Raw genomic sequence first — 115,127 nt, 5'->3', positions numbered from 1 at the left:
CCCCCCCTGCATTTCCCTCTGGGCCCACACCTGACTGCCGGGCGGCAGACTTCCCCCCTTCTTATTGAGGTATCTACGCCCTTGCACTTTAACTGCCGCCTCCCTTGAGGCTTCCGCCCTTGCACTTAACTGCTGCCTCCCCCACAGGTACCCTTCGGCACTTCCCCTCTGGGGCATCCTGCTAGCACTTATCCGACCCTAGCCTCCCCTCCTTACCACCTTCCCCCGTCTCTGCTTTTGCCGCCCCCTTTTTACTGCACTTCAACTTTCCGAATGTGCCAAGGCCTAGTAGGACCGTCCTTGTTTCCTTACTTATTTATTGTTATTGTTTCTTTTACTCCCATGCTCCCTTCTGTCTTGTGGTGCCTTGAAACACTGTTTTGTTTGTTGTACAGGCGCCTAACAAATGCCCAATAAATAAATTAATGATTTCCTCCTCCTCTTTGTTAACTCTTTGGCTGCCTGTTCCCAGGAGGATCCATTCACATGTCCGCTTTGCAGAGTTGGCGTGCCAATGAGCACAGATCAGGATGCTGCTGCAAGATTCCTCCTGCTTCTCCTCGTTCTTGTTACTCCTTGGCTGCATACTGCTAGCAGTGCCCCCTCGACTGCTCACTTCTGTCTACTTTGCAGAGCCGGCTTGGGAATGAGCACATGTAATGACACTGCTGCAAGATCCTTTGCCCTCCCTTGTTAACTCCTCTGGGGCTTTCTGCCAAAACTGCCTGTCTGCCCACCTGCTCATCTATGTTCTCTCAACACTCACCCTAGCATTACACATTTTGTAACCATGAATCATGTGTTCTCAATACAACAGTCGCAGGATTTGGATTTGAGGATGAAATGGCTGACATTCCCCAAAACCAGGAGCCTGGCAAAATTTTAGAAGATGGGATGGGGACTGAGTGGGGAATGGGGTGTTGGTGTTAGGGTGTCTGTGCATATACCCGGCCCCCAAAGCACAGCCATCCTTAGAAAATATATATTTCATTGATACACACATTGACTAGGTTTTTAGAAAAAGTTACGAATTGTTGGAATTGTAAATGTCTAACTTTATTATCTTGCTTGCATTGTTTTGGTCTTAATATTTTGTGATTAGCGTACCTTTTTTATAATGTTTGTGTGCATTTTAGTAATAAGTAAATTATTTTAATGGATTTTCATTATTTTTGGTCTGTGCAAGGTTTACATTTAAACTAAAACCCAAAAAGTCATGGGGGAAAGTTTTGAATTAATCTGACCCACTGGCATTGCTTTGGGCAACCTTCCACACCACTTTTTTTTAGCCCACCTGCACCATTGCAAAAGGGGTCCAGCCTTATGCAAATCAGTCAGGTACTGCCACCAATAAGAGCAGCCCTGCTCGAACTGCAAGGCCAGGTCCCCTCTGCACAGAAACACAAGCAACCCCAGACATGTTTCACCTTTTTGGGCCTCCTCAGTGAGGTGCAGCTTGGTTTCCTATGGCGCAGCGAGCAAGGGACCCATGTCTGGGCATACCCTCTCTCACCTAGGGAGACAAACTAAAACCAAAAAAGTGATGGCTGGACGGTTTCAAATTAATCTGAACCACTGGCATTGCTGTGGGCAACCTTCCAGACCACTGTTATTTAGGCTGTCTGCACCATTGCAAAAGGGGTGCACCCATATGCAAATCAGTCAGGTACTGCAACCAATGGGAGCAGCCCTGCACAAACTGCTAGGCCATGTCCCCTCTGCAGCGACACAAGCAACCCCAGACATGTTTCTGCCTTATTGGGCCTCCTCAGTGAGGTGCAGCTTGGTACCCTAGGGTGCAGTGAGCAAGGGATCCACATTTGGCCGTACCCTGTCTCGCATAGGGAGACAAACTAAAACCTAAATATTAATGGGTGGAAGGTTTAGAATTCATCTGAACCACTAGCATTGCTCTGGGCAACCTTCCACGCCACTGTTTTTTAGCCCGTCTGCACCATTGCAAAAGGGGTCCAGCTAAATGCAAATCAGTCAGATACTGCCACCAGTGGGAGCAGCCTTGCCCAAACTGTTATGATATATGATATGGCATTTATAACATGCCTATACACAAGTGTTTCAAGGCGCGACGAGGCAAGGGAGGGGGAACAGAGGGAAGACAGACACCACTCTTACTAGGTCAGGTGTCAATCAGATCGTGCAAGTGCATGGGAAGGGGGAAAGGGAAAAGTGCAGGGGGAATGGGAAAGTGCAGTACAAGGGATAATAGAATAAATAAGACAAATAAAAACGGCCAGCTGGTGGCAAGTGCAAGGTAGGTGCAGACATAAGTGCTGGTAAGGGGACTGTAGGGATACAGAAAACAGTACCCAGGTGCAGGGATTGCCAGGGAGGCAGTGCAGGTGCGCAACTGGCGGGGCCTGGGCCCGAGATCAGAAGGGTGGCCAGGTAACCAATGCAGTTTCAGTTTCAGCCAGGAATTCAGAAGGGGAGATGGGGAGAGAAAGCAGAAGCAAAGAGGAAGGTTTTAAGGGGCTTCCGGAACAAGAGATGGTTCTCCTCAAGTTTCAGGGAGGCTGTTCCAGGGAGAGGCCCCAGCCGAAGAGAGAGATCTACCACCAGCTCATTGCTTGGAGAAGCGACTGACCCTGAGGGAGTTGGAGGCGGATGAGCGAAGAGCTTGAGAAGGAAGACATTTAGGAAGAGAGAGTTGAAGGTATTGAGGCCCCAGGCCCAGAAGGCCTTGTGGACAATGCTGAGGGTTTTGAACTTAATCCTCACAGCCACTGGGAGCCAGTGCATAGATTTCAGTCCTGGAGAGATACGATCCCTGGGCTTGAGGCCAATGACAAGTCTTGCAGTCCTGTTCTGGATGAGTTGCAAAGGGGGTGGAGAGTAGAAGCAGGCAGATTTAGAAAGAGGCTGTTGCAATAGTCCAGCCTAGAGGGACCCAGACCTCTGGAGACAATGAGCTTCTTGGGTAAGGAGAGGAAAGGAAGAATACCTCTGAGGAGGTGCAGCTGGTAGTGTGACTTCTTAGAGATGTCAGAGATGTCAGGCGAGAAGGAGAGTGTGGAGTCGAAGATGACCCCAAGATTTTTAGCTGTGCAGGTGGGAGCAAGAAGAGGGCCAAGAGAGGCCGGCCAGAGAGTGGCAGGAAAGGAGGGACTATGGGACTATGCTTAAAACCATTTCACACACACAAACAAACAAAACAAAACAAAAAAAATTATATATATATATATATATATATATATATATATATATATATATATATATATATATATATATATATTATATATATACACATACATATATAAAGAAAGTGTACCGAATAAACTGAGATAACATTTTTATTTGCTTATTAAAGTTTGCATATTAGGGCAAATTTGTAGTGGATAGCTTTATCTTTCACTTGTTATTTCTACACCACAGCCATTATCATTCAAATACATTGGGGCACTGCATTCCTCTCCTATTTATCACACTCAGTCAGTGGGACCAGGAAATATCCACAGCCCAGTTTCACAGAAAATAGATTTTCCGCTTCACCCTCCTCTGTGGGGCAGCAAAACTTTCTTTACAAATCTGAAAAGAACTCTGTGTTTCCTTCAGGGGCAATACGCTCGCCTCTGCCACCTCAAGAAGTACTCCCACCATGAGAGACGCTCCGTCAAAGGCCTCTATATGTTTCAGGAGGTGGCTTGACTAGGCCCGCAGTGCTGATTGCACTGGGTGAAAGAATTAGGATAGAGAGATAAAGCAAGCTCCTGGTTAGTGGTTGCTCTTTGGTGGTGACTGGGACCTCCTAAAGGGATGGCTTGACCATTCGCTGAACGTGGCCCGTGTAGACGCAGTGGCATAGCAAGTTTACTGTGCAGGAAATTTGGCCGAATCCAAATCCTTCACATTTTTTGGACAGTCTGGAGGCTTTCCTGGGGCTTCCTTCCGTGAACTCCAGGAATCCCTCATCTCTCATGTACTCCGGTCCTGCGACCTCCGACCCCCTACCAGGACAATAGTTAGTCGTATCTAAATCAAATAGAAAAGTAACAGATTAAGTACATAGCACAATACCAGAACAAATGATTGTAACAAAACAATGGGCCTCATTACGAGTTTGGAGAAAGCCATGCCCTTAATAAGGGCATGGCTGTCTCCAAACTCAGGTCCGGGCCCGTGGACCCTGAATGGGGAAATACCAAGCCATTTCCGACTTTGGAGGGCCCGGTATTTCCCCATTCAGGGAACTCGGACCCAGACCATCCGCATTCCATTTGAGCCCTCATAGGGCTCAATGGGAATGGGGAGCATGCTAACAACGGGCCCATTAATGACAGGCCTGTTGTTAGCATGCTGGCCCCCTCGCGGGTCCCGCTAAGGACGTCTGGTCTGACCAGACGTCCAGAGTGGGTCCCGCAAGGGGACCTCGTAATGAGGCGGTACGGGTTAACATCGGCAGCACCTTTACCGGCGCCGTTAACCCCTTACTGCCTCACTTGTAATGAGGCCCAATGTAACCTTGTTATCATGATTGTGTCATATATCGTGTACTGAAAGCATTTTGGGTTTTCGGTCATTTTAAAGGGAAAGGAAAATCATAAAGGTTTGTTGTTCACGCTGAGGTGCTAAAGTATTTACCATTTTATCAGACGTGCTAAAAGTAGTAAACAAGAAAAGGTATATAGATATATCTATCTGCCAGATAGAAGGATGTGTGTGTGGGTGTGAATGAGTCCTTCTTTGCATGCGGAAAAGAAGGCAGTGTCAGATAAGACACATAGATTACTGGATGTAAATAAGCCAGTAATGCAAGCCACATACAATAGGTGGCATTCTGAATAAACTTATAGGGTTCTCTAAAAGTGTGATAGGTCGGGGGGTTCTCTACAGGTGACCAAGAGATATTCTAATAGAGAGGAAAGGTTTGTTTTATGATGGGGCTGTAGTATAAAAAGATATGCTCACCACTATACCACAAAATAAGGTAATTCTGAAAATATCACGAAGTAATGTACCACTAAAATATACCGCCAATACAAGCGAACACTATATTATCACCAAAATAGGGTAATACTGAACTATCTCTAATGGTAAGGCCAGTTTACCACCAGTTTACCAAAAAATTTCCACTGTAAGGAAATACCGCCAAATCCAGAGTTTGCCCCAAAAAGACAAAACCTCTTACAAAAATATGTAAGAATATATTTGGGGATTTTACTGCCAGTATGCAGTATGGAAATGTAGCCAGGCAACGTTTTTCAAACTGCAGGCATTATTTTTAAAAGCATTTAGTTTGTTGGAAGTATGTAGTATGTAAATTCAGCCATTTCAAAGTAGGTGCAAGGCACAGCTTTTAGCAATAAGTCAATAATTGTTTGAAAAGCATATAAACAAACCAGCAACATGGGTTTCGTTTTGGAAGCATTTAGCACAGTGTGCCGTAATTTAAAAAATGTGCATATTTTACAATTTGTATGTATTTATCTGTGTGGAACGGCATTGGAAATATATAATTAACTAATTATATACTAATGTGTCCCACTAACTCATAAACTGTTCATCTAACATATAATGCAGTTCTAAACACAGTGAGACTCATTCCATGTTAGTTTTTCTATGGAGAAATATGCACCAGCAGGAAAGGAAATTGAAACAATTACTTAGCTGGGCTGAAGCTTTCATTGTTCTGGAGAACAGAGAGAGTTTATTTACAAAACAGTCTTGCACTATGATTGGTAGAAAGAGAGGTGGCACAACCAGCTGATGTCAATTGATAGACAGGGAAAGTTTTTTTAATGGGCAAAGTGAGATGAAGAATTCAGAGCTTTTTGGGAGCTGAATGTGAACAGCCAGGAATCCAGGAGCTGCTGAGGTCTTTGAATGGGGACTCGGGGAATGCAGCCTTGAACACAGCTGGCAGCCCATAAAAAAAGATGGCTTGCTAGCACTGAAGCCGAAGGAGTTCCGAAATACCAACAAAAGTCCAGAATTTGAAAATGACAACCTATCAGGTGATGTTTATACACATATTCAGTTGGAGAATTGCAGTGTGAACTCTGATAATCCCCGAATGGAAGGGCGAACAGTGGCCACACTCCAAATGACCTCTGAACATGGGGAGATGGGCAAGGTTTCTCAAATGGAAATGGACAGGAAGGAGGGAAAAATGTCCTTTCATTTACCGATGTGCTTAGCCAAGAGTGAGAAGGGTCTGAGAAAAGTGAGTCCTGAAATCAGTATAAATGTGCACTTTTTGTGTGTATTAGAGGAAGTTGAGGACAGATATTATGTTCCCGTTACTGTGGAAGGAAAGTGCAATAAAATTTGCAATGATTGACACAGGTGCACAGGCCACAATTATGTCCAAAGAATTGGTAAAAAGTATCAATAAAGGAAGATCCACAGAATCAGATCAAAGTGAGACAAAATGAAGGTCCAGTACATAACTTTAACGGTGAGGAGGTGCCTATTGAAGGTGTCACTGAAGTTGATATAAAGATAGGAAAACACAGAATGAAACAGGAAGTATTGATCACGTCAGTTTGTGAAATTCTGTTCTTGATGGAAACAGATTCCCTGAAAAGATTGTCTCCTCTCATTGATGGGGTAAATGGGGTTCTGTGGTCTTTAACCAAAAAAACATTTTTCATTATTCCTGAAAGGAGCGCATTGGTGTCTACACGCTTACCTTGCCTGCAGTACTCCTCGTGTCCCCAGCACAGAGCTGAGCGGAGCTCTTGCTGGGCATTATTTTCGCTTCCTGGAGGAGGCGGACTTCATCGCGGTCACTTGACGGATCATGTGAGTCTTAGCCCGCATTTAGTGCCGGCCCAACCTCCCTTGCGGCGTTAAGCCCTGGAGGCAGTAAGGGCTGGAGCTGCTGTTTTGCTGTTCGGCTGTGACCTATGATTGTGCAACGTCCCGTGAATAACACTGACTTAGATCCTACACTCCATCATCAGCCTAATACTGAATAGTATTTAGGGTAAGGGGGGAGAGTCGGACTCAAGATCTATGCTACTCAATGGTTACATCATTTAAGTATTGACCCTTTATCGGAACAATTAACTGACATACTTGATGTTATTTTCTGCTCCGATTTGTATCCATATTTTTGAAGGAGTTCCATATTTAATTGTATTTTATTATAGTGTTTGTAAACTTTACCTGTTGTATTATTTCATGTATTTTTGCTAACTTTTGTATTCAGTGAATTTTTAAAGATTGTTTACTACTCTATTGGTCATAGATTTTATCTCTAGGAGCCCCTCTACTTTATTACCTATAGAGTTTTTTTCACTGTTAAACACTATGGCTCTCTGCCTTTGTCCCTTCGTGTTCTCCACTGGTTTGAATGACACGTACGGGACTTAGGAGTCAGGCAGCTATGGAGGCTTCTCTTGATTCTCCTTTCCCCGTAATGTTGGCTCTTTCTCCTTCCTCGGTAGATTGTATCCCATCAGGAAAACCCATTACCAACCCTTTGTGCAAGTCACAACATACAATAGCAGACATTCTAGAGGATTCTGTTTCCAAAAAATGTATGGCTCATGCCCAAATTCAATCGCAAGATAGGACGGATTTATTTAATTTGATGGGTATTATTCCACATACCCCAGCCAATAACAGTTGCATCTTTTCTGGAAAACAAGTTATCTCCATAGATGCACAGGAAGATCGTTTGGCAGCCACTATAGCTTCAAACCTGGAGGAAGGGGGCAGCCTACTTAGTGCAAGGATGCACTCTGATCACCTGATTGTTAGTACGGTGAACTCTGTGCACCCAACCCCCGTCCCAATCCAACCTAGGCTGCCTTTACCTACCTTACTGTTGGATGACTCTGTTGTGAATGCTATTGAATTTTCTGCTCTTTCCAAAGAGTCTACTGCACAACAACTGCCTCCACCAGAGGTTGATAGGAACTATGGTACTTCTGGTACCAATTTATCAACTGAGGCATTTTCCTCTGGTAAGGGGGTAAAACATACTTCCTCTATTCATGTTACTCTTTCTGCTACACCTGTTGGCATTGCCAACACTCCCACAGTGAAACCCATATTGTTTAAAACTCCACTCACAAGACCTTTGGTTAATTCTTCGAAAATAAAATCTTACACGGGTTCTCAGGGTAAACCTATCCAAGGGAAAAAAAAATCTAATTTCTTTGGAAAAAGGACAGCCACTAGTACCCTTATTAAACCTCCACACTCAGTTTTAACAGTGGCCACCTTGGATCATACTCATTTGGCGGATGTAGTGAAGAAGTTAGAGACTGAAGACCCTGGAGATAATGATATTGATGATATTAGTATCATAGAGTGTGCAGACAAGGCAATAGCTGAGAGACATTTGGTTTCTAATCCCAATAACATTAATAATGTAACTCAGCAAACTTTTGATGCCTCTTACGTGGGCTCTCCCTCTGAACTCACTAATTTTATTGATGAGTATACTGAGAAGCAAAATTGGCTCAGAGAAAGGGGTTTACTCTCAGACTCACAAAATGATCATGCTAGCCAGTCTGTTATGCACCATACCTTGAAAGAGGCAGATGATAGAATAAAATTAACTCAACTGACTTTATCTGCATTGAATATGGTTCTCAGTTCTTTTGTGAGTCTCTATGAGAATATATGGTCAGAGGTTAGATCGCATTCTCTTTTACTCTCTGAAATCTATAACAGGCTGGAAGATCTGGACAGATTTGAAGAATTGAAATTATCAAGGAAGAACATCCCTCAATAATAAAACAGTCTCCAGACTCTGCTTTCCCTACTCAACCGACTACGGAGGTGTCTTCGGTCAAGATAGCCTTAAGTGTTCAAACGGCTAGTTTCCCAGGGGACCCCACTAACAGGGCCTCAGGGAATTCCCTTCATGGTATGGACAGGGGAATTTCTAATAAACCTCCTCCGATTTCCCCTACGAAGGCAGAGACCGTACAAGTGGGATATATCCCTGATACAGATCTCGCTTCCACCTCCACAAAAGTAAATACCAAACCCCTAGTAGAGAAAGCCCTAGAGGGGCCGATCCTTAAATCTTTAGGCCCAATCTCTAAAGGTTTATCCTCAGGACCTACTATTCAAGCCATGGCTGAATCACTTAAGGGAAACAATATTGGCCCGTTATTTGATTTCAAACCTGATCTTATTTTGGAAAAACTGGTTGACACTATCGACCTTACTAAGGTTTTGGTACAGTCAAAGGGCTTTGCTTATATAGTTAAAGAAAAGCATAACCAACAAATAAAGAAAACAAAAAATCAGAAGAATATGAAAAAATAAACTCCTATACTAATCCATTTTTTAAAAATCTTTTTTTGGCTAGTGCCCCTGTGTGTGCAACACTTCCTACCCCTCTCAAGGGGATTAAGAATCCGGTGGAATTAGCAGTACCTGAGACTGCTACTTCAATTGTAGCTACTGCTTCCGCTGGACTAACCTCACCACTGTTTATTCTGGCTATACCTAGTCAGCCTGATCCTTTGGTAGTTAGTCCTATACTAGGGGACAGTATTCCTGGGGTGGAGGTTGGCTATAGTGGGCGGGTCGAGGAAACCCCTGTTATCTGCCCTCCAAAAATGGTTTCAACTCAACCGGAGCCTATAAACAATATCGCTCCAGTTGTATTGGATGCCCAAATTGTGTGTAAGCAGATAGCACCCGTTTCGGACGCAGCTCCCCTTACTACCCTGTGCAATGCTTCATCTACATCAGTTTCCATTCACCCTGAGCCTACTATCACTCAGTTATCGGCGAATCTGGTCAATCTCAACATGGTAAAATAATTATTTCAGGAGCTTCTTAGTACAAATTAATTAACTGGGGGGGTTCCGACTCCAATTACACGCTTGACTCAGGATGGGGCCCCTAATATCTCTTCTCTCCCTATAGCTAGCCTTCCATCTTGTCACTCTGATGGTCATATGACCAACACAGAGTCTATAATGGGGCGAGTGTTATGGGATTTAGACCAGTGGAGGGCCTCTATGTTCCTAACTCTCTTAATTTAACTAATTCTAAGCCGCCAAATGGAGGTTTAATTAATGGTCATCATAGCTCTTCCACCAGCCCTGAACTTTCTCAAAATGAGATTTCTTCTCATTTGTCTGAAAGATTTCATTTGGGACCATATGCCTCTCAAAATAGGTCTGTATTAAGGGGTGCTAGAGGCACTGATTTGGAAGCTTATTTTTTATGACAGTTTACGAAAAATATAACTGACTCTTTACCTCATTTATTGGAGGTCAAGGATTCCCTAGATATCTTGCAGTTTACTAGCCTTTGGGGTCAGGATATGCCTATCTGTCTCAATCGTGGAAATATATTAAACATTTTCCATCAACTTTCCTCTCTTTCACTCGTTTCCTGCTATGATATGGAGAGGATTTTCTTTCCCATTAAGGGACGCGCAGATTTGAGCAATATTGTTCTTAAATCCAGAGTGGTTTTAGAACTAATAATGGCCCAAAGGGATGGTTTAAGGCAGCTTGGTTTTGAAGTAAACTTGTTACAAACTAATCATCCGCCTGGTAAACATGGAGGGTGTAAAGAGTATAGGGGAAACCTTACAATTGTGTACCATCCGGAAAGAGCTCCACAGTATCAGCGAAGGCAATTTATGCCCAGATTCAATGGAAAAGCAAGAAGCTGGGCTCAGGTTACCTCGGGTCTGTGGAAATGATCTTTCTTCTAAGAGCCCTGTTACATCTATTCATGCTCTGGCCACGAATAAGTTTATTTTTCTCTCCTGGAATTCCAGTGGAAGTATTCATCCTTTCACTAATACTGATACAGTACGTATGATTAGTGCTTCACATTGTTTCTTCTTACAGGAAACCTGGTTGCTCTCCCCGCCCGTTGTTGATGGATTTGTTATCCATTCTCAAAACGCTAAATCCAGTTCAGGAGGGAGGGCCTCAGGGGGCCTTCTTATTGGAACTAGAGCTTCTTTTGGCTTCAGGAGCAAGGTTATTGCGGATACGCCCTTTAGTATTCTGGCTTTGGAGGTCACTTCCCTTGATGGTCTGGTTAATATTCTTCTGATTAATGTATATTGGCATAAGGTCATTCCTGTACTTGACTTGTTTTTGGAAAGTCTTACGGATATGGTAATTACATGGAGATCTTCATATCCCAGGGGGAAGTTGATCTTGGCTGGTGATCTTAATTCTGTTTGTTCCATTTCATCCGAGGCCAAATATGATGATCTTGCCTTGATTGGGGAGGATGATAATCAGCAAGGACAGAAATTTTATTGGGGTAAACTCTGGAATCTAGCTCTGGAGTTGGTTGGGCTAACCTGCCTTGACGGTTTCTATGATGCTACCCTTCTATCACGCCCTACTTGGCACAGAGGTCTCTCAACGTCTACTATAGACAACGTCTATGTAGACCATTCCTTGTCTTCTCTTTTCACTTGAGGTTGAGATTTCTTTTAACCCATGGAGTGACCATGGGTCTTTGGTGGTTATCTTTCCCTCTCCCTTCGCCATGAAATTGTTGCCCATTGGGCGTCCTTGCCATCTTAAAACAGTGGGACAAGGAACTGGGATACGTTGGTCACCTGCCAATATTAATCTCCTTAATTGTAAATTGATTTCCTCGTTCAATCATACTTCTTTCTCGTGGAAATTGGCAGTATTTACACTCATGTATCCATCCCTGAATGTGTATTCAATAATCCATTCTGGACCATCACACCGGTACGTTGATTGGTCCATGCATCCTCGCACCATCCTATGCCCTTAAGTGATCAATCCTCCCTCCAGCACAACACTCTTCTGCATCAATCTATCCTCGTTATTTGTAGATCCCCACCCGCTCTCCACTTTTTCTGCTTCCCCCCTCAACCCATCCCCCATCTTCCTAAATGTGTCAAAGTGCACAGACTCAGAAAATCCTTTCACCGTGCAGCCGTCAAAAGGATTGACTTAGTCAATGCTCGTTCTTGACCGTATGAGTAGCCAATGGGAGGAAGGAGGCGATCATGTACACTTTGGACATGGCCGCCTTGTGCTCCAGCTTCCATAGACTTTGACAGCGCACTGTCAGCATCACATTACAGGCGGAGATGCAATAGGGTGGGACTATGGCACGATGACCAACTAAGGGACCTGAGCGACAGAGGCGGGCGAGGGAATGGCAAGAGTAGTGTTGGAGAAGGGAATGGGGGCTGCTCTTTGGGATGTGGCCTCAGAAATTAACTTTGGGAACAGGGGTGCAAAAGTGATGGGTGGAAACAGTTTTGAGAAGGTAAAAACTGTTTTGCAGCTCCATATCCAGCGGGAGTAAGGAGGTCGCACTGAGTGACCTTGGAACCCGGGGGGCCGGCATTGGTTGAACATAAGGGAGTGAGCAGGAACCAAAAACCCATGATTGCACCTGGGGATGAAGGCATTGCAGCAATAGCTGCGAGCAGGGTGGGCACAAGCATGCCTCCCGGGGACCACTGCAGCAGAGACCACCAGCATCAGGAATGCACTCTTGTCCGGGTGGATAGCTCATGAGTAAAACGCTGGTCCCCGGTACGAGAGCTCCGGGCACTTCGCAAGTTTGAAAGTCGCAGAAGTGTCAACTTAGCCTTTTTACTCTTCCAAGGTTCATAAATCAAGTGCCATTAAATAATAATAACGCCTATTATTAGAACACGTAGACGGTGGTGGACTCCAGCATGAAGCACTATGCAATAACAGACATGCATTATTCTCATCATATTATGATGCTTCAGGCTGGGGCGATACCAACCTCATGCCAGCAATGTCCCAATGCAGGTACTCTGCTAATTCTGTTCAAATCAAGAAAACCCTGGTCACGGTCAAATGTTAAGTGGATTTTTTGGGGAGTATCTGTCCGATTCCTTGTTTAGGATTTTAATGATTTCAAAACTGCCGAAAATAATGTGACTTTTTTGAGTGAGGTAAACGCCCTTATTCTACACAGTAAAGCAAATGACCACTGTACTATTCAAGTGTATTTATTAGTGGAATTTTTCACATGTTCCAACAAATTAAGGCATTTTACCGGTCTCTACATATTTTCCACTTTGGCAGCAGAAACCATGCTTAATATAAGAATCAAAAGGAACAGACATTGCAGCCTGGTGATGCTCAACATGGTCGAAACACTCATGTGTCAAGGTTTCTGTGGAGAATTAGGAAAATCGGAATAAACCAGCAAAGCGGATGACCTTGTTTGAAAGATATCAAAAAATCTGCCAATAAAAATATTTGAGAAGTGTAGCGGTTTTTCACTTTCCTCTGTGGTGGGTGTGGGAAACTCGAGGCAATGATGTAAGTCACACCAAATAATGTGGTTTAGCATTTTTTATTTTAGCTTTGGGGCTCGACAAACTCCTAAAAAGGAATAGGGAAAAAGGGACGTCTAAGGTAAATAGTGTCAGAATGGGCTAATGGAAAGTGAGGGACTCAGGAGTTCCCAACCTCGAACTTGCTCTTTAAATCAAAAGTTTATGAAGCTATTCTTCATCACTCATCCTCCCTCCAGGGGCACTGTCTGCTATCCAAATAAATGTTCCAACCACACTGACCACCATTGCGTTCCAAAAATCTAATCTTGAGTGGTCCAGTTAGCACAAGGCTAACCTTGGTCTAATCAGTAGCCAGTTCACAGTTTTGGCTTCCCGAAAGAACCACAACCTATCGCTATAATGTCCAGCCCTCATCTAGCAAAGCAATCCACCAAAATATGTGCCCTTGCCCTCCTTTCATGACAACTCACAGTGCCAAGGCACTCCTCCAACGCCAGGCTTCTTCCCGGCTCCAACCTGCTGTCTCAAGGTTTTGCTGGTGCTCACCCACCAGTCTTCTAATTGCCCTACTCTAGAGTCTCACAGCGTCCTTTTCACCAGGTTTCTTCTTTCACCAGTCTGTTTTCTCTTGGCATGCTTCTCACTATGTGTCACTGTTTCCACTATCGAGGTCTGGCTGGGTCCCTTTCACCAGCCTTTCACATCACCGGTCTCTGCATTCACCTGGCATCCCTTTCACCAGGTTTTTTCTTTCACCAGTTCGTTTTCTATTGGCATGCTTCTCACTGTGTTTCACTGTTTCCCCTATCGAGTTCTGCCTGTGTCCCTTTCACCAGCCTTTCACTTCACCAGTCTCTGCATTCACCTGGCGTCCTTTTCACCAGGTTTCTTCTTTCACCAGTCTGTTTTCTCTTGGCATGCTTCTCACCATGTGTTACTGTTTCCACTATTGAGGTCTGGCTGGGTCCCTTTCACCAGCCTTTCACATCACCGGTCTCTGCATTCACCTGGCGTCCCTTTCACCAGGTTTCTTCTTTCACTAGTTTGTTTTCTCTTGGCAAGCTTCTCACTATGTTTCACTGTTTCCACTATCAAGGTCCGGCTGTGTCCCTTTCACCAGCCTTTCACTTCACCAGTCTCTGCATTTACCTGGCGTTCTTTTCACCAGGTTCCTTCTTACACCAGTCTGTTTTTCTCTTGGCATGCTTCTCACTATGTGTCACTGTTTCCACTATAGAGGTCTGGCTGGGTCCCTTTCACCAGCCTTTCACATCACGGTCTCCGCATTCACCTGGCGTCCCTTTCACCAGGTTTCTTCTTACACCAGTCTGTTTCCTCTTGGCATGCTTCTCACTATTCGAAAGGTATTGGCTTGGGTGGTCCGATTTATCGAGGCAACATAAATAAACTTGGAACAAATAGTAAAATGTAGAACTTTTGGAAAAGTACTGTACCGAAATTCGCGTTTTACTGAGTTGTGGTTGATAAAGCCAAAGAAACCACTAATAAGAATAATTGTTGAAAAATGACTCAGATAGAAGAAAGCGCCAAAGAAGTAGTTTTGTAAAAACAAAATAATTCTTTTATTCAGACAAAATAGCCCTTGTAAATCTCACCAGGTTTCTTCTTTCAGCAGTCTGTTTTCTCTTGGCATGCTTCTCACTATGTTTCAGTGTTTCCACTATCAAGGTCCCGCTGTGTCCCTTTCACCAGCCTTTCACATCACCGGTCTCTGCATTCACCTGGCGTCCCTTTCACCAGGTTTCTTCTTTCACCAGTCTGTTTTCTCTTGGCAAGCTTCTCACTATGTTTCACTGTTTCCACTATCGAGGTCTGGCTGGGTCCCTTTCACCAGCCTTTCACTTCACTGGTCTCTGCATTCCCCTGGCATCTTTTTCAGCAGGTTTCTTTTTTCACCAGTCTATTATTTCAGCTGCCACTCATCTCACCAGGTATCACTTTCACAAGTCTTGGTACCCTCCTGGCACCCTTTGCACTGGTTTTTCCACTACTTTCTAATCGATTCACAGCAGACTCAAAAGTCCCAGATTCCACCTCTCTTACGGATTCCATTCCCAGCCCTCAATCCCAAAAGTCTCTGTTTCACCAGCTCCGCCTTCTTGGGGGGGGAGGGGGGGGGCGGGGATTCTTCCTCTTCTCTCAGGGGTGTAGAGGAAGGTGCTGCCATCTTGGAAATGTTGTGGAGACTACCAGTGGCACTGGCTTTCTATAGTCGCTGGCTACCTCCCAGTACATTCTACTGGTGATTTCTTGGTTTCATTATGCACAGGAAAAGCTGAGAGGGGGTTATCCCTGATGCGTGTCTCACCTCTTGATATTTCGCCCCATGGTTTATGCTCTTAGTCTTAGAATGCTGGGATATGTAGTCCCTGTTTAGATCTATCTACCCAGGGCCTCACCCTAGAGTTTATGGCTCTCTCTCCCTCTCCCTTCAGGGGGCCACACTGGGCAGCAGCCAGACCGCTCCATTGGCCTGTGACTCGGTTTCCCCCATATGAAGGGTGCAATGAGAACACAGAAAAATGAGGCTGTTTCCTGTGTTTACCCATTGCATTGCGATTCCAAGACGCGGCAAGAAACACGCACGAACACCTACATTAATTTGGCTTTTAAACTATTAGGCAGGAATGTGTGCAGCTCAACAGGCAAGGGGCTGCAGCCTAGTGCAAAGGTCATACTCCTGGGAAACAAGGCAGAGGTCCCAGGTTGCCGAAACATGAACTAAGATTTAAGACACTCGCGTCCCCAGAACGATGGTCACTCTATTTGAACTAAACACGAAATTCACGGAGTGCACTGCAGTGTTATAATAGTAATAGGTAACAGAGTCTAATATTAATGTTAAGAATTATAGTAAGATGGAACTCAAGGTGCGGGGGAGAAAGTATTGGTCCTGGCACATGGACCAAAGATACATAAGAAAAAAATAAAGTTCCCAAAAGTTTGGGAACTCCCGTCATCTGCACACTGTCACTTGCTTGTAAAAAGCCAAACAATTAAGGATGCCTTTACATCAAATTCATGTAACATTTGTTCAATTATTTCAAGCCAAAACTACTTTGTATACATATACCAGACATGCGTTACTAATTTCTTTAACATAAGATCATTTATTTCACTTGTAGATGGTGACCCAACGCGTTTCGAGATAGACTCCTTCATCAGGGCTCTTCAAGTAATGATTGATCTAAGGAATGATCAATTAAACAAATTAATTTCTTCAAAAAAACACATATTTCCGAACAACATAATAGTTACAATACCTTGATAATCATTCAATATACGGACCGCCTCCTTAATAGGTGAATCACCAAGTGTCCAACACAATTCAATAGGCAAAAAATGGCATGCATTCATATTTCATGATATCCCCAGTGAGCTAATGCAGGTCTTCAGTAAATGTTACAACAGTGGTCATTAGTATCACCCCCGTTTTTTAGTCATCAATTAGCCCCGCCATGTCAGTGCGTCAACTGTCCCTCTGTCATGTGGGGGAAAGTGGTGAATCAAACTCTGTTTAGATGTTCAGAAGTATCACTCTTCTAATTCCATAGAGTTACCCTAAAGTAGAATATGGAAACAGTATTATTCCAGATAACACCCAATGGGGTGGCTGGGCTATGCAAAAAAAGTAGTTATGACTCAACTCGAAATCGGGAGTTGTAAATAAATCTTCCACGGAAATCCCAACGGTTAAACATATAATAGGGGGTCGAGAACCGTCTTCCCTCTGAGGATGAGAGATGCTGTAAAGTTTAAGGAAGACCTTCTCTAACATTATGTTGGCATCTCTAAGCCAAATCACATAGACTAAAAGACAAAAATAAAAACATTGAAGCGCTTACACTAATGCCAGCGCTATGGATGTGGATTTCTGGTGCATGTCTCAATATCGTCATATGTCATCAATAACGTTCATCTGAAGCAACAGAGAATGAGCATCCAGTGAGAGTGCCATCCAATATGTGGAAAGTAGTCTGTGTTTAATCCAGGTAAATAAAGTACCTCCAATGAAGGCTTACCTGTCAGGATGAGCTTCTTTCATAAAGTTTCCATGTATCCAAGCAACGTCCACAGAAGGGAATGCTGTTTGAATGGCCGCTGGGTTTATCGGCCTCACGGAAGAACGTAGTGACGTCATGCCGTAATTACAGCCATGACGTCATTCACCACTGTGTTTTTTTAAAAAGAAATTAATTAGTTTAATTTATTATTCCTTAGATTAATCATTACTTGAAACGCGTTGGGTCACCATCTACTAATAATTCAATTTTTTTACACAAATTGTATGTAAAAACATCCTTAATTGTTTGGCTTTTTAATAAGCTAGTGACAGTGTGCATGGGAGTAACTTTTGAGGACTTTATTTGTTGCACTCTATTTGAACTACCAGATATGTAGAAAAATGGGTCCTAAATTCTTTGCGAACTGGATTGATTAGCGGGACACCAGGTTTACTCTTGGGAAGGAGGACTGATAAAGGGGAAAGCAGAGAACAACATGATCTATGATTTGTGCCTGGGAGAGCCAAGAGTGATGCCCATACAGTGAGGAGAGCAACGTTTCTTATATGAGAAAAGGAATGCCTTGTTAGCAAGGACCAGACTGACCTCGAAGTCAACCGCTGGATTCATGTAGATAACCAGGTGTACATCATGTGACTATGATTGAAGGCGGGGTGGTGCAAGTCACATGTAATTAATTATTCCGCAGTGTTTCAAGATGGACAATAATGTTACCCACGTAAGGCGACGGGGGATGAGAAGACAGCGGACCAATCGGAGAATGGTCTGTATGTGATCATTAGAATGTATATAGGCGGAAGCCAGTGCAGATGGGGGATTAATACTGTATAGGAAGTGCATCATCTGTGACGATTTTTGTGTTTATAATGTGAGTTTTGCATGAAAGATGAGATAGAGCTGTAGGACAGTGGAATCATCATACCCTGTTGCGTACAAAATAAAAGCTCTTGTCTTTCTCAAAAAAGGGTGCACCTAACCTTTTTCCCTAGTGGGTTGTATTTTCTTGGTCTGATCGCTGGGGAGTTGACCTACAGGTTTCTGAGACTCTGCCTGCTGCAATAATTTGGGTATTACTAATTATGACTCATTTAATTATGTCTTAATAATTGGGGATTTGGTAGCTGTGAATTATCCTTCTAACAATAACTATTCTTATCTTAACTTTTGTGGCAGTCTGCTTCTTTTTAACTCTGTCATTGTTTTAACTTTGATATTGTTTTAATGTGACTCAATGATGTGTATTGATTTAATATGATTGATGATTTGTATTGTGTTTTTGTATTTATATAAAGCTAAGGGCTGTTTTATACATCATCAAATAATAATAATAATGAATAGGGTATTGGGTGGAACAAAAATCTGCAGGGGCAGGACAGAAATGCTCACTCCACACCCATACACACGCTGCACAGCTCAGAGCCGTGTGACAGCAGTGCAATGACAGTATAATGTCTTTGCAGCTTGAACATTAAATTGACATGCATTTTTGTGCAGGGTGTATTGTGTATATACACCATCCAAATATTTGTAGCTGTCTGAGGAAAAACCTGATAAGCAGCGTTAAATGGTTTAGAGAGAGGGTGAGAGCACCAGGAACATATGGCTACCACACTGAACTTGTACAAATAAGGGTGTGATGTAGAAGCAGCCAGTCGCAGGAATCCATTAGGGAAGTGCTAATGTGCACCAGGCAAAGGATTAAAGAGTGAGTGTTGGATTCCCACGGTACTGGGGCTTAGTACAAAGTTGATGACATTTTTAGGAAGTTCCTATGGTGCAGTGGATCAAAGTTTGTTGAAAAAGGAAGTCCACTAGTTATGAAATTGTGCCATTAGGTCTTTATTATCACCGTGAGTGCCTAGGACCATTATTAGCAACACGTATCCATTTCATTTTATTAAAGTGCTCATGGATAGCCCCCTGGAGGAAGTACTGCTGGAATCTACCAAAGCGCCAAGAAGCAATTAAGTCTTGTGATGTGGGCTCTATGACCAAATACACATATATGCTAATTTGTAAATCCTCACCTAGGAGGTGATGGCTATGGAATTCTACATAAAATAGATTTACTCAAGAATGGAATGTGGCAGGCAGGAGCATCGGCAAGAACAGTAAATGGGCCATCCATTAACGATATATATATATTACACGGCCACGTTAGTGGCCGTGTAGTTATGGTTAAGTTGCTGTTTCCACAGGAAGAGCACTTTTTGGGCAGCCTATAACTCCGCTCCCCCTGGACGAATCCTTACCAAACTTTGCAAAAAAAGTATATGTGCCACTCTGAACTTTTTCCAAAGTTTGGTGAGGTTTGGTCCGGGGGAGGGAAAAGTTATAGGGGGGTCCCAAAACGTCTTTGTTTCCCATAGAAATAATGGGGAAAAATGTTGCGCACGCCTACAGCCCAAACCGCTGGACAGATTTTCACCAAATTTGCAGCAGGAGCGGCGGCTTGGTTAATTTGGTGTAAATCCGTCCAGTAGTTTTTTTTTAAATGACCAAAACATAAAGCAAAAAAATTAGTGATATCTATGTCCGCTCCACGGACACACTTCCCTGTTCGCTCCGCGGACAGGATAGCGATTGGCTAAGGGGCTGGCGTCATGACCGCGGACACGCGATGTCTCTGCCGATTGGCTGCAGTGAGCCGTGTTCTGCGTCAGATTGTTTGGATGCGCCCGACATCTTGGATCCGCCGACAGCGCAGCAGCCACAAGCAGCAACATGCTATTTCGAAAACTATTTGGCTGTGTCAGAGTGCTTACGTTTTCCACCTAGATATATTTTGCCGTACTGTGCGTGCCACGGTTTTCAGATGCCGAGTGACAGCTTCTTTCCACGCCAAATGCAACTGCTGGTGACCGGGTGCCTGTCCATTATAATGTTATAGGATGACAGGCCATGGCCGCTCTGTCCCTACGCTGAACTAGCCACAAGGAGCGACTTAATATCATTTATGGTGGTGGAAAGCAATGGTGATGCCGCCGTGTTGGAAATACCTGTGCAAACAAATCGAGTGCTTCAACAGAATCGCATACTTTGTGTATGCGAAATTAACTGCATGTGTCTCTCCATGAACATTTTCAATGTTGGCCCTTGGAGTCATTGCTACAAATTATTTGCAAATGCAATTAGTCCGTTCATCTCTGACAGTTGTTTGTTAAATAAAAGTACTTTCCAAATTCTAAAATGTTACCGTTTTCTTTTAGAATCAGGTGTATCATTTCGAAATGTAAAGTACCACATTATACGTCGCTGTATGTTTATTTACGGGTTCTGCATGTCGGTACATACTGTTGCTTTTTCTTTGCTGTCATGGAAAGCGAAGACTGACTATGTATAGAACAACCGCCTTTCCTTTCGATGGTGGACATCGTGAAAAAGGATTTTCTTTACCCAGAAATCCTATTTTTCCATAGCACACGTTAATACTTTGCACATCTATACTCTTCCATATTCTAAAATGTTACCATTTTCTTTTAAAATCACGTGTATCATTTTGAAATGTAATGTACTACATTATACGTCGCTGTATGTTATTTACAGGTTCTGCGTCACACATACTGTTGCTTTTTCCTTGCTGTCATGGAAAGCGAAGAGGGGCTATGTATGGAATAACCACCTTTCCTTTCGATGGTGGCCATCTTGAAAAAGGATTTTGTTTAACCAGAAATCCTGTTTTTCCGTAGCACACGCTAATGCTTTGCACATCTATGCTATTATTGTCAAATTTTATTGCGTCTATGTCCTGTACTGTGAAAGGTGGTTCTTAACGCAACATTTACTTTGTTAACGGGTGGCTTTCTTTTTTGGTAGGACAGCTAACAAGGCCATTTGCGAATGGAAAATAGGAAAGACGTATCAAACAGTGATATGGGGGAGTGGGTGGCCGGTGCAAATATATTGTGCGTTTGTTATTTCTAAGGTTGGGGCAGTGTTTGTCATGCTCCTTCATTCCGGTAGTGCTGTTGACACCAGCATATTGTCAAGTGGTATTCTCCGCAAGGTGCTTAAATAAGTCAGAAATTGCTTTACATTATGGTTACGTGGCACTACTGTAAACCGATCATCTTTAGAAAAAAAAAAGACGGTATGGTTAAGTTGCTCTACTGAAAACCTGTGCAATTCAGTAAAAAGAAAACGTTGTTCAAGGGACGTTATGGTTAAGTTGCCCTACTAAAAACCCGTAAAATTCACTAAAAAAAACTTTGTTAAGGGGACGTTATGGTTAAGTTGCCCTACCAAAAACCTGTGCACTTCACTAAAAAAAAACGAAAAACCCCCGAAATTCACCAGTTATGGTAGGCTAAGCGACCATAACTGCCCGCACCACTGTGCTCTGCTAACACTAACACCCAGGACATGAAAGATGGCATCACAAATGTCATTAATAACATCACTGATGACATTACATGTTATGGTAAGCTAAACAACCATAACTCGCGCCACCACCGTGCACCGCTAAGACTAACACCCAGGAAATCAAAGATGACATCACAAATGTTCTGCAGAGGAGAGATCTCTGTTGCTTGCTCATTTCGGTGATATGACCAGCAGGTGCTGCCCCTGATGCTGAGCGAGCCCGAAACAAATGCACACCAGCTGCTGTGTCGCAAAGGCTGGTCTATGAGGCTGAGACTTTCTACACACCTTAACAGTAGTTCCACCTTATACTTTAGAGCAGGTCTCACAATTCATGCCCACTTTTCATGGAGCACCCACTGGACCTACAGTCGAGCCCAGTGTGCAACACAATATTTGTTTGTTTGTTTGTTTGTTTATTTGATAATGTGCGCCAAACCCTTAGGTAGACGGGCACAACAATACAAGAATTCTAGAGGCTTAGTTACAGTGCTAGTCTCAGGCAGGTACATACATGTTAGTACAATACAATATAGTCCAGTGCAATATAATATAGTATATAATACAAGATATAGCTGATCAAGGTGCAAATCAGGACCAGACTAGACATTAGTTATATTTCGGGAGGGTATATACATGTGAGTACGACATATAATACAGTGTATAATACAAGATCAAGCAGATCAAGGTGCAAGTCAAGGACCTAGGCTGAGCATAGTCTAATTTTAAGGTGGGGGGTAGAGTGGCAGTGGGGGACGAGAAGGTTATAGGTCGTTGGTGCTTTGTTATATTTGTATGATAGCCATTACAAGAGGATTCAAAGCATGAACAGCACCCACAGAAACCTGAAGTTACCGGTCTGTGTCAAGACTATCGGCCTACTGTCTGCCCTCGTCACACAGTTCTCTCGCCTTGCACGGCTTTCCAGCAGCCCCCACCTCCATCCTCAGTAAGTACAAGCTTTACCGTTCACTTATATACTTTCCAGGAGAACCCGGACCCCTGTGCAGCCCCGAAATGTGAAAAAGGATCTACGTAGCATCCTGCAAAACCAGTAGCAAGCCCCTGTCTCATCCTCAGTGGTTTCCCCTGAACGAAATGTTCTCCGAATCAGCTCGGTGTTGTTGAGTCAGCCGTAAGGGGGTACAAAAAGTCACAAAGGGCTGGTACTGATGGCAGAATTGTATAAGGTATTGACCAGTGAATCCAGGGCTCAAGTCGAGGGTACACGGTGTCCCCCACTTTCTTCAGGGGGTGGACTCAGTCCCCCCAGCTATAATGAGAAACATTACATTGGATGTCCTCTTTGAATTTATGAATTAAAGCAGACCTTGGGGATCAAACCGCAGTCATCAGGTTTGCAGGCCGGACACTTCACCACTGCACTATATAAGCGGATGAAAAATAGTAAACAGCTAAAGGTGAAATATCCCATTTCGTTACAGCAAGTCCTAGGGAAAACATTTGCATTGGTTCTTGGAGTTTAAAACAGGCACACATTTTAACGTTTTCAACAACACTATTAGAAGAAAATATCCTGTCTTGGTTGTGTGTTTGTTGATTTTATGAAAGGCAAATGCCATTCGTCCTGTGCAATTTGGGTGGTTATGCAAAGCCAATTTAATAAAAGGCACATATTTCACCTTGATATGATCATTTCTGGCACATCACATCCCATTACGTTTGTTGATGAGTCCCCCCACTTACATTTTTAGGACTTGACCCCTGAGTGAATCTGGAATTCTGAGAAGTCCACTTAGGTCATAGCTGCCTTGAGAAGATACAGGCCACCCCATTCTCTAGTTCTCCGCTTTATGTATCTCTAATGAATGGTCCCATACTCAATGAAGGCTCTATAATGTCTGGCTTCCTAGAATATCCAAGCGACCTTTCCCTTTAACACCACTGCCAGACTCTCTGCTTATAACAATGAACTCTTTTACAAACGTACAAGATATTATATTGACCACAGCCTCTGGTCCTCACTTACCACTGCACCATCTGAAACCTTTTGAACCTCATCATGCATGTTGGGCAATGTCTTTCAAACCCAAATCATAAAAGAGTCAAGACGGTCAGGGCACCCCATATACATCTGTCTTTACTTTTGTTTGAGGATGTAAAAGAAAGAAATAATTGCATACAAACATGTTCTATCTAAAACGCTTTGGATAAAGGCTCTCTATAAATAACAAGTTAAATAAATATATAAATAAATAAGTACAACAATAAATAAACAATATTGTTCCCTGCAATACCTACTCAACAGGGAGCGGGTCCCTTTACTGCAGAACTGTTTCTGCGCTAAAGGATTGAGTATCCCGTTTTAAAGACAAAAAACGGAGATTTGGGGGTTGTCCCGCATGCAATGGGAAGGAAGGGTGACATGACAAGCCACCCCACTCAACAGTAAAATAGGAGGGATGACCGGGAGCGGCAAAAGGGATCACGGGAAGATGACCTGCGAAATAGCAACCCAGATCCACCTTACAACCATGAACACACAAAGTCAAAGCGATGGCTTTGCCACTGTCTGTTTAAGACATCGAGCAAAGCCGGGGTTGTACTCCTTGAGCATTGGAGCCTGGGTCAGGCTGCCAGTCCATGCACTGCCTTTTGGAAAATGTGACACAAGATTCCACACTTTGCATTCTGTGATCTTTTCTGAAGTGTCGCGTGTCCTGGAGCGGTAGTGAGAAACATTTGCTTACATTTCACTGGAAAAATCAGTCTCTGGGGCTCAAAGTGACACAGGTGTTCAAGAAGAACCAGGATCAATTTTAGGAGAAACTAAAAACATGTGTTTATTTTTGCTGAGTTTTAGGCCCTGCACTGGTGTGTGGCAAAATCTATTGAAATGAAAGAGTAGAGAAAGCAGACACCCCGTGAAACGGTAACTGGATTACCCTGATGTAATGTGCTCTTAAGTGTCCATTATCAATTATTAAACTCTACCAGTATCCTTGTATTGCACAGCAAGAAATCAACAAAATGAACCAAATCCACAGGAACCTCCCGAGGCAAAGGTGATGTTTTTGTGACCATTGTCACCACACTACTTTTTCTTTACACATAACGTAAGTCACACAGAGTATAGTTTGGTATAGGTAAAACGTCTTTAATTAGAAATAATCCAAATATATATGTACTCCCCCAGAGGACACAAAACTGCATGCATTTCGGATCGAAGACCCTTCACCAGGAAACTACCTGCAATTAACAACCATGGCAGGACATCAGTATAGTGCAACACATTTGCCATAAGGAGACATTTACACATTCATAAAGATATACACAATTTATTTATTTATTTATTTATGTATTTATTTATTTATTTATTTATATTTATATAGCGCGCAGACAGCCCACGGGCAATTGAGGCGCTGTTACTTGTAAGAGCTTAGTTACAGAGGTACAGGAGTGGTAGCAGTCGTTGGTACATTATACATATTACAGACATAATTCTATCATTACAGCTTATAGAATGGGTCATATGTTTAGTATTCCTGCTGATACAAGGGACCTTATGTGAAGAGGATGGTTTTCATAGCTTTACGGAAGGCGATGAGGGAGGCATCACCTCGGATTGTGGGAGGTAGGGCATTCCAGTGTGTGGGTGCAAGATATGGGAAGCTGGATCCGCCCGCTCTTGCTCTTTTTACTTGTGCCACATAGAGCATGTTGGTATAGGGTGATCTGGTTGGCCTTGTAGAGGAGACGGAGTGTATCCTTTGTGAGAGGTAAACAGGAGCAGTGAGGTGAATACACTTGTGGGTCAGTGTCAGAGCTTTGAAGACGATTCTTTCCTTTATTGGGAGCCAGTGGGCTAGTTTTCTGGCCTCCGAGATGTGTTCTCTTTTAGCAATGCCTTGGGCTGCGCGGAGAGAACTATTCTGTATGACGTGTAGCCTCTCCAGGTTTTTGTTGTAAGTTCCTAGAAAGAGTACATTGCAGTAGTCTAGCCTGGAGCCAGTGATGGCTCTGGCTATGTTTGCGCAGTTCTCTTTGGGGAGAGAGGGCCTGACTGCATTGATTAGTTTAGCGTGATATGCAGCTGCAGAGGCTATTGCGTTGACTTGTCTGTCCATGGATAGGTTGGAATCCAAATAGACTCCAAGAGTTTTGACTGAGTCTGAGACAGGTATTGTGATGGTGTCGATGGTGAAGTGACTGAATTGAGAGTCTAGATTTTCTAGCGTGTCGGGGGAACCTACCAGGAGGAGTTTGGTCTTGTCGGAGTTGAGGCATAGTCCATTGTCTGCCATCCAGGCTTGGATGGTGTTGTAGAGGTTGTTAAGGGTCAAGGAGTCAGTGTCATAGTTACCAGTGAGGGCGAGGAGGATCTGGGTATCGTCAGAGTAGTTGGTGTAGGAAATACCCATAGCGTCAAGGATGAGGAAGAGGGGTCGTGTGAAGATGTTGTAGAGGGTGGGGGAGAGGCAAGAGCCTTGGGGCACACCACAGAGTATGAGGGTGTGTGAGGCAAAGGCTATGTCAGATAATACTTGCATGGTTCTGTCTTGTAGGAAGGAGGTGATCCATGCTGTGGCGTCAGTGGAGAACTTGGCAGTGGAGGAGAGGTGGTGGCATAGGACGGCGTGATCTACAAGATCGAAAGCCGCGGATAGGTCAAGAAGTAGAAGTACTGGTATTCCCATGTCTCTGGCATCCTCCATCTGGTTTTTCAGGTCAAGTAGGGCAGTTTCAGTCCCGTGTCTGGGGCGGAAACCAGCTTGACGGAGTCCCAGGAGTTTGTTCTCTTCAATGAAGTGCTGAACCTGCAGGTAGGCAGCATTGTCCAGTATTTTGAGGAGGAATGGGACAATGGTGATGGGTCTATAGTTGTTAGGGGATGTGGGGTCGAGAGTTGTTTTTTTTAAGAGAGGGCGAACCCAGGAGGGAGGCGGGGACTTTCACTGTGGCAAAGGAGGCATTTACAAAGGCTGTCAGGAAGGGAGCGAGAGCTTCAGTACAGTCCTTGATGATGTTGACTGGCCATGCATCACCTTTACAGTTAGAGGGTTTGATATTCCTCATTATGTTGATGATGTCTTTTTCCTGTATGGATTTGAGACCAAAAATAAATAAATAAAGTGAAACAAATGATAAGTAAGCAATATTCAATAAAAAAAATAACCCTACCTGTCCATGGGTGTGTTGCATCTAACCATTAGAACATAAGGATAACTAAATAACACACACATGGCAACTTATAGAAACACGATCACAGTCCATGATGGGCAACGCAAATACACAGCATTGCTAGTGTACCTTTTTATAAGACCTGATCCTTCTGCAGTGGTTGTGTGTATTTAGACCAAAAAGCTGAAAAAGTGTAATGAAGCAGTTACCCTGAAACATAGAAAAGTGAACAGGTTCAAACATAGGAAAGTGAATACATGAATATAATGTGTTTTGAAAGATAAATACTGTAGAGACCTACAGGAAAATGTCCACGCCTCTTTGCTGAATCTCTAATCCACCGCGAACACGTTCTTTATATTCTTTGATACGTTATGGCGTGCCTTGGGAACTTGATGTAGTTCTAAAAAGATAAAGATGGCCTCTGTTTGGACCGTGCACCGAGCCAAGGTTAATAAACATGGAAGTGGGCTTTCCTCATAGCTATCACATCTGGAAAGAGGGAGAGGCACTGTCCATCAAGAAGCCCTTCACTGCTTTTCACAAGGATTAAGATGTCCTACACACACACATCATCTCTTCTTATCAAGTGTCCTCACATCTTCATATAAACCATGGTTTTACCATGGCAGGGTGCATCAAGTTCAAAGGGTTGCTAATTTATTTTGACTGTTTATTCTCTTTTTCTTTTAAGTTCCATTTAATCACGTTTTATCTCGTTTTATGTGTGCCTACTTTCTCTATTTCAGACTTCTGTTTTTATTAACCTCGTACAAACATCTCTTATCAAATACGAGACTTAAGAGTGCGCAAGCGCAAGACACATGTCGGCTACTGCTATGGCTATCAACGTACGTACTTTTGAAGAGTAATTAAAAGTAACCATAAAGATGTCACTGATGGATCATTGCTTCATGTTCTGTTGCATTGAATTCCCACATAACCAACACCTTCTGATCTACACACGAATAGCAGGTTGAGTTAAAATATCATTATCAACATTATGTTTATTTCGGAGATGCAATTTACATTCCATAAAAACAGTACAAAATACAGTACGAATACATTACTATAAAGACCATTTCCATAAAACAATCTACAAACCCCACAAATGTGAGCATAGACATTTGTTTGTCACGTCATTTCCTCAAATAAAGTGCCGTTTTTAGGTATCTGAAAAAGAACCAGTCCACATGAGGTGAGTCGGCCCTCAGTAGGTATATTAAAACAGGCCGCTACTGCACAAATCCCACTTCAAGAGGCAAGGACCGTAGGCCAGAGCCTCTCACTTTTGCATAGGCAGGGCAGAAAAATACCAAGTGTGCAAGGTACTCACATGGTGCATCACACAGAGGGCAGGAGCAATTACCATCCCCACAGACCAAGCCGTCACCGCCGCACTTAATGGGACACAGTTAAACTGTGCCGCGGTGTGTCAGGAATTCTGCCCACAGCAAATATTTCTGCACACCCGGGAACATAATAATCATTAGCACTCTATGCTTGGGTTTCAGCAGCTCGCCACTTTCTCTGTTAGCGCTCACATGCTCATAGACCCGGGCGGTCAACAGTTTTACCTCAGGGCGGAAACAGATGTGCGATGTTAAGTTCCCTTAATTGTTTCATTACATGGCAAAGCCATGGGATTATGCCACCAGGGTCTTTGGCAATTATAGAGGTGATCAGCTCATGAGTGAGAATAGCTCTTCCATTGCCCCAGATCCTAAGCCAGTGCAGGACAGGCTGCAAAGAGCCGCATCCCTGATTGGCCTACAACCCAATTCCATGTATACTCCAAACTTTGGAGCCGATGATGGCAAGAAATAGTTCTCCACTATTTGGACAGCGTCAACAATCGCATAATCCCACAGTTCCATACCAAATCTAGCCACAGAGGCTGCCTTGCCTTTGTACAGTGTGAGCAATAAATCAATTTGCCTTGCTTTAAACATGGTCCTTGCCCTGGAGACACCTCCCAGGTAAAATATGTATTGGTCCGATCATTGGCTGCACCTGGCATTTGTAAGCTATCTTTAGTCTGTTGTAGTGTGTGCTGGCCTTTGTAATAAATGGATTGCATCTTATTGGCTAACTGTTTCTCTGCGGAACTGGGCTGGTTCTGGGCAGTAGGACAGGGAACAGGTGGGAATGACAATCATTCAGACTGTAGAAATGGAACGGATTGATGATTGTTGTAGGCAAATTCTGTTTGTGACAGGAGTTCACACAATATACTTGTGGTTTCTGATATAAAACCGTGAAGATGCTGTTCTATCACATGGTTAACCCTCTCTGTTTGGCCATCAGTTTGTGGGTGAAAAGCAGCTAAGTGGTAGACTGGGAAACCTAGTTGTTTGGCAAGAGCATGACAAAAAGTATCCATGATCTGCAGTCCTAAATCTAATACCATCCCATTGGGCAAGCCATGGTGAGAGACAATGGGCCTCATTACACGGATGGCAGTAAGGGTTTACCGGTACTGGTATTTTACCGGTACCGGTAAATTCTTATCGCCTTACTACGAGGTCCCTTTGCGGGTTGGGGAATTTAATGCCTGCTTTTTGCAGGCGTTAAAAACCAACCCGCAAAGGGACCCAGGGAGCTAATTACGGTACCGCCATCCGTGTAATGAGGCCCAAAGTGTTGTATAAACAATCAGAAGATATTTTCTGCAGAGGGGGGTGTTATGTGTGGAATACAATTCTCCATGTTGGAGAAGGTGTGAACTACTGCCCAGATGAGGGTCCTCGTGTGACAAAGACATCCTGAGGATGAACTCGCTTCATTCTCCAGAGCCTGTCAGGAACCTTTAACGCTTTTAAGAGACCAGCCAGTGGTTGCTGCGTTACCTTTATCTGTGCAAGAAATGTGCATTCCTGCACATTCGTTCTGATATCTTTTGCCATCTGTAGCAGATAGAACCAATGTTACACCATCACCTTCCTCTTGGTTTGTCTGGTATGGCTGCAGAGCTTGTAATCATGACACCACTTGAGGAGTCCTCAACAAATCTCTGGCAGAGGTATGTGCAGTCGATCCTGCAGGTACAATCTGTATTCTAGGCTTGTTTGTAGCTCTGTGTGTTGATTACTTCAGGAGCTTGCAGCGATACCACGATTTCTTTCTCCAACCATGAAAGGGTCCCAGTGGTGATTGCTTGAATGGGCTGCAGAATGGGTTGACCAGGTGCATGCAGTTGGAATTGGTTCAGGACAAAGCATCACTTGCATCGAGCCGGGCCAATAGGGCAATATGTATCTCAATCGAGTGAAAAACCGCATCCAGCGGACCTACCAGGGGCTCAGACATCATGCTTCGCTAAAGAATGTTGGAATTTTACGGCCAGAAGGACTTCCACAGAGTACTAAGCTCCTTCTAACCGATGCACCATTGAGTGAATCTGCCCTTAATGGCTGGGTTCTTTCGAATTTAATTGCGGCAAATGCACACTGCAGGGTGAGCTTTTGTGATTGATAGGACACTTGATGTTGCAAATCCTCTTTTCCTTTTTGAGAAAACACGGTTCCTACAGCACCTCCGGAGGTGTCTGTGTCTAGCGCAAATTGCTTGCAAACAACGTGTTGAGTCAAAACAGGGCCTGAATAGACACTTTCTTGAGCCCGGTGAAGGCTTTCTGCGTGAGCGGGTCCCAAAAAAGGGAATCGACTTCCGAGTCAATTGGTTAAGGGGTTGTGCCATCTGGAGAAATCTTTTATGAATCATCTGTAAGAGTTGGCATAGGCCAAGAATCACTCCAGTTCTGTGAGGTTAGTAGGCGTGGGCTACTCCAGGATGGATTTCACCTTCTATTGATCCAGTTTCACCCCACCGAGGGTGAGAAGGCTAGCCCAGGAATGCTGCATCCTTCTTGTGAAACTGGCATCTCTCCTGTTTAGCATTTAATGGTGTAGAATCCGCCCTTTATAATTGACGTCATCTTTCCTATAGTAGGAGTAGATGAGTGTATTGTCTGCCGCACAGCTACGTAAATACAACCAAACACATGCCAGGTTTTATGCTCCCCATTAGTCCAACTTGGTGAACCATGAAGTACCTGTGACTTGCTCTATGAGATTGGAAATGAGTGGCAGCAGAAAGAAATTCTTAGTGTTGATCTGGTTCAACTCCCAGTGTTTGGAGCATGACCGGATCTCCTGGATTTCTTTACAAAAAAGATCGGGACCCCAGAGGACAGGGTGAAAGTACAATGAACCCCTTCTCCATGGATATGTCACATAGGTATTCAGAACACTTTCTTTCTTCTATAGGCCTTGCCCATTCTGACCTTCTGATCAGGTATCAGGTTGATTGGCCAGACATACCACACTCTGATGGTAGCTTGTCAGCTTCTGTATACAAGAAAACATCAGTGATTATTCAGAAGGGATTTCATTCAGAGGCATCTGTAGCACATCAGACCATGGCTGTCGTGGGAACTTCACTGACGAAAGCATGGTTCCAGCAGACTTGATGACAGTGCGAAGAAATTAAAGTTCTTTGGTGCAAAGGTCAGTTGATAATGGGATCGTGACAAGCCAAACAAGAAATTCCTGGATCACTTGAAGGTTGGGTGTATCAATGAGTTCAAAGTGAATGAACTCCTGGTGTTCTTGAGTGCACTTTCGTAAAGCATTTGTCCACGGAGTTCAGAGGTGATCCATCTATGGAATTGTTTGGTGCGAGCTCAGGCTTCATAAATAAATATAGGAAATTCATGCTTCCTCGTGACATGCAGAACCATGTATCTGCTGGTGGCCTCAGAATCCATGAAGAAAATAAAGAGTTCCCAAGGTAAGGTTACTCCCGTCCCCCGCACACTATCACAGGCCAATTAGAATCCAAGTACTTTGGAGTGTAAATCTTCAATAAACTATCTATTTGTTTTTCATTTAATTTATTCCAAAGTTAACAATGTTTCCTCAGGTGATTGTTCAATATCAATTAATATATCTCCATAGGCATACGTTAAAAAATCTTCTCTTCATCAGGAGTCTTGATCAGATTTTTAATCTACAGGTGATTAAATACAAAATAATCTTCTATCTGTATTTTTGAAAAACATTATAATATATAACAACCTAACGTGATCTTAGATATATCTAGTAGGTAATAAACCATAATTACACAATATTAGAATGTCTTACAATCAGAGTATAAATGAAATGACAAATCCCACAACGAAAATAACATAGTCATGGTGATATGCATATTCCAGGTATTCTGCCTTTTACTTTGTATGAATATGTACCTTCAATTTGAACAGGATCCTAATGGACTCCATATTCTAAAAGAATCTTACAATGTACCATACAATGTTTTTTTTGGCATACCGTTCTGGCAACATTAAAAGTGAAGATAATATCCTGAAATGTGAGGACACTCAAAACAGTGTGTAAATACCCAAATGAATTAGTTGGAAATACTAATTGTTCTGTACTCACCGCGCCTCTTGGAGCTGAGACTGTAAACTCAAAGCGTATAGTTGAATCAATTGATGGTGTTTAGGGAACTCGGAGTGGACCTTGGGACTATCTACAAAGTAAGACTTCCGATATTATGGTGTGTCTCTATGGGTCTAACCACTTCATGCATATACTTGTTAAACGAGGAAAAAACACTCACCTCTATATGGCTATATCTGTTGTTCAGTGATAGATATACAGGAAATGCCCCTGAAGGACTCCCCTCATGTTTCACATAAAGAGTGAAATATAGGTATTCAAGCTTAATTGTGTCCCTAGGGTCCTGAAAAAGGAAATGTTCGCAATTCCCATAAGATCGAGTTATCCAGTGAAGAGTTTAAAGCGTACCCATTAATTGTAGCCAGAGTTGCTAGTAACTGTTGTGTAAGACTACTGTGTGAATCCTCGGCCGTCTGTTTTCCTTGTGTAACAAAATGGGCGCTTAAGAAAGCGGTGTATCTTGTGAGCTGTTGTGACTTCAATGGTCTCATTTATGTAAAGAAAATGCGGGCCGCTCGACATATTCACTGTGAGTCTTAATAATTACGTTTAAAGCCCGTTTATGCATGGCAAACATGATTTATCGCAACAAAATCAAATAACTGAATGAGTTTCCATAGGAAGTCCAATAGTAAGAACACCTATCAGGTCCCTCAATGTTCGACTTAAAAGTGCCTGTTATTATCGTATAGGATTCTCCTATGGAAATGTTATCCTAGCAGAGGATGAAAGTAAGGTTAATCCAAAAGAATGTATCTGGTAATAAAAACAGGATCTCATCCTATTTTCTATTCCGTGAGCCTGACCTTTTTCAAGTAGTGTGTTGTAGGTTACCACATTCTTATACTACCCTGAGTGTAAAGTATAAAGTTAAAAACAAGTGTACTGAGGAGATCTCATCCCTAATTACATGATTCTTAAACATATCGATCAATCTTTTCAACATTACAAGAAAACATGTCTTACTGTTGAGAGTGTACAATTTAGTAATCTATATCAGTGCAAATCTTCTTGGTTATGTAGTTGATGATATCCTCATCTCTCTTGAAGGGTATTCATTCCGGTGTCTAGCAGTCTCGTAACACATCAAACCAACATTATGGTATTATCAAATGATCTCAAACTACCTCATAAGAGTGTACAATCTAATAGTCTTTACCATACTCAATTTGTGCATTCAGTGGTAACTAAGCATATTCTAGACTATACGACTCTCGGTCAAAGACCTGGTTATTGGTTACACCCATATGTATAGGTGTCTAAAGGCATGGACCCAAATAGAATTCTTTGTTCATGCCCAGAGGGGTCACTGCATCTAGATGATAAATACAATGCAGTTCACGTTGTGCAGGTTTCTTTGCTATGTCTTCTCCTCTATGTAGAGGCTGTATTAGTTCAGGAACTACCCATTTCTTTTGTGCAATGGTGTGATATACATTAGATAGCATGTGTGTTTACACATAGATGCTTGACATGATTAAGTGAATTCGTTTTTTATGTTTACACAGAAAAATATATGGAACTGCCTTTATTTAAAGGTATATGAAGAGAATACAATCAAGCATAAGGAGTTCAGAACTTCTCACGAAAAGGTGAGCTATGGTTAATTAGGATGAACTAAGCCTTTTTGAAGGTTATACTAATATGGTAGAGGGATTTTTGTAGAAAGAGCGGATACAACTGTAAAATGTTAATTAACTAGTCATCTGTTTTTTATTAAATAAGGGTTGTTTGAAAACATATACACACTTTGAATTATTCTTATTTTGTGGAGAAGTTTACCATAGTGTTTCCTAACTTATAAATTGTAACTAATGACTTTTTTTGATGCGTGGATGTTGAAAAACTGTCTAAAATTTAAAATTATGCTATTTATATTACCTTATAGAAATGATTGGAATTATGAACTCCTGATGAATAAAATGTTATTCTGGAAGCGTGTTGGGCCGCAAGAATAAAATATTAATTATATGTTAAGCTAAATGTCTCAAGATACATTTGTGATATTAACCATATATGGAAAGTCTGTTGTCATCAAATGATCCTGAAATACATCAGAAAAGTACATGAATTTGTTTAAATGTTTGGCTCTTTTTTGAGGGCCTGTGATAGTGTGCGGGGCATGGGAGTTAGCCAACTGCAAACTTATTTCTTGTTCCTATTTCACTTATTCCATCCGTGTGTCAGGGTTGACCGTTTCTCCTCTGCATCTTACATTTATGAAGATACTTCTTTAAATATTTATTCTACATATAGTTGTCTATTTAGATATACTTACATTTTACAAAAAAGGTGTTCAGTGTGTAAACCTTTCGAATTTAGTTCAAGAACTACCCATTTCATTTCTGCAATGGTGTGATGTTGTCTCGAAAGTGTCTAAAAATAGGTGATTTGTCATTTGCTGTTCTTACATTGGACTTGTGTTCAGTCCATCTGTCTTTTGCTTTCCGTATTGTCTGTCCCAGAAAGTACTTTCTGCAAGGACATTGTGGACTGGTGCTATCAGATGGGTTTTGTGCAACTCCTTTCTGGAAATTGCCTTAGGAACCCCAGTCTTTGAGGTGGACATCATGGCAACAATCACAGGGACCCTTGGCGCTGAGACGTCCCTCAAAGTCCACACACTACCAGCTGACGAGAGCAGTCCCCATGCTGAAGTGCTTGGCATTGAAAATAGTGGAGCGCGATGGTCCGCTCAACCTTGAGAGCATTCAAGATGTAGAATGTCTTGATGCCAATTGGTGTGCTCATGGCGAATCAGCTGCGAATTGAGGGAGCACTCAGATGGGCTCTGGGGAAGATCCAGCAGCCACAGAGGACAGCAGTAAGAACTCTGACTTTTTGCTGCTTTGATGGACATTTCTTTATTTGCCTGGTTTTTGGCTGATCCTTGGCTGGCTGAACTTTTTTCACAGGAGGATCCCTGTCTGGCTCTCGTTCCCGGATTTCCCATTTTAAATTGAAGAAAGCTTCCCTCCCTCTCTATGCGGGTAATGTATGGCATATCCAGAAGTGCATGCAAACACCAATCTTGTGGGAATCAGCGAGGCCTATTCCCCATCTCCTTACCCTTCAGTCCACCACATTTGGCCTATTTTTAAAAGAAAGATGCTAATAGGTCAGAAAAGTGAAAGCTAGGATAAAAAAAGTTTCTCTTTAAAGAGCAAACTGATACCGTCTACAAAAAAGGAGCAGACAAAAGGTCTGAAAACCGAGCTCCACCTCTGGTGAAAGATTTATACATTTATAGATGGTTAGCTATCAACTACAGCAATATCTTTCAGAGAGGGGTTCCGAGTGGCATCTGATCGACAACAGGAGCGAAGCTCGAGTTGTTGATGTCACTCAGAACCCTGTGGTAGAATACAACCAGTAGTTGAAAGCAGCCGATGCATTATTTTATGTTGTGTTTGCCCCTCCTGTGTCCCTTTTCCACCCTCGGTGTTGTCCCCACAGACCAGCATTGCATGGGGTGTACAGGGAATGCATGAGGCAGCTGCTAACAACTCATAAAATACCCAGCTCCACCAGCTAAAGAAACCTTAAAAGAAGAAAAATTGCGGTGTCCCCCTGCCGTGAAGTCACAGCAGTTGACTGAACGCATTCCATAATCCTCAGCCATGACGTCACAGTCGGAGGAAACAGCATTCAGAATAGGAAATAGTTTCTAATGGCTTCCTGTGGAAGCCATACATACACAACATTCACATTCTGTTGTATTGTTCTTAACCACCTGGAAAGGCAGCCTCCAGAAATATTTCAATTTCAGAACGTTCGATCTTGACACATAGCAAAGGTCTAGCCTATTTAGACGTCATTAGATTAATGCGCTGCAGAGGCCCTTTTTCTGCCTATGATCCTTGCATTTCGGAACCCCTTTTGGTTAATTGTCTGTGTTCCACTAATCAGTCTTAGTTTTCTTAGTCTTCTAAAACCTATTTGCTTTTAAACAATGTATCCCACAATGAAGTGGTGAAGTATGTTAGTTTTCACAGAGAGTCCATTTGGTCAGTAGCACCACACCCAGTGATTCTCTCCCCTAAGGTTTTGGCTTTTATCTGGGTATTTGAATACCTTGTGTTTACTGTGAGATTGCTTCATCTTTGTAGTGAAAGGTAAAAAGCACTCGAGTGAGGTTTGCGCTTGACAAGTACATGTCATTGGAGAGAAGTTCCCAAGGAGTGCTCTGGGTAGAGTCCAGATCAACATATGCAACTGTCCTGCACATCAAGTAGGATAACAAGGAGTAGGATTTGAGTAGCTAGAAGCCACAATGAGACCCATTGCATTCTTTAAATAAGGGAGTGTTGATTTCAAGTATTACAATTGGGGGTGTACCGAAATTTCCGCTTCGATTTAAGTATTCGGATGAATTCCAGCTATAAAAGAGATATTCGGCTTTGATAATCAGCAGATTGCCCGTCTTTTTGGCTTCTCAGAGTATTCTGCCATTGTTTATGCTGATTGATTTCCATGCTGGGTCCTCTGTTGGGCACTTAAAGCCAACTCACAGAGGTGCAAGAAGCAGAAGAAAGAGCCGGAAACTCAGGAGGGTTCTTTGTCCCTGTCAATTGTTGACAAAACACAAAACCGGGTGGCTGCAGCTACAGCCCTGCATGCTATCCCTTTAGTGCAGATACATTTCTTGACACACTGTGTATTTGTAGTGTCTATTATGACGGAAAGGGGATCCATTTTGCTTTCCCAAGTCCTGGAAATGTTTTACTCTTTTCAGCGTTACAGGAATAAGGGATAGATAGGTCAGGGCTTTGTAGAGAAGGAGCCAAGTAGCCCCACCTCAACCATCTTGCCCATATTGCCTATATGTTGGGAACCAGAGTGTGAGACAGGTGCAGTACCATTAAAAATACAGATACCAAGGAGAATCCTGGAAGCAAGGTTCCCACTGAGAAATCCATACCTGCATACGAGACAGTATGATGGCCATTTGAATGAAATCCCAGAAGAAGCAGAAGAAATGAATGAAAGAGAAGAATGGTGACGTCACACACGAAGCCGGATTGATGTACTTAGAAGAGATGCAGAGACAAGAGAATGTATATATATTCTATAAGGCATCAAGAGAGTATCAAAGATAAGTGACATCTTGGGCTCAAGATGAAGAAACTTATGCTATAGAAACGATGAAGACATCATGTCATTTTACACGTGTACATATGCAAAGAAACGCAAGCAGAAGAAGAATTCTTGAGGCTAGCTTTATAGTGAATAAGATTGCAGAATGCGCCAATGTATACATGCGTGCTTTACGGTGATTGCACACAAAGTGTGGAACGCACTCCCTTCGCAACTTAGAAATTAGACATCTTATTGGTCCTTTAGAAAAAACCAAAAAACCTTATTTTTTAGGTCAGGCTGCCTTATGCAATCACCCTGCCACACTGCCCGCAGCACCAATACTGACAACCTTACTAATACTACGACAAATACTAAGCTTACTCAACCAATGCAATAATAGTTATCCACCGAATGTATGTTCTTGAATGTGCAAACTGTTGAATTCACTACTATGCAAATGTTATCCGCCGAATGTTTATGCTATGCAACAGCTGAACTCACTACTATGCAAATGTACGTCCTTTTGGAACCTTAATTAATTGTAACCAACTTCTTAAGTGCCAGCGCCTAGTTCAAATAAAATAAAATAAATAATAAAGTAAATAAATATATAGGAGTGAGTAAAGAATGGATGTTTCCACTACGTGTTATAGCAGAGCTGGACCAGAAAAGGAAGGCATTTTTTCCAGTGTGTCGCAGTTGAAAAGCAATGGAATTACCGGAGTGAATCTCAGAAAGGCGAGGCTGGATGAGCACCAAGAAGCCAAGGCTGCTCAGGGCTGGGGCAAGCAGACATTAGTTACAACTGTGTGAAAGAACGAAACTCCTGTTCAGAAGATATGGACAAAAACAAGAAAACGTCAGAGGTTCATTAAAAAATAGTATTTTAAATGCACCACAGCTAAAATGTGTGGTCTTCAGTCACGTGGAGGGATGAAGCTGAACAAAAATGACAAACCACACCTACGCAGGGAGGCAGAGCGTGCCTCTACTCCCCTGAATTCTCTAGAGCAAAGAACATTTTCAAGGACAAGTTCAAAGCCTTAATTGACAGCAGACCACTGGGGTGATGATATATGATATGCTAGTTGGTGGGAAGCTATGGTTATGACCAGATCACCAGCACCTGGAAGTCTAGCCTGCGTGCTGGTAACGTAGGTGGAAAAGTACTGACGGATGTATGAGTCCCAACCAATTGTAGGGGGCGATGTAATTAAGGGCCCTATAGTTTGTGTAACCAGTAGGACGTTGTGTATTTAGTGATGTTCATAGTGACTTGTTTGAGGGGAGGGCCTAGTTGCCCCACCTGATGTTAAGGAGCCAATCAGTTTCTTAGACTAGTATGGAAAGTATACTTAGAGGTGCCCTTAGACCCAATCACTCTCTTCAATAGGTTTTTGTAGTTTGCCACGTAGGATGACGTTAGCAAATATGTAGGTCAACATCATCAATGATGAGTTTTTACTATAAGTATGATGTTTTTTTATGAAAATCATTGAGACTATGCTGTGAGAATTCTGATGTCCGTTGTACTCCCTGTTTTAGATAATTGACATTAAAACAGTCAACCTTTTTGCCAACTACCTGAGTCATTTTGATTATTGATGTTTGAGTAACTTCCACATCCCCAGTCATCTCATAGTATTACTACCTCATCTTAAAGGGCTGGGTCGGAGGCCCCAGTTCAGCTTTATTTACAGGGAGACATTTTCTTTCTCCTGGAAAGTTGCTTTGCTGGGAGGCAACTGTGTAAAGTCGCTGAGATAGCAGCTGTGATAAGGTAAAGCTTTCAAAACATTTCTAAAATAGAATAGTACTGCAGTGTGGTGACCCAGAGTTTATAGGGGCAGGCAGCTCATCTGCATTTACCAGAAAAGAAACGAAGGGTTACAGAAAACATGCTTTGCCAAATTAAAGCAAGCAGGAATGTACATCAGTGGGTGGAGAGTGGGTGGAGTGCTAGCTTCAGTATCATGAAGCTGCAAAGAAAATAATTTACTTAGCATCCATTGTGTAATTGAAAACATTCAGCAGGACAATGTAGGTCTCTACTTCAGTGTTTAATTCACTTGCTGAAAACCTATGTGATGGTTTTAACATATGAAAGGTTTGCATTCAGTAGCGCTCTAGGTATCGGCAGGGTGCTAACTGCTGTAATCACTGTGTTGCAATGCCCTGCTAGAGGCAGAACGCAAAAATGGGTCGGCCCACAATAAACCTTAGAAAGGGTGAGGCAACACCCCCAACCCCCAGTGATTGTACTTTTGAGTTTGCTTGTCATAGGCTCTTCCCACTTATTTGGGCTACATGGAAGCATCACCCATGAATGCACAAGAGAAATAAAAGACAGAATGGGGATACATATTTATAAGTGTGGTTTTAATTTACGAAGCATAATTTTGTCACAACTTCATGGATTAAAAAGGAAACTATTCGGCGCTGTGTTCGGCTTCGGAGGAATACTCTGCCCAACTATTCGGTTTTCAGCCGAATACTAAATCTTCTATTCGGTGCTCCTTTAATTACAATTTAACATAAAACCAGGCTCCTGAGCCACACAAAGCTCGAGTGATTTTGCCTCAGATCACACATTGTGTGACTTAAAGACTTGGACCTGAAATCCTGTCTACATTGTACATTCTTAGACCCTTTAACCACATAGTCCTTCAATAATCGAATCTTAACAGCCAGACCACATGACACAGCTTGTCACCTACATTCTTTCGTACTATATATTCAAGCCTTAGGGACCGGGGTAAAGGTCATTATTGCGGGGTTATTGGCTGAGGCAAAGCTGATGGCTAAAATTTGGGGAAGGGCAATTAGCCCAAGTGATAAATACCCCTCCCGGTGTCTATAGGACTATTAGCACATGGTTTGTGCAACCAGAAAGGAACGTTTTATTGTTGTTCAATGAGCACACGCGCAACTTGTAATGTTTGATAGAATATGGCACTAGTAACAATTAACTTTATCCATTTTTTATTTCAGAGCTGTTTGTTAGTTTGGGAAATGAACTGTACGTGCTCTTCTCTGCCTTTTCACAGCTAAAGACATTGGTTTCTGTGCTGCTTGTCCAGCAGAAGATCATGTAGAATGTTTGTAATGAGGGCTATACCAGCGATTGTAGACTGCATTGTGAGCATTCTGATTGGCAGAGAAGAGGTCTCTATTTGAGTCCCTGTGCTAATTAAGCTTTATAGACCTAGTCAAATGGCCATACTGGGAGTTATGGGTCCCAAAGCCCTACTTAACGCCCTGTCAGCAAAGCTGTTTAACAAAGTTTACGGGCCCAGTACTCCAGGTACAGCCAGAGGGCTTGGACTATGAAGTTATTCTGACTCTTTGGGGCGAGGGGGAGGGGTAAACAAAATCTGCCTGGAGTGGCTAGTTCCTAGCAACCATGTACAGCGTGATGAAGAGGGAGCGGCAGGCCTTAGATTCCAGACAGGCTGCTTCTAGGTACAAAGTGAGTTCATGGCAGTCAGCGGTGATGTAGAGAAGCCGAGCCGCATCTGGTAGGTGTGGCCGGGCAAAGATTTGATCGCCCCTCGTTCAAAAGGTGAGGAGGAGGGAGTAGGGGAGCAGGGGTTTCACTGTGCCCTGGCCATCTCTGTAAGGTGCAGCCAGGGCACACTTAATGGTGAAGGTGGGAGGCAGAGCTCTCAGCGCAGTGTTTCCGTGATGAGAGGAAGCGCCGCGCTGACACCCTTTCCGGTGGGCATGACTGGAAGAGTCACATGGCTCCCCTCTCATTGGCCAATTTCAGAACCTTTCATTGTTTTTGTGCACCATACCTGCTCGTATGACCAGGACATTGACAAAGGAGGGTGTGCCATGTCACTTCCCCAGGTTATAATCATACGTATAGACTGAAAAAATCCTTAATGACTTAGAAGTGCTTATTTTTGACACTCAGTACCTCATTACCTAAAAAAACATGTACGATGTTAGTTCTTGCTGAAAAGCGATCATTGCTTAAAGAAAGCAAACTGATATTTGCCAAGTTCAACCTGGATCTTTCAAGACTCCTCATCTTGACAGACCTTGGCAGAATTATTCCCACTGCTTTCCTGTTTTTTGGCGGCCTTCCTGATTTCTCATGCCAGAAATTGGTCTTCCGTGCAACCAGATTCACACTTCTTGGTGTATGTTTCAATGTAACCTTTCGGTCATAACCTAGCGGCACAAATTGAATTACAATACTTATTGCAGCAAGAGGATATATTTGACAGCTCGTGGGTGGGTCCATAATTGCTTGTTGAATACTCTCGTTTTTCATGTCAGGCTCGTCTTGTATAATCCCTGCTCTTGGGGCTCTCCTAACTCCAAAGCAAAGTACAAATTGTTCCATACATAGACCATTCAGTGCAAGCCCGGTCATCCGTAGGAGTGCCGAGCCAATTATTTAAGTATGTTTAGGTCACGCGTCAGTCGGAACAAGCACTTACATTGCTTACATGATTTTGTCGTGAGTATGAAGATTTTGTAATTGTACAAAGATAATCTTTTGTTACCAGCGACGCCTCCAGACATTTTTCATAGGGGTGGCCTGATGAGGTCACTGGAAATCATGGGGTATTGATATTGATATTTTATTTCTATCGCGCTCGTACACAAGTGTTTCAGAGCGCGACCAGGCAAAACAAAACCGATCTTACTAGGCCAAGTGACATTGAGAACGCGCAAGTGCATGGCACTTGGCACGCGCAAGTGCATGGCACACCAAAACGAACACAGAGGCTGGTGGGCCGGTTAGGGTGGGGGCAGATTGTTTATAAGGGTGGCTGAGGCCCCCCTTGGCCACCTCTTGTTGGCTCCTCTGTTACACACCGACACTTCAGAGCTACAGCCACTGGCCACAGAAGAATTAAGTCACATTGAGCGATGGGCCTTCTGGTCCAGTGAAGGAGTCATCGTAAACATGTATATTTATCTACGATCCATTGAAGGGAGGGTATTTAGTGAGATTATTGAAAGACAGTTAACCAGTTATACAGAAGCAACATGCGGTGTCTTGATGCGAAAGCGAAAATGGCGCCATTGACTGGCAACAAAGGAAGAAACCTCACTTTTGACTTTGGAGCCGAGGAGCAGAACCGCTCTTATGCCCTTCTAGCACACATTTACCTATGCATATATTAGCTTTCCGTTATGCAGTGCCATGTCTCCATGGTAGTCACATCGAGGCCAGGCTTCTTCTGCACCTGCCCCTGTCCTTTGAAAGCAAGTTTGAGGCAGTTCATTCATAGAGGGCAAGATCTACCATTGCAACGTCGTGCATGTTGAGAAGATTATGCAACGTCTGGACTGTGTCATTGTTACTGGGAGATAGATAAGTACATGCATCAGAGACCCTTCAGGCCAGAATCAACCAAAGGACACAAATAATAATAATTTGGCATTTATATAGTGGTACGAACCCTCAGGTATCTGAGCGCTGCCTAATATTACCCACGGTGTGTGGTGCTCATTTATCGACCTCGGAAGGATGAAACGCTGAGTTTGGCCCTGCCGGATTCGAACCGGCCTGACAGTATCAAAGTGAGTGCTCTACTCGCTGTGCCACTTGACCGGCACACGGATGGTGTCTTTCCTAATTTGTACAAATCACTTTATGTTGATGTGTGTGTCGGATGTAACCGACATAGATAATTTATAGGGTTAATAAGCAATTTACTAGGCTGTATTAGCACATGAAGATCGTTAAGGACCTCCAATCAGACAATCAGAACGTTCAGAGAACAGTCAATAACTACGGATATTGACTGCATTCTGAACATTCTGAACTCAAAAGCAGACAGGGAAACAACAATGCAATTTCCAGCCAAGTTTTCTTTCAACAACAAACTTTGTCTCTGGGAAGACGTTTTGTTTGCTTCAACATCCTATTTAAAGCAGCAGGAAAACCTGGGGGACGTAAGGTAGCAGTGCGCTAATGAATACCACTAATTAATGAGAATGTGTGGATCTGCTGCTTTGAAAACCTTTTTCAGGCGCCCCCTAGGAAGCACCCGGACACATAAAGCAGAAACTATGAAATAAAGGCATACCTTTATTTCATAGTTTCAACATCCTATCTAACACACCAGATAGAAAGCACAAACGTAGGACTGTTCTTTCTCTTTCTTACAGATAAATCGTTTACGTTTACATGACGCCTAATGCTTGCTCATGCTAAACAGACTCCAGTTTCAACACGTTTTTAAATAAAATACTAAAGTTATAGAGGGAACCTTGTTATATATACACAACACAGAAAACACGTTTTATTTACTAACTTTGATTTTTCTATTTACTTTAGTCGCTATGAAAGTAACACTTTTGACTTAACCACCAAAACTCCACAACATGTATTGCTGCTACCACTATGTGCTATTAGCCTTCTAGACCGAGGGAGGGGTGATTATCGCTTGGGATAATGACCCTTCCACAACTTATGGCCCTCGGATTCAACTCTGGAAATAACTTGGTGGCGGGTCATTATCCCGCGGTAATGACCCCTTCCTCGGTCTATAAGTCACTATTAATGATTCTGCTACATTACAGTCCATGTTCACTGTGGAGGAAATTCAGTCTTCTGTTAAAGGTCTGCCATTAATGGTCTTAAAACAGAAAAGCCCCAGTGCTTGTTGGATTCTCAAACAAATGTTGCAGTAATTGCATCCATGTCCACAACCCTGACTTGGATATTGAAAGAGAGAGCTAAATTTCAGAGATCCTGTAATGTTTACAATGATTCCCTAGCCAGTAGGGAGTGCAGTCAAAATTCCCTGCATCACCCAGATAACTAGCTCGGGAGGAAACTGTACATACCTCACCATCTGTTTCACACACTGAACAGCAAAGAGAATCTTTACATCAGATGTCACTGTCTTTCTCTGCCGGGAGGATAGCTCAGGGGTAACATGATTGTCTTGGAAGCAAGACAAATGAAGACACCACATGTTTGAATCCCAGTCCTGTGCTTAGAGGCTGGTTTAAGCGTGCTATAGAAGCTCAAAGTCGTTTTTTTAATTTTTTTTTACTCTGGCCAGCTGCAGGAGACAGACATAGAGGCAAACTGGTACAAAACTGTTAACCATTTTCCACAGAATTTAAGAATGGCGACGTAGCGCTTGAACTTTCGGAAGGCTCTCCAGTCAATGCTTTCCAGTAAGCCTAGCAAAGGTAATTTACCCCATCTCAGCCAATGAGAATCGGTGTAGTTGGGGCCGGTGCATCCAACCTCCCCATTCTCATTGAGCCCTATTAGGGTTCAATGGGAATGGGGAGCATTCCATTCCTGCGCCCGCGAATGGGCAATTACCAGTCCAGCAGGGCCGTAATGAACCGGTAATTGCCCATTCGCGGGTGCCGGAATTTTTCGGATGTTTGGCAGCAGCCTGCCCGTTTCACCGGCAAGGCTACTGCCAAACTTATAATGAGGCCCATTGTGTTTCACAGGGAGGGAACATGGGAATGAAAATCAATTAAAACATGAAAGGCAGAGGCGAACCTACTAGGCCTTGTGAGCATTCAGAGCGTGCAAGTGCAGAAAGAAGAGAGGGGATGAGGGAGTGGGGGATAAGTGCTAGTTGTGCCAGGAGGGAAGTGCTAGGGAGTGATCTGTAAGTGCCAAGGTGGGCGGCCAGCTGCCAATAAATAAGTGCAGGCCTGCAGTGGCATAGGCCAGTGGTGCAAGGCAAGTGCTCGGGGCGGGCGGAGGCTGAAGGTGATTGGGTGTGGGAGGCCAGGGCCCAAAGGACACATAAGGGCCTTGTCACCAATCTCAGCAACTGTGGGGTTTAGCAGGGGAGGGAGGAAGGGAAGGAGGAGGTGTAAAGGAAAGTCTTGAGAAGCTTCCGGAATTTGAGTTATGTGATGGTAATGTAGGTACTGGGGGGCTGACCCCCCGTTTAAAACTTTTGTTTTAAAAGCTTCTGAAAGAGTGTATGTACGGAGGGTAGGGGTTATGTGGAACGTGTTTACACATCTGACATACAGGTTACCTTTCAAATGTTTAATCCATTCAAATTTCAAATGTGGATTTGATTGAAATGGCAATTTTATCATTTTACATTCAAATGGTTTTGCTCAAGATTTAGACCTCCTCTCTCTGTAAATTCACGATTTTCACCCAGAACCCATGAGCAAGAGCAGAACTTGGTGTAATGAGGATTACTGTTAAGTAATCAGAGCACTCTCTTTCTCTTCTTTGTCACAGCCCTACAGAATAACATAAACCAATCAGTGCCAAGCCTTCGACCAACACAGCCCAGCTTCTGAGCTTGCGCCAAGGAGCATACCTAACCAACTGTGACACCCAGGGTCTGACTCTCCAGTTGGACAAGTAAGTAACCCGTAGTACAGCTATTGCTTAGCGCATTCAAAGGAATCGCCACCGTAAACCTGTATAGGGGAACCATTACACTTCCAACGCGGAGGGCCTTCATTAGAATGGACGAATCTATGTTCCGTAAACATCAAGCTAGCTATGGAAGGGACATGAGGTACTATCCTGCTCAACATATAGAACTTTGCCAAAATAGCCAAGAGTAGACCGCCCGACCATGACACCTTCAACGGGAACTCAATGGAGACAGATATCATCCACTGACATACGCACACTCCTCAAAGACAGATACCAAAACATTTGGATAACAAAGAGGTAGGCCCCTTGGACGAAACAGGTACTGGGACACCAACATGCAACATACCAAATTGTGCCACTGAGGATACAAACGTGGAATGTTATGCTAATAGGCTTTTATGCTGCGCCAAATCCCCACTGTAGTAGCTTCAGAGCACATAGCACAAAGGAATAACTCTACAGAGCAGGGGAAGAGGAACCCCAGGAGTTCTTGTGAGGCAAACATTGACAAACCACTTTCGCAATCCAGAATAGGCCAGAAGACACTGGCCAGCATCAAACAAATCATTTGAAACTGGTAGAAAGCAAATTGCTGTATCTGTCTAAACATGGAGTAAGGACTGAACATCCCACTAGTACCAAACAAATGCGCAACAGTGCCAGAATGGAAATGGAGACTCCCGACAACGCATCAACCAAGTGCAGGAGCTCTGATCTCCTTGTCGTGCATGGCCTGAGAGGGCAGAGACTAATGCGTGCAGCAGAAGGGTGGGTGACTACCACAGCTCTGATCTCAGGGGGATGTTGCCACCCATGCACCCTTCCATAACTACCAAAGGCTGCCAAAAGACCTACTGGTTGAAAGAACCAAGAGTCTTTCAAGACCATGCACTGGATGTCTGTCCAATTCAGCTGTGTTATGGATTCAACCAGGCCGCCACCGGTTATAGAAGAAGAACTATTGAAGCAAGTCATTCATAGAACAAACAGAATATTATTGAAGATTGTTAGTTATAAACCCTCCCAAATGATGTGGTGCGCGTCATCAGTAAATAGAATCCAAGTGTTTATCAAGAAAAGATCACCACGTTTCACACTGATTGTGCTTTGTCAAGGCCAGATTAAATATCTGTGTGCCCAGTACAGCCAAACAACAACAACGTCAATAATTCACTTGGCTGCCAGATTTCTAAGACTACTGGTATCAAGGACCTATTCGATTCCTGTGTGCCCAGTACAGCCAAATAGCAAATCTGGACACTGAGTCGGCTGTCAGAAGCCCAAGGGAAAAGACCAACCAAAGATGCTGTAATATACATCTAGTTATGCACAATGATTTCCCCAAGACTGGTAGAGAGTTACTTTAGTAAGAAAAGACTCACTCATATCCACCCAGCACTACTCCTCCTACGAATGCCTGGTCTGCAAGCTTGGTAATCTCTCCTACCTCCTCTCTGACCATTGCCACTATCTACAGGCCTTCTGGCCTTATCTCTCTGTTCCTCTCTGAATGGGCCGATTTCTCCTCCTTTCTGTTGACATCTACCTCTAAACTCCTCCTCCTGGGTGACTTCAACATCTACCTTGACTCCTCAGTCACAGCCTCCACTCTCTTCTGTGACCTCTGAACCTCTCTCTCCCTCGCTATTCTCCCTTCTGGTCCTACCCACTCTGCTGGACATACTCTTGAGACCTTCATTCATACTGATATTTTGTTCTCTGCCCCTCTCTCCACCCCACTCTCCTGGTCTGACCACTCCCTCCTTTCCTCCCATTTGTGTCCTCTCGGCCCACTGACTGCACCTCCTCCAGCTCAGTCAGCCTCTTTTGCAGACATACGTCCGATGAAACGAGTGCCTTCTGCTGCCTTCGCTTCCACCCTCATCTCTGTCTCCTCCCACTGTTCGCACTACTTTTGACTCTGCTCTCAACAACCTCCATCTTGCCATCACCAACACCCTTGACATTCTTGCCCCTGTCATGAGACTCTGCCGGAAACCTGCCACCAAGCATACCACTTGGTACGATTCTGACCTTGCAGCCCTGAAACGCAAGTGCAGAGCTGCAGAACGTAAATGGCAGACCTCGAGCTCATCCTCAGACAAACTGGGCTGTCACCATCTCCAAAGGCAATATTGTCTCTCCATTCCAAGAAGAGGGCCCACATCCAGGCTTGTATCAGTGGAGCATCCAACAACACGGCTGAACTCTTTAAAATCTGCAAGAAACTAGCCAATCCTTCTGCAGCAGTCTCCACCTCACCTCTTCCCTCCAAGGCCCTCTGCACTACACTGGCCACCCACTTCACTGAAAATCTCAGTATATCCTGAGTGCTCTTTCTTCCTCCCTTTCCCCCTGCCCTCCTCCCATCCCCCAGCCACCCCTGGCCTCGCATCCTCCTTCATCCACTCTCTCCTCCTTCTCTCCTATCACATCGGACAAGGTCACTAGAGTTGTCTGCTCTATGGAGTTCTCTCCCAAACAGGTCACCCCCTATTTTTCCAGAATTATTAAGGACAACATCGGCTCCCTTGCCCCTGCACTTGCTGATTTCTGTAATCATTCTCTTGCTACCGGGTCTTTCCCCTGTTCCCTCAAGCACTCCCTTGTTCACCCCCCTCTGAAAAAGCTTTTCGCCAACCCCTCATGTCCGGCCAACTACCACCCCATCTCTATCACTGCCTCCTTTTGGAAACTCCTGGAGAAGTTGGTCTTCCCCCAACTAACCCAGCATACAGAGCTTCTTGGCTGCCTACATGACCATCAATCTGGATTCCGAGCATCCAGAAGCATGGGAACTGCTCTCCTGAACACCCGTGAAGAACTGCTCACATCTCTTGACTCTAAACCACCTGTCGTCCTCATTCTACTTGATCTCTCCTCTGTGCTTGATACGTTTAACCACTCCACCCTCACAAAGCAGCTGCATGATACCCTGGGTATCTCAGAGCGGCACTGGACTGGTTGACCTTCTTCATCACTGACCATCTCCCCCAGGATATCCTGGGCTCTTTCGACTGTCCCGCCTCTATCTCCATCTGTGGCATTCCAAAGGGCTCTACCCTTTCGCCCAGGCTCTTTAAGATCTATCTTGCCCCTCTTGCTCAGTGTATCTCCACTTTCTCCCCGCACTTCCAGTGTTATGCAGAAGACACCCAACTCTTCTTCAAACTTCGTTCTGAATCTCTTCCTACTGCCTCTACCATTCCCGACTGCCTGTCTGCTATCCAGTCTTGGTGCACCTCTAATGATCTCTGCCTTATTGCCAGCAAGACCGAGATCCTTCCTATTGGGACTCATGTTCCTTCTTTCCTCCCTTCACTCTGGCCACCCTCTTTGGGCTCTCCCCCCTCTCCTTCCTCTGAAGCCAGAAATCTTGGAGTCATCTTTGAATCCTCTCTTTCTTTCCTTCCTCACATCCTGGACCTTGCCAAGAATGCCCATTTCCATCTCCACCTCATAAAGAGGTTTCCTCCCTTTCCTCACTTTTCCCCAGAAGCTTAATGACTCTAGAGCTCTGGTACTCTCCAGGCTGGACTATTGCAACAGCATCTACCCACCTCCTCTCACCGCCCCCTCCAGCTAATCCAGAATAGGGCTGTTAGATTTATCCTTGGCCTCAAGCCCAGGGACCGTATCTCTCCAGCCCTAAAGTATGTCCACTGGCTGCCGGTCGCTGCAAGGATGAAATTCAAATCCCTCTGCATCATCCATAAGGCTGTCTGGGGGCTGGGACCACACTATCTATAACTTGCTCTCACCAAATACTCTCCCTCCAGATCTCTCTGATCCTCTGGATCCAACTCTCTGCTTGTCAAGTGCTTCTCTAAGCAGCAAGCTGGTGGCGATCCATTCCCTCTGCCGGCTCCCTCCTCTGGAACAGCTTCCTCCTCTCTCGCCGTCTTGAGCCATATCTCCTCAAATTCTGCGAGCTCCTCAAGACTTTCCTCTTCTTTCCCTCCTTCCCTCCTTCCCCCTCTCCCTCCCGTGGTAAACCCCACAGTTGCTGAGAGTGGTGGCCTGTGCCCTTTAGGGTTGTAACGGTATACCGGTATACCGTTATCAACACCGTGGTCAATTTCATTTTACTTAAATAACCGTTACTTTGTTTGTACCAGTAAATCGTTTCAAATTATGATTTTGTTTTGCACGTGTACTGTGCACTTCACTGAATGCAATTGCCAATTGCAAGCAAGCAGGGCTGGTGCTAGGCTGGCGCTGGGCTGGCTTCTTTCTGTGCTCAGCGAGCCTGGGACAGGAGAAGGTGGAGTTTTCACGGGCCCAGGCTGCTTGGAGAACATTCCCGAGTCCCAACGCACGTGTGACTGTGGGAGACAGTAAGCTCTGTTCAGTCTCCATAAAACCCCTCATTTTATTTTAAAAATCACAGCTTCTACAGGTGGGTGTTGGCTGGCTCCAACGTTGCCACCTTCCCCATGTGTGGATTCGGAAACGGCACAGCACAAGGACAAAAAGAAAAGGTACGTTTTCTTTTTTTTTTTCTTAACTGCAGCGCTGGGCTGGATTCGAAAGTGTGATTTATTACACCCGCCCTGTTTACAAGAAAGTGGCCCTTGAGGCTTCCCCCTTCTCTGAAGCAAATACATCAAGCACATGCCGCCGAGTATTTTCCTTTTGCAATTAGTGTGCTCATGATGCACTTTGTCGGGATGAAAACAGTGCAGGCTTCTGTGTGTTAAAGTTTGGAACATTGCTTGTTTTTACTGCATTGCCACTATTTGGAGTAGGAAGCTTAACGTGTTCCCTCTTGTGTGTATAATTACAAGTGTGTCCGTGGCTGGGGAGCTTCAAATACTGCAGTCAGGACCTTCAACTTGCCATTTGTTTTCAAACCGCAAATGCCCTCGTTTAAATTCACTCTGTGCAAATTTAGCTTGTGTGGTGGAAGAGTGGGGGGGGGGTTGTTGGAGGGGTCAGCTAGGATTATATGCTGTTATAGAGGCGGGTGGGTTGTGTGTGAGGAAATCGCTTTCTCTGGGGCTTTGGGAGTGGTGTTAAAAAGACATACCGTTTAAGTCTGTGTGTTCGGGGAGGGGTGGGGGGGAGGTGATTGTGGTAATGTGAGCTTCTGGATTATTCGTTTTTTAAAGTTCAGGTTGCACTTGCTTGTGACATTTAGAAACGGTTTGGTGGACTGAAAATGGCAAATGCACAGATTTAAGCACACTGTTAAAATGGGCAATTGCAAACTAATTTCTAATCAGTGGCAGTCAGAGCCTTTCATATGCATGGTGGAACGTTTCCACTTTCAATTCCAACTCAAAGCGCTCGCAAAGCAGTGCACCTTGGAAATCTGTGATAGTTAAAGTGAGCAACACAAAGAACCCATTTACAGACTAGATACAAAAAAATAAGGTAGCCGTAAGGTAGATTTGGTGCAGCACTGTCCATCTGCCAGACATTTTCTACTTGGCAAAATGGTGTTTTTTGTTCTTGTTGCAAATGCGCTTCTAGCGCTTGCAGACTCCACTGCCACCCCAACCCCCAGCTCCTTTCCAGTCCCTGCAATCCACCCGCATCCTTCCCCAGCCCCACTCTGTGATTGGGCACCGTTGCCATGTGTTAACTTGTGCAAGGGTCCAAGACCCTTGCAGGCTTGCTTACCAACCGCCATGATTTAACATAGTGGCTGGAAGTTAAGTTTGGTGCAGCACTATGCCCCAGGCCCCCATCCCGACAAGCCCGTTTTGCTACTTTGGCAAAAGGTATACATTTCGTTTTTTGTTGTTGCGCAAACGCGCTTCTAGTACTTGCAGACTCATTCCCAACCCAACCCCAGCTCCTTCCCAGCAAATCTGCCCGCCGTGATTGGGCACTGTTGCCCTGTGTTAACTTGTGCAAGGGTCCAAGACACTTGCAGGCTTACCAACCGCCATGATTTAACATTGTGGCTGGAAGGTAAGTTTGGTGCAGCACTATGCCACTATCCAAATTAGTCTGTCCTACAAAAGTTCTTTGTGAGCGAGTTACGTGTGGGTTTGTCATCTGTTTATCATTAAAAACCTATCCTCATATGATCCTATATCTCCACCAAATAGCAGGAGGTTTGTTGCAAAAAATCGGCATATCTGTTTGTTTATTACACAACTTCTTTTATTACATCTCTTAAAATCACTGAAAGTACAGGGCGTTTCAATAGATTTTTCAGGTCGACTTTATTTTGCATTCTGGGACTTCTAGTTTACCATTCTAGATGTAAAAGTTAAAGCCACAATATCATTTTGGCTTAACATGATGCTAAAGGGATTTACATGTTCATGTGGCTTTATTGCCCTCAGTGGTGGGGGAGGCAGTCGTTTAAATCGTTGAGTTATAACTAAAATAAACGTTTGTAAGAAGAACTAAGACAACTTCTTGGTGATGTTTTCTTGTTTGTGTATTGTGTCTTGTTGAAAATGTGACTTTTCCTGGCAAAATAATATTTAAGACCATGCTTACACACGTGTGCACTATACCACAATAACCGCGTATACCGCCATTTCAAATGAAGGTTATCATACCATCAAAAAATCAATATCGTGACATCCCTAGCGGTAATATTGCTGTTGGGAATTCCTCCATTTATTTTCCTTCATATCGCCTCCAACCTTGTAATATGGTGGTGTGGTAAAAATGACAGTAAGTTCATTCTCGCTACTTTTCTCCTGTACAACCAGCAGCTTCTTGCTGTGCATGAAGGACCCCCTGCTGCAACTAGTATGCCGACTCCATGCTGTAGCTTTGTGCCACTGCACACCTGCAGTATGCCGGCTACATGCTGGAGCTTTGTGCCACTGTGCAACGCCATAATGCAAGTATAGTATGCCGGCTCCATGCTGGAGCTTTGTGCCACTGCACACATGCAGTATGTCGGCTACATGCTGGAGCTTTGTGCCACTGTGCAACGCCATAGTGCAAGTATAGTATGCCGACTCCATGCTGTAGCTTTGTGCCACAGTGCAACTATGCTATGCCGGCTCCATGCTGGGGCTTTGTGCCACTGTGCAACTCCACAGTGCATGTACGGCATGCCAGCTGCATGCACAGCATGCCAACTGCATGCTGCAGCTTTGTACCACAGTGCAACTACACTACGCTGGCTGCATGCTGGAGCATTGTGCCACAGTGCAACTACGCTACGGCGGCTCCATGTTGGAGCTGTGTGCCACTGTGCAACTCTGGTACGCCGACTGCATGCTGGAGCTTGTGCCACTGTTTGTGCCACTGTGTAACTACACTGCGTCGGCTGCATGGTGGAGCAATGTGCCACGGTGCAACTACCCCACGCCAGCTCCATGGTGGAGCTTTGTGCCACTGTGCAACTCTGGCACGCCGGCTGCATGCTGGAGCTTTGTTTCACAGTGCAACTACGTTACACTGGCTGCATGCTGGAGCTTTGTGCCACTGTGCAACTATGCTATGCCGGCTCCATGTTGGAGCTTTGTGCCACTGTGCAACTATGCTATCTCGGCAGCATGCTGGAGCTTTGTGCCATGGTGCAAGTACGCTATGCCGGCTGAATGCTGGAGCTTTATGCCGCTGCTCAACTACGGTACACCGGCTGCATGCTGGAGCCTTGTGCCACTGGGCTTCAGCTCCCAGCAGACTTTTACCCTGGATCCATTCTTCATAGTAATGGGTTTCTTGCTATCTCCCAGCATGCTTCTAAGGAAATGGCAAAAAGGAGCAAATGGTAGCACTTTCCTTTATTATTAACCATATTCATTGTGGGTATTCAGATATTTGCTGCATGGAGTAGGTTTGAAATACTGCATGATGAAGAGTTTGAATAGCACCTAAAAATAGGAGGTTTTCCCCCATTATTGTGCATTATTGTGACCATTAAGTGCATTTTGTCTGCACGGGACAACAATGGTGTGGCCCACTTGTGTCCCATAGTCATTTTCTTCCATCAAACAGAAAGGCAGTATTTGAGACATGCTGCATGCAGGGTTTCTGCAACTGCAATGCCTGGTAAGCTTCCACCACATTTGTTGCAGGAAATTCGTAATCCTTGGGGAGTCCTCCGAATAACATGTGCGTTAAAGTTATTTACTGCACGCCATATTCCGGAGCAGAATAATGCACTTCTTATAATGGCATGCTATGCTCCAAACTTTTTTCGGCCATTTCAGGGTTTCAGTGTTGGTACCCATTTTGGAGTCCCATAGTGCTCCATTGCGGATTGGGAGGGATCACTGGCGCTAATTCCGTTGGTGGTAATGTTATTTCCATTTAGTGCTGGAGGTATTTCCGCCATTGAAAACATTTGCCACTTTACTTGATGTCCATATGTTCCTACCCCAGTTCGACCTCCATGGTAATCCGGCAAACCTGTTTGGTGAGATTAACCCTGAGGAGCGTTATTCAGGAGGGCGCGTTCCAGCTGTTTATGGAGCACTTAGCCTCTGGGTGCTACTAAGCACTACAGACAGGATTTACCTCAAGTAACTGGTGATGGAGCTTTGACATTTTTATAAAAAATCTTCTTAAATATATACAATACGATGCTAAATTACATAGGACCATAGGAGCCACAGACAACTCCAGGTGTCCATGCTATTGCATAGCATGTTGGCACCTATGCCGCTTCACCACAATGGTTCCACCACGATGAGGGGTCATCCTACTGAACCTGTAGGCACTTTAAAACGAGTTAGCACTCTATGGGTGGATGGGGATGCAGATCTTACTCTCGCACCAATAGTCAGACTAAAACAAGGAGTACAACGGGCATCAATGGATGCCACATAAGCATTCTCAATGATTTACATAAAAGAACACTGCTTTATAGCAAGAACTCGTCATAATTGACATCACACTACGTGGCAAAGTAAGAAAACCTATGTGAGATTGTGGTTGGTTTAAGGGGAACACCTAAGTATACTTTCTATATAGGAACGGGTTGTGATTGGGTTCTACAGCCAGGTGGACAGCTAAGCCCACCGCTAATGCAAGTCATCTTCTGTGTCATACTAATACACGTTTCATTGGCTTTCAAGCTATAGGGCTCTTTGCTACGTGGCCCTCTACAATTGGTTGACATGCTTGTACCCTTCTGGAATATTCCACTCGCTAGCAGCACACAAGCTGGTACCCCAGGTGCTGGTGGGTTGGACTTGACCATACCTCCCCACCCAATAAGCCCAACATCCATCATCACTCTTACTGTCTGCCATTCAATTAGTCCTTTCAACTCAGCATGGCAAAGGATCACTGTGCCTGAGAATAAAAGGGAGTGTGAGCATTGCCTTATCTTCTGGTCTCAGTGTAGCTTGGCTAAAGTCTATTTTCATCTGACCATGTAACAGGAGACAACGTTTTGAGCTCCTTAGTTCTATTTAATACTATTAAATGAATAAAACCTGGTGCTTCTACTGTTTTTCCATTATATCTAAACAAGAGCTTGGCTCGCTTTCTCACATTCATTGTATCGCCTCAAATAGATAACCAGTTTCTTGGCTGCCCCAACCCTTGACACTGGGCCAGACAAGCCTTCACAAATCTTCCTTCGCCGTCAGCTGTTTTCTTCACCTTCGCCAGACTTTCAGCCCTTCTATTCATGGGGTCCAAGTTTGATAAAAATGCGTTGTGGAACATCCAGATTCTATACATATATATGTGTGGCACCGCCTGCAGTCTATTCACTATGTATATATGTATAGCCAGCCTTATGATTACTTGATCTACTTGCGTTACTGCTGCATCTGTACAATTATAAAACGGCTTTGCATTTTCTTCAGTGCTCTTCGCATGTGCAATCTTCATTTTGCTCATGAAATGTTGCTCAATTCTTTACTTTGCCATCCGATTCTATTTGGTCTATGTACTCTCTTCATAGGCATCTCTTCTGAGTGCAAATCTGTGCTTCATGTGACATCACTAGTCTTCTCTTTCACTCATCTTCACACTTCTTCCGGAGCCTCCTTCAGAAGACTGTGCTTTCTTTGCGGGTACATCATACAAGGTTTTCTCAATGAATACCTAGTTTCAAGGACTCTTCATGGTATAGATACTATCACTGGCGTTGCACATGTCGCAATTTCTGGTTGCCAACATATCTGCAAAATGGGGGTGGGACTTCCAGTAGAGGCACTTGGCTCCTCCTCTACACTACAGAAAGGGGCCCACAGTTCTCACTAAGCATGGCAGCATGGGAAGCAATGCCCAAGCTTCTACAAACACCAGGAATGCCCTTAAATCATGGACCAGGCATATTGAGACATATCAGTGATGCAAATGAACCCGCCTATCCCACACTTTGTGCCACAAACAGAACAAACATTTGGCAAAGACACAGAAGGATCTCGGTATAATGGGTCCCAGGGAGAACATGTTGAGACTCGGTTTCAACCAGTATCTGGCAAACATACAAAGAATGGGGTGGGGAGAAGACTGCTGGTCTGTCTACAGAAGCCAAACACGGGCGCAAGGAACTTGCAATACCCCAAATGTCCTTGTTGCACAAACACATGCCTGAACCCTGTATGCAAAGAAGGCAATAAAGTTGCTGTGGAAGTTGGCAAATATACAAATATCTGTTGAGTTGTGATGAGGCCATTTTAGCTAGCATGAAAGCACACCAGGAATCCATTACACAAAATGGACAATGCCCGGCAACTCCTACTGTCATCACAGCGGGGTCAGCGTCAGAGACAAAAGGTGAATAATTGTGCCAGTATTTTACATACAGACTAATTTCTTTGAATGATCTATGCTAGAGGAGAAAGTGATTGAGAAGTAGATGCTCTGTTACCAGATCTGACAATGAGGAACCACACTTCATTGCTTACATCCGATCTAGTGTGGATTATATCCTACCAACTGTGGGACCCTCTCTGATATCATCAGCACCTAACTACAGGAAGAATTCTGCATGTATAATCCAGGTGCCAAACAAGTAGTTAAAGTACCTCAGATATGCAACAGACGTCCTACCATTCCAAAATGGCACCCCTGGAAATGCAGTTTTAGTTGAGTTGCAATTACCCATAGAATGCATCAGAGATCAGCTGATTGTGATGGATTGGAAGCTTCTGCATTATATTGGTTAACCACACTGTAATGAAGCAAAAAAAGCTTTCAAAGTACCAAGCAGCATTGAAACAAACAAAGCTCTTAAAAGCAAAATGGTCAATTAGATATTTGCACTAGCTACTACAAAATGGCTGTTATTGAAACAGATCTTTTGCCACAATGCCCACTATGTGTATCACGTGGCAGCTGTTTGACTTTAGGGCCCCTCTACATACTGATGAATGGGATCTGGCAGAGTACTAAAGCACTGTATAGCCAGAACTAAAAAAAGGTGTGGGTTAAAGGTCGCAGCTATCTCCATTTTGACAATATTACTGGCACACAGGATTCAAAAGGACTCAAATACCAGCTTGCTGGCATCATTCAGATGCCAATAGAAAGAGATACATGAGGGGCGTGAGCAACCAGGGAAGCCATACAGTTGCTTGTCCAGCAAGCTCTGCAACCCTGAGACCCACCACAGCTTTGATTGCTACCAAATGGGTAGTTAACGGGAAATGGCCCCTCGTAAAGATACAGTGACCCCTATAGAGCCCCCTCTGACAAAAATGTATTAGCGGGATGTCCCTGATAACCAACATGAGGCTGCATGAACATCGACAAGAGCGGATTCAAATTGGCACCCGTGAGGACGGAGCACTGAGACCGCACATTTAAAGAGCGATTGTAAGCTGAAACGGCGAAGGTTGAGGATAAACAATTGCTGTGGAGAAGGTTGCGTTGCTCTTTCCACAAGTTTTCAGAGGAACCAGGAGGTGGGGCTGGTGGTGCCCAGGATGAGGGGTCCAGCATCATGAGCGAGAGCTGGGTGTGACGGTGCTGCAGTATTCTGATACCAAGATAATGAAGCACCATTGAGGATGCAGGGATAAGGGGGTCTTTTCGTTTAAGGGTCTCTGCAACATGGATCAGGATCTGCGATCTATTCAACACCCAAAGGAAGTCTAGGGAAAGGTCCTCTCAGCTAGTCCGAGTTGAAGCCCCTGGAAGATCGTGAAGTGGGAAATGGATCAGTGCAGACTGCTATTTGAACGCAATGGTAAACCCTATCACACCAATAAGGAGGAAGAGTCTACTGCATGGATCAGGGATAGGGTAAACCCTATCACACCAATAAGGAGGAAGAGTGTGGCGCATGGATCAGGATCTGCAATCTGTTTGACACCCGAAGGAAGTCTAGGCAAAGGTTCTCTGAGCTAGTCCGACTTGAAGCCCTTGGAAAGAGCGTGAAGTGGGAAATTGTCCTTGGAATTGGGGGACAATGCATGGAGCTTTTCTGGCAGGGAGAGGAGAGAGACTGCACTCATTTGCCCACATTTGGTGAATTGAGGGGCATTGGTCAGGTCGAACTGAAGTGCATATAATTGAAAGTGGGAATCTTACAAATAATGGCAAAAGCATCAGCCAAATTAAAAGCCTAATTCAAGTGGCGGAAAGCACTAAGAAACATCAGCAGATATAGGCTATAGTGCATTCTTCGACTGCTCAATCGTGTATGGAGGACCCCCGCCACAAAAACAGATCTACAGCTCATGCTAACAGAGCACAAGAGGAAAATAAAGGATAGCATGAAAAACTTGGCAAAATCTATAGCAGACTTCGATAAACATTTGAGGGTGGCAGAAAGCAGACTGGGGAGGTGGTGGCAAGGGTGAAGGGAGTAGACCATCAGATGGAGTTTGAAGCACGAAGATGTGGAAAATAGCATGAGACGAAACAACATCTGGATATGAGGTATCCCTAAGCAAGTTACAGATGTGGAGCTTGTGGAATATATGACCTCGTTATTTTGTTCAATTTTGGACCAGTCTGATGACCCTGAAATCGTTCTCAAACAGACACATCAGGTCTTTTCAAAGTTCAAACAAAAAAATAACCTGATCTCCAATGTCCTGATGTGGGTCCTCTTTTTTTCAAGTTAAGGGGAAGATTATGGGAGAGTCCAGGACACTAAAGGTGATCCGCTTCAGAGATGCTCCTACATTGATATTTCAAGATCTGGCACAGGCGATGCTAAGAAAAAGGAAAGGTTTGCATCTGGTCACGGGATGGCTGCCAGAGAAAGACATGAAATATAGATGGGCACATCCGTGCAGACTGCTATTTGAACACAAGGGTTAATCCTATCGCACCAATAAGACGGAAGGGGTGGCGGACTTGATGATCCACAACATGAGGAGTGATCATTCCCCAAATAGGGGAGGCGATGCACGACGGAAAAGAATACCTGGGAAGGAGCGTGGGATGCAAGATCCTTTCGCCCTCTGTGGTGTGGAAAGGAATGAGCAGGCCTATGATGAGTCTAAATAAGGGGTGGCATCCCCCTTGTTGGGAGAGATGTAGTGAAAGGATTTGTTGAGGTAGACATTAGACCACATCATATTTTACTCAGTGATACCAGCAACTAATTATGTCATCATACAGCAAGGTTGTGTGAGGGTTTGACCTCATGGTTGGTCCATGAAGTATGAATATGAGAAGTTTGAGCACTGTGCAGGGGTGGGCGGGCTCGGGTGGGCCTGGGCTTTTTGTAACCACCCATAGATCTGTGGGAAGTCATGGCCCAACAAGCTTGGGACAGTTAGAACAAGTTGAAAATAAAGTTGAGTTTTGTTTTTGTTTTGGGTCGGCACAGGGGTTTGAGAAGTGGTGATGCATGAGGCATGCTGCAGTGGGTTTTGGGCAGGATGCCAGATTGACAGGCTATGCTTGGGGTCCTATGACTGAACTAGAATTTGCGAACTTGAACGTTCAGGGTCTTAACGCCCCCCTGAAAACATGATCTATACTACATAGATTAACCGATTTGGAGGTTTCTATAGCTTTTTTTTCAGGAAGCACACCTTTTAGTACAAGATGAACAGAGATTAAAACGCAGTGAGGTCCCAACACAATAATTGGCTTCAAGCAAAAAAAAGAAATGGGAGTTTGCGATTTTAATTGGTAAAGGGGCGAAATGTACAAAACATTATATATACAGGGATCCTGATGGTAGATGTTTATTTATTGTTTGCGTGTTTGGCGCTTATATGGGAAGTAAATACTGTTTCAAAGTGCCCAAAAGGCAACAGGGAGGGAACAAGGGAATGTGAAAGAAATTGAACAATGAATGCAATGAAATACATAAAGAAATATTAAATACAGTGGGGGGAGGATGAACCTACTATGCCTTGTGAGTGTTGAGAAATGTGCAAGCGCAGAAGGGAGGGGGAATGGGATAGGTGCTGTGGTGCTCATGGGTGAGCAGCAGGTGAAGTGCAATGTTGGGTAAGTGTGAGCTTCCATGGAGGAGTGTGAGCCGAGGCAAGTGCTGAGGATAGACCGAAGCTGAGGGGATTCAGTGTGGGAGGTCAGGGCCCCAAGGATGCATAAGGGCCCTGAGCACCAAACAAGCAACTGTGAGATTAGGAGAGGAGACTGGGGGCAAAGGAGGAGGTAAAGAGGTGAGGAGCTTTCAGAATTTAATAAAGTCCTGCTGAAGATGAAGAGGGAGGGGTCATTAAATCAGTACTACTCGGACAACTCTTCGTGCTGGTGGCATCATACGCCCCAAATGAACACCAGGATCAGTATCTGGCCACCATCCTGCAGAAGCTGGGAGGAATTTGCAAGGGACATGTGGTGATCAGTGGAGATTCTAACTGTGCATGGGCCCTTAGAAAGATTAAACGCCCCCCCCCCACAGCAACGGATACGAGGAACAGAATTGCATTGGCTAGACTACTTAGAAAATTGGGATGGATCGATATTTGACACTTCTTTCACCAAGAACGTAGTGAGCACACTTATTTTTGTGTGGAACATAGGGGTTATTCAAGAATAGATATGGGGACTCATTACGGGTTCGGCGGTAACCCTGCCGGTGCTACCAGCAGGTTTGCCACTGAACCTGTAAAAAATTACTGGTGCCTGACTTCCCAGTGCCACCGGGCTATTCCAAGTCTGGCGGCCGGGAAGTCGGGTGCCAGAAATTTTGTTACTCCACATTCCCAGAGAGTCTGATAGGACTCTATGGAATGGGGACACGAGAGCACCGGCACTGTTGCTAATGGCACCCGCCTAGCATAGTTGTAATGTGCCGGTCTGGAAACAACGGTGCCGGTAAACTTGTTCCCGGACCTGCACACTTATAATGAGGCCCATGGTCTTGATCTCCTCCACTTTAGTGCCGACGGTACTTTCCATGGACATTGGTCTTCAGTACCTTTCGGATCACACCCCAGTTCTTGTGAGAATGCTAGCATATGCTGCTCAGGGGAAGGATTGAAAAGTGTGGTGCCTAAACAACCTAATATTGTGAGATATAGTAATCAAAAAACATATAGAAGAGGAACTACAGAAATATTTTAGAGAGAACAAGGTTGAGTCATGAAATGGTGACTTATTTGGCATGCAAGTAAGGTGGTCATTGGCAGAAATTATTGGAAAAACAGCTACATTCATGAAGGCGAGAGAGTCCACATGCATCAAACTAGAAGGGGTGGTGGACTTAGCTGAGAAGGAACACAAATGGAGGGACACTGCTAAGGCAACTAGGGCACTAATGAAGGCACAAGGTCAATTAGAGGCACATGGGGCAGGCAGACCAGTCAGCCGAGCTGATTCTCCAGACTAAACAATCTTACTATGTGGACGGAAATAAGGCCAATCGATTCCTTGCAGCAAAACTGCATACACAGGAACTGAGGCATTACATAGCGGAATTGAAAAATGATCGGGGTGTATTGCAACGTGAGAAGGCGGACAAATGAGCCATTATTGAATCGTATCACGGGAAACTTCTGGAGCGGGAACGGTTAGAGCCAGTCAAGCAAGAGGACCTGTTGGACATGGTGAACCTACCTACAATTACAGCAGCACAAAGAGAATTGCTCGAGGGACTCATAACGCAGAAAGAAATGGGAACGCAATAGATGCCCTGCCCCAAAACAAACCCCTAGGCCCTGATGGCTTTGGTAATGCTTATTATAAGACGTCTAATAGATTTCTGACACAGCGGCTCATTAAGCTGTTCAATGAAGTAATGGTCTTGAGATATGGCGCAGTCGACGACAATCCTGGTGCTTAAACTGGAAAAAGAGCCAAGTGATTGCATGAGCGACCGCCCAATATCGCTCCTCAAGGGGGATGCAAAGTTATATGCCAGGGCACTAGCGGTCTTCTTGATGTCTGTCCTCCCGGGCATAATGCACCCTTGTCAAAAGGGGTTTATTTTGGATAGGTCCACCCATGATAATACAAGAAGGGCTGTTGATCTCATCGATTGGGGGTGGGGCGGCGGGTTCTGCACAGAACATGACTGTGGTGACGCTTGATGCCCAACGGCCATTTGACAGTATGGATTGGATGTTCCTAACATATACATCAGAAGCATTCGGGTTGGGCTGCAAATTTAGGGTTATGATTTTAGCCAACTTTAAAATCCCATCATTGAGGTTAACGGTGAATGCAGAACTTGCATCTCCCGTACAAATCTCGAGAGGCACCAGGCAGGGCTCTCCTCTGTGCCCCTGATTTTTGCAATCGCTATGGAACCCCTCACTTGTCTGGTAAGACAGGGCAATGAAATAAAGGGTATAGCAATTATGGGTCAACACAAAATGGTGTTGTATGCTCAAAATGTTTTGCTATTCTTGTAAATGCCTTACCTCTGGCATTGGAGGCCCTGCACCGATTCGGAGTGCTGTCAGGCTTCACAATGAACTATACAAAATCCAAAGGCCTTAACATTAATGAGGTCCCGGAGCTGGCGAGGGGGTGGTTCAGGACATTTTCTATTGTGTGGCAGGAGGGTAGAATGGATTACTTGGGGGTCAAACTGACTGCATCTTATGAGCAGCTGTACAATGGTAGTGTCCCCGATATTTGGAAATCAGCCATTGGGGACCTGCAGAGGTGGGATCTGCAGGAACTGTCTTGGTTGGGTAGGGTAGCAGAGGTAAAAATGACACCACTACCAAGGGTACCATATGTGTTTTGGGATCTCCCAATATCAATCCCAAGACATATGGTTAAACGATTGCAGGGGGAGATATTTACATTTATATGGAACAGGAAATGACTTGTAATCGCGAAAAAGATTATGACTAGGACTGCGCTGCTGGCGTGGGATGGGAATCCTGGATATTACTGATATCTATTACCGGCGCAAATTGCCCCTATGTTGGAGTGGACACTGGAGCAGGAAATTAAGAGGTGGAAAGATTTGGAGCAAGGGGGCACATCAGTCCCACTAGATAAAATTCGCTGTCTGGAATGGGCACGCGGGGAGCTGATTACTGCCCATTACGGACTGCTCGCTGTAGCACTGGAATAGGGCTCTGAGGGTGAGAGGGATTATATCAGGATTGGGGCCCTTTTAACTACTTAGTCACAATCCTGAATTGCGCCAGGGTGATGAGTGGAGCCTAGTTAAACAGCTGGGAAAGGAATGGGATGATTCGGCTAATTGATCTTTTTGAGGAAGGAAGGCCTCTGACACTCGAGGGCCCTGCGATATAGAAACAGGAATGTTTTAGATATGTCCAGATCCGGCACTGGATCACGAATATTACAGTGGCGAATGCGGGAAACAGAGCGCCCATAGGCATGGCGATATCAGTGTAGGAATGCATAGAATGGGGGAGGATTTTAACACTAAAAACAAACCTAGGTGTGGATGCGCTCGAAGACAAACTGTCTTAAATGGAGAGGTGGGAAAGAGAATTGGGGGTGAGCATAACACGAGAGGATTGGGAGCACAACTGGGAAAGAGAGCTTAAGGAATCTAAAAGCAGTACCATAAAAAGGAGCGGCATATAAGTTATGCTATTAGTGGTATCCCACCCACAGAGACGGAATAAGATTTCTCCTTTGCTGGAGAGAACTAGGACGCTCGGGACACATTTGGTGGGCCTGCTGGAATGCAGCATCTTTTGGAAATAAATCTTGGGGCATATTAGAGAAGTAACAGGCCTACCACTGCCCGTGGATCCGTTAGTACTGGGTAATGAGGCGGATGGCTCCTATGCAATGAGGGTTACTATGGCAAAGATGATTACTCACCTGTTGAACGCAGTGAGATTAACTTTGGACCAATTCTGAAAAACAGTAGTAGGCCTGATCATCGGGAAGTGGTGGGTGAAAATATTGGGTGTCCTGGCAATGGAAATGATTATAGGCTTTGCTATGGGCATTTTCCAGCATTTGTGAATGTGTGGCTCCGTATCCCGCTGTTTTGCCAACAGGAATTCCTTCGAAGTAATTTACTCTGAAGGAATTCCGCAGAAAAAAACGAACTGAAATATATAGGGGGTGACGATAAGGGCTTGAAAGTGGTGGAAGGGGCTTGGGGTTGGGGGACAGGGAGGGCTTGGGGGGCCCCGCCCACATTTTTTAGAACAAATTCAATGAGTTTTTTTGGGCAGAATTCCTTTGAAGTAAATTACTTCGAAAGAATTCCTGTGGAAACCGACATGAAACGGTTTGGCTCCAATTTCAGGAACACGTAAAGGAAAGGGAACTCCATTGTAACACATCTGTGTTAATGAGGAGTTTCTCGATTTAGTGATGTCCTGAATGGAGGGTGATGATGGTGGATAATGAAGAGATGTGGGGGTTTGGGCGGGTCAGTGAATCTGTACCTTCCTGTCATGTTGTATGTTGATTTTATTTGAACATTGTAGTGCACAGAACATATGCTGCAGAAATTACTGGTCTGGGCACCAGCAGAAGGAGAAAATCTAGAATATATATGTACTGCTGTAGAAAAGAAATGACCCAGGCCCCGGGCCGCATGAAATGCGGAACGATAGAGGGTCTGGGAGTTTAGGCGCGGGGTGGAGGGAAAACGGCGCGAAGCGTAGGGAGGGGCGTCCAAATGGCGCCACAAGAAACAAAGGCCCAGGAAGGGCAGGAAGCAGCACCTGGGTAGGTGCGAAATATAACAACAGGAGGTCAGGGGGTAACCCGGCCGCCCCCAGGAAGGATCAAAAGGCCGGGGGGGTATAAGTAAGCCTAGAAAGGGAGAGACGGCACAAACCAGGTAAGAGCTCACCTCTCTCGGGTAGGCTCTTGGGACCTGGAGAAAGGGAAAGGAAAAACGTTTGCTCTTGCAGGCTCACGCGCTTTCGACCCTTCTATAGACGGAGCTCTCGCGGGGGCACGCATTTTGTACAGCGTTCATCACTTGAGTCTAACGTGCAGAACCGGCAGAATTCAGACGAGAAAGATGGCGGATGGGAGAGCGAAGAGGGCCCGGGAATTCTCTGAATGGGCAAAAAAAGCGGAGAAGGAGTATGGAGCCCAATGGGTGCTGGAAGTAATGCAGAAAGAAGAAAGGGCGGCAGCATCACCTCTACTGTTCATCGAACACAGCAGCAGTGAGGGCGAAGAAGAAGTGCCACAAGGCCAGAAGAGGGGGAGAACGGAGACGGTGAGATCGGAGGAGGAGACGGAGATGATGGGCAAGAAAAAGAGAAAAGATAAAAAGAAAGGTACTGTGAATAATAATGTTGGGAATAAAATAGTAAAGATGTTAAAAAATTGCGTTACGGTTTCGGGTAAGTCGCCCAGAACCAACGACAAAAAGAGCAGACGGGGGAAGAAAAGCAGGGAAGAATGGTTGGGAAATCCGTCAGAGGAATCCAGCAGTGAGGATGAAGAAAGGGGTCATCTAAAAGCTTGGGTAAAGTGGAAAGGAGTGGTGAGCAAGGAAAAGCGGGGTGAGGTAGGGGGGGCAGGGATAGAACCCGAAGAGGCCCCGGTCCCTACCCCACAGGGGGCACCAGTTGAGCCCAAGGAAGTTCCGGTCCCGACACCGCAAGGGACACCAGTAGTCCCAGTGTCACAAGGAGCGCCGGTTGTAGCGGCGCTACAAAGCACGACGGTAGGCCCAAACATAGGGGCAGGGGCAACAACAACGGCGGTAACAGTAGAGAACGGGGCACCGCTCATGACGAAGTATGGTAGACCAACCATGGGTAAGGACGCACAGGGCAGGTCGATGAAAGCGATGGCTTGGTACATAAATGACAAAGTAAAGGAAAAAATTTGGAGAAAGGAATTGATCGATATATTTACATTATTAGATTGTCAAAAGAGGGGGATGAATGTGGCAGTCGAAGACATGAAAGAAGATGAAAAGAGTTTACTCAAAAGGGGGCCAGTAGTTAGGAACTTCGATAATTGGATGTCGGCCTTTACTATAATGTCGACAATCATATTACAGAAATTCCCGGAAGATGGGGTGGCGTTAGTTGCTTACCAACAGAGGGTGCTGAATGTCCACGCAGCGTTTGGGGGGGACGCATGGCTAGAGTACGACCATGAGTTCCGAAAGGAGATGGACTGCTTCCCGGACATGGGCTGGGACGAAGAAAATTTCAACCTTTACATCTTTAATGTGCTGAAAGAAAAATGGGATTCCAAGGAGCGGAATACAGGCAGTCAGGAGATAAGGCAGTACTGGCAGAGCAATTACAAGACAGATTACAGATCTAGTAACCAAAGATACGACTCCAGCTATGACAGATACAGGGAACGGAGTTTTCGGAACGGAAATTTCGGGCCACAGAGAGGAAGGCAGAGCAGCCTGCCCCCAACAACACAAGGGGGGGGCAGTGGGAGCCTGGGTACGGCTCGGACAGAACCAGGGCAATGCAGGAGCTTTGAAAAAGGGGTACCATGCAGCTGGGGTTGGAAATGCAAATTCAGCCACAAATGCGAGAAATGCAGGGGAGACCACAGCAATTCCAAGTGTACGAGGGCTGCAGCCCCGAGCGGCAGAAAAGACGAGACACGGAAATAAGAACTGGAACAGGAAGGGGGCCACACCGGTAAAAATCGAGAGAATGGAAAAGTGGCTCCGAGATTACCCCGACAAGAAGCAGCAGAACAGATTAGGCGTCAGCATTTCGCCTGTTGCCAGTCAACAGCGGATGAGAAAACGACTGGGCCAAACACAGGTGATCCAGCTTCTAGGTATAGAGATCGACTCAAACAAGGGGAGGTGTCGGATCCCAGAGGACAAAGTGACGGAGCTAAGCAAAACAATACAGGAGCTATGAGGGAGAAACGAGGCAACCGCGAAGGAGTTACAAGCACGGGCGGGGAAACTGAACTTCGTAGGGAGAGGCATACCGCAGGGAAAAGTGTTCCAGTGAAGGATCGAGCTGAAGACAAGAGGTGCTACCAAAGGGCACCACAGGGTCAGGCGAGGAGGAGGAATCAAGAGAGACTTAGAAGTCTGGCTTGAAGGCTTGGTGAACTTCTAGGGTTAAAATGATAGGACGCTCGCCAGTGAAGGAGGAAGGTAGAAGAGTGTTATACACTGACGCAGCCGGTGGTTTGTTGCTACTGGAGCAATACTGGGGAGAAAATGGTGTGCAGAGGAGTGACCAGAATCATGGCAGGTGGCGGAATCGACAAAGAACATGACGCTACTAGAGCTCTTCCCGATATGGGTCGCGTTATGTGCGTGGGGGAAGGAGCTAGGCAATGAGGAGTTGGCGGTATGGTCGGTCAACATGGCGTTAGGGCATGTGATAAACAAGGGAAGTGCATCATGCATGTTAGTGTTGGAATTCAGGAGGGCAATCACGTTGGAAAGCCTGATGTTAAATACATGCATAAGGGCGAGGCATATCGCAGGAGAAGAAATTATGGTGGCTGATGCAATCCCGCGTGGTCAGTGGGAGAGATTCAGAGAGCAGAGATCGGACGCCGACAAGGAAAAGACGCCCACGCCACGAAAGGCATGGGTCCCGTTGAAGGCACTAGAAAGGAAAGCAGGGTTGGCCTCAAGGTCGACTCAAAAAGTGGTGGGAAAAGAATGGGAAAAAAGAAAGGGGCAGCGACAGGCTGACCAGGAATGCCCTGACATACAAGACGGGTAAGAGGTACGCAAAGATGGTAAAAGATGTGTTGTTGGAAACAGGTGTAAAAGTGGTGGATAAAATATCAACGGAAAGATGGTAAAAGATGTGTTGTTGGAAACAGGTGTAAAAGTGGTGGATAAAATATCAACGGAAAGATGGTAAAAGATGGGTTGTTGAAAAAAGGAAAGCACGGTTGGCCTCAAGGTCGACTCAAAAGTGGTGGAAAAAGAGTGGGAAAATAGAAAGGGGCAGCGACAGGCCGACCAGGGATGCCCTGACATACAAGATGGGTAAGCGGTACGCAAAGATGGTAAAAGATGGTTGTTGGAAACAGGTGTAAAAGTGGTGGATGAAATATCAACGGAAAGATGGTAAAAGATGTGTTGTTGGAAACAGGGGTAAAAGTGGCGGATAAAATATCAACGGAAAGATGGTAAAAGATGTGTTGTTGGAAACAAGGGTAAAGGTGGTGGATAAAATATCAACGGAAAGATGGTAAAAAATGTGTTGTTGGAAACAGGTGTAAAAGTGGTGGATGAAATAACAGCGGAAAGAATTGGTGAATTCCTGGAAGGGGCATTGGCCAATGGTAAAAAGAAAAACTAGGCAGCAGCGCATCTGGCGGCGGTGGCATATACCGCAAAAGTGGCGGGCATACCGGACCCGACTGACAGCGATAAGATAAAATATGCGATGAGGGGATGGGCAAAGCTAGAGGGGAAGAAGCCAGATGGCAGAAGGCCGGTCGATTTTGGGGAAATTGATAATGTTACTGAAAGTGCTAACTAATATATGCAGCAGCACATACGAAACTGCGCGGTTCAGGGCAGCATTCGCGCTGGCGTACTACGGGGCTTTCAGAATAGGGGAACTGGTGGCCAGGAATACGATAGCAGGAGATGGGCTGGCAAGGAAAGATATCAGTATGGGCGACAAGGGTATATCAATAACACTAAGGTAATCCAAGACAGACCAAACAGGGGAGGGAAATCACAATATTTTAAGAGATACACAAGGGGGGAACTGATATGACATTTATCTCCCCCGTTTCCACAGAGGTCGGACCCTTCAAATCGGCCTGGATAATAGGGCACTCTTTTGTGACCCGGTCAGGCAGGTGGCGGGAAGAGGTGAATGAAGGCTACATTTCAGGAACACAATCACGTCATGGTGGGGCCTCCCGGGGATGCACTGGGCGGACATCCACGACAGGCTATCGGACCTGATAGGTTACAGGGAACCCCCCGAGTACATGGTTATACATTTAGGGGGGAACGATCTGGCGAGCACGGACAGGGGCAAATTGCAAAGAGAGATCTGCGAGTCACTGCATAGCTTGGGTCGCAGCTGGTGGAAAAACAGATATTTTTATGTCAGAGATAATACCTAGAAGGATCTGGCATGGGGCACAAAAGAGACATGCGATCGAGACAGCGAGAAAATAGCGAAATAAATCAGTAGAGGAGTACTGCAAGAGTACAGGTCTACACTTCACAAGACATAAGTTTACACCGGAGCAACCCGGATATGTTTCACCAAGATGGAGTGCGCCCATCAAAGGTTGGGATGGGGGTTTTACCGACAACATTTTTTAGGCACTCCGAGCAAGAGGCTGTAGGCAGGGGCCTTTTGGGGGGGACCTGAGTGGGTGTAAAGGACACCCACTCAGGTGTGGCGGCATGTGCCCAGGAACGAAGGCTCAGGGATAACAAAGACTCAGAAGGAGCCTTGAGCGGCTTCGGCACTGGACACAATGTGCCCAAAAGCATATGTATATGTAATGTTTTGTTATAATGGATTTTCTATAAGAAAAATAAAATGCCTATGGCCTACAAATTTTCCATACACACAAAGTTGTCTGTAATTTATTATTAGGTAGGGATCTGGTAAGAGCAGCAAGGTGAACCCACACTACTCAGCCTATGACCCAGGCCCCGGGCCGCATGAAATGCAGAACGATAGAGGGTCTGGGAGTTTAGGCGCGGGGTGGGGGGAAAACGGCGCGAAGCGTAGGGAGGGGCGTCCGAATGGCGCCACAAGAAACAAAGGCCCAGGAAGGGCAGGAAGCAGCACCTGGGTAGGCGCGAAATATAACAGGAGGTCAGGGGGTAACCCGGCCGCCCCCAGGAAGGATCAAAAGGCCGGGGGGGGGGTATAAGTAAGCCTGGAAAGGGAGAGACGGCACAAACCAGGTAAGAGCTCACCTCTCTCGGGTAGGCTCTTGGGACCTGGAGAAAGGGAAAGGAAAAACGTTGCCAACCAACCCACCCTGCAAATGAAACGGAAGAGGTGGGGGTGTGCAGGCAGGAGCCAGGACGACGAGTACTCCTTCGGTACATGGTACAAGATGGTGCAAAAGTGGAAAAAAGAACGCCGAGTGCTCTTTCGGTACACGGTCCAAGGAAAGAAGGAATAAAACAAGAGGAAAGAACGCCGAGTACTCTTTCGGTACACAGTCCAAGAAACGTCGTAGGCAGCATGTGCCCAGGAACGAAGGCTCAGGGATAACAAAGACTCAGAAGGAGCCTTCAGCGGCTTCGGCACTGGACACAATGTGCCCAAAAGCATATGTATATGTAATGTTTTGTTATAATGGATTTTCTGTAAGAAAAATAAAATGCCTACGGCCTACAAATGTTCCATACACACAAAGTTGTCTGTAATTTATTATTAGGTAGGGATCTGGTAAGAGCAGCAAGGTGAACCCACACTACTCAGCCTATAAGGCTTGCAAAAAAAGACATACCAGTGTCAACGAATACATGAGATCAGTTCTGCCTGGGTGATGTATTCTGAAGCCTTCCAGTTTCTGACGATTCCTGAAACCGCTTTTCAGTGTCACTATGTCTGCCTGCAGCACAGCTGGGTACTTGAAAAGCAGTTTTACTCCTGCCAGTGACCTCAGAGCTCTCGCTCCCCAGCGATATGGACTCTGGCTGGTATGCAGGCACTGTCCTGCCAGGGGCTAAAGGACATGTTCCTTTCTGGTGTGGCTGGAAACATCCTCTGGCTCAGATAATCCATAGCAGTGTTGAAATGAACCGGCTGAGGTTATTTTTCAGGGGGTCCTTCCTTGTTGGCATGGGTGGGTGATGCACTTGCACTCATGGCTTTTCTATCTGAAACCTTTGTCGCCTGCATGGGTGCCAAGTCGAACATTCGCCACGACTGGCTATTTGGTGAAAAATGGAAGCCGTTTCTTGACTGAGGTTCCTGGTCACAAAGGGCCTAGCCTCCAGATGAAGCTAAGACTAAGCTTCCTTCCCCTGTATAATTGCACATCAATGTGCAAGAGGTGGTTTGGGCAAATGTCTCTGTGATGGAGCAAATGTGAATTAGCAGAGTTGTTTTGCTCATTTTAAGTTTGGGCTGTTAGGCGGCGCTCGCACACCATATAAGCCAAAACGGTTGCATTAGAGTACATGTAGGGAGAAATGGCACATGAGGAGGGACCCAAACCTTTTTGGTCTTGTTTGGTTGTTTGTCCACCCTTTCACTACCTATTGCCATGCTAAACCGTAAGGCCATTTCCACCCAGTTCCTGCACCCCCCAGCCCAGAAAACATCCCCATGGGAACTCTATCAGCTCACTTTAATCAAGCCTTGCCATCAAACGTTGCACTCATTTTTTCAAAGCGGTTTTCTGAAATGTAACGGCTTAATTGGAGGTGGAAACTCGGTACTGGTGTAATAAAAATGCTGTAACAAGGTCTACCTCCATAAGCACTATGCATGTCCTTCATTTCCTGCTAAAAACAAGCATTGGCAAAGCCAACAGTTTTGGCTTGTGTATACGTATTAGGCATTTGCCAGGCACTGCTATTAGATGTCCAGGTACTCGTACCATTTTATTTATTTATGTGTACATTTGTATAGCGCACCAAGCCCTGGGGCATCTTGGTGCTTAACTTAAGAATATGGTTACAAGTTAATTTGCTGTGGTAATGGGTTACAGTCGTACCACTGAGCTTATCCTTGAGATAGGTTACACACAGCTCATGAGGCAGGTACATTATTTACATATAAATTTACCCTAAACAGTTGCATTACTTATGTGTAGTATGGTGTGTGCCCTGGTCGGAGTGGTAACTTTATTGAGCAAGGGCAGGTTGGTGGTGCTGCGGCCGCCTTGGGCGAAGAGCCAGGTTTTAAGACCTTTGCAGAATGACCAGAACGGCACGTCTGCTCTGAGTGCTAGCGGCATGGAATTCCACTGTTTGGCCGCAATCTCTGGGAAGCTGCAGCCTCCCGCTTTTTGCCGTTTGAATCTGGGGATAGTGAGGAGATGTGAGTAGGCTGATCGGGTAGGCCTGTTAGTCTGTGCTTTGGAGATTTGGTTGGCGAGGTAGGTTGGGGCACTGCTGGACAAACATTTGTGTGTTAGTGAGAGGACTTTGAATTTAATGCGATCGCATACTGGTAGCCAGTGGAGGTTGCGCCTAGCTGAGGAGATGTGATCCTTTTTGGGGATGTTGAAGGCAGCTCGGATTGCATTATTTTGAGTTATTTGCAACTTCCTGATGTTTCACGTGTTTGAGCCTGCAAAGAATGAGTTGCAGTAGTCAATTCGCAATAAGATGAGTGCTCTGGCTACGGTGATGCAGTTGTCTGTCGATAGAAAGGGTCTGCTAGCTGTGATCAATTTGGCAGTGTAGGCTGCTGATGAAGCAATGGCATCGACTTGTCTTGTAAGGGATAATGATGAGTCTAAATAAACTCCTAATGTTTTTACCTCCTTGGCCACTGTGATGATGTTACCATCGATATTGAATGATTTGTAGGATTGCAGTAATGAGTTTAGTCTAGGGGGTTGCCGATGATGAGAAGCTCGGTTTTTTCATCGTTCAGACAAAGCTCATGTTGTGCCATCCAAGCTTGGATCGTGAGGTAGATCTTGTTCAGGAATTTGGTGTCAGTATCGAAGTTTCCTGAGATGGGTAAAAGTATTTGGGTATCATCAGCATAGTTGCAATGTGTGACACCCAGTTTGTCGAGGAGGTCAAAAAGAGGCTTGGTGAACACATTGTAAAGAGTGGTGGGAGACACAGGAATATTGTGGTACTCTGCATGTAACTTAGACCGGTCGAGCTGCTGCCGTGGGAGAGAATACTCTAGTGGTGTGGTCTGCCAGGAAGGATTTGACCCATTTTATAGCACTGGTTGAGAAATGGGCTGCGTGTTCCAGGTGTTGACAAAGGTTGTTGTGATTGACTAGGTTGAATGCTGCAGACAGGTCTTAGAGGAGGAGAATTGCCAGGTCACCTTTATCTTTGATTAGGTCCATTTGGATCTTGAGGTCGAAGAGGACAGTTTCTGTCCGATGGCCTGGGTGGAAGCATGATAGGCGGAGGCCTAAAGGGTTGTAGGTTTCCAGGTATTTTTGAATTTGTAGGTACGCCACTCTATTGAGAATGTTCAGGAGAAATGGCACCATAGTAATTGGTTAGTAATTAGTTGGGATGTTGGGGTCTAAGGTAGGTTTTTTTCAGTAGGGGGAGTACCCATGCTTCTTTCAAGTTTTCCGGTACATTGCTAGAGGTGGAGTTGTTGATCAGGGTTCTGATAAGCGGAGCAAGTTTATCAGTGCACTCTTTGATGAGGGTTGCCGGGCAGATGTTACCTTGTCATCTAGATGTCTTTAGTCCTTTGATAATTTTTAGAGTTTTAGCGGAGGAGATTGGGTGAATTCAAATCTCGGGATAGGGTTGTTGTCACGACCCGTGACCCAGAACCCCACTGGCATGGTCACATGCCAGGTAGGGTTAGGGCTCGGGGTTCATTTGGGGCCCCAAGGGCCTTGCATTGTCACCGGAGTCTCTCCTGGAGTCAGTCCTGGCGCCTTTGGCGCCAGGCTCATATTTGGAATGGGACGTGAAGGAACTACTTTTCATATGGAGGCCTGCAGCCAACATGGAGGCACCCACACAGACTAGTCCCTAAGAACCAGACTGTGCGGTGCAGTGTTTTGGGTGTGGTAGCCCGGACTACTTTACCTGGACTACTTTACAGGGTAGGCTATATAAACCACAACCAAGCTAAAGAACATGCTTCGCGTTATTCTGCAGCCAGCAGTGTAATGCTCACCATGTTTAGAGACCAGCACCCGGCGTTCCTGGAATCGCAGACCTGCAGAGGAGACAAAAGAACATTATTAGCACTTCCATCTTACCTGCAGTCTTCCATCCTTCGATCCCAGCTGCTCGCAGTCTTCCATCCCGTTGGCAGCATCTTCAGGACAGCGCGCTCGCACCGGAACAAAGCACCTGGGGAGGAGAGAAAAAGGGACAACGTTAAACAGGTTACTCATGGCAAGGTCAGCAGTCACTAAAATCTCCTGACCTGGCTGGGCATATCTTGGCCGATTCCGCTCCGGAAAACACCGCACGCCCAGAAAGACCATCGTAACCTGAAAAGGAATAAAGAATACAGGTTAGCCCAAAAAGACAGCGCGCCGCACTTCGCACTGAACCTACCTACCCGCGTCCATAAACCCCGGCATGAGCCGAACCCAAGCAACGCACCCAGCAAACCTCTGCATACCTAAGGGGGAAACAATCAGGGAAAGACATCAATAGCCCGCAAGAAAGCAAAGGCCCTCAAAGACTACTATAATCGAACTTACCTCTTTAAAGACACTTGAATGGGTTGGCATCAGTGAAGTTAACTCGGTCGCTTCAACCCGCAGAAACTACGCGCCCCTGCGCAGAAAGCAGGACGGAGAGCATGCCAGACATCATAACAAGGTGAGGAGGGGGGGCCTTCAGGTAGAGTCCAAGGGGCGGGTGGAAGGAAACGAAATCTGAACCTAAGCCCAGTTCTCCTGTGTTTTCAGGCCCTCCTGCCATAGATGACATCCTCCTGAATTGAGTGCATCTGGGGGAAATCCGGCAACCAGGGCATACAGGCGCCCCGGTGGATATCAGGTGAGCGTAACAGTTGTTGTAAGAGGGATACAGGTCAGGTGGCAGGTTGATGGGGTCAAGCTTAGATGATTTGGCTTCGATTTTGTTGTGGAGTGAAGCTCCTTTGTTGGATAGGGCATTTTGGATATTAGTGCACCAGGGGAGTTCCTTGATGCAGTGGTCTGGGGTAGGGGCAGGTGATTCAAGCTCCCGTAGTATGGTGAAGAGTTCTTTGGTATCTGAGTTGGCATTCTCGATTCTGTTGCTGTAAGTGTTACCCTTCGAGTAGATGGTGGCTGCCTTGTATTCAGTATCTGCAGAATTGAACAGGCATTTGTTTTCGAGGGAGGTTTTTTTTTTCTCCTGGTGCTCTCTGCTGTTCTTTTGGCCTATCAAAGGTCCTTTAGGCTGTCCGTAAACCAGGAGTTGGTATGGGTGATTGTCTTCTGATTTGCGAGGGCCTAGGGAGACCACTTTGTCGATGGCTTTTTGTAGGGTTTGGTTATTGAGCGTTACCAAGGAGGTAGGGTTAGAGGTAGTGTTTTCATGGGTAGTGATAGGGAGTAGTAAGGGGAGCATGTTGTCAGGGCTGATGTTCTTGTGGCTTCTTGCGTGCGCCGCTTGGGTATGTTGTGGTAGGATGTTGGGCTTAGATGGGAATCTGGTATTGAACTGAATGATGTTATACTCTGACCACGGGCATGGTGTATTGGCTAGGATGTCAGTGAGACAATTCAGGTCAGCTAACCAGTTTAGAGTACGTCCTTTGTCATATGTGCGGCTCGTGATTCTGAAGGTAAAGCCATGTGCTTCTATGGTATTGGCGATGGAGGTAGCCTGGGAGTCGGACACGTCATTTAAGCCTAGATTGAAGTCTCCCACGATGATAATTTTTTATAAAGGTTTGGTGTTGGTAGTGAGAAGGGTCGCTCTATCTTCCTCAAATGATGTCAGAGGACTGGGCTGTCTGTAGATAAGGTGGATGGTGAGGGTAGATGTGGCTGAGAGTGAGAGTTTGAATGAGATCAGTTCCCCTGATGGAAAGGTTTGGTTGGTGATTGCTCTTAGCTGGAGATTGTTTTTGGCAATGAGCGCAACTCCTCCTCCTTTGGATCCTATTATATCTTTCCTAAGGATAGTGTATCCTTCAGGGATGGCTAAAGAGAGGATGGGACCAGGAGCTGTATGAAGCCAAGTTTCTGTGATTGCCAGAAAGTCAAGGTCATTGGTGGTGATGAGGTTGGCTATGTCGAGTGTGTGTGCCAGGAGGGATCTAGCGTTGATAAGGGGGCCGTTAATGCTGGATAAGGAGGATGGTTGCCCATTGTTCAGTGGGTTCGTTGTAAGCTTTCCTGCTTTGTTCTTTTTTGCTGTGCCCTTCATAGTTTGGATGTGGCGGGAGGCTAGTTATTTATTTCTGACGTTGAGGAGGCATGGAGTTGTGTGTGCCACTCGGCTTGGAGTGGAGGGTTTTTTTTCGGTTCTGTGGAGTCCAGAAGATTCTGTTCAATGATGGTCATAGGTCTAGTGTGCAAGTCTACAGGACAGGGAAAGGGCTGAGTCTTGGGGAGAATATGGGAGTGAGGCAGGGATGTCACGAGAATTGGGAAGGACAAGTGCCATTCGCATATGGTTTGTTGGTTTGTATGTTAGGTCAGGGAGGCGATTGTGAGGTCCCGCTGAGTATGTCATGTAGTCTACGTTGATCCCTGTTAGGTGTCTTGCTGAGGATTATCTGCTAGGGGGAGGTAGTACTGGACTTGGCTTGTGGGAGTTGCTACTGAAGGAGAGTGCCTTAGTTTGGATATGGTGTGCAATAATTGGTCAGGGAGCGTGCTAAAGGTGCAACAAAATTTGAGTCACAAGCACATCTATATATGGTATGGAATAATTAGGCAGGGAGCGCGTTAGAGGCGCAACAAGATTTGGGTCACAAGCACATCTAAATATGGTATGCAATAGTTAGGCAAGGAGCACGTTAAAAGTGCAACTAAATTTGAGTCACAAGCACATCTAACTATGGTATGCAATAATTAGGGTGCTGGAAAAGATAGTACAAGCCGCTCTGCATTGTCTCTATTATGATAACTCGTAAACGCTCCGTTGCCCTGGGCATTACATTGCACGGAACACCGCTGGAGCCTCTGTATATGATTTCTGTGTCCACTGCCGGGACAAGTTTCATCCCAGGTTGCATACACATCATGACCTTGGATAAGAGGAGTATCAAGATAAGAGCCGTTTCTGAGGGGCCGAGAGCCCCCCTCTAGGCCAGTCCATTGTGCCCCAAAACATTAATATAATTTTTTTAATTGTTAATTTATAATGCGCTTAATACCACAGCAAGTGGTGTCTTAGCACGGGATCGGGATTCGAACCTGGGTTGCGCCGTGTTGCATTACTTCCAAGACAAACACGTTGCCCCTGAGACATGCAACCTCCCCTTCAGTTGCACAGGAGTGCCCCTTCCTGATTCATGTTTTCCCAAAGTGTAGTCATAGAAGGAAGCGATACCTAATGGATGTCTTCTTGGACTTCCCAGCCCCCCCTCTGATATCAAAACTAAATCCAGTGCAGTGGCCGCTGGTGGGTTTGTAAAGTGGAGGGATGTACGTTTTCCCTGAATGTATTCAAGCGAGCGAGCCTGAACTAATCCAATACGTTTTTGGGTGGTTCTTCCCCCTTTCAATTCATTTTTAGAAATTGGTTGGAATCATGTAATTTGCTACATCATTTGCACTTGTTCTGCACTTATCTTGCACTTGCCACCAGCTGACCCTATTTATTTATTACTTTTCGCCACTTACCTTGTACTGCACTTCCCCCCCTCCCATTCCCCTTGCACTTTTCCCCCTCCCCTGCACTTGCGCGATCTGAATGACACCTGGCCTAGTAGGATCGTTGTCTGTCTCCCCTTGTTCCTCCCCTCCCTGCCTCGTCGCGCCTTGAAACACCTGTGTATAGGCGCGTTACAAATACCATATCATATCATATCATATAAAATTGGATAGTTATCCATAGAATGTACACTTGGTTCTGAAGGGCAACACATGAAAACTCCAACAGTACACAGGAGCACTTTGCAACCTTTCCTGATGCTGGTTGACCCCCTAAGAAACACCTTGCGGTTCTGTTTCAACAATATATGCCAGCATTGCACCGCTTTCACACAGGCTCTCCACAAATCAGATCATTCGGTCTGCCACCTTTTCATGTTGGTTGCATCGATAGAAAGTAATGAGGCTGATCTCAACAATACATGACAACATTCCCACTGTAAAACATTCTCATTCTGCTAGTGCGCAAGGAAAACATGAGCCTTGTCTCGACAATATATACCGGCAATACCCCGTTTCATGCTGCGATTCCCCCAAATGAGACCCAAACCACCGGTTCATGGCGTAGAGATCTGCACTGCTCTGCACATCTGAGTCAGTTTTTGGAGGAAATTAAAAATTGGGCACATGCATTTGCACTCTGTAATTAAAGAATGCTTGTAATCCATTGACACCTAGGCTTGTGGCAAAGGGAGTTCTGGATAAACCAATTCTCTTCCCAACAAGATGAATTTGAATTGTAATTGATTATTTATAATGCACTTAACACTCAGAGGTTTCTAAGAACATGCAACCTGTGTGCTGCTCCGCGTCGTCTTGCTTCCAAGTTGAGCTTGTTGCCCCTGAGCTATCCTCCCGAGATATGATTGCTCTGAGAATGTAGTCAGAGCCAACTTCTAGAGTCTTTCCCAGTTCTTAATGTTCTTTCTGTCCTTTTCAGCGCCATTTGCAGAACATCCTGATTGCCGCTCTCATCTGCCGCGATGGAGAAGCTGACCTGGAAGATGCTGTACGCCCTCATCCCCTGCTCCGCGCTCCTGGGATTTACCTCAGTGCTTCAGCTCTCGTGGTACCCGTGGAATATAAGTACGTAATTTAGAAAGTTGACAAAAGGGGCAACTTACTCTTGATTTGCCAATGCGATTTGCAATCTTGCATGCTAACGAAATACATTTGGTTAAGAGGCCCATATATCTATATTTTAGGCAGCCGCCCAAAGGTCTGACTTTTTTTGAAAGGTTAGCACCAAATCAAAAATACTCTTTCCAATATGTTTTCATCCAAAGTCCATGAATAAAGCTCAGTGATCTGACACTCACGTGACACATGGATCTGACTTGCAGTTTGTAAGATCGACTCATGACCAGACTGACTCAGCCACTCATCCATTGGAGCTGAATAAATGTAGGAACATTACATTTTGTAATGATACAGCTGTTAGTAAAGTGATCCATAGCGGGAGGACCCGGCATGGAGACCTTTATAAAAACTTGATATTAACCATGTTTTGGGATTCTCCCTTATCCTTTCTAAATCTAAGAGGATCTATCACTCCTCGTGCTCTCGTTCGCTTACTATCTGCTCTTCCCTACCTTCTCTTTTTATCTTTCTAATTACCTTCTCTATTTTGAGATCTTCTGCTAAATAATTTTCATGGCCATCTTCCACTAAGTTTCCTCACTCAGCATTCTGTTTTGGGGCCTCTACTCTGTGCATTTCTTCTTGATCCCCTACATTTTCTTTTTGGGTTTGAGGTTTCTCTTCTTTACTGGTGAGGCCTGGATGGTGTCTTCGTCTGCAACCTTTTCTACTGATATTTCTTTTTCAACATCTGACTGTCTTTTTGACCATCTAGTCCTGGGCGCGCTTGCTTTCTGTCTGTCCTCCCTCTCCAGACTGAAATTGTCTTCTTTCTTTCCCAAGCATTCCACGGACCCTTCAAACCAGCAGACCTGTTGCTAAAAACATCCCTTCTGTTTGCCCTGGAAACCCAATGTATGTTCCTTTTGAAGCCTAGGCTACATAGCGCCTCAGCACAATTATCTCTGCTACTGTGCCCCACATTACTCACTAACTCACCCGCTCTCCCACTCTGTTTAGTTTCCTGAATGTCTGTATACGCTTCCTTTTGCGTCCACATTATCTGTCTTTCACACATTGCTGTCTTTCTCCTCCCATTCTTTTATTAAAATCCAGCAACACTCCTATTTTTAATCTGCATCCTATTTGTCTTTCCTAAAGGTCCCTCAAAACCCTTTCCTCTCTACTTCAATGTCCATGCTTCCCCGCCATCACAGCTAGGATTATCCTGATCTCTATGCGGCAGGCTGCAATTTCAAAACGCCTTACTTGTCTCGCCGCTCTGGCTTTCTAGGCGATTTCCAGCATAGAGTTATTCTCCTCACATTAATTCAAAGCTTCTTTAAAGTAGTTATAAACCCCCTCGCTCCCACTCAATGGGCCTCATTATGAGTGTTGCGGTAAGGCAACAACGTCGCCGGTAGTGCTACCGGCGCCTTTGTTACCTCACTGCAACATTCCAAGTTCTGCTCGCTCTGTACGCCTGGTCAGACCAGAATGCAGAGCGGCACCCGCTAGCAGAACAGGATGCTAACAACGGCCCCGTTATTAACAGGACCTTTGTTAGCATCCTCCCCATTCCCATTGAGCCCTATGGGGGCTCAAACGGGAATGGGGACGTATTGGGTCCCGGTCCCGCCAATGGGAATTACTGGGCCCGCAAAGGTCAGAATTGCCCAGTAATTCCCATTTTTCAGGACCCGGACCCGAGTTTGGGGGTAGCCATGCTGCTAAAAACAGCATGGCTACCTCCAAACTCGTAAGGAGGCCCAATGACCCTCATTATGAGCATGCCAGTCTGGAAAAAAGTGCCGAAACAACGGCAAATAGGCCCCATAGCGGCAGAAAAATCACTGAAGCACCGGCACCATTAACAACGGTGCCGTTGCTTCAATGTCCTATAGGACTCCATGGGAATGGGAACGTACCGTTCCACAGCCACCCGTAATGGCCCGGTATTACCGGGATATCGGGTGGTGGAAACGGTAAATGGAGTTTGCCGGTAGGCCACTGGTACTACCGGCAACCTCCTAATGAGGGCCAATGTCTCTTCCTGGGTGTTTCTCAGCCCCATCCCTGAAACAGTCACTAATTTAACTGACATTTTTTGTCATTTGTGTTAGAAAAAAGACTGTTCAACTATTTTTTTTTTATAACATATTTTATTGATGGTTTTTGAACAAACATACAACACATCAACAGTTTCCCCCCCACCCTCCCTCCTTCTTTGCCGGGTCAATCGTCGGTCTGCTCATCTCTTGCCACTCTGTGCATCACTTGTCCAGTATTGTATTTTTAGCCGTGTTCCAGGTTGTGTTTGTGCGCCTCTTATTCTCCCCCCCCTTGACCAATCTCATGTGTCATATTCTGCCCATTTACCCCATATTCTTTTGGCCTTTGCCGGGCATCCCCGTGCTGTATATATTCTGAGTTCTTTCGCCACACAGATATCCATTTCGTTGGACCATTGGGCCACTGTCCGGCACTCTGGGGCTCCCCATTTCTGTGCAATGTCACGTTTTATCAGGCCCATTGCTACGGAGAGAAGAATACCCTCCCACTTGTTTAATGTGTTCTCATCTGGGGACCCCAGTAGCATTATTGCGGGTCGAAAGGCTATTGTGCGACTCAGTACTCTTGCCAGAATTTGTGAGTATTGTGTCCAGAAGGTCTTAATTTTGGGGCACTCCCAGAGGAGATGGATGAAGGTGCCCTCTTCCCCCTGCATTTCAGACAATTGGGATCCGTTGCCCTTCCCCAGCCAAATAGGGCCACTCGAGGGTAATATACCCTGTGGAGTATTTTGAGCTGTACCAGTCTTATTCTAGAGTCTATCGAGATTTCGCGTGGGTGCATGAGAACCTGGATCCAGTCCTCAGGCTCGATGTTCCCGACATCCCGTTCCCATCTGGTTTTAAGGCCGGTCAGCTCTGGGGTGGCAAATGCATTAATAGCTTTATATAGAATGGTTGTCACCTTAGTGGGAATGTGTTGTGGCAGTAGGTTGCGTTCCAGGGGAGTGTAGTCTGGGGCGTCGGCGAGTGCTTGCCTATGACCGGTGAGTGCATGAGATAGTTGTGTGTAGTGGTAATGCTCTGCAACCGGAAAACCGTGTTCCCGTTGAAGTGTTTCAAACAAGAGAATGGAACCATCTGTTAAGATATCTCCTATCGTGGTTATCCCAGCCCTCACCCACCGGGGCCATGCGGGCAGCTTCCGCATCTCCGTTAACATGTAGTTGTTCCATAGTGGTTGTGCCGTGGTGATCTTGTTCCCCCAGCCGATATGCTGCCTTCAGACAGTCGCGGTGTGGGAGGACATCGTCTGTGCGTGGGGTCTGGATACACTCTGATACAGTGTTGCAAGTGGTGGGGTGTCCTGCCTGACGGGTGCTTCTGCTCTAATATGTGGTAAGTCACGGTCCCCATGGAGGAGGTCATTGACCACGTTGAGTTGACTGGCCCAGTAGTATGACTTGAGATGTGGGATTCCAATGCCCCCCTCCCAGATCGATCGCTGCAGCGTGGTTAGTGCTATGCGGGGTTGCCCCCCCTTCCATATCAGTTCCCTGATGAGACTATCTACCCAGACGAATTCCGAGTCTGGTATGGCCAGAGGAGCGTTCTGCAGTATGTAAAGAAAACGCGGAAGAGCCATCATCTTGAAGAGGGCCACTCTTCCCATGAGTGTAAGGGGGAGGTGCATCCAATGTCGCACGTCCCCTGCGAAGCGGTTCGTTAGTGGGTGCAGGTTGTGATGCACGTAGTCCGAGAGAACCCCGGAGACCCATATACCCAGGTAACGGAAGCCTTCTTTCTCTATTCGGTATGGGAAATCCCGAGGGATTGCCAGACCGTATCCTTTTACTGGGAAGAGAACCGATTTCCCCCAGTTTACCGTAAGGCCGCTGAAGTCCCCATAGGTCTTTAACATTTGGGTTATGATCGGGCATGCGTGGTCTGGGTTACTCAGGTATAGTAATAGGTCGTCCGCATAAAGGGAGAGCTTGTCCTCCCGTCCATTTGGCCACTGGAATCCGGAACATGTGGTGACTTGTCGGAGCCATTGTGCCAGTGGCTCAACTGCCAGGGCAAAAAGGAGAGGAGATAGAGGGCAGCCCTGTCGGGTGCCTCTGCCCAGCGAGAAGGTTCCGGAGGTCCAACCGTTCACCCTAACTGTAGCCAATGGGGTGTCATACAGTAGCTGGATCCAGCTGAGAAAGACTTCACCGATACCCATGCGTCTCATTATTGCCCAGAGGCTTGCCCACACCACTGAGTCAAACGCTTTCTCGAAGTCAATTGCGAGGAGCGCAAGTGGGGTGTTCAAGGTTGGGACTTCTTCCAGCAGCAGGTGTAATCGGCGTAAATTCATTCTGGTCGATCTTTGCGGCATGAAGCCGCATTGATCTTGATGGACCAGTGCGGATATTAACCCTTGGAGCCTGTTGGCCAAAACTTTAGCAAGGATTTTAGTTTTGCTATTAAGAAGCGATATTGGTTGGTATGACATGCACCGATCGGGGGGTTTGCCTTTTTTTGGGATGACCACTATGTTGGCTGTTCGAAGGTCTGGTGGGAGGGTGCCTTGTTCCTTAGCCGCAAGCAAGAGGTCCCAGAGGGGGCCGGCCATCTTATTACTGCCCAGTTTCTTCCAGGTCTCTACCAGGAAGCTGTTTGGGCCGGGTGTCTTCCCAGATTGTAGCTTGGCCATGGCCTCCGCTATTTCGGTTTCGTCTAATTCCCTGTCTAAGTGGGTACTTTGCGACTGACAGTTGCGGGAGCGCAATCCCTTCTAGAAGGGATGTGTCTATGGGGCCCGTGGGGGCAGCATAAAGTGTGGAGTAGAATTTGGCAAAAGCTTCCGCAATTTCTGGGTCTGTTCGGGCAGGCCTATTTTGGTCATCAGTAATCTGTCTGACGTGTCTGTGCCCCTCCTCCCGTCTTTCTAGCCATGCCAGTAGTTTGCCGGCTTTATCCCCTTGCTCGTAAATTCTGGTCTTTGATTCCCAGTGCGCCTGCCGCGCGTTATCGAGCGCCGTGTTGTGGAGGGAAGCTCTAGCCTTCAGGAGGGAGCGATGTGTTTCTGGGGTAGCATTTGAGATATTTTTGGTTTCCCATTTCTTTACATCCTCCTCCGCCTCTGTCACCTTCCTGTAATGTTCTCTCTTGTTGTTACAGATCGAGGCTGTCATTTCCCCCCTGAGCACTGTCTTGTGTGCCTCCCACAATATCACAGGGTCCTCCGCCGAGCCCATATTGATCTCAAAGAATTTGTCAGATTTTTCCGTGATGTGCTCCACGAACTCAGGGAGGCCCAAGTAGTAACTGTTTAATCGCCAGGTTTTGGGCGGTAGGGGGCGATCCGTACGGAGTGTCACCTCCAAAGGAGAGTGGTCTGATATACCCCAGGGAAGGAAATCTGCCGCTATGACCCTATATGCCTCTGGGGTCGGGAGGAAAAGGTAGTCCAATCTGGATAGGGACGCATGGACCCCCGAGTGGAAGGAGAATCCTTGGTCTGTGGGGTGGAGTTCCCTCCACACGTCACTCAGGCCAAGCGCTGAGGTGAAGGTCGCCAACCTCGTGGGTCTCTCCGGGTTCCGACTACAGATATGGGTCCAATCAAGTATGTTACACATAACATCGTTAAAGTCCCCCCCGACGATCCACACCTCTGCCTGCTGATGTGCAATCAAGGCAGTCACCTCCCTCAAGAGAGCCTCTCGCAAACCCGGTGGGGAATATATCGCTAGGATGGCCACTGATTCTCTCCCGAGAGTGCCCCAGATCATCACAAAATGGCCTGAGGGGTCCTGTATCACCGCAGATAGATCAAAAGGGAGTCGCTTATGTAAAAGGATCAGGGCGCCCCGAGATCCCATTGTGTACCCTGCGTGGTAAGCTAATTGGTAATTGGTTCTACGGAAGAATCGGCAGGTTGACCCCGCTAAATGGGTCTCGGTGAGGAGGGCTATGTCCGGCGAGCGTCTGTTAAGGAATTGCGTGACTAATCAGCATTTGATGCTTGAGCCCATGGCATTTACGTTCCAAGTAATGATCTTGAGAGATTTGTGACGTTCGTTATGTGTCATTGGGGCCGGTGCGGGTCCGTCAGTGGGGTCATCATGGCGTTGAGTGGTCATGGATATCTAAGGGTCTAAATATTGCACCTGGTGGGTACATAATGCGTATGGCCGTGGATGTATCTTGCACGTGAGAGGTGGAGACACGGGCGGCAGGTGTTGTGTATTCGGTGGCATCTCGATCAATGTGAGTGTGATATGGTTCCCAGGAAAGTAACTAACATGAAACAGTTTCCCAACCCCCTTCCCCATACTCCTCCCCAACATGAAGTATCTGTCGCCCAAACTTTACTGGCGCACAAAACTATGTCACCAGGTTAACTTTAGTGTAAACTGTAATCACCTTCCCACCAACTTACTGCTCGTATGTGGGTCTGGTGTCACGGGTCAGGGGCGTGGTGGCGGCCGATGGCTTGGTATGTTAGCGATGGTAGTGTATGAATCTCAGATCAATTATACTGGGGCGACGGAGGTCCCCCGTCGGCGCCGCACCAGGAGGAGCACTGCGTTGCAGGTGGTTACCAATGAGAGGAATGATCGTTGTTCACTCAGATGGTGCTTTAAATTCCTACCACTGGCCAGTGTATTTTGCAGGAACCTTATCCGGCATCGCGGTCTTGGTCCGGAGCCGCTGGGATCTCCGGTATGGGTCGTTGGGTGGGTCCATCTCCCTGTGGTCGGGATCTTGGTCTACCCCTGCGGTTTTGCGCGGATTCAGTCCAGCCACCTGCGATGTGGGTCTCGGCTCATTTCCAGGCTTCATGGGATCAGTGAAGTGGAGGGTTTTGCCTTCGTGCTGAATTTTTAGCTTGGCTGGGAATAGCAACCCGTATCTAACATTCATGGAGTGGAGTTTCCTTTTAAGGTGCTCGAAGGATTGTCTGGCCTTTTGGACCTCACGAGTATAATCTGGATAGAATGCGATTCTGGCTCCATTATATGTCAGTGACCCTTTAGTTCGGGCCATTTGTAGGATAGCATCCCTGTTGCGATAATTGAGGAGCCTCGCGGGGTCGGGCGGCCTGCGGGTATGCGGTGTGCTCGTTCCACCGAGAAGAAATTTGATAGACTCTTTGGGGCATATAGATCTGCCAGCCACTCCTCCAGGAAGAGCTCCATGCTGGGTCCCTCTTCTCGTTCCGGGAGTCCCAGGATGCGGATGTTATTGCGGCGGGACCTGCCTTCTCCCTCGTCCACTCGCGCCTCCAGGGTTTTCAATCTGTTCAGTGCGTGTGCCAACTGTTGGTGTACCCCGCCAAGGTCATCCTCCACCCCAGAGATACGTTGTTCCGCTTCCCCAGTTCGGGATGACAGTTTCTGGAGGTCATGGCGAAGGAAGGAAACTTCCGTAGAGATAGCGTCCACTTTTTGCTCCACCGAGGAGCGTGAGCTGGCGATGGCAGCCATAACATCTTTAAGTGACGGGGTCTCGTCTGGCGCAGGGGGGGTACACCCTAGTCCTCAGTGCTCTGTGCAGTGGATGTGTTTGTAGCGTATTGATCCATGGTGCTTTGTGTTGAGGTCTTTTTGCTTCTCTCTTTTCCCATGGTGCTGCTTGCACTTGGCAATCCGTGCAGGTTTGGGAGAGCGCCCCTTCTCGTATTTTATCTCCTTTCTATCAGGGCTTACTGTGCCCGAGTTGTGGTATCTCTGTACCACCGGTCTGGCGGTGGGCGCTCTCTCGGAGGGCGCGGTAGGGCAATTGTTTGCGCTTTATGTTAGCGGCTAATGCAGAGTGGCATGTCAGGGCGCCACTAGCCCAGTTGTGTCTCTCACCTCCCCCTCCTGAAGCCCGGGGGGTATATTGTTCGTGCCGGAGGAGCCCCACAGGTTGTCTCGCGTTGTTTCTGTTAAGGCTGCCGGTTCGCCGGGATTGGTGTTTCTTCGTTGAGACAGGGGGTCGGAGGAGGAGGAGGTCGATGTGCAGGCCCACCAGAGGGTCACCCTCCGCTGCGGGCATCCCGCGCCTGCAATCCGTTGGTTGGCGTGGTAAGGCGAGAGCGGTGTCGCAGCGTTTGCAGGTTGGGTGCCCAGCCTTGGGTCCTGCCTGTGCAGACCTGTTCCTGCAGCAGTGTACCCAGTACAGAGAGCCTGGCCCCTTCCCCCGGGTCCCTCCACCACCGTTCACTCCAGGGGCCCCCGCGCTGCCAGTACCGGTGGTATAATGGGGTGGTCCAAAATATGATTGTTGGTGCGCGTCCCAGCCGAGATGTATCTTCTTGGGCGCCCTCCACGTGGATGCTATGCTGGCGGCTTACCGCTTTTGTTCAGGCCGGCGCCGCGGTCAGAGCAGCGTCGCTCCTTTGATCCCCGCCTCCACTGCCCGATCGCGGGTTATCTCGATCGAGAGCCCCGGCTGGGCTCTACCACAGCACGCCTCAGCCTCGCCTCCTCCCTGCTCGCGCCAGGGGTCGCCACCTCCAGATGTAGCGGTGGGCTGCTACGTCGTCACCTCGTCGGCTTCTCCGGGGGCGGGCACAGTGGGTCAGCGGTCTCACGTCCTCTGCTGTCTTCTAGCTCGTATCACGGGCGGCGGCCATCTTAATTACTGTTTGGATTTTTCTCCAAGGTTTCCAACGCCGATATCTTGCTTTGTGTTGAGCGTTTACGGTCCCCTTTGCTGCTGGACACCGCCGGGGGACTCCGACACCCGAAATTGTCTATTTTAAGCAGATCTGTTCGCCAAATCGAAGGATATTGGCAGGATGTTACGGGCGGCCACGGGAGCACCTAGGATTTACGTCTCCATTGCGAGCTCGTTGGCCACGCCCCCAGACTGTTCAACTATTGAATACACGTGTATACTCCCAATGGTGATAATCAAGTATGTAAAGACTACATGGATGTTTCTTTGTGGGCTTTTAGGACTCTAACATTTAGTTCTGCATATGTCTGGGACTGCAACTCCCATCAACCCTAGACAGCATTGTCAATGGTCAGGGTTCATGGGAGTCATAGTTCAAAACATCTGGAGAGCCACAGGTTGCAGACAGCCGGCCTAAAGCAAGAATTCGATTCAGTATACAGGGCTCAGCTGTGGTCCAAACTCAGGTCTTCCCAAGGGCAAAATCATCCAAACCCTGTAGGAGAAACAACTGGAAAAGGGGGATGCAGGGCATTAACTGACGTTTTTCCCATTGAGAGGGGCGAGGCAAGGCTGCATCCATGCGCTATTTTAGCTATGACTCTCGCAACTCTGACATGGTGCAACTTGCACCGATAGGAAACTCTTTCCCTACCAAGTATTGCAGGAATGGGTATTAGGGCCCTCCTTTTTTTATGGCACAGTAATTGTGGACCGGACGTAAATTGGCCTGATACAGAGCCTCTCGGGATTGCTTTAGAGTTAGAGATTAAATTGCCAAAAAACAAAGGTTGTAATCTCTCGAGGAGCAATATGGCGGAAACCTCTATGGCTCATAGATGTACAAGAACTGCTTAGGGTCAAGCTACACATATTTCCGTATCACTTTTTAAAAAAGTGGGTGTTGGGAACCACATGCCAAAATTATTGTTGATAGAGGAAAAAGGCAGGAGGAAGAAGCACCATGCACTTTTTTTATTTTAAATAAATGTATGACGGGAATCTCTACATAGTTCCCCAGGGAATCGTACCAAAATGTCGCCCTCACAATTAAGACGGCCAAAAATGGCTACTCGGACCCCCTACTATGGACCCCCCCCTTACACCACATATATATGGGTGGGGGTATAGAATATAATATTCATATTAATATGGGGGGGGCTGCGGGGGTCTCCCCCGCATATATATATGATGTAAAGGGGTTTAAAAAAAATAAGTCAGCATTTTTGGCCGTCGCAATAATCACATAGATCCGTTCCCATGTGTATGTCGCATATTTACCAGCAGCTATGCTGTCTTTTGGGGTCCCCTGCCTAATTCCGAAGACCACTGGGTAGAGGGTTGAGGAGGCAAGGTGCCACCCCGAGACAGTGATTGTTGGGACCATGGCCAGTATGGGGAGGATTCCCATGGCCACCTGATCATTGCCCTGACTCTTGTCAAGGGACAGTCACATTTCCTCCAGCCCAGGCTTGCAAAAGGGTCCAATCCTAGGCCACCCCATTGAACCACCAGGGCAAGCCAGCCCTGTCTCTAATCTAGACCTCTGTTATAATCTATATGCTAGTGGAAATGCCCCCACCCTTCCCAACGGAGAGTCTAAAGATCAATTTAGCCAGACCCAAACCGAAAGTAAAGACTTCCTTCTAAAGGAGACCCTTTCCGTCTGGTACAGGAAGGCAGCGAGTGCAGTGCTGCTGTTTCTAGTTTGCCTAGCAAAGTGAAGGGACTCTCTTTGAAGGTCTGCGGAAACTGTGACAATCCCAGAGCAATTCTGCCCCCTGCGCACACCATGATAACACAGAATCAAGCAAGACTGAATGCTTTCTCAATGTGTTTTCAATCAGTAATCCACATCTTAGGAGCATTGCAACCCTCATCCCAGTGCAGGAAGACTCAGGGAAGATCAGGACAGAAAATTTAGAAATCCAAGATGGCGGCCACATATAAATTCGGACTAATTTCCTGAGCCCAAACCCCAGTGTTAGCAAATCCCAGTTTTAACTCAGTCAATGCAGTCGCAGACCCACCATGTAAGAGCACCGTGGAGTGGAGACAACAACATGTAAATACTACCAACCTCAGTGGCTGAATCTGGGTAGCTGGAGGTGGTGTTGGATGGCAGTTAAAGGAGTTTGGACAGTGTTGCAACGGCTGTGGAGGGGCAGAGGCCATTGGAGCAAAGAGGGGGAGAAGGAGCCCAGAGAAGGCAGTAAGATATTGTAGGAGGTGGCATCACGAGGAGTTGGGGAGAGATTGGAGGTGGTGGCATCACAGAGGAGTTGGGGGAGATTGGAGGAGGGGGCATCACGAAGAGTTGGGGGAGATTGGAGGAGGTGGCATCACAAGGAGTTGAGGAGGGATTGAAGGAGTCGGCGATATGAGGAGGAGGAGGGACGTGATTGGAGGAGGTGGCGACATGAGGAGGTGGTGGACGAGACTGGAAGAGGTGGCGACATGAGGAGGTGGTGGGACTGGACTGGAGGATGTGGCGATATCAGCAGGAGGTGATGAAGATCTGATCTGGTGGAGGTGGTTGTGCTAGGGGATTCTGAGAGTCTGGAGAAAGGGGTTACATTAAGAGGAGGTGGCAAAGGTTTGAAGGCATCAACATCGGGAGCTGATGATTCAGAGGAAGTGGCAATAATAGAATGAGATATGAAGAAACGTGAGAAGGTAGAGACATTATAAAGGAGTGGTAGACCCAAGCAGGGGATGTAACAACTGAATTAGGGGAAAGAAAGAGAGCAAGAACAGGAAGATTCCAGTAGGCCAGCTCCGCCCTAGGCAGGGACAGACGGTAGGATGAAGAGCAGGTTAGGCATTTATTGAGCTGAAATGGAAGGAAGCCCTGGCGTGCAAGCCAGAAACTGGAGAAGGTGCCCAGTACTGAGGTACTGGGGGCTGGTCCCTTGCACCAAAAGATCAAGGAGGAGGGGCGAGAAGCAGCCGCAGGCCTGAACTGAGAGGGAGGGTGGGAGGGAGGAAGAGAGGGAGAAAGGAAGAGAGGGAGGGACGGAGAGGGAGCGAGTGGAGTGAGAGAGACTTGGATCCGGAACCCTGGAAAGCCTGAGTTTAGCTATTCTATGAGGACTCCCCTCCACCTTTTGGAAGGGATCGCCTTGGCACCTTTTAGGGGTGAAAGACCTTTACTTCGTGGGTATGAAGATCTGTGCGTGTAAGCTATCTGCCTGATACAATTGTACAGTTCCATCTTCCAAGTCCAGTCATTTGGGCATCCGTCAAGGACTCCATAAAAGGGGGTAAAAACCTGGGGCACCCTTGATACCATTAAAGCGGGTTTCTTGCAATCAGTGACACATTCACCAGTGTCTTCTTGTCCAAGGGCCGCTGAATTATCAAGCCTTCCAATATCTGCAGTGATTCCCTCGGCTCCATGGCTATATTGTGTTAAGACATTAGCTGACCCTGAATACACCTTCCTTGGAACTGGCTCCATTTATTTGACTCTTCTGCAGTAGAGAATATAAGATGTTATAGAAGGAGGTGTGGCCTCGCTTTTAGGCGAGGCTGGAAACTGCATTATGGGTGATATGATATGATAGGTTATTTATAACACGCTTAATACCCAGAGGTTTCCAAGCAAGGACCCAGGGATCGAGCCTGTGGTGCTCCGTGTCGTCTTGCTTCCATCTATGTGAAACCTGTACTATTGTATATATACAGTGCGTGTAATGTCCTTTGTTTTATATTTAGTATCTTTTTTTGGATTTTTGTTTATGTGACAATGTATATAAATATATTATTTTTTATCACAAGAGTTTAAGTAATAAACCAGAGATCATTTTTTTAAAAAAAGGGTCTGCATGAAGCCATTTTGTTTTCGTGATTAAATAGTAAGTCTTTTGATGAAATAGCTATCGAGGACGAGTTCTGATGAATTCATATATTTTATTCATTTCATGTGATGTGTTTTTTTTCTCCCCGTTTGGTTTATATGTATGAGATGGAAGTAAGAACATGTCTTTGTGATATCCTCTGTGACACTACTATTGTAAATATACAGTGGGTGTAATGTCCTGTCTTTTATATTTAGCCTCATTGTTGTGGATATTTCTTTATGCGACAATGTGTATATATATATGTATATATATATATATGTTGAAAAAAGAGGAGAGGGGCGCACTCCAGTTCCCTGCACAGTAAACCTTCTCAGCCACAGGTGTTCTCCTCCGACCGGTTTCTGTGCCAATACACGTCATCAGGGAGGCTGTCTTAACTTGCAGCTCACAGCAAGTGCAGGTGTTAACACTTAGTGATAATTCTGCTGCAAGGACTTCTGGTAGCTGTAGTCATCAGGTTTGCAAGGAACAGACTCACACCCAATCCCATAAATGGGGAAAGGGGGGGGAGTAGCCTACAGTGAGGCACTCCAAAGTTGGGCATATATTACCCCGGTGCAGCACCCTATAAGATTTCTGAAGATTCCACCCTTCAGAAAACTTGCAAATGTGTTGAAAAAAGAGGAGAGGGGCGCACTCCAGTTCCCTGCACAGTAAACCTTCTCAGCCACAGGTGTTCTCCTCCGACCGGTTTCTGTGCCAATACACGTCATCAGGGAGGCTGTCTTAACTTGCAGCTCACAGCAAGTGCAGGTGTTAACACTTAGTGATAATTCTGCTGCAAGGACTTCTGGTAGCTGTAGTCATCAGGTTTGCAAGGAACAGACTCACACCCAATCCCATAAATGGGGAAAGGGGGGGAGTAGCCTACAGTGAGGCACTCCAAAGTTGGGCATATATTACCCCGGTGCAGCACCCTATAAGATTTCTGAAGATTCCACCCTTCAGAAAACTTGCAAATGTGTTGAAAAAAGAGGAGAGGGGCGCACTCCAGTTCCCTGCACAGTAAACCTTCTCAGCCACAGGTGTTCTCCTCCGACCGGTTTCTGTGCCAATACACGTCATCAGGGAGGCTGTCTTAACTTGCAGCTCACAGCAAGTGCAGGTGTTAACACTTAGTGATAATTCTGCTGCAAGGACTTCTGGTAGCTGTAGTCATCAGGTTTGCAAGGAACAGACTCACACCCAATCCCATAAATGGGGAAAGGGGGGGAGTAGCCTACAGTGAGGCACTCCAAAGTTGGGCATATATTACCCCGGTGCAGCACCCTATAAGATTTCTGAAGATTCCACCCTTCAGAAAACTTGCAAATGTGTTGAAAAAAGAGGAGAGGGGCGCACTCCAGTTCCCTGCACAGTAACTCTCCTCTTTTTTCAACACATTTGCAAGTTTTCTGAAGGGTGGAATCTTCAGAAATCTTATAGGGTGCTGCACCGGGGTAATATATGCCCAACTTTGGAGTGCCTCACTGTAGGCTACTCCCCCCCTTTCCCCATTTATGGGATTGGGTGTGAGTCTGTTCCTTGCAAACCTGATGACTACAGCTACCAGAAGTCCTTGCAGCAGAATTATCACTAAGTGTTAACACCTGCACTTGCTGTGAGCTGCAAGTTAAGACAGCCTCCCTGATGACGTGTATTGGCACAGAAACCGGTCGGAGGAGAACACCTGTGGCTGAGAAGGTTTACTGTGCAGGGAACTGGAGTGCGCCCCTCTCCTCTTTTTTCAACACATTTGCAAGTTTTCTGAAGGGTGGAATCTTCAGAAATCTTATAGGGTGCTGCACCGGGGTAATATATGCCCAACTTTGGAGTGCCTCACTGTAGGCTACTCCCCCCCTTTCCCCATTTATGGGATTGGGTGTGAGTCTGTTCCTTGCAAACCTGATGACTACAGCTACCAGAAGTCCTTGCAGCAGAATTATCACTAAGTGTTAACACCTGCACTTGCTGTGAGCTGCAAGTTAAGACAGCCTCCCTGATGACGTGTATTGGCACAGAAACCGGTCGGAGGAGAACACCTGTGGCTGAGAAGGTTTACTGTGCAGGGAACTGGAGTGCGCCCCTCTCCTCTTTTTTCAACACACATATATATATATATATATATATATATATATATATATATATATATATATATATATATATATATATATATATATATATATATATATATATATATATACACACACATACATCTATATATATGTATTTATTTATTTGATCACAAGAGTCTAAGTAATTGTTTCAATTTCTGTTTGTCATAGTGAAAGTGAATGCTCTCTTGTAACTGCTTTTTTCCTTAAATATGTTTGATACAGTTAATGTTACCCAGAAAGTAAGAAAAAATAATGTGCCACCTCTTACATTCATACAGCTCTATCAGTGTTTTGTTTTTTTATTTATTATTTTATAATAGAAACGGAAACATGACATAATAACAGCTTCCGGCTTCTGTGATAATAATGTCATGATCCGCCGACCCTGGAAGTTGTGGAATCAATGGAGGAAGGATTGAGCCGTATCATTACATGGCAGAAGCGGATGCAGCACTCTAGTGTTTTTACTTCCTGATTGTGACGTGTATTTATGCGCGTCGGCAGTTTTCGACAGCGAGTTGCAACCCTCATTGCTTTTGGGTTTACACGCTGTCCAAGTGCTACTCATCGTACTCTTGTGTACCTTTCCTTATTTCCCTTCTCTCCTGTTTTCTCCTGTTTCCCTGCTACCCTTTCGTTTCGCTCCTCGGAACGCCTCCTTTCCTGTTTGGTTTCACTTTGCCTCTCGGGTTTCCGATCAACTTTCCGCGCTTCTCGCGGTCATTCCTTGCAGCCGAGGCAGTCTCGTTCCGGACTCGCAGACGTGGCTGGAACTTGGCTTCCCTCTGGGATTGGTACCTACCTCCCTTTCTCCGTCCTTCCGTCGGAGCTCTCAATCCTATGTTGGATCGCCTTACTGCTCAATACCTTACCGGGACGAAGATCTCATCAGTGCATGCTGGTCCTTGCAGTTTTCCACAAATAAGACTACCACCACTTTACGACGTCATCGAATCCAGTTAATACCTCCGGACTCAGCCAACATCGTTCTACATAACAGGGTTTTTCAGCAAAGCTTTTCCCTGCTTGTGGGGTGGTCTCCCTGGAGGTCCCCACTGCCGAGCAGTTGCATCAGGCAGGGTGGCCTCCGGAAGAGCCCATCCTAAATTCCTCAATAAAAAGCCTGCTGCAGCTTGGAGAGAAAGAAGAGACATTCCCACGGACGAATCATCCGAAGACGGACATTCAGGTGAGGAGGAGGAGGAGGCGGGTGAAAGGGATATTCAAGCAGATTGTGAGAAATAAGCTCAATCATGAAATATTCAAAACATGAAAATATATTTATGACATGTTTACAATTTGAAAAAATCAGTCATGTCACATACCTGGACATATGCAATATCAAACAAAATAATTGCATAGAAAGACAAATAGGTATAAACAGTATTGTGCGTTCAGACTCAGATTGATCAACCTGTGATCTTTTGGCAAATGGTTCTCAGCTTTTCAGCTTTGTCATAATCAATACACCTCTTTTTTCACATATACATAGCTGTATAATCACTGCCAAGCACTTAATAAGGGGGTGTGGGGTGATTCTTTAACTTTCACAATAGCAAAATGTTCTTATGAGCAGGAAATACATCTTTGCCTAGTACTCTATGTCCTATCTCGCCTTTAATGCAATCCATAATTCCTTTACCAAACATGATCACCTTAGGTTGCTTATCCTCCAGGTAGCTTTTCATTTTACACAATTTGTCAATTTCAGGATTCCTGAATAGCTACCTCTGTGGACAGAACCATGACATGTGACCCAGTGACCCTAGATGACCATATGTATACCTTCTAGGTGGAGTAGAACAAGTCTGCTGTATGATTTGAAATTGAATCTCTCAATTCATTGAACTATAGTAGACAAAAGGGATTGCTTCAAAATAAGAATAAACATTCTGCACTTCGATTGACACTTCCAACGCTTCAGCCCACAGTTTGGCTAATGCAGCAACCCACAACGCTTTCATATCATACCAAGGGCATGTACGTCGTTATGCAAATGCCCAAGGTAACCAGTAATTTTACCCCAAAAATTTAGAGTGGTTTTACTGAAGTAAAAAATACCGAAAAAATACCAACATTTTTAGATTAATATATAAATGATAGTGGGGTAAGGAGTTAAAATGGGTGGGGATGGAGTTTAAATGGTAGGAAAACAGAGAGCTTCGGGGGGGCGGAGGGCCCAAATTAAAAAAATAATCGGTTTTCTTACAGTATTTTTTACCTCAGTAAGACGTACCATTCTGAATTTTACTTCGGTAAAATCACATATAACCAACATAACATACTTTTTAACAGGTAACATTGATGCCACTCAGTCAGTTAGCTAGGGCAGGCTAATGGATATATGCACCTGGATCCTTTTCAGCAGCGATTGAACATTTTTTAAGGTATTACCAACAATTAATATATTTAGGCTGTTTTTGGGGGGGAATAGCCAGTATTTGTTGTGTTGTAAAAGGGAGTAGGATGACATTTTGATTGCTTTCGACCTTCAGTAGGTTACATCAGATAACCATCCTAGCTATGCGGATAAAATATAATCCAGCCACACAAGACCTCCACCTGATTTAGTAGCTTATGCAATTCTGGATATCTCCAATTTCAACCTGTATCTCCACAACGAGAGGCTTGTGAGAGCACCTTTGGCTCTGGAGGTCCTCGCAGCTTCCCACGCTCTGGTGAATACTTTGTTCAACTTGGGGTTTTCGATCAGCTTCGACAAGTCTTTGCTTAGCCCTACTGAGAGACTGACGTTTCAGGGGTTTGTATGAGCAGGTTGAGCAGGTTGAGCAGAATTATCCCTTCATCACATCTCGGACATGCACCTGACAGTGACACTCTTTCGAACAAGAAAGCTGCTGACATCTTGGTGGTACCATAGGCTTATGGGCCTCACGGGGGCATGCGTTCTATGCATTCCTCATGCCAGACCGTGCTGCATTTGAGCAGCACATGCAATCAAGCCAGTGACACGCAATCGCAGAGCATTCCATTGGCAGCATCTTTGGACCAAGATCTTCTTTGGTGGTATGATCAGTAGAATCGTTCTCAAGGGTCCCCTTCAAAGAACCTTTCACCAAAGGCTGCATTCCCACCGACTCCTCCCGGAGCATCTGGGGGGCAATGCGGAGGGGCCTGAAGGCCCACAGCCTGTGGTTCGGCCAGGAGAAAACACAGCATATAAATGTCCTGGAGCTATAGGCTATCTTCAGTGCCCTTTGAGTATTCCTAACAAACATCTGCGGGAAGGCTGGTCTAATCCAGATGGACAGCTTGAGCGCAATGTTTTTATATAAGCTGGGATGCACCAGATCACCACCCTTATGTCAGCTGGCGATCTCTACATGGGCACTGCCCCAGAATATGCACTCAGGGCAGTCCACCTTTCAGGAGTGCTGAACACAGAAGCAGATCTCCTAAGCAGATAAAAACATTATAGCCACGAATGGGAGATCAATCAGCGATGCAACCCATCTTTTGGGCTTGGGCACTCCCCACAATAGACCTTTTAGTGACACATTCCACAAAAAGTGTCCTATTTATGCTGCTGATAGGAGCGGAGTCATTGGGAGACGCTCTGACCATTCCTTGGGATGCGGCGTTCCTCTACGCGTTTCCACATGCTCCTCTGATTCACGGGATCCTAGCCAAGTTAAAGACATCAGTGAGCACCAAACTCATTGCGACACAGTGGCCAGCCTGTTTCTGGTACTCGGAGCTGGTGTTCTCCTACAGGCTGGGTCCTGTTCTCCTCCAGCATTGGCAAGACCGATTCCACCAACGGCAGGGCAAGGTTCTGCATCCGTGCCCTCAATGGATCTACTTGCAGCCTGGTGCCTGAAGACCTGACCTTGGGTCACTTAGGCCTAGGAGAACATGACAATCATCCAGGCTGCTAGGATGCAATCAACCCGATCTCAGTACAAAAGGTAAGTAGGGCAGATATTGCCACTGGACCCTGGGTAACAACATCAAATCTCTGGTGAGTATGTCGGACGATGTGCTATCATTTATATCACACCTCGCATCTTCAGGAGACTTGGTAAACTTGTTGCCTACTAGAACATAGAGGATTCATCTTTCTCCGCACAAATCCTGTCATGCGTAGACTTCTGGAAGGCTGCCTACAATTACATCCGCCTGTTAAAAGGCCACACCTAGTTTGGCACTTGAATGTCATCTTATCTGTCCTGGCCCGAAAACCATTCGAGCCCATGGCATCCTCGGATCTTAAATTCCTATCCTGGAAGTTTGCTCTGCTGGTAGCCCTCACTTCGGCTACAAGGGTGATCGAGATAACAGGCTTTTTCAGCATCATAGGCTTACACCTTCAAGAACAAAGTTGTCCTTTGAACACATCTGGCCATTTTGCCCAAGGTAGTGTCCTCCTTTCATATTAATGAAGAGGTGGTACTTCCAACCTTTTTTCTGGACCCTCAATCCTCAGCAGACTCTGTTCAGCACTGACTGGATATCCGCAGGGCTCTCACATTTTATTTACTCAGAACAAAACAGTTCAGGAAATCTGACACCCTCTTTGTAACCTTGGGGGGTCAAAATCATCTGTGGCTATTATTGGCAGGTGCCTTGTATCTGCTATTAATCATTGCTATGCTTGAGTAGGACCACCTCAGGTTCTGGAAGCAACTCAAGACCTTCCTTTTCGCTTCTGCTTCTCTCTCTCTCTCTCTCTCTCTCTCTCTCTCTCTCTCTCTCTCTCTCTCTCTCTCTCTCTCTCTCTCTCTCTCTCTCTCATTCTCTCTCTCTCTCTCTCTCTCTCCCCTGCTGATGTTCTTGTTCGCTGCACTAACTGGTTACTTGGCCTCCCTCTAAACCTTATGGGGACCAGGCTCCTTCATGGCCAGTAGCCCAATGCACTGCCTCCGGGACTACCACGCACTAGGGACTGTATCTGCAACCCTACAGTCCCCTAACTCTTTGCACTTACATAGAACCGGCCACCCTGGCGGCACTTACTTGAGTTTTGCTTATTGCACTCTCCCTTTCCCTCCCCCTGGCACTTCTCCTCTCCCTTCCCCCTGCACTTGCACAATCTGAATGACATAAGGCCTAGTAAGATCGTTTGTTTTGTCCTCCCTCTGTCTCCCCTTCCTTGTCTTGTCACGCCTAGACACACATGTGTACAGGCGCTTTATAAATGACTTATCATATATCAAATTCATTACAAAAAATGACACTCCCATATGGGTATCCACGCTCATGGAGTAAGGGCTAAGGCTACTGCGGTCGCCTTCCAGTGACATGTACCATGGGACGTCATCAGCACAGCTGCGATGCGGGGCACAGCGCCAGTCTTCTGCAAGCATTGCTGTCTTCATACCAACTCTAGGGCTGATGCCAGGTTCGGTGAGGCAGCCTTGCAAAATGTATTTGCTGCTAGTTGGGCAGCCTCCACCCGTGAGTTTCTCATGCTACGAAATCTCCCATCAGTATCGAGGAAAGGGGACGGGACGTAGGAATAAGAAACAGGTACTCATCTTAGTGAGCACTGTACTCCTAGTCCATAGTCCCCTTTCCTCCATGTGTCTCTCCTTCCATCGCCCATAAAATTGATTAACTTAGCAATTAGTAGCTAAAAGGACTCGCAGGCGAGGAAAGTGGGTGGAGTAGGCATGAGCGGGCATGCCCGGCACAACCTTGCATGCTCTAAAGTAAAGGGAAAGTTGTTCTTTTGTTGTGCAATATAAGCTCCGGTCCCGTCCCCATGGGACGGACTCCCATCAGTATGGAGGAAAGGTCTATGGACTACGAGTACAGTAGTCACTACAGTGAGTAGCTGTTTCTTTTTTCTGTAAATCCTTCCCTCAACTACCTGAAAAATCAATGTGTTGCCGCCCGCTTTTGAAGTTTTCCATACGTTGTAATTCTTAAGTAACGCTGCCGTCCCACTCTGGCCGTTACCAAGCCTCTGTGTCAATCGTGCTGTTAGCCATCTGCCCTGAGCCGGCCGTGCAGGGGTTCCTGAATGCATTAGGCTAGGGCTGCTGTTGCATGGTTGCCTTGATCAGAGTGCATGCTGCCGCCGCGACCGTGAACAGTGCGGCGTGCACTATGTCTCCAGTTGGCACCCAGTGTTTCCCTGGATCCATCATCCACCGTTTCTGTCGCAGCTCATTTGGCAGGAGCAAAGGATCATTAATCTGGGTACATATACGGAGACCTGTTATGGAGCATCCCATATGCCTGGTCTTTGACGTGCCTAGAGACCTCAGTAAGGGGCTGGAGGGCTATTGCCCTGGGTGTTTTGGTTGTAGCCCCGGGTAGAAGCTCAGGGGATACAACCAAAAGGCTAGCTAGCCCCAAGACCCGACATTAGCGTACCCCCGGATCTTTTCCAGACCTAGTAACACCCATAGAAACGTCCTCCAAGGTATTGCGTTTTATAATCTGCTTGGAGATATGGGCGATAAGTGTCAGACATGCAGAGTTTGGACCTTAAGAACCAGTTAATAAAAAGCGGGCTAAATCAGAACAGGCGATGGATGTTCCAAACGGAAAGGCAAGCATGTTTAGGACGAGCGTGCAACTCTCGACTTCACTGACAGGACAATTTGGTTCTTGAACTGGTGTGCAAACATGACAGGAGTCAAGGTGAACTCTAGCTGAACCCACTCTTAAGATCAAGATAAGGTTTCCATCATAGATAGTGCTTTAGCTGCTCCAGAGGGAAGCTCAACCCAGTAAACATCACTTGTGTATTCTATCAAGTCAATTACTCCTGTTGATCTGGAAAGCATCTGGAGCAATTAGTGTTATCAGTGATAAGCAGGGCACTGTTATTTTTCTATGTGTAATTTTTGGGATAGCATTGTTTTAAAAGTGTTTTATAAGAAATGTCTATTTCGTCAGTGTAAAGCGAGGGAGAAATCCTGAAAAAAGCTTGCTTTAAAGGAAAGATAATTTGATTTAATGATACCGTTTGTACGATTTATTTTTTTCTTCCTTGCTTTTTATGGGAGAATTTCCCCATTCCCCACTGCTTTCCGCACTGCCCCACTCCCCTGCTTTCATTTTTCTAATTTAATTTTAACCCTATTGCCTGTCCACTTGGTACAATGTTTTTTAGATTCTCCCTATTATCAAAGACATTGGGCCTCATTACGAGTCCGGCGGTAGCCGTGCCAGAAAAACCGGCTGGCTGCCGCTGGATTCGTGGGGATTTACCGGATCCGGACTTGCCGAAATTGCCAGGGAATTACAGGAGTTTTACAGTACGGTAATTCCAGAGCCAGCATTCTGTAAATCCCCATTCCTGTGGAGTCCCATAGGACTCCATGGGATTGAGGAAGTGGAAACACCGGCACCATGTGGTTTATGGTGCCGGTGTTTCCGCGTCCGGCTGCGGCCGGTGGCGTTACACCCACTAGGTCAGACCTGGCAGGTGTAACACTACATGGCCACAGAACTTGTAGTTAGCCGGTCCAGAAAAAGGAGCAAGTACGGTTTTACCGGCACCTTTAAATCCGAACCGGTTAATTTGTAAGGAGACCCATTAAAAAACCTTTTGACATGTAACTTTCCTCTTTTGAAGTTCTACAGAACAATGCGTCAGCTGGGAATGTAATTAAGCACACAATTAATGTCTATGGTACTGGCGCATTGTATTCCAATCGTTACTCATTGTTCTTTGTTAATAGGTTGTTACTGGAAATATACACTCCATTAAATCACACCGGGCAAAGCCACCCAGATTATATTCATAATAAAAACGAAGTTTTGCAACCGACATAAAGAAGAAAATAATCTGACAATGTTGCATTCGTTTTATTTCTCTCTGTCCTACTTTCCGAGTCTCTTTGAGATCTTATCTTCGCTTTACAGGTTAAGAAGGTCAATGTAAATACAGATCTCCGCTGTGTTTTCTATTTTATCTTCATTTAAATGCACCATTCTGTTCTTGTGTACAGCGCTTTAGTGAAAAGGTTTAAATACAAATTAAATAAATACAAATATGTGGACAACTATACACGGATGCTAACATGTAGGGTCTTAATTACATATTAGGAGCTTTTTCCAGAATTGGCCAAAGCAGAGAGGCTGGATTGTCATTAACCCGATGGGCTTCAAAGTCAGTTGTGATAGATTACCATGGTACATTGATTAAAGGATGCTGTCATTAGGAAACACATGTAAACGTGTTATAGAAATGTTACCATGGAACTTCCGATAAAGTGTGTTCTTAATACATAGTGGTCAGCAGAAAGGACTCTGAAGTCAATGTTTAGCTGTTAAAGTGTATTAGGAATCTCACATCACATTCTTACTTGACTTTGAGTTATATGCTACAAATCCTGTCTAAAAGCAGATTTCCTAAACCTAACTCATCAAATGTACTCTTTTTTTCGAACATCTTCTCTTCCAGGGCCAACACAGAACTGGCAGTTGGTTCAACTCCATCGCAAGCACATGTTAAATTCCATGTGCATGAAATATAACCTGACAAATTCAACCCTTGGTCTGAGTCAGAAGACTGCCAGACAGATATTTGTGGAGGAAACCCACAAGGTACTCTACTGCGAGGTGCCCAAGACGGGCTGTTCCAATTGGAAGAGGATCCTTCTTCTCCTCCGTTCGAATGAGCGCATAGATCCCAGTGAAATCAGCCATGCCTTTGTTCACAATACAAGCTTGCTTAGGAGGCTTACAAGCTATCCCCACGCCACGCAGACGGAAATGCTAAGAAACTACACAAAGGTGATGTTCACCCGAGACCCTTTCCAGAGGCTGATTTCAGCTTACAAAAATAAGTTCCTCCACTCGGAGGGCAGTGGATACTATAGCAAAGTCATTGCACGAAAAATTAAGAAGCTCTTCGGTAGTTCTAGCAGCCTCAATGACTCTGTGACCTTCGAGGAATTTGTACGCTATGTCTTGCATGAAAACCCCAAGTATGCCGACACCCACTGGGATCTGTCTACAAACCTGTGCAGTCCCTGTTACATTCAATACAGCATTCTTGGGAAGTTTGAGACTCTGAACGAAGACTCTGCCCAGGTTTTGAAGCGCATCGGCGCTCCCTCGTATTTGCATTTCCCCAACATCAGGCAGCACGCCGATGAAGTTCAAACAAGCATGGACATGACCAAACGTTATTTCAGAAACCTAAGCAGTGATCAACGGGAGTCTTTCGTGGACAAATTCAATCTGGATTTTACCTTGTTCAATTATCCCATTTATATCACAAATGAAACATTTCAGGATATTTCATAGGGAATGTGGGATCTCAAATCTCCATCCTTATTGTGATGGACTAGACGCTGATTTTATTTTTACAGTATTGTGGTAATCTGTGTATGTTATGTTTATGGGCATGATAAAACAAAACATGAGGTCTTGCCACTCAAATATTATTCACAAATGGGTTCAGTGGGAATCACAACTATAAACCAACAAGGGGAACCCATGTACCACTAAAATGGCGAGGACATTTGGAGAAAAAAACAATAAGAGAAAAAAATAAAGAGGGTAAAGATATCACCAAAAATCACAAACAATAAAAGCAAACTAAAACAAGAGTTTATCAAGCAGTCATTACACAATTCTGGGGTAAACACTTCCATCCACATTCTTACTACAATCACACAACAAACACTAAAGGTATCTCAGACATAAAGTTCACATGTTCAGTTCTGTTAGAAAACACAGGTAATACATACCAATCGGTGCCATCCTAACACATACTGTGTGCCGCTGCTATAACTCTTGTGGCAGCGCAAATATTTCAAGTTTACATACACGCTAGTATATGAAAAAACGTATTTGTTTCCAATGGTCACTGGCACATAGCGCAGTTATTAGTGCCAACTCGAGTTTCGACCTAGGGCAAGATTCATTTTAAAAAAGCCTGGCCTTCTTCAGGGCAGAGTAAATTGTTCGGTGAAGTGGACAAGAATCATTGTCATGATCACGCTCTTTAAAATAGAAACAAACAACCAATCTTACAACAGGAAAAGCAAAGTGATATTCAGAGTTCAACAAAACTTTCAATGTTTTCATTGGGGTCCTAGCTCAATCCTACAACTTATTTAGCAGACCGTCAATGGAGCAGGGGCAGTGCCCACCCGATACCACTTCCACTACCAACCCACTGGCAAGCGAAGATCAACTAACTCACCAGACACAATCCATAAAGGCAACAAGATAATCATCATATGGATTTTCCATTCAACCAATAAACAGAAAAAAAAAAACAGTGGTGCCAACAGGGGGGGTTCCATAAAGTACGGATGCACCACCACCCATAGTGTGTCATTATGAAAAAAAACCCTGCATACGTGGGTCCTTCACCATGTACTGGACTGTGTACACTTTTTACCTCACAGTCCAATACGTGCCAATCTTGGCATGCATCTCGCATTCACTCTGAAGCTTCATAGAGGTATCATTACTTCTTCCAATGTTCTGTAAAACCTACATGAAAAAAAAGCATAAAAGACGCAATGGTAACAAAACAATCTGAAAGTGCTTATCAAGACTACTCTCCAATGGTCAAGCAACACACCCCTCCACTCCCCTCCCTATTGAAGAGGAAGAGCAAAACCACCAGCCGGTTTACAGGGGATTAGGTTCTCAGACAGTTTTGTACAACAATTGCTGTTTTGAACAGATCCATGGAAGCACCAAGCAGGAAATTATATTGTGACCCCATGGGTAACAGTTTATAGCCTGTGCCCACATGCCGTATTTTATACAGTGTGCCCCATACGCTCACCCTCTCAAGGCTGCATCATTGTTATTAACAACTCCAACTACAACCGCGCTGTAAACGTGCACAAAAGTAGGCAATAGACAATACACCATGACTCACATGCCTAGTCCCAAAAGTGTGGTGGCCATTTTTAAATCATTGAGTGAAACTCAAATAGTGCGGCCATCTTAGCTTAGTCACTGCCCCTGAGATGCTGTATGTAAAGAAAAAATAGAATAATCTGGCTAAGTGAAACAAACTGTGTCTCAAAGTCAATTTAATCGTAGGCAATCTTATTACCATTTGAGTGATTCCGTAAGAATCTCACAGATCTAGTCTCAAAGCCATGATTGTCATTTTTTGTTTCATGAATAGACATTAAATGAGGGGTGGCCATTGTACCTTAGTCTGAATAAAGCCGGCCTCCAGAGCGGTGGCCATCTTGGCCTACTCACAACTACTGGGCCGAGCCACCCTGGACAGTGTGAAGTAACAAAGCCTTCGACCTGGGCCTTCGTAAAAGGCCTAGGTAACTGACGAATGCTGCCATTTTGAGAAGACCAGTATTAAACAAGAACATAATTCCATGAACAGTGAAATTTGAGCGCAACACCAAAACCTCAAAATTACCTTCACAACAGGACAATTTAATATGCGTACTATGTCAGTGTCATGATATAAGGACATACGAACTTATGTTTGCACTGAATGTGTCAGAATTCACATGTTTTTTTATATGTAATAAAATCACACTTACAAACTATTATTAGTCTCCAAACCATTTGGGACATGGAGATCATTTTCTATGGCTGGTCTTTTCTTCTCCCAAATGTACCAAATGATTCCTATGAAAACATGTGTTGCCTTTAGTGTGCTCACTTTTTTATGTTTCAGAGATTTGAATTGCTTTCAAATTTCTATTTAGTGCAGAACATGCAAAGCAGTTGATCTGAATTCGCCGCGCTTCTTTGCTACCTATTCTACATGAAATGCCATAAAATCACAACATGCTAAGTTTATTTTTCTTCAGAATAGGCCGTTGATGAGCTTAAATTATAAAAACATATGCAATTCTCATTCCGTTCATAAATCTAATTTTCCTTTTCCGACCCCTCCTTGTCGCTCCCGAATCTGCCAGAGACATTCAAGCAAATCACCCCAGTATATTGGATGGACCTGAGCAAATCACCCCAGTATATTGGATGGACGTGAGCAAATCACCCCAGTATATTGGATGGACCTGAGCAAATCACCCCAGTATATTGGATGGACCTGAGCAAATCACCCCAGTATATTGGATGGACGGGAGCAAATCACCCCAGTATATTGGATGGACCTGAGCAAATCACCCCAGTATATTGGATGGACGTGAGCAAATCACCCCAGTATATTGGATGGACCTGAGCAAATCACCCCAGTATATTGGATGGACCTGAGCAAATCACCCCAGTATATTGGATGGACGGGAGCAAATCACCCCAGTATATTGGATGGACGTGAGCAAATCACCCCAGTATATTGGATGGACGTGGCAACTTTCTATTCTGCTTTGGGTTATCAATTTATAACCAACATTACAGTAAATTGTTTGAAAACATGTATGTTTTTAACTTAGTAAGGTTTGCTTGCATATAAATGACTTGTGTCTAATATGTACACCTAGTGGTAGCCAGGGCTTCATAGGGTTATCTAGTACACTCTCACGCTGGTTCTGTTTGCCAGGTTTTCCTCCCTCTGCCTCTCTCGATCTCTCACATGGTCTCTGCCTCCCTCCATCGGTGAGAGGGACATTGTAAGGTACATATTTGTGAAAGCCACAAAAGGGAAAAAGACACATGGGGATGGACATTGTCAAGCTGACAGAGCTCCATTTTGGCTTTGTGTGGTCTACTTGCTTTGATAACAAAAACATTGGGAGAGTTGTGGCTTCAGGACAAGAAACCTTAACTTACAAAGACCACTCTACGAACTTGCCTGTCTAATTGATGTTGAATAATGTCATTTTGTGAAATTTTTAAGTTTGAAAAAAGGAAATTATATTTTGTAATCTTGTTGGAGAATGTTTTGTTTTCTTGTGTAAATTCGTTTGATTCTTTTATTTTTTTTGTATAGTAGTGAAAGGTTTATACAGTGATGTCCGAACCAAAACACTAATAAACACATTTTTTAAAAAAAAAGCCACAAGCAGTTGCTCACAGCCGATTAACCAGCGCAAAAAAGAGATGTCTCAAAGGGGTGCGGGAGAGGTGCGTTTTTTATAATTAGCACCCGGTGGATGGTGGGGGATGGTGTCCTCACAGCCGATGAGGAGGTTCAGAACAGGGGCTTTACCACATGGTAAAACCCAGAGACCGCCATCTCTCCCCACCAGGACCAAGGTAAGTGCATATCTGTATCCCCTTCCCCCCACCACCCATCCCCTTTTCCCTATATTTAACCCTGCCCCACTTATCTGGTGCTCCCTTGTACCTCGCTGGCGCCGGTAACATTGGTGTTGCCGGCACATCTCCAATGCACTAATGGCCACCATGGACAGGGATAAGGGACTACAAGTGGAAGTGCAGGAAATAGATGCTACAAACAAGGCCGGTGGTGGGTTAGCAATGGAGTGAAGAATGTTTTGCGATGTATCTTTATGAAGTAACAGTTAAGCACCCATGCAGTATGTTATGCTATGTTACAATGCTTTGACTGTTACTATGAGGCCATGGAACGCTCATTTGCTTTATGCCACAGTAAAGCCATCTCACAGGACTGAGGAGCAGGAAGGGATTCGTTCAGGTTACAGGCCAACACCGTGAACACCAGTGTGCCCATAGATAGGCACTTTGGGAACCCTTAGCCAGTCAGTCAGCCAGCCAAAGTGGAGCGAATGGCTTTGAAGCATAAGTGAATGTGCTCCAGAACGTACTCTCGGGCAAGAGTGGTCTGGGCAGCTTGTACACCTTAGAACCCTTTTCATAACAAAATGCAGAAAACCCTTATTTGCAACTAATTGAAAAACGAACAATGTTTTTTATGTTTTCCCCCTTTATGTTGCAAAGGTTTTATACTGAGCCTAATCACCACTGCAATATTCTCACAGAGTATCCGTATAAATTATCGAAAAATAAAAAATAAATGGAAGAAAATGCCAAATAGGGCATTTAAAAAAAAACAAATGCCAAATATGTCGACCAAGAAGAGCTATGTTGCGTGGGTTTCCCCCGCCCTCCTTGATCGACATTCCAGGACTTCATAAAAAGGAAAGCGGGGGGGGGCAAGCAAAGATTAATAGAAAAGAAAAAAAAGGAAAGGACCCTGCAACGCCGGTTCCCTTCCATGTGTGTGAAGGGAGCCGGCGTCGCAGAGGGATTGCGGAGGCACACTTCTCTGTGTGCCGCCATAAGGTAAGTAAGGGGGTGGGGGGAGCGGGTGGTACGAAATGTCTGTGGAAGACAAAACTGAGTTAGTTTTGAAAAAAAAACATTTTTTTTTCTCCTGTGGTCATTTCGGATTCAAACAAATGGTAAAACAACACACATCACCTAGGCATGACCTTTTCAGCAAAATGTTTCAGCACATGAGAACTGACTTTCGCTCAGCAGAGGCAGGGTTTTAAACTGTTAAGCCTCCCACAGTGCCAGGGTTTCATTGTCAGCCTTGAAAGCATGCCCAAGAAAACAGCAGAGCAAAGCCCTTCTACTTATTCTCCTCGGCCCAAAAAAAACAAACAGCCAAGCCCTATAGCCAGGAAAGTGGAAGGAACTATGGGCACTTCTCTTTTAAATTAGGGGGTGTTTGAGCCATGCCTTCTTTGGGAGCAAAGCCCTGGATCAGACTTCCTTGTAGCTGTTGAGACTTGCTATAAACCTATGGGGATGTTATAGTGATGTGTGAAGAAGCAGGACCCCTCTTAGGCAGGGCTCTCCTGGGAGTTAATCTCCATAATATGCCTTGTTTATTCTTCTTGACAAGGTCTGCAGTTACCTTGTCCCAGTAATAGAGGGCAGCACCAACATTGTAAAATGTCTCTTTCGAAAAATGTACATGGTTAATGTCTAATGCAGTCATAATCAGAACTTAACCATTGGATACACACATTATACAATCCTAGTAGAATCATATACATTATATTCTGACAGAATGTTATCATTCCCAGATGGACAGTCTAGTGCATACCTTTTGCACTCTTTCGAAATACCTATTTAAGAAAAATGGGAACAGAGCAAATAGTACCCCAGATGGTTCCTGGCTGATAAGCATGAAAGCCAAAAGAATTTTGGGACTATAAGAATCACCACAGATCTGTATATTTGACATTTGTCTGTGATAAAGGGCCGTCTGCTCGAGTCACAAAGTACATAAATCATATTGGGCTTCATGTTCATGTAATCATCAAAATACTGTACTTTGTATTTGAAAGTCATAAAAGGATATAATTAAAACATAATTGCCGTAAAATACAATTAACAGCAATCATTTTGAATGCATAGGATTAAAATGCAAACCATATCTAGATTCCGTTTACACACCAAGGAACAGCAATGCGAAAATTCTCTGATCCTTATAAAAAATGATTACCTAAAGAGGGCAACATATCCTTAGCAAATTAACTATTAAAAGAAACCATTCAATTTTTTTAAATAATAAACTACGTGCCCTGTAAATTCCCAATTAATATTTGATGACCCAACGCAATGTTAAGTTATATTCACAAGAAATCCTTCTAGTAAATTCTCTATGTAAGAAAAAAACATTAAAGGGCCCAAGAGGCCAATTTAGAATCCCGACAATGAGAAGGTGAATGCCATCATACAATGTAAAAAGCCAGCATGTTTCAAAATCAGAACAATAGTCCGGTGGCGAGTGTCTCTGTACAATGGACTCAACAAAAGAATGTGACCTAGATTCCGACCCATTTAAACAATGGGGCCACTGTCATCAACTTGAATCTGGCTGGCTCCCGGAGTCACTCTGACCCAGAGAAGCCACATATAATCTTAGGGATATTAACCCCCAACTCGAACCTATCAGAGAGTTGGAGGATATTTTGGGAGGCACAGGATATTGAAGGGATATCTGCCCTTGGTAGCGAATAAACCCAAGACGGTGCACAGGCTAGGTTCTATGTTCATTTATCAGCCTTTTTTTGGTCAGTACTTTTTGCTGACAATTTTGTGCAGAAAAAAATCTCTGAATTGTTTTTTTTTTCATAGGGGGTTCCACCAAACCCCCCTTCCCCATTATTTATTTCTTATACACCACCCCACCCTAGAAGTTATATGTCTTCACCGACTGCATATTTTCAAAGATTTTTTTTGGGAGAATGTTTTCGGCAAGAAGTGCTGTGAAAGAAAAAGGGCGGTGAACGTCGTACCATAGTCAAGCAATTGACAAAACTCACACCCTATTTAATTTACGATTGAGATCCTGCAATGGCCGCTTCCCTAGCGTTCAGCCAGCCCACTACACATACCCAGGGATAAATGACTGTTGACTCCTAGATTAGTTTGTGATAATGACCAAGGATTGGATTAGGGTAGATATATTCGAAGTATTGAATTCTCATGTCAGTGATCATCAAACGTTATCTATTAACCTCAACTTTGCAATGAATTGCCATCTAAATGTAGATAACACATCAAGAGCTGAGGCTAGAATGATTTCACTATAAAGCCATTAGACGGCCAAAAATCGTGGAGCAAGAAACGAAGCCATGAATCTACGACTCCATTCTGAGTAATTTACAGGCGATCTGTAGCAACGATGCTGCAAATGATTATATTATTAGGGAAATTGAAGAGCTCACTGATAATCTCCTTCCACATTTTACCTGTGAAGCCTGTAAAGTTAAAAGAAATAACATTAAATAGGGTTAAGTGGTATGATGAGGACTTCCGGGCCGCCAAGAGGCAGTTACTGGCTTGCCTTAAAACTGACTTCGTAGTGGATAAGGTACAACTTAGTAAGTGTAGATTTGATTATAAAAAGTTGGTCTTAGACAAGAAGAATGTTTTTGTTGGGACGTTGCGGTACCTTCTGATGCAGGCATTTCATAATGGTGACGCTACAGATTTTTGGGAATCTCGGCGGTGGAAGCAAATGGGGATGGGATGCTTCACTGGTAGATCACTGCAGACGCCTGGCGGAAGCATTTTTCGGGTTTATGCATTGGCTCTATAACACATGTAAATACTGCCCTTGCAGAGGCAAATATCACGTCAGATGAATCTTCAAAGGAGGGTGGTCTCCACTTGACCAGAGCAGGAAGTGTGTAAAACTCTGTGTGCTGAGTAGAGTGGTAAAGCACCAGGATTGATGGAATTCCCGTCGACTTTTATAAAGAGGAATTGTGGGGATGGGCCCCGTTTTTATTGAAATTATTTAACGCTACAATCTGTACCTCCCTCTTGGCAATCTGCTTTGATTGTCCCTATATAGTAGAAAGGGGGTAGGGATTTTTCTGGGGAATTACAGACCCGTTTCGCTTCTAGACAGCGTTGGTAAAATATTTGCTAAAACAGTTCTGGTTCACTTACGAGCCTGGGTGAACGAAAATAATATTATTAGCGACCTCCAGATAGGCTTTCAAAAGAATAAAAGTACAATAGCTCAAAGTTTCCGATTGCTCATGTTGATTCAACAGCACACAGTTTTGAAAGGAATTAAATTATATGAAGTTTTTGTAGACCTCAAGACTGCATTCAGTCGGGTGTCTCTGGAAGTTTTATGGCAAGTCCTAAAGAAAAGAAAAGCACCCTGCCATTTCATTTCCTTAATTCTGGCACTGTATAGCAATAATGCAGCAGTGGTGAGTTATGGCCTGGCCGGGGAAGTCACTGAAGACTTAGGAGTACTGAATGGTGTGAGGCAAGGTTGTCACCTTGCGTCATTGTTGTTCTGCATTTATATGGAAGAGATTACTGTGCCTCTGATACAGGAGTCTTCGGATTGTCCTAGAACAGGTGCCGAGATGATGCAGTGTTGCTAGCCACTACCCCTTGTGGCCTGAAATCAAACCTGGGTATTTTTGTAAGAACATTTGAAGAGCTTAATCTTAGATTAAATATTGAGAAAACAAAGGTTTTGGTTTTCAGGACGAGGAATATTAGGCATCATAAGCTTGTTATTAGCACAAAGGGGGAAAGACTGTAACAGGTCCGATCTTTGACTATCTTGGAATTAGAGTCCATGAGAACGCACTTTGGACTGCCCACTTAGATAAGGCCTGTAAAACTCGGGGAAAATACGCAGATGTACATAGAATTTTCCATGTTAGACACGGTAGGGGGCAATTGCCCCAGCCCTAGAACTGTACGTTAACAAGCTTTCCCCACAAGCCTCGACGGTGCACAACTGTGGGGCAATGTGAATCCGAAAACGTTGGATGGAATAGAAAATAAACAATTGAAGAAACTCCTCCAGATACCGTCAGGCTTCCCGAATGTACTGCTGCATCTGGAGATGGATGTGTACCCGATTGGCGATCAGGTTGCTTTAAACCCTGTACTGTATTGGTTAAGGCTATGGAGTACTGAAGGACTTGATAAATATTGGGATGCTATGAATAATGTGTTGGTTTTAGAAGGGGTTAAGAGTGTCCCTTGGCACTCTATTGTTAGGGGTGATAAATGTAGGCTAAAGTAAAAAGCAACTATCCTAACCAGGACTAGATTAGTGGAAGCAGTAAGTATGTTAACATTGGGCCCAAATTACTTAGCATGCAAGTTAGAATTTGGTCAAGAAGACTTTCTGGACTATTTTGAGTCCATGGTGTGTGCATGCCTCATTTGTCAGCTTTAGGATGGGGAAACTAAGGGGGTAATTCATGGATTATTTGCACCGAAAAAAACGGGATTGTGTGCCATTCTGCCCGCAAATCCCCATTTGTTAAACAGGGATATGCGGGCAGAATGGCACACAAATCCCATTTTTTTCGGCACAAATAATCCATGAATTACCCCCTAAATCTATAGCTTTCACTACATCCTGGAAATGTGGAGGGGATGGTCTCTGCTATGCAAATTGGGATAGGAAACTATTGTGTATTTTTTATTTTTGTGTGATCCATTGAAATTTGTGGGAGTACGGCTACTAAAATCATTATTACAAAGTGAGGGCGAACACACAGTTACGGATCCCTTACAATTCTGCAAAGTACCATTAGCTCTGTTTCTGTGACAAGTATTGCATGTTACGTTCTCGGGGCATTGCTACGCAGACGGAAGCTCTGCCCAGACATCAGATTTTGATATAGTTATTTCAAGATTGGAAATAAACTTCTTTTGCTGATTCTGGGGCTGCGAGGTTACTCTCCCTATTTTAAGATACTTTGTATTTTTTATGTTTTAAATCAATTTTTAAAGTGTATATAATTATGTTTGAAATGAACTGCTGAACAAAGTCGAAATGACATGATCAGGTTTTGTATATATGGTAATATATATCTATTTGAATAATCAATGCCCTCTTTAGAATTGCACTTGATGTAATTGTACTTTAATTCTGTGTCTACAAGTCAAACCAATTGGTATTATATGCATTTTAAATTCTCTTGTTATGCTTTTATTCAATTGTTAAAGTAATGTGTCTATTATGAATCTGTACGCTTTCATCGCATTGTGCCGAAAATAAAGTTATTTTGACGATGAATCTTTAGACCACATATAATTAATCTTTTATAGCATGCTTAATAGTGGAGACCAGTCTCTAAGCGCGTGACTGGGACCTGAAGTGATCTGTGCTGTTTTGTTTCCAAGACAAACAAGCTGTCCTGAGCTATCCTCCTGGAAATAGTAACTATTTCATTGCTAAATAATCTAATCTTTACCTAGTTCATGAAATCCAAACCTTGAAACAATTGGGAGATTTGTAAAAAAGGGTGCATATAATAGTTCATGGAAATGTCAGCTTAGAAGTTATTTTAAGATATATTAAACTATCATATATATTCTATCTATATATATAAAGCAGAACATCTGTTCGTTTGGTGGAACTGTTTGTAATTGTATAAGAAACAATCTGCTCCAAATCTTGCATAGTTACTTGTTAAAACCCTATGGACATTACTAGCTACTTCGACATGTGGACACCCACCCCTTTCCTCAGATTTCAGCCCCTTCACACATGAGATGGTTGCCTCAAATTGTCAAAACATCAATGTGGTCGAAGAGAACTGGACTGAGCTAATTATAAGTGTCTCGATGCAAGGAACAACAACTGAAGGAAAACCACATTTCTAGGCCCTATGACACACCATTTCTGGAAAATTTTCAGCACAACGCACTGCACCACACCAAAGTGAAGCGACAGGTGGGGTGAGTGCAAAGAAGGTCACACTATGCTGCAGCATGCCAACTCTTGCCTCCCGCCACGTCTGCTGCGGGGTATGTATGGCATTCAAACACTCCCATTCTCAGTGCAGTTTACTCCTTGAGTGCAAAGCACATCAAGCAATAAGTGACTCGGAAAATCAACCTATAGGATCACTGATTTTAAACAACTGATAAGCGTTATCATGTCTGTCTGCAGAACCCGTGCAGAGTACGGGTACTTTTTGCTAGTCTGTCTATGTGTTGACGTGAAAAAGCAAACATTTCATTAAAGATGTAGACAATGTTTTGTTCATATAGTGGGAATCAGGCCCGCTATCCATTGGCATTATCATTTCTAAGTTAGTAGGTGAGTGTTTATACCGCAATATTGCTTTCCTATTACGATGCTGCTGAATATCTTTTAATATCGGAATGCTAAGGTTCACCTTTGGTTTCTCAGTGGTTTTAAAAAAAAAGAGATCAGCAGAACCTTTTTAGAAATGTTGCGGGCACTATAATTACTAGAATGCCATTAGGGATACCGGGAATTAAATTGATCGCCCTCAATTCTGTCCTACTAAGTGAATCAAACACAGTGCTCCGGTCCATAAAATCTGCAAACACTCAGTTTATCTTTATAAAAATTGATTCTTCCATAAGACCAAGATTAGGACCATGAACTGTATTTAATCCTCCCAGAAATACATATTGCACCAGCGCTATATGATACACCTTTCAATTTTCTTAAGGATAATATTTTCACAAATCTTACCTGAATCAAAAAGAGCGATGGGTTATTCTGATTAATAATTGCATTAAAAGAAATCCTGAAATGAGTGGTCCGATTTGTACATTACATTTAAAAATGTCAGCAGGCACAGTCTCAAACCAGAGTTTTATTTTTCATAGGAATCATTGAACAATAAACGTCCTGTAAAGTTATCATAGGATGAGCACGATAAGCACCTGTTGATTCCAATAGTGGTGGAATAGAGGGAGATGAAAACTCTAAATCGACAGGTTGTGTATTGTATAATGTGAAAAAATGTCTTATTGAGTTCTCCTCTGGAATGTTTGTTTCCACCACATTTTCTGAAATTTGATTTGTCCTATGCATTTATTGTAAGAACTTTATTAATATTTGCTATTAAGCCTTTAGATTATTTGTTACTTCTTGCATCAGTAATGGATCTCTATTTTAAGAGCATCCAGGAGACAGATCTTTGGAATTTTGCAGTCCATGTTAAACCAAAGTCTACTCTGCGATTTAGTAGGAATAAAATGTATAGGTTTTTTGGAAGCTAGTATTTTCTATTCCCTCTAATAGCTCTTAGAAAGCTCAAAGACTCTCCAAATTATCAGCCTGGTTTCTATTGGTGTAATATCATCCAAAGATGTTATGGATCAATATGTTCTCATCAGCAATTGCCCATCTCAAAGAACAGTGATTATTGGATAAGGGTTCTGCAGGTGATATCTTTGGTACTTTCATATATATATATATGATGCAAATATTCAGGACTAAAGACAAGGCAGAGTGATCACTATCAACCCTGGTTATAATCTCAAAAGACTTCATTAAAGACCAGTGCACTATAGACACAAAAGGCTTGTTTGTCAGAAACATCTTAACAGAAAGTGATGACACCAAGGGCATTTATTTCATTTCTTGAATCAATCATTTCCGGTAATGAAATGGCCAAAAATGTATCTTCCTCGTCATCAAAGATATCTTCTGGTATATTTTGGCCTATCTGAATTAAATTCCCCAGTCAGAATCGCTAGCAATAGTTTCTCTAACCAACACGTCAAGTTATCCAATAATAAGGAAATACAACAGGAAGATTGGTATTGTTAGGCAGGCTATAACAATTTAGCAACAGGACTGGAGAGTGGTGCAATCTTGAGAAATCTTAGAGCTGAAAAAAATAAAGTGTGTGAATAATATTCTAAAGTCCAAGAAAAGTCATTGATCAGAAAGACGTTCATGTCCTCAGAATTACAGCAGTGTCCATTTCTGGATGTAATAAGAATTGTGTTTTATGCATCAGTATCTGGTGATTCCAGTTTTGAAGTCTCCTGAAGGTATATAAAAGAGAGATAAA

General features: G+C 44.9%; 1 protein-coding gene and 1 long non-coding RNA gene across 2 annotated transcripts; both read left to right on the top strand.

The window, feature by feature from the left end:
• Positions 1–33,753: 33,753 nt before the first annotated feature.
• LOC138527263 (uncharacterized) lies at positions 33,754–78,388 on the top strand. Its single transcript, XR_011283841.1, has 3 exons — positions 33,754–33,838; positions 45,532–45,657; positions 78,251–78,388. It is a non-coding gene; the product is annotated as an uncharacterized lncRNA (long non-coding RNA).
• A 22,966-nt stretch (positions 78,389–101,354) lies between these two features.
• LOC138527570 (carbohydrate sulfotransferase 8-like) lies at positions 101,355–105,896 on the top strand. Its single transcript, XM_069638831.1, has one exon. It carries the CDS (start codon positions 101,368–101,370, stop codon positions 102,247–102,249), a length of 882 nt encoding a protein of 293 aa, XP_069494932.1. The 5' UTR covers positions 101,355–101,367; the 3' UTR covers positions 102,250–105,896.
• The last annotated feature ends 9,231 nt before the right edge of the window (positions 105,897–115,127 follow it).

Source organism: Ambystoma mexicanum, chromosome 14, assembly GCF_040938575.1.
Source record: "Ambystoma mexicanum isolate Mex_15411 chromosome 14, UKY_AmexF1_1, whole genome shotgun sequence".
NCBI lineage: Eukaryota > Metazoa > Chordata > Amphibia > Caudata > Ambystomatidae > Ambystoma > Ambystoma mexicanum.
Note: the sequence above shows the minus strand (reverse complement) of the source record. Positions and strands in the feature narration are given on the sequence as shown.

Coding starts and splice junctions, on each gene's coding strand:
- LOC138527570 (XM_069638831.1), top strand. CDS start 101,368: ATGTACTCTTTTTTTCGAACATCTTCTCTTCCAGGGCCAACACAGAAC.